The 117,418-nt window shown below is 33.5% G+C and overlaps 14 protein-coding genes across 30 annotated transcripts; 10 read left to right on the top strand and 4 right to left on the bottom strand.

Moving 5' to 3' along the window:
- Positions 1-1,871: 1,871 nt before the first annotated feature.
- Positions 1,872-27,046, top strand: LOC108204457 (phospholipase D zeta 1). Of its 2 annotated transcripts, XM_017373906.2 has the most exons (20): positions 1,872-2,313; positions 3,450-3,551; positions 3,962-4,077; positions 4,179-4,320; positions 5,963-6,133; positions 6,925-7,098; positions 7,885-8,127; positions 8,220-8,336; positions 8,699-8,838; positions 8,979-9,128; positions 10,051-10,207; positions 10,289-10,810; positions 11,580-11,690; positions 13,677-13,823; positions 13,898-14,095; positions 24,860-24,961; positions 25,865-25,996; positions 26,100-26,165; positions 26,341-26,402; positions 26,479-27,046. In XM_017373906.2, the coding sequence occupies exons 1-20, from the start codon at positions 2,080-2,082 to the stop codon at positions 26,726-26,728; spliced, it is 3,336 nt and encodes a 1,111-aa protein (XP_017229395.1). In that variant the 5' UTR covers positions 1,872-2,079; the 3' UTR covers positions 26,729-27,046. The 2 variants fall into 2 exon arrangements, with proteins under 2 accessions (XP_017229395.1, XP_017229396.1); XM_017373907.2 differs by lacking the exon at positions 1,872-2,313 and having other exon boundaries at positions 4,163-4,320; positions 26,479-26,974.
- A 5,232-nt stretch (positions 27,047-32,278) lies between these two features.
- Positions 32,279-32,881, bottom strand: LOC108221707 (glycine-rich cell wall structural protein). The gene has a single exon (XM_017395572.1). The coding sequence runs from the start codon at positions 32,879-32,881 to the stop codon at positions 32,279-32,281; it is 603 nt and encodes a 200-aa protein (XP_017251061.1).
- A 1,386-nt stretch (positions 32,882-34,267) lies between these two features.
- On the top strand, positions 34,268-42,560 carry LOC108204922 (uncharacterized). Its single transcript, XM_017374614.1, has 8 exons — positions 34,268-34,569; positions 34,692-34,822; positions 39,717-39,794; positions 39,895-39,939; positions 40,047-40,091; positions 40,190-40,241; positions 41,803-41,899; positions 42,192-42,560. The coding sequence occupies exons 1-8, from the start codon at positions 34,269-34,271 to the stop codon at positions 42,355-42,357; spliced, it is 915 nt and encodes a 304-aa protein (XP_017230103.1). The 5' UTR covers position 34,268; the 3' UTR covers positions 42,358-42,560.
- LOC108204923 (major allergen Pru ar 1-like) lies at positions 37,073-37,969 on the bottom strand. The gene is made up of 2 exons (XM_064081639.1): positions 37,535-37,969; positions 37,073-37,436 (listed from the first exon to the last, which is right to left on the bottom strand). Exons 1-2 carry the CDS (start codon positions 37,822-37,824, stop codon positions 37,148-37,150), a joined length of 579 nt encoding a protein of 192 aa, XP_063937709.1. The 5' UTR covers positions 37,825-37,969; the 3' UTR covers positions 37,073-37,147.
- A 3,140-nt stretch (positions 42,561-45,700) lies between the features above and the next one.
- On the top strand, positions 45,701-49,425 carry LOC108212729 (ribonuclease 1). The gene is made up of 2 exons (XM_017384448.2): positions 45,701-48,722; positions 49,033-49,425. Exons 1-2 carry the CDS (start codon positions 48,347-48,349, stop codon positions 49,314-49,316), a joined length of 660 nt encoding a protein of 219 aa, XP_017239937.1. The 5' UTR covers positions 45,701-48,346; the 3' UTR covers positions 49,317-49,425.
- Positions 49,426-57,715: 8,290 nt separating this feature from the next.
- LOC108194075 (pathogenesis-related protein 2) lies at positions 57,716-58,575 on the top strand. The gene is made up of 2 exons (XM_017360980.2): positions 57,716-57,998; positions 58,101-58,575. The coding sequence occupies exons 1-2, from the start codon at positions 57,812-57,814 to the stop codon at positions 58,385-58,387; spliced, it is 474 nt and encodes a 157-aa protein (XP_017216469.1). The 5' UTR covers positions 57,716-57,811; the 3' UTR covers positions 58,388-58,575.
- A 2,131-nt stretch (positions 58,576-60,706) lies between these two features.
- Positions 60,707-61,845, top strand: LOC108198435 (pathogenesis-related protein 2). The gene is made up of 2 exons (XM_017366192.2): positions 60,707-60,990; positions 61,100-61,845. Exons 1-2 carry the CDS (start codon positions 60,804-60,806, stop codon positions 61,384-61,386), a joined length of 474 nt encoding a protein of 157 aa, XP_017221681.1. The 5' UTR covers positions 60,707-60,803; the 3' UTR covers positions 61,387-61,845.
- A 5,726-nt stretch (positions 61,846-67,571) lies between these two features.
- LOC108208467 (major allergen Api g 1, isoallergen 2) lies at positions 67,572-68,984 on the top strand. The gene is made up of 2 exons (XM_017378999.2): positions 67,572-67,864; positions 68,513-68,984. Exons 1-2 carry the CDS (start codon positions 67,681-67,683, stop codon positions 68,791-68,793), a joined length of 465 nt encoding a protein of 154 aa, XP_017234488.1. The 5' UTR covers positions 67,572-67,680; the 3' UTR covers positions 68,794-68,984.
- Positions 68,985-72,873: 3,889 nt separating this feature from the next.
- LOC108221718 (uncharacterized) lies at positions 72,874-78,365 on the top strand. Of its 4 annotated transcripts, none has more exons than XM_064081669.1 (6): positions 72,874-73,249; positions 74,707-74,918; positions 76,787-77,069; positions 77,155-77,240; positions 77,320-77,411; positions 77,567-77,748. In XM_064081669.1, exons 1-6 carry the CDS (start codon positions 72,998-73,000, stop codon positions 77,605-77,607), a joined length of 966 nt encoding a protein of 321 aa, XP_063937739.1. In that variant the 5' UTR covers positions 72,874-72,997; the 3' UTR covers positions 77,608-77,748. The 4 variants fall into 4 exon arrangements, with proteins under 4 accessions (XP_063937739.1, XP_063937741.1, XP_063937735.1 ...); XM_064081665.1 differs by having other exon boundaries at positions 72,875-73,249; positions 77,493-78,365; XM_064081667.1 differs by having other exon boundaries at positions 73,113-73,249; positions 74,700-74,918; positions 77,493-78,365.
- Positions 78,366-79,136: 771 nt separating this feature from the next.
- On the top strand, positions 79,137-82,224 carry LOC108210856 (mediator of RNA polymerase II transcription subunit 4). 3 transcript variants are annotated; one of them, XM_017382314.2, is made up of 3 exons: positions 79,317-79,473; positions 79,755-81,019; positions 82,093-82,224. In XM_017382314.2, the coding sequence occupies exon 2, from the start codon at positions 79,770-79,772 to the stop codon at positions 80,970-80,972; it is 1,203 nt and encodes a 400-aa protein (XP_017237803.1). In that variant the 5' UTR covers positions 79,317-79,473; positions 79,755-79,769; the 3' UTR covers positions 80,973-81,019; positions 82,093-82,224. The 3 variants fall into 3 exon arrangements, with proteins under 3 accessions (XP_017237788.1, XP_017237803.1, XP_017237797.1); XM_017382308.2 differs by lacking the exon at positions 82,093-82,224 and adding an exon at positions 81,654-81,933; XM_017382299.2 differs by lacking the exon at positions 82,093-82,224 and having other exon boundaries at positions 79,137-79,473; positions 79,755-81,142.
- A 461-nt stretch (positions 82,225-82,685) lies between these two features.
- On the top strand, positions 82,686-86,521 carry LOC108198093 (APETALA2-like protein 2). Its single transcript, XM_017365871.2, has 10 exons — positions 82,686-84,540; positions 84,620-84,645; positions 84,769-84,799; positions 84,897-84,984; positions 85,065-85,210; positions 85,292-85,336; positions 85,453-85,586; positions 85,678-85,814; positions 85,890-86,024; positions 86,146-86,521. The coding sequence occupies exons 1-10, from the start codon at positions 84,095-84,097 to the stop codon at positions 86,383-86,385; spliced, it is 1,428 nt and encodes a 475-aa protein (XP_017221360.1). The 5' UTR covers positions 82,686-84,094; the 3' UTR covers positions 86,386-86,521.
- Positions 86,522-89,139: 2,618 nt separating this feature from the next.
- Positions 89,140-93,283, bottom strand: LOC108205505 (interactor of constitutive active ROPs 2, chloroplastic). Of its 8 annotated transcripts, none has more exons than XM_064081706.1 (5): positions 93,015-93,283; positions 92,008-92,084; positions 91,516-91,690; positions 89,586-91,282; positions 89,140-89,347 (listed from the first exon to the last, which is right to left on the bottom strand). In XM_064081706.1, the coding sequence occupies exons 2-4, from the start codon at positions 92,025-92,027 to the stop codon at positions 89,612-89,614; spliced, it is 1,866 nt and encodes a 621-aa protein (XP_063937776.1). In that variant the 5' UTR covers positions 92,028-92,084; positions 93,015-93,283; the 3' UTR covers positions 89,140-89,347; positions 89,586-89,611. The 8 variants fall into 8 exon arrangements, with proteins under 8 accessions (XP_063937776.1, XP_017230981.1, XP_017230980.1 ...); XM_017375492.2 differs by having other exon boundaries at positions 92,008-92,117; XM_017375491.2 differs by having other exon boundaries at positions 89,564-91,282; positions 93,015-93,282.
- Positions 93,284-97,376: 4,093 nt separating this feature from the next.
- On the bottom strand, positions 97,377-103,559 carry LOC108205348 (protein DEHYDRATION-INDUCED 19 homolog 4). Its single transcript, XM_017375272.2, has 5 exons — positions 103,296-103,559; positions 102,932-103,074; positions 101,420-101,497; positions 100,059-100,321; positions 97,377-97,703 (listed from the first exon to the last, which is right to left on the bottom strand). The coding sequence occupies exons 1-5, from the start codon at positions 103,354-103,356 to the stop codon at positions 97,595-97,597; spliced, it is 654 nt and encodes a 217-aa protein (XP_017230761.1). The 5' UTR covers positions 103,357-103,559; the 3' UTR covers positions 97,377-97,594.
- An 8,200-nt stretch (positions 103,560-111,759) lies between these two features.
- On the top strand, positions 111,760-116,776 carry LOC108194170 (two-component response regulator ARR2). Of its 4 annotated transcripts, none has more exons than XM_017362632.2 (7): positions 111,760-112,187; positions 113,179-113,331; positions 113,435-113,815; positions 114,709-114,785; positions 114,962-116,086; positions 116,192-116,305; positions 116,412-116,776. In XM_017362632.2, exons 1-6 carry the CDS (start codon positions 112,010-112,012, stop codon positions 116,249-116,251), a joined length of 1,974 nt encoding a protein of 657 aa, XP_017218121.1. In that variant the 5' UTR covers positions 111,760-112,009; the 3' UTR covers positions 116,252-116,305; positions 116,412-116,776. The 4 variants fall into 4 exon arrangements, with proteins under 4 accessions (XP_017218121.1, XP_017216895.1, XP_063937793.1 ...); XM_017361406.2 differs by having other exon boundaries at positions 111,776-112,187; positions 116,189-116,305; XM_064081723.1 differs by having other exon boundaries at positions 111,779-112,187; positions 116,415-116,776.
- Positions 116,777-117,418: the final 642 nt, after the last annotated feature.

Raw genomic sequence — 117,418 nt, forward strand, 5'->3', positions numbered from 1 at the left:
AAACAAATACTTCGCATAACATACGCTCTCACCATCGCCCTGTGTCTCTCTCTCCATCTCGGCGAGCTCCGTAACTTGACATTAAGGGTGAATATCTACTTCACCTCATGTTCTACTTTTTATTACTCATCTCCCCTGAAGGTATGTTCTGTATACATATTTATGAATACGAGTTCTCTATGTTCTGAATGACTATCTTTCTTTGTTATACATTGTTTTTTTATCTTAAATTTTCTAATTTAGTTGCTTATAGCTGTTGTGTAATTGTTATTAGTGCAGAGAATGATGTTAAGCTATCGGAGATGGTATAAGTTAGTTTGGTAATTTTTATACTGTGATTTGTTGGCCCGCCTCCAGTATGGTGTTAAGAGTGAGAGTATGGGGTTATTGGGATATATCGAAATGTGTTCGTGGTTTGTTGATTACGCTATTTGTATGTGAGTCGTAGTTGAATTTTGTGATTCTGTATATTGTACTGTGTTTTGTCTTTGGACGGGTTCAATTTGATGGTATGTGTGTTTGTGTGTGTTAGGATTTTAGATTTTAAGTATTTGCATGAAGAGGTGTAAGGATCTGAACCCATGGACTTGTCATTTTTTTATACCTATATAATTGCTTAATTTAACTGCACCTATGAGGTTTGGTGAGAAGTTTGTGGTGTTGATTAGTTCATTGTGTTGTACAATGTGTAAGTAGTTTTCAAACTCGAATGACTTATTATTTGTTCCTTCAGTTTTTGTATGTTTAGTGTTGTTTCTTATATATTCCATCACTGCCTCATTTCTTTTAATGTACTTGAAATATGTATTTCACCCTCTACAAGTCCAATGAAATGATGGATGTCTAATACCAACCATGTCGTGAAACAACTTGCTGTTGAAGCGGGTCAAGTATTCTCTATTGTTTAATTAGATTTCACATTTATATCCTTCCTTGTGTTATATGATTATTATCTTTGCGAACTAACTGCCACATCTATTATAAATCATATTTTAAGTCTAATGTTTGCAATCTCAACTGGACATTCTATGAACAGGTTTTTAGTACTTTACATGTGTGCAAGTTCTATTTTTCATTATAAATATTTATTTTTAGATAAATGTCAACTTCCTATCTTCAGTTTTGAACATACACTTTCGTCAATCAAATCTAAAACATAAACATTAAATAAATTAACTTATTTTATGTGACTAATTAATTTATAATTACTACAAATTTTATCTCAAATATCTAATGACATTAAAAAATTATGAAAAATAAAGACGCCCGTGCTTTGCACGGGTTTTAGGCTAATATATGTTGATTTTTCATAAGATTGGGTTTGCTTTTGGCGGCCATCTTTAGCCATCTTTACATAAACGATTAGGCCATACATGATTAAGCGAAGTTATATTATTTCATTCCTATCTTGAAAAAATTTAAGAAGATATCAATTATTTGTTCTTCAAAATTGTAGCATGTTTGATCATAAATATATAAATATAAACAATTGTATAACTAAAATGATCTAGTTTAAATGAAATAAAAAGTTACAAATAATATTTGTTGTGTTATGATTTGTGAAATCATAGCTAAGCAGCTAACTGTAGACACCAATTTATTATATATACTTTTTTTAAATTTATTTAAATTTGATCCAACTTAAATACTGGTCATTGACTCATTGATTACAAATGTATCCCTACAGAATTATCTTTATTTTTACATTCAAGTATAACAATCAAATTATTAGATTAACAATATTAAACAAATTTTTTTAAAAAAATTCCATTAAAGGGGTGTGTGGAGTTTGCAGCCACAATTATTTTATTTTATTTTATCGCAGGCAGCTAAAAAACTTTAAATACACGCACATACACGAAAGCTCGGTTAAATCGGAGTATCCAGAGTGAATTTAATTGACCGTAGTTCCATACAATACACACACATATAATCAAATTTGGATTCTCCTTCTTCGTTATGTACATACAAATCAAACAGCAAAAATCAAATATTTATTATTATCTCTCTCTCAATCTCTCTCCCTCTCCAGAGAGATCTAATTGTGTGTAAATAAGATTGTATTGTGATCGGAAATTGATGACGACGGAGCAATTAACTCCGGGCGGTGGAGGACCGCGGTACGTGCAAATGCAACCGGAGCCGGGGACGTCGATGATGTCGTCGTTCTTTTCGTTCCGGCAGAGTCAGCCTGAGTCAACTCGGATTTTTGACGAGTTACCTAAAGCTACGATCATACAAGTGTCTCGTCCTGATGCTAGCGATATTAGCCCTATGCTTTTGTCTTACACTATTGAATTTCGTTACAAACAGGTACTCATTGTATCTATATGTGTCCGATTCTATTGTTTTTTTGTGAATTGTTGAATTAGGTTATGCTTTTGGATTGTGTGGTTATGATATTGTGTTGAATTTTGATTAGTTAAGGATGAATTTCGATTATTTTGTTAATTTTACCGATTGATTGTATGGACGTTTATATTTTGTTTTGTGAATTTAGGTGTGTGTGATTAATTTCTATGTTTTTGTAATTAGTAGCTTGTAGCTGCACAAGCACCAGTATGGGATGCTTGTATTGTGTATGTGGGGTTTAGGGTTAAAGCACTAGTGGAGGCATTGTGAGGCTACTTAGAATTCTAAACATCTGCGGAAAAGAGTATAGTTCTTAATCCTTTCGTTTGAGTGCTTAGGGGTTGGTGTTGAAAGTACAAGTTTGATGTATCGGTAGCTCCTTTTTAGCTCCGGGTTGGTTGATGACCTCTATTGGATTGTTTTACCTGTGAAGGTGCATGGGTCTTTAATCATTTTGACGATGGGCAGGCTGGGAAACCTCCCATCAATGTAAGAGTAAGAGCTCTGATGAGAACTAAAGAGAAGAAAAAACTACCATGTGAGTGAGGGTTTTGTGTAGAATCGTGTTTCTTTTTTTGGTGCATGCCTAGTTTCTTATACTGATTGGTTACCACTTCTTTTACTCAAGTACCCATAATAGTTCCCCACGTGGAGGAGAGGGGTTTCGCCTTTTCTGCATAGTAGATGACGTGTTGCTGTTGTCAATCAATTTCATGTCAATCACGGCAACTTTTTGAGTTGTACTTATTTGGGCTCTGGATATTAATGTTATATTTTGTATTAATTACCCCACTCTTTTTGTAAGAGAGGGCTGTTTGATTTTTTTATTGTCTGTTAATTGCCTAATAATATATAGCAACAAACATTGATATTTGTTATACTAGACGTCTAGACCATTTCAAGTTAAATATTCATCCTCTGTATAGCTTATTATTATCTGATTATTTATATAGTGTTAAATCAGCAGTATTATTTGTTCAGTGGACATGGTTTGTCGTATAGAGCATATAATGTGCTATTATGATATTACATCACTTTGGGGATTTTCTGTCTGTTAAATTTTATTTAATAAATTAAATTTACATTTTGTTTTATAGTTCAAGTGGCAGTTACATAAGAAGGCTGCACAAGTTTTCTATTTACATTTCACATTGAAAAAGCGTGCATTTTTTGAGGAGATTCAGGAGAAGCAAGAGCAGGTACTCCCTCTGTCCCTCTCATTTCTTTTCGTTTTTTTTTTCAATTGCTTGACACGCATTTTAAGATGCTTATAAAATATAGGTTCACAACTTTTTTTTTAAAAATATTTTTTCTTCTGTATAAAAATTTAAACATTAAAATTCTATTGAGAAGAAAAAAAAGTTGAAAATAATTCGTCAAACTATATTTTACGAGAACCTTAAAATGCGTGCCGAGCCCCCGTCCCCCAATGTAAACAATTGAGGGGGACGGAGGGAGTATGTTACATTTCTTTATACATTAATTTGTTTTTTCATCCTGCGAAGGACAGTATTCCTTTTGCATAAAACATTATAACCTCTACACAATGTCCATCTTAAAATAATGGAGGCTTTTTGCTGCAAATGTAATTATATCACTCTGTTTTTAGGTTAAAGAATGGCTTCAAAACTTGGGAATTGGAGAAAACACGACAATGGTGCATGATGAAGATGAACACGATGATGAGACTGTTCCTTTAAATCACGATGGAAGTGTTCGAAACAGGTTAGTGCTGATTACATATCACTTGTCAAGACTAGTGAGAAATGTATTACATCTTCTCTCTCCAGCATTGATATAGTTCTTACAGGTGCTTTTTTCTTCAGAGATGTCCCTTCTAGCGCTGCTCTACCAATTATTCGGCCAGAACTTGGAAGGCAACACTCAATGTCAGACAGAGCAAGGGTAGCAATGAATGGATACTTGAATCATTTTCTTGGGAACTTGGATATCGTTAACTCTCGAGAGGTATACTGGGTTGTCCATTTTGAGACATTCTTTTGATACCTAAGATAATTTTGGGCGCTTCTCATGTCTTGCTGAAGTTAGTTCTCTGAGTGTTTTGCTTAATATTATGTTGGTGTGGTTGAGATAAGGGTGTCAGGAAGGGAAAGACTTGGTAAAACTATCAGTCATCCAAGTAGTTTAGTCCTATGTCAGTAAGGTTACTTTAATCTTTTTGGAGCTAGTTACATTTGCGGACCAGTATAAATTCGCGCGTATTGCGACATTTCAGTTAAGGATCTGAATACGAAGAAATTGGAATGACTTCCACCAAACTCTCTCCAGTGATTCTTTCTATAAAACTCTGTCTTCCTCTACAAGTTTCTAACTGATTTCTGTTATGTCTCTATATTTCTGTTCTATTGGTCTCTGTTCCTGCATCTTAGGCTCTTAGCACCTAAATCTATCTCTAAACTCACTGTTTCTGTCCTGCTCTTACTCAAAAACTATAGAAAAACACAAAAACACTTGAAAATTTATGTAGCAATCCGCTAATTCCTGAAAGAAGGCTTATTAATGAGGAAGTATGTGGTCTATATATATGCTCCTAGGCCGTAGCATCTTATAGTCTTATATTCCTACTTGGTGCATAAATTTTTTGTTGAAATTGAGATTTCTTGCATCTGTTGGGCAGCATTGCAAGTAGTTGCACACGATGATATATACTCTGAGATGTAGTTGACAGGTGTGTTCCAGAATAGCAAAGTGACTAGTGGCTGTGTTAATTTACCAAGGCAAACTCATACTAATTGTATGGCAATCATAATACCATTTTTAAATCGTCAGTAATAGTTAGAAGTAGTTTTATGATATGATGTATGGCAAATCTCATTAAGAACCCTCGCTACGCATCGGTAATTCAAACACTTCATACCAATCTTAACAATAGATAAGTAATTTATGAACATAACAGTAAGAGAAACAAGTCTAGAGGCAACACTTGAGGGGCAAATTGAAGCTCTTGTGGCGGTACGTAAAACTGCTATCCCAGAGCAATTATCCAGGAAAACATGGAAAGAAGAGTCACTGTTGTATTTGGATTGAACTGCTATATATTATGGCAAAAAAGTTGTCAAACCATGTGTCAAGATGTCTACATTCTGAAAACTCAAATAAAATAACATCCTACTATTGAAGCAATAAACATATACTCTAAAGCTGGTCGTTAAGTCAAATGAATCAAAATAATGTAAACTTGCTGATGGTCCTACAATAGCATCTTGCTCAGGATTTTAGACCAAGTCAAGAAGGCATTAAGATTAACACTAGTAAAAGTGAGCAACCTCACTCTATTCTTTTAGCACCGGGCACCTTATTCTAGCCTTCTCCAGTCTTTTCCTACTTCTCTCTGCCAACTCTTTATATATTAGGAACATTTAAGACTTTGAATTACTGAAGGGACTTCATAATTCATATTTTCTATTGAAGAGGCTAAATTTGAAAGGGCATTTTTGTGCATATGCTGTTCTCATATCTAATCTAATCCTACAATTTTAAATTTAGTAACTATTAATTATTTTAGTGGGTTCCACTTTCCAGGATATAGTCTTGACTTAACCTATTACATTCCAGTTTATCAACATTAAATATTAGTTTCATATTGCAGGTTTGTAAGTTTTTGGAGGTTTCCACATTATCATTTTCCCCAGAGTACGGTCCCAAGCAAAAAGAAGATTACGTGATGGTGAATCATTTGCCAACAATTCATAATGATGATGATCACAAGAAATGTTCCCCCTGCCAGTGGTTTAATTGCTGTAATGACAACTGGCAAAAGGTTTGAAAATCTATCTTTTGTTATTATTACGGGCTCTTGGTGTACAATGTATGTGTGTGTGATATCTTGCATTGAATTTTGTGTTTGTTGTAGAGACTGTTGTAATATGTGTGCTTGTTTATGGTGAGAAATATTTGGATAGATAGATCACTGCCAGCCTGGTCCTACTTATGCAGGGTGCTTGCAATATTTTTATCTTTATTTATAGAGCATATCCCACATTTAGTACATTTACACAAATCTTGGTGTATGCTAAGTATTCAGATACAATATCCTTCCTTTGTTTAAGGTCAGAATGAACATACTTACTTCCCAAATGCCTGCTTATAGGCCCAACAGCAGAAAAACGCTCTTATATTATGAATTGGAAGACTGCATACTTCTGGCCTTTACTAGACACTGCCTTATTATGAAAATTTTCCCTCTGTGACTAATGAAAGTCTTGCAGTTGGAAGTATGTTGATCCCTATTCATTTCTCCAAATCACTTAAATATTCATTGCTGAATATTTATACCTAGTTAAGTGTTTTTTAGCAAGTACTTCGATTAATGCAAAGTTTGTCGGTTAGTATATAAACATTTTTAGTATTTCTATAATTGACATATATTGCTGTGCTTGGGACAGCAGATTATGTTCCCATGCGTTAGTAGTAGTCTTCCTCCATATGTGTTCTTGATTTTTTTCTTATCTTAAATAAAAATTATTGTATGGTGGGGTATGTAAATAGTGTTATATGTAATTGCTTCATTGTATTAAATTGCAGTAATGCTCCTATAACTACTGTCTGCAGGTCTGGGCTGTTCTCAAACCTGGATTCCTGGCTCTGCTAAAAGATCCTTTTGACACTAAACCACTGGATATAATTGTTTTCGATGTTCTACCAGCTTCAGATGGGATTGAAGGAGCCAGAGCTACATTAGCTGTAGAAATGAAAGAGCGGAATCCTCTCCGTCATTCTTTCAAAGTAAATTTCATATGAATCTCATTTGCGTCATTATTTAAAAGCAAATGTTATATGAATCTCTTACTATAAAAAACCACAATAGTTGTCATCTCTGGCTTGTTCAAGGTCTGTTCTTACTTGAGGTTATAAGGTTTACTTTTTGATGGACAGAAAACCATGCCAAGGCAAAAATTTCTCAGATTTCCCCCCTTCAAAAATTATATATAATCGCACTTTTAAACGAAAATTCTAGCTTTGCTTATTATTTTGAAGTATTAGATGTCCTTATCGTCATAGATACAAGCACGCAATGGGAATTGTGTATGATCACTATTCTTATTATAAGTACCACTTTTACTTCAGGCTAGTGATCTGTGTTCTGAAGTTAGTTTACTTTTACTTCAGCATGAAATTAATGCTTGTTTTCATAATTGATCAAGTTTAAGGTATTCAATGTTGAACTTATCTTGATATACTCTGGATGGCTATATTGTAATTTCTTGGATTGGCCACAAATCATGCTAGCTTGAAACTCAGGGAGTTTAAAATTCAATTTTAAAGGAAAGTGATTAATTATACCATAAAAAATGTCTATTATCCTCCGTGGCCAAAAATGTTGTTTACCAGAGACGATATAAGATGGAGGTAGATAACATGTCTATTTATTCATTTATATCACTTCTAATGATAACTTGGGAAACATTCATGTAGTCCTTTAATATTCTTTTCATTCTACTTCTGTAAGTTCAGCAGTTCGTGCTGTACTTTCTTTACTATCTGAGTACAACAATGTTAAAATTACTACAGGTGTCTTGTGGAAACAGGAGCATAAGATTAAGATCTAAGAGTAGTGCTAAAGTTAAGGAGTGGGTTACTGCAATTAATGATGCTGCCCTTCGGCTACCGGAGGGGTGGTGTCATCCTCATCGTTTTGGCTCTTTTGCTCCTCCACGGGGGTTGGCTGAAGATGGCAGTGAGGTTCAGTGGTTTGTTGATGGTCGAGCAGCATTTGAATCCATTGCTTCAGCAATTGATGGAGCAAAATCAGAGGTGGAGCTTTAGCAATTATTGATATCAATCATACGTTGATCATTTACTATTTAGCATTGTGATCTATAATGATAATTGAGAGTGTCATGCAGATATTTATTTGTGGCTGGTGGGTTTGCCCTGAACTTTATTTGAGACGTCCGTTTCAGACTAATGCTTCCTCCCGGCTTGATGCTTTGCTGGAAGCAAAAGCCAAGCAAGGTGTCCAGGTACTCTGACTCTTATTATGTTAAATTTTTGTGGCAAACAATCAGGTAATGCGATTGTAGATAGCAAGATCCATTTTTATTAAGTGATTTTAGAATCTTTTATTTTTGTTAGTATTGCTACTTGGCAACTTTATGCTAAACAAGTTTCATGTAGGTGGGTTTCTTAATTCCTTTCTTAGTATGCTACTTGGGCAGTTCAATAGTTAAATGTTATTTTTTAATGGGATTTTGACATTCTTGTTGTAACTTCTGAACTTTGTAGTCAGTATCTTGTTGTATGCTTCTCCTATTTTCACAGATAATTTATAGTTTGAGAACTTAAATTATTGTTTTAATATAGAATTTATTCCTAATTATTGCAGATATACATTCTTTTGTATAAAGAGGTTGCTCTTGCCCTCAAAATTAACAGTGTGTACAGTAAGAGAAAGCTTCTTGAAATTCATGAAAATGTCAGAGTACTGCGTTATCCAGATCATTTCTCTAGTGGTGTCTATCTATGGTACGTGGTGGTTTACAACGGGAATTCATATACTGTTTGCCAGATACGTGGTTGAATCATATATGTATGTGTGTGTGTGTATGTATTAATTTGAATTGTTTTAATTCTATCAAATAAAACAGAATTCTGTTTACTTGTAGGTCTCATCATGAAAAACTTGTTATTATTGATAATCACATATGTTTTATTGGAGGACTGGATCTATGTTTTGGCCGTTATGATTCATCCGACCATAAAGTGGGTGATGTTCCACCCAACATCTGGCCAGGAAAAGATTATTATAATCCAAGGTACATGCCTTCTACTTCCAGTATAAGAAATTTGATTCAAGCAGCTGCAAATGCAACAAGTCTTGAGTACCGAATAGATATTTTATATATGGATATCTTGTCACTCCTCGAATTTGATCTATCTGTCAAGAATAAGCGTTTAAAATGGAGAAATTAAGGTATTTTTGTCGTTGTAGGGTTTACATGCCAGAGGTCTGATAGAATAGATGCAGAATTCATAGAGAAATAGTGCTTTAGATTTTAGAAAGAGATATAAGCTACAGAGATAGAGAATTCAGAGTGAAATGGACACACAAAGGCACAAAATCAGGTATAGAGAGAGAAATTAAGACAAAATCAGGTATAGAGAGAGAAATTTAGATTTTAGGAAATGAATTCCGTTTTCTCATAACTGTTCAACATAACAGAATTACAACCGTCTCCATCAATTTATAGTGCATCACTACTGATATAGAAAATGACTACTTTACCCTTACCATTACTAGTAGAGCTTATACTGTATAGCTCATACTACTAGTATTAGTACTGTAGCCAACATCCTAACAACATATCCCTTGCGGATGACCTCATTATTTCATTTCCTTCCAGAGTTCCAGTATATTATCTTTGAAATCTGGAAGTTATACTACAGTAATTAAGAATGCGTCCAAGTTGAAACTTTCAAAATTTGAGTTTGAGGATTAACGTATATGATTATGATCATGTACAGCATCTCTCTTCTTGTTTTTTTTGCTGGACTGGCTACCGACAGAGATGGTTGTTCATCTGTCTGCATTATCTTTCCGTAGACTACTTGGCTTTAAAACATATCAACAAATTAGTAGTACAAAAATAGGAAAGGGCAGTCTGATTTGTATTTCTTCTTTATTATTATCTGACCTTGTGTTTTTAGCTAAAATAAATTTTATTTTCTAAATTGTAGAGAATCAGAACCAAATACTTGGGAAGATACTATGAAAGATGAGATAAACCGTGAAAAGTATCCACGTATGCCATGGCATGATGTCCATTGTGCTCTATGGGGCCCACCTTGTCGTGATGTTGCCCGGCATTTCGTTCAGCGTTGGAATTATGCTAAGGTATTTTTTAATTAGAAATCTTCGTTTTCATACCAGTCTTCTGATACATATGGCCATCTTTAAAATTCACTTTTGTTTCAGAGAAATAAAGCTCCGAATGAGCAAACAATTCCTTTGCTTATGCCTCAGCATCATATGGTTATTCCCCATTATATGGGAAGTAGCAGCGAAATGGAAGTAGAAAAGAAGATTGTTGAAGACATCTATAGCGATATGAAAAGAAATGATTCTGTTGCCTCTCTATCATCCTTCCAAGATATTCCTTTGCTTATACCTCAAGAAGCTGATGAGTTGCGTCCTTCTGATGGAGATTTAAAATCAAATGGGTTGGAGATGAAACATGATTTTGATGATCAACCAAGTAGGGCCAGCAAGGGTCCTTTTTCTTTTAGGAAGTCAAAAAATGAAGCATTAGTTGAAGATACGCCAATGAAAGGATTCGTGGATGATTCTGATTCTTTAGTTCCTAATCAGGATTTATCTCCAGATATCGGGAAGAGAACATCAGAAAAAGAATGGTGGGAGACACAAGAGAGGGGTGATCAAGTTGTTTCGGCAGATGAAACCGGACAAGTTGGTCCTCGTGTTAAATGTCGTTGTCAAGTGAGTTCTAAATTATGAAGTTAGAATTATGAGTAAATCTTAGTGTACATCGTTAAACACTACCTCTAATTTAGGAGCAACTAATTGACCCACTCTAAACCATCTTCTTTTGTTTATTACTCTGTTTAGTTATTAAAACTTGGTCTCATAGTCTCATACTACTATAAATGAATTGAGTCACATTTTGTTGGGTTATATTGATAATAATTGAAATATTGAGTTTTGACTAAGGTAGAATATATTTATAAATAAATTTTCAAATTTAATATTAATTTTTAAAATTTTGGTGTGTGGTATTTAATATATACAATTTAATATAAAATGCATAGATCATTATTGCAATTATATAGATCATTATTGCTTGGCAATATGCCTCGCTAATAAGATAGTAAGGTATAGTATTATATAATTACAGAAACTGCAGAAAGCATTCTACTATAGGTTTAAAATTGCCTGGTCTGGTGAGAAGTGTTTATAGATATAAATCTTAAAAGATAATTTCTAGTTCGAGGTTGTCATGGACTTGCTGGATTTTGTGCTTGTCCAAAATGTTTTATAGTTAGCTAAAAAATGTTTTTCCTGCCCTCCAAAAATGTGCTATAGTTTCTTCTATTAATAATAAAAGGGCCTGAAATGATTCTTGAATATGATCTTTGAAGTTTGAAATTCTTTAAGCTGGGTCCCTGTGTTTTATAGCTTATTGCTCATTTGTGTTTGTATTGTTATATCTCTATTTCTATTCTAATATAACCATGAGCTCTCTCCTCAGGTTCTGAGGAGTGTCAGCCAGTGGTCTGCTGGGACAAGCCAAGTTGAAGAAAGCATCCATAAAGCTTATTGCTCTCTTATCGAAACGGCCGAACACTTTGTCTATATAGAGGTAAATGATTAAATATAGGTATTGGATAAAAATGTTCAGATTAGGATTAGAAGTCCAACAGTAGAGCTAAACTGGAAGTGCAAATAAAAATCATGATTATGGTTGTAAATACTCTTATCGAGCCCCCTGCCTATATGGCACTGTATTATGTGCAAACAATATTATAACTTATAAGCCTGTGTAGAAGGAATTTGTACACCGAAGTACTTCCTTCAGGTAGTGCCTGTAATCATTTTGAGATATCTTTTTCTCTAGAAATACACGGGCTTGTAATGTGCTCTAGATTTACGGTATTGATCAGTATGCAACAAATTCATTAGACTTGCAATACTCTGGTATGTGTTGTTTGATTAATGAGTATGTGGAGAAAAGGCCATATGTCATCTACTTCTCTCATCTTAATTAAAACCAAAGCCAAAGATAAAGTTCAACTCGAAACTGTAACAAGGTACTTTCTTATATGATGAACATAAGTGGAAGATTCAAAAGCTTTGAATTATAGAGAATATGTTTGTGTTTGGAATTAGCAAAAAAAACACAGTTCTGCTTGAACCTCACATTGAAAGATTAAAATGTATACTGTTCTATTTCTGTTATTATGTAAGAATAAAGTTTCTTGTATATATGGAAGATAAGTAGATTATTAGGAAAAACAAAAACCTAAAACAAGGACAATTGCGTTGGTTGTTGTTTTGCATAAGTAGGGATAATATCTAGAATATGGGTCTTGTTCTGATTATTGTAGGTGTATCATAAATATAGTTGATATATCCCATTTTAAATTTATCACAAAACATATTACATTGAATTAATTAGTAAATATAATTATCTTGTTTTTTTGGTTTCTATCCATCATATTTTCTGCCTTCCGCAGTTGGGAAAAATAGGGTAGTGGCTCTTAGGCAGTTGAATCATCCTAGTTCTTACCAAGCTTGGCATTCTATATTTCTCCTTTTTAGTTCTTGTCCTGCATTACCAAATAATTTGGGACGAGTATGTTAGAAAGATGATAATAGTGACTATTATGAAACCATGGCTGCATGTTTCACATCTATTTTCCATTGATTATATATATACATATATATATATATATAGATGTATATATATATACATATATATATATATATATAGGCTCATGATCAAATAGAAACCAATCTTAAAATAAAAACTAGAAACCAATACAAGTTAGTGATATTCTCAGTACAATTTAGTGATAGTCTTGTTAAAATTTAGTGATCTGTGTTGCAAGAATTAGTGAAAATTTGCAGAAATCGCCCAAAATCTTCATATATGTTCCAAAAACTGCTCAAAATCTCCAGATCTGTTCACGTTTTCGATTCAGAAGGTGGTGACGGTGGTGGCGATGGTGGAGGTGAAGGTGGAGATGGAGGAAGGATGATTGTAGCGAAGGTGTGGGCGGTTTGAGTAGTGGGTTGGAGCGTTGCCGGAATAGTGGCGGCTCCACCGCGTTTTGAAGTTGAGCCGAGGTGGAGAGAGAAGTATGAACGGGGCTGAAAGAGGTTGAAGCAGCGACCAAGATGGGGTTGGTGAAGATGGAGGTGGAGATTGTGTTGTTAGAGAAATAGTGGAGGTGGAGATGGGGGGGCGGGCGACATAGAGGTGGTGGTGGTTATGGAGAAGGTGACGACGGAGGTAGTGACAGTGGCGGATGTGGAGGTGGGGTTGGTGAAGATGGAGGTGGAGATGGGGTTGTTTAAGAATTTAGTGGTATTTGCTTTAGGATTTAGTGATATTTCAGCTTGGTTTTTAGTTTCTAGAATAAGGAGGTTTCTATTGGAGTAAGACTCTATACACACACACACACACACACACACACACACACACACACACACACGTTAATGTTTCATTGGTATGCCTATATTTTGCATGAGGTTTTGTCTCTGTTTGTGGACGATTTCAAAGTCTCATTAGTATTACTTAATTATTTCTGATGTGATCCTCTAAAGCATTGGTATCTTTTTGCAGAACCAGTTCTTCATCTCAGGTCTCAAAGGAGATGAAATTATCCGGAACCGTGTGCTAGAAGCCATGTATAGACGTATTATTAGGGCACACCATGAAAAGAAGTCCTTTAGAATCATAATTGTCATACCACTCCTCCCTGGCTTCCAGGTTAAAGCGATTATAACAATTATTAGTTCCTAAAATTTAGTTCATGGAAAATGTTAACAGTTGATGCTTGACAGGGGGGTATTGATGATGCTGGTGCGGCATCTGTTAGAGCAATAATGCACTGGCAGTATCGAACAATATGCAGAGGACCAAATTCTATACTGCAAAATCTCTATAATCTTCTTGGCGCTAGAATGCATGATTACATATCCTTTTACGGTCTAAGATCTTATGGTAAACTCTTTGAAGGTGGTCCAGTGGCTGCTAGCCAGGTAACATCTACTTTTCTCATCCTAAATGGTGTCCTCTCTTATAAGCATCTCACTTCTGCTGTCCAGGCCAATTGCTGATGCATAATTGTGAATTTTGATGTAAATATGTTAGCTCTTACCAAAAAGTTAAGATTCATTGAGTAGCTCATTACTTACTTGACACTAGTATCAGCAACTAGCTATCATTGTATCTTTGTCTGAATTTGTGTCTGTGATCATATGCAACATGACCATTGGCCATGAACCGACATATGCATACAAAATTAAAGTGTGAAATATGTAGCAAGTACTTATTGGTGTACTACTGGAATATACAATTGATGTATTACTGGAAGATGTCAAGTTATCCAAGACTCCAAGTCTATATGCTATATTAGCATCCTATGCGAATATTATGCATTTGGGGGCTTCTATCTCGGTAGTAAAACCAATATTTTTTTTGTTTTGTTTTTAACAAGCGGCTGGCTGTTCGAGTCTTTGAGGCATGTTTGTGTCAGAATTTTTAAATCTTGTAATCAACTCAGCAATATAAATATATATAGTTTAGCTTTTTACTCGAAAGAAAAATTTGTGCACTTACCATTGTAGTATATGAAATTACACACCTAGAGGGGGGGTGAATAGGTGTTATGGCTAATATACCCGATTTTTAAAAGTTACCGAATAATTAATCTGTCAATGACAGCCTGCTGTTAATTTTCAGAGTAAACTGTTAGCCTGCTAATAAGATAAACGCAATGCAGATAATGTAAAGCAGTATGCTAGCAACACCAAGAATTTTAGCCAGGTTCGACCCCTAACCCTAATGGTCTACGTCCTGGTCCCCTACCAACTGGTAAGAGATTATATTATTAATCAATAATGTCAACGATTACAATGATTCAATAATATAACTCCCTTTCTCCCTTGTTCCTGTTATCAGCCTGCTGAAACCCCTGAACCACGAACCAAAAGCCTACCAAGACCTATACTTCCCAAGTATACTCTTCTAGCTAACTAGTCCCCTTGTTCCCTTGTTTCACAAGCTGGATACACAGCAACAAAACATTACACCTTGAACAATACAATGAATAAGTGTAATACAACCGAAACTATGAACTCTCAATATAGATATATATGCAAATATAAGTACTAGAGCTCAACAAAAGATTTAGCAATGTAAAGAGTTGTATTTCAGAAAGCTTGGTGTGTTCTCCTTGTTTTCTCTCGAAAATGAAAGCACACACAAATTTATATACATCATACCAACGGTCATAATCCAACAAACTTCCCAACGATCTTGGTAACAACCTCACGTTTAAATTTGAATTGAATGATGAACGTTTGGATGACATAATACTGAGTAAAGATAAAATCCATTTGAAATCATCTCAGTAAAACATTTAAACTAAAACCCGTTTGAAACAAAGTAGGAGTTTGTTAAAGATAAAATCGATTTGAAAAACTCTCCTATTTGTTAGGAAAACGTTTTTGAATGAAACTCTTATAAAACTGAGCTCTAATATTTATATAAGATATATACAAATATTAGAATCCTTACAAAGTCGTTTCCTATTAAATCTCCATGAAAATAGACTTTGATCTTTATCCGATTGTTTCTCTGTTCACGCTGTAAGCCTGCTGATAGCTTGTAAATATCCCTGTAAGCTTGCTGACAGCTATAATCATGCTAACATCCTGAAATACTGTTAGTCCGCATAAACAACCTTTGATAGCATGCTAACACATATCAGTTTCATGTTATTAGCTTGCTGTTAGTGTCATCATCAAAACCTTGAGAGTATCAATCTCCCCCTTTTTGATGATTACACTATATTAGGAAAAGTAATAAACTCCCCCTAAATATAGCAATCTAATATCACTAAACTTCCACAATTATCATAGAGAATAAAATCTAGCAGATATATCAACTTCACAGATATGCAAAATTTAACACAGAAACAATTAATCAAAGCAAATTGCATAGATATTTCAAATAATCCTAACCAGGATAAACCACCTGGTATCCAAAATATTATCCAAACAACTTAAACAAATTAACTCAGGATAAACCACCTGAGATCACCAAATTCAAATCCAACCAGCACAAAACAACTTAGTCTTAAAACAAATAAAACTTAGGGCCAATAATGTACTTAAGCAGATAACACAAACTTAAGTAAAGTATTATTAATTTCCTAATTTCCTCCCCCTTAATCATTAAAAAGGTGAGAAAATCAAGTTCCAGCCTTGTCCTGTTCATCCTTCTCCTTGGCAAATTTCTTGGCAAGTTCAGCAGCAATCAGATTTTCAGCCATCAGTGCATTCCCAGCAGCAGCATACTTAGAATCAGTTCCAGCAGCTTCCTTCAGTGCATCCAAAGCTGTCCTAGGCCTTGGACTTTCTGTGGCATCATCTTCTGAAGTGAAAGTTGCCTTGACATCAGATGAACCACCAGACCCATACATCCTCTTGCAAAGTTCATAGGCAAAACTCCCAGAACTGCATTTCTCTGAGGCAGTTGAAGTCCTAGCACCAAACATCATGTCCTTCCAGAACCCAAACTGAGAATTCAATGCATCCATCTGCTCAGACAACTGCTTCTGGCCATCCATCACCTCCTTGTGATTTGCTCGAAGCTCATCCATATATTCCTGAATCTCTTGTGCAGAGATTCCCAGATCAACCACATTCACAGACTGTGTCGTGGATGGAGGAGGAGGAACTTCAACAGTAACCAAATGCCCATCCTTATCCAATTTTAAATTGGATTGAGCCAAAAACTTAGCATCCAAAAATTCCTTAGCAACAATGACTTCCTCATCAGCAAATGACACACCAAACCACTCGAATACTCGAGTCAACAACAAACCATAAGGTAAACCACCAGTTGATTTACCCTCAACAGATTCCAACATATTCTTTAAAATCAAATCACTTAAGTCAAATTTACGACCAGCCACCAACATAGCAACCACAACAATATCTTGAGAAGATAAATTAGAACGAGTCCCCAATCTTGGACTGACATTCTCTATAGACAACTTAAATATAGCTTGAGCCAGTGGGAGCAATTGTGTAGTTGACGGAAACGCATTTTCAGAAACAATTTCAGACCCAGTGATTAATTTTAATTGATCTTTGTGAGAAAAACCCTCAATATCCTTAGGTCCTCTTTTAGTGTGGATAGACATAGTAGATGGTGGAATCTTAAGTATAGCACCCAAAAACATAGAAGACAGACAGATCTTCACATCCGACACATACGATACATACTGATCAGACCCAACTAACTGCAAATTCGCATAAAACTCTCGAACTAGAGCAGGATAACAATTTTTAGGCATATCCACTAAAAATGACTGAAATCCTAAATCCTCAAAGAGCTTCACGATACCACAAGAATAAAAGGTTTTGCCAGAAAGAGGCTTACCCATGATGACTTTCCGACCCGCAAGACCACGAACTGCAAGAGCCTCTGACTTAACCTTCTTTTGCCCAGATTCAACACCTGCATCGCTTCGATTAACCCCGGATAACTCGTCGCCGCTTTCAATCGTAACCAACTCATCGTCTTCTTCGTCAATCAACTTGCGCTTTTGAGATGTCGGAGTAGGCTGCGGAGTGTGAGACTTGACATTTGCCCTAGTCTTCTTCCTCATCGCTAATCGCAACCCGATTGATGCTATTGTGAAAACGAAGGCTTTTCGGAGAAAGTGGGTGAAAACCCTAGCGTCTCGGGGTGGGTTGTATATGTAGTTGAAGAGGCGTGGAGTGAGTAGATATTTCAAAACTCTTTTAACAATTATCAGGGGAGTAGTTTTAGGAACAAAATTAAACGAAGTGATATTCCTAAAATAATTCATGTTAATCTATTATAAACCGAATGAGTTAAAAGATGTTAACACTACTTATCTCTTATCACATATATATACACATTGTAACTAATTTGAATTTTAAACTTATCATAAATTACACAGATAATCACATAATCACGTATCAAAATTCAACATAAAAATTTATCAGTCTAAGCACATAACGGTAATGTCATTTAAGTTCACATATTTCAAATAAACACTTAAACTGACCGGCATGCAAAAATAACAAAAATTATGTAAAATATTAGGAGTAAGCTGATAGTACCCGGACCATGCTTAAAAGCCTGCTGACTGCACATCACACATACCCAATTCCCTTCTCAGCACGACATAACGTTCTTCAGGAAGAGGTTTTGTGAAGATGTCAGCTAGCTGATCTGCTGTAGCCACAAAAATTAACTTGACAGCACCCTTTGCAACATTATCTCTCAGAAAATGATGTCGAACATCAATATGCTTTGTCCTTGAATGATTGACTGGATTTTCTGAAATATTGATTGTACTTGTGTTGTCACAAAAGATAGGAGTTTGCTTGCATTTGATTCCAAAGTCCTTCAATTGTTGTCTCATCCATAGCATTTGAGAGCAACAGCTACCAGCTGCTAAATACTCCCCCTCAGCCGTAGATAGAGCAACTGAAGTTTGCTTCTTGCTTAACCAAGAAACTAAGCTTTGACCCAAAAATGCACAAACACCACTTGTACTTTTTCTATCAGTTTGACTTCCTGCATAATCTGCATCACTATACCCAACAAGATCAAAAGCATTTGTGATAGGATAGAATAAGCCCAAAGTAATAGTTCCACTTAAATATTTAAATATTCTTTTAACAGCTTGTAAGTGAGAATCCTTTGGTTTTGCTTGAAATCTAGCACAAACACAAACACTATACATAATATCAGGTCTAGAGGCTGTAAGATAAAGTAAACTACCAATCATACCTCTATACATTCGAATATCAACATCTTTACCATTTTCATCTGCTGTCAGCTTGCTGACAACGCTCATTGGTGTTGATTTCGCCTTGATATTCTCATACCCAAATCTTTTGAGTAGATTCTTGATATACTTGGATTGATGCACATAAATTCCTTCTGGAGTTTGCTTAATTTGGAGCCCCAAGAAATAATTGAGCTCTCCCATCATGCTCATGTCAAACTCACTATGCATGCACTTTGAAAACCACTTACACAAAGAATCATTAGTAGATCCAAATATAATATCATCTACATATATTTGAACAACTAATATATCTTGACCTTTAAAGATAGTAAACAAAGTAGGATCAATTTTACCTCTAATGAAACCATTTTTGATCAAAAATTCACTTAACCTTTCATACCATGACCGAGGTGCTTGCCTTAATCCATAAAGTGCCTTCTTGAGCTTGTAGACACGGTTGGGATACTTTTCATCCTCGAATCCTGGTGGTTGCTTGACATAGACTTCTTCCTTGAGATATCCATTTAAGAATGCACTTTTGACGTCCATTTGATGTAGCTTGAACTTCTTGTAGCATGCAAATGATAACAGCATCCTAATAGATTCCAATCTTGCAACCGGAGCATACGTTTGATCAAAATCAATCCCTTCTTGCTGATTGTATCCTTGTGCAACAAGTCTAGCTTTGTTCCGAGTGATAGTACCAAATTCATCAACTTTATTCTTGAATACCCATTTGGTTCCAACAATTGAAGCATCCTCTGGTGGATCTACAAGTTCCCAAACATCACATCTTTCGAATTGATTGAGTTCTTCTTGCATTGCCATGATCCAATTTTCATCTTGTAAGGCTTCTTGAACATTCTTTGGTTCCTCTTGAGCTATGAAGGCAGCATAAGCACAAATGTTGGCTTGAGCTTTCCTTGTCTTGATTCCAGCTGATTTATCTCCAATGATCAACTGAGGAGGATGATTCTTCACTGTTCTAGTTGACTTTGGTAGATTATGTTGAGCTATGACCTCTTCATTCCTTGTAGTCTGCCTAGGAGGAGTCTGATCAACAACATTTTGGCTTGCTGATGAAGTTTGACCTCTGGATTCATCCAATGTGAGCTTAGACATCTTATCCAAAGTTTCTTCAAGAGATGGAGTGGATTCAGTAGCTTTATTGCCTTCTGAAGTTGTGGCAGTTGACTTGTCAGCTTGCTGATTTCCAGTTTCCTTCACTGTCAGCTTGCTGCTAGTTCCTGTACCTGCACATTCTTCCTCATCCCTTGCAAGATCATCAGTAGACTCTTGAAATGAAACATCAATAGACTCTTCAACAGTATGTTTAGCAAGATTATACACTCTATAAGCACGACTTGTTAAAGAATAACCCAAAAATATAGCTTCATAAGATTTAGAGTCGAATTTACCATCCCTATCAATGGTTTTGAGTACGAAGCACTTAGATCCAAAAACCTTGAAATAGCTGATATTAGGCTTCTTTTTCCTTAGCAATTCATAAGGAGTCTTGTTGAGAATTGGCCTGATAAGCACTCTGTTAAGAACATAGCATGCTGTGTTGACAGCTTCTGCCCAGAAACTTCTTGGCAGCTTGCTCTCCTGCAGCAATGTCCTAGCTGTTTCTTGTAAGGACCTGTTCTTACGCTCTACAACTCCATTTTGCTGAGGTGTACGAGGTGCTGAGAACTCATGTGAGATTCCTCTTTCTTCACAATAAGTTATGAAGTCTTTTTGGAATTCCCCACCATGATCACTTCGAATACCTACAAGTCTTGTATCTAGTTTGTTCTCAAGCAACTTGATTAGTTTCTCAAATTCACTAAAAGCACAATCTTTAGTACGCAAGAATAATACCCAAGTGAATCTAGAATAATCATCAACAATAACAAAGGCATATTGTTTACCTCCAATACTCTTATAAGCTTCGGGACCAAAGAGATCCAAGTGAAGAAGCTCTAAAGGTTTAGAAGTAGATACCATTTTCTTTGCCTTATGTGGAGTCCTTGTTTGCTTTCCTAATTGACAAGCAGAACACGTCTCCATCTTGACATACTTAAGCTTTGGTAGTCCTCGAACAAGCTTCTTTGCTGACAGCTTGCTGAGATGATCCATATGAGCATGTCCAAGCCTTCTATGCCAAATTTCTGGATTATTATCCACAGCTGCTAAACAAACACCTGCCTCCTGTTCTTCAAAGTTCAAAACATATATATTTCCTTCTCGTTTTGCAACTAGAGGAGTTTTGTTAGCACCAACAAGTATAGTACATTCATCCTTACCAAAGTTAACAATATGACCATCATCAAATAACTGACTTATACTAAGCAAGTTATAAGTAAGACCTTTAACATATTGTACCTTGTTAATAGAAATGATACTATTACCTATAGTTCCTTTGCCAAGAATAGGAAGAGTTTTGCTATCACCAATTGTGACACGACCACCCTTCTTCATCTTCAAGCTTAGAAACTGAGATTTGTCTCCACTCATGTGCCTAGTGCATCCACTATCCAATATCCATTGATTTGGCTTTACTTTAGACACGAGACAAACCTACAAAACAAACACAAACAACTCAACGTTTTGGTACCCAAATTTTGTTGGGTCCAGCAGTGTTAGTTGATAAAACATATAGAACATTAAGATCAGATTTCTTGATCCACATTTGGACCACTTTAGAACTCTTCTTCCATGTTCTGCTGGTCTTATCAGCATACTGTCCCGGAGCTGTCTTCTGTCTGTTTCTGTTGTCAGCATACTGCCAGTGAGCTGATTTCCTTCTCCAGCTTGCTGATTGAGTATTCTTCATTGGACAATTATTAGCAAGATGGCCCTTCTTTCCACACTTGTGACAAGTCACCCAAGGCATGGCATAATTGTATGGAATGCCATTTTTCCCTTCATATTTCATTGAAGAGGTGGATGTAGAAGCTGCACCAATGCCTCCTTTATCATGAGAACCTTTAGCTTGTTTCATCATAGATTTGAGACTTTCTTCTCCTTGAACAAACTTTCCCATGGCTTTCTGAAGGTTTTTAACTTCTTGCTCCAATGACTTGATCTTTTCAGCTTGAATAGAGATTTCGGCTAAGCTTTGGGATTTGCTTAACTCGAATGCCTCCAAGCTTGCATCCTTAGCTTTAAGATCTGCTCTTAGCGAGCTGAGTTCCTTCATGAGTGTATCATTCCTTCTTTGGATTTGCATGTTGTTCCCTTCAAGTTGTGAGATTTGTTCCTTGAGAGTAGCAATGATTCCACTGCTTGCCTTGGCACTCTTTTCATTCAAGAAATCACCTATGACTTTCTTCAAATGAACATTTTCTTTCTCGAGCTCGTAGTTCTCATTCTTTAGATCAATGAGTTCCATAATTGATAGACAACTCTTATCCTGCATGGTTAGTTCACAAGATGTTGTATCAATAGAATGTAATTCAGAATTAATAGAATGTACCTCACTATTAGTCTCTGAATCCGAATCGGTTGTCTCTATTGAGCCATCGAGACCAACAAGAGCCAAGTTAACCATCTCATCACTTGAAACATCAGAAGCTGATTCATCCTCATCATCACTCCATGTGAGAAGTGCCTTTGATTTCTTTTTGTTCTTGTAATCAGCTTGCTGTTTAGGCTGCTTAGACTTGTTTTTCAGCTTGTAGCAATCCCTTTTGAAATGTCCTTTCTTGCCACATTCGAAACATGCATCATCTTTTGGATCTTTCTTTGCACCAAAGGCTTTGCCCTTTTCTCTTTTCATCTTATTCTTCTTTTCGATCATTCTCTTGATTTTTCTGGACATAAGAGCTAGATCCTCATCTGATTCTGTTTCCTCATCTGATTCCAGCTTGCTGACAGAGGAGTGCAGTGCAAGATTCTTCATTTTCTCTGTTGGCAGCTTGCTGCTTTCTGAGCTGTTAGCTTCAATCTTAGCTTCAAATTGTTCCAACTCAGCAAATATAGCCAGGTGATCCATAGTATCAATGTTGAGAGCTGACTCCAATGCTGTGACCTTGGCACCATATTCGAACGGAACTGCATTTAGAATATTCATGTTGATTTCCGATTGAGGAATCTTTTTGCCAAGTCTTTCAAGGCTGTTAAGAGTGACTTGGAATCTAGCTTGGCTTTCACGAATGGATTCTCCCTTCTTGATAGCGAAGCTTCCAAATTCTTTCATAAGCTTTCCGAGCTTGACTTTCTTTAATGCCTTTGAGCCTTCGTGATATGTCTCCAATGCATCCCAAATTTCCTTTGCTGTTTTGAGAGGATGAGACCTTGTCATATTCAGCTTGATTCAACCCATTGATTAATGTACTCCTTGCTTTTCCATTGGCAGCAACCTTTGATAGCTCGTCCGCTGTGAGAACATCAACGTCCTTGACTTTGCCATCGCTATCACGATATTCATAAGGACCTCTTTGCACAACTCTTTGCATTAGGGGATCTCTGGATAGATGAGCCTCCATTTGGCCTTTCCACCAATTGTAGTTGTCAGAACCCGTGAGGAGAGGAGCTCTAAAATCGGACTTTCCCTGAAAGTTATCAGCCATATCGATCGATACTATTCCTGTTACAGAAGTATTAGTACAAACCTCGCTCTGATACCAATTGAAATTACACACCTAGAGGGGGGGTGAATAGGTGTTATGGCTAATATACCCGATTTTTAAAAGTTACCGAATAATTAATCTGTCAATGACAGCCTGCTGTTAATTTTCAGAGTAAACTGTTAGCCTGCTAATAAGATAAACGCAATGCAGATAATGTAAAGCAGTATGCTAGCAACACCAAGAATTTTAGCCAGGTTCGACCCCTAACCCTAATGGTCTACGTCCTGGTCCCCTACCAACTGGTAAGAGATTATATTATTAATCAATAATGTCAACGATTACAATGATTCAATAATATAACTCCCTTTCTCCCTTGTTCCTGTTATCAGCCTGCTGAAACCCCTGAACCACGAACCAAAAGCCTACCAAGACCTATACTTCCCAAGTATACTCTTCTAGCTAACTAGTCCCCTTGTTCCCTTGTTTCACAAGCTGGATACACAGCAACAAAACATTACACCTTGAACAATACAATGAATAAGTGTAATACAACCGAAACTATGAACTCTCAATATAGATATATATGCAAATATAAGTACTAGAGCTCAACAAAAGATTTAGCAATGTAAAGAGTTGTATTTCAGAAAGCTTGGTGTGTTCTCCTTGTTTTCTCTCGAAAATGAAAGCACACACAAATTTATATACATCATACCAACGGTCATAATCCAACAAACTTCCCAACGATCTTGGTAACAACCTCACGTTTAAATTTGAATTGAATGATGAACGTTTGGATGACATAATACTGAGTAAAGATAAAATCCATTTGAAATCATCTCAGTAAAACATTTAAACTAAAACCCGTTTGAAACAAAGTAGGAGTTTGTTAAAGATAAAATCGATTTGAAAAACTCTCCTATTTGTTAGGAAAACGTTTTTGAATGAAACTCTTATAAAACTGAGCTCTAATATTTATATAAGATATATACAAATATTAGAATCCTTACAAAGTCGTTTCCTATTAAATCTCCATGAAAATAGACTTTGATCTTTATCCGATTGTTTCTCTGTTCACGCTGTAAGCCTGCTGATAGCTTGTAAATATCCCTGTAAGCTTGCTGACAGCTATAATCATGCTAACATCCTGAAATACTGTTAGTCCGCATAAACAACCTTTGATAGCATGCTAACACATATCAGTTTCATGTTATTAGCTTGCTGTTAGTGTCATCATCAAAACCTTGAGAGTATCAGTATAGGGAAGTTGAAAGATCTCCTTTGACATTGATAAGTGCAGCTGCTGAATGCTGTAGAGCTTTTGAGTATTATTTTATACACTTAATTTGTACCTAAATTTTTGTTGTATATTTTATGAATGTTAAATCAGTGATAAAGCATTTGTCTTGCAGGTGTATGTTCATAGTAAGGTCATGATAGTTGATGACTGTATAGTCTTGATTGGATCAGCCAATATTAATGATAGGAGTTTGCTCGGATCAAGAGATTCTGAGGTGCACTTTTAATAATTTATACTCGCTTTTGCACTTAAATTCACTGTTATATAATGTCTGGAATAATTGACCATTGGGTTTAAGCATCAGAGGATTTGTCTCAAAAATAAATAAATAATGCATTGAATATTAAATGCTTAGGAAGTCAATGGAATATCTGTTTTCACTTATGTTAAATTGACTGGTTGGTACACTTTTGTAAGCAAAGGATTATCATTTAACACTGTCACGACCATTCAAGTCTCTTTTCCTTGAAGATTTTTTTTTTTGAGTTAACTTATGTTAAATTAACTTGTATTATCAATATTATCAGCTCAGATAGAGGTGGTAAAATTGCTTCTCTTGATTCTAAAAAAGACATACAGTTTTTCAAATTTTAAAGTTGGCATATAATAGATTATATTGTGGAAATTTGTCAAGTCTCTGACCTGTAGGTTGTTTAGAGAGTTTTTTAGGCATTGTATCTATCGAGGGCCGACCCTGAGATTCATGTGGCCCTAATTAAAATTTGATTTACATGTACTTATATATGAAACATTTTATTTTTACACATGTTTGTGCAACCTTAACCAACTGACAATGGAAGGCAAGTCCTTCGTGGCAGTTTATTGTTTCAATTATATCATTGATTACGATTTAGTTGATTTAAATAGTACACCTGACATTATTGCTGTCACTGCGGACTTATTGAATTATAAATATTGTGTTGATCGTGTCAGTGCGGCTTATATTTCTTTTTGATATATTTCTTAAATTTACCCCAAAAGTCCAAAATTGTGTGTTCGCTATATATTTCCACTGATTTCATCAAGGAAATGAATTCTTTACTCAAATTTCCATAACTAACATGACTTTTGCGCTTCTGTAAATGTGCATATGTTGCATCAAAAAATGTTTCGCTAGATCGGTGTGCTTATTGAAGATAAAGAATTAGTTGATTCGTTTATGGGCGGGAAGCCATGGAGGGCTGGAAAGTTTGCTTCTAGTCTTCGTCATTCACTTTGGTCTGAGCACCTGGGTCTTTCAGCAGTGGAGGTTAGCATTATCTGTTAAATATAGTTTATAAGCACCGAAGGACCATAATTTAACATGTAACTGACAATATATGTTGCATTTTGGATTGCTAATGTTCTTCTAGATCAACCAAATCATTGATCCGGTAATTGATTCAACGTACAAGGATATATGGATGGCAACTGCAAAGGTGAGTATTTGAGGATACCAATTTTGAATTTATGAGCTTTTGGTACTTGTGTCAAGATTGGTATATTGATCATGATATATTCTTTGCTAACTAAAGTATCTGGAATGGCTTTTGCTTTTGTGAGTTTGTATCTGTAAATTAACAATATTTTGTGTGTGTATTTCTGACTTGACAGACAAATACAATGATCTATCAAGATGTAATTTCATGCATTCCTAATGATCTCATACAATCCAGGTGCATTTTAAACTTAAATCTTTAGTAAGCCTCTTTTCTTTGCGTGGATTTCCTAAGCTGTAATAATTTTGAGCAGGTCTGCACTAAGACAATGCATGACCCACTGGAAAGAAAAACTCGGACACACAACAATTGATTTAGGAATTGCTCCCGTCAAGCTGGAATCGTATCAGGATGGAAATATAAGGGGAACTGATCCCATGGAAAGATTGAAGTCCGTGAAGGGGCATCTGGTTTCTTTTCCTTTAGATTTTATGTGCAAAGAAGATCTCAGACCTGGATACAAAGAGAGTGAATATTATGCATCACCTCAAGTTTTTCACTAAGTTCTTTTTGTAATGAACGACTACTAGTAAAAGAGGAGAGTTGTAAAGTCTGTACACTTACGTAAAGCACAAAAAATATTTACACATAAAGGGAGCAGTGTAGGTAGAAAATATTTATATGTATCTAGAACCACAGTTAGCTGTATATATAACTCATATACACCCTGTTTTAGATGTGGAGTTTTGTCCCCTACTCCATAAAGGGAATATTGGTGCTAAAGAAGCTACTTCGAGCTGTCTGATATACTGGAATTCTTAGATGCTCCTCTTTTATATTTTTGGGTATGATTGGGCTGTAATACATGAGTACTTGCAGGATTTTGACTTGTAATCTTTAAATTAAAATACACTGCGAGTGTTATTTATTAAAAATCTCCGATTAATATTAAAAAAAATATTTTATTGATTTATTAATTACACACTCAAAAAAAAAATTCTGATTTATTGGAAAGATCTCCAATAAAAGTGCATTGTGCATCCAGTAGAAATTGAATTTATGAAATTGTCAATTATGAGTTGGGCGTTTTAACTATTCTTAGCACGAAATCTTTAGTAATGCAATTTAGGAGGAATTAGATAAAAGGATATCAATTCAAATGTATTCAACCCATTAGTGATTTACTGATTTATTATTTCTTAGTGATTAATACAGCTTCCCAATTTCTATAACTATGATGAGCTATAGTTTATTATACGTGTACTTAAAAAAAAGGTTAATTGTGTTCTAATCAAAATACAATTTTTTTAATAAGGTCTATTATTTAACAAGCACTTTTTGAATATAGATAAGTTATTTAAAAATTATGGTATTTCAATTTTAATAATATAACAAACACTTCTGATTCAAAATTGTCTAGGAAAATGCCTTTTGTTTTCTAAAGCAAAAACAATAACATAAATCAGATAGAATCATCCTCCAAAACTGAAAAAGCTCGAGCGAAAACATCTAACCAATACACTTAGTCACTTACTCTTCTCCACTGACATTCAATATATCATATTACCTGCTTTAAATTAATGAACACAGCTAAACTGATTAAAGTTAACACTCATCCTAGTTATATCATCGTAGTAAAGCAGTGGTCCAACTCCAACAGCATCTTAGCACATTCCTCAGAATATTGGATACTAAGAGTATCTCCGATGGACTCCTCAAACATGCTCCTAACTTTAAATTTTAGGAGGATATGAAAAATTAGAGCTCCAATGGGCTCCTAGTAGCTCTTTAAAAATTTAAGAGCTTTCTCCTTTCTTTTAAAGAGCATCTAAGGTGGTGTTTGGCAAACACTTAAAAGCCCGGCTTCCGGGATTATAAGTTATGAGCACTTATTCGTACCGTTTGTGTAATAAGTCAAGAAGTACTTATAAAAAGCTAGGAATGCTAGCTTTTGTCTCAGAGCTTCTGCTTATTTCCCAAACACTTTAATCACTTATAAGTCTTATTTTGCTTCTAACTTCTACTCCACTTATTTATTTTAAGCAATAAGCACTTATTTTAAGCTCACCCAAACGACCCCTAAGTGCTCCTAACTTATTTTCATTGAATAAAATAATCACTTACTTTTATTTCTATCCACTTCTCTCTAATTCTCTCTCCAACTTTCTCTCAAATAATAATAAAATATGAGTTAAGAGCAAGTATAAAGAGCATGGTTGGAGTTGTCACGATATTCAATATATTAACTTAATAAGAGCCACATATTATATTATTTTTTTAGAGAAAGACTTAAGAGCACCATTGGAGATGCTCTAATGACTTAAGATAATAATAGCTATTCTCACCTCCAACAATATTCCTTATATTCATTCCTTATATACTATTTTATTATTAAAAGTTACCATTATTACAATAGGTGAAGAGAGATAACATGTTTGTTTTTAAAATTTATTGTAAAATAAGATTTAGGAGGGGAGAGAGGTTAGTTAAAGATAAGACATGGCTAATTGATCTTAGTGATTTAGGGAATCACTAGGATACGGTTGGAGTGGATTATTTTCCCATATTCCTCATTTTTTGGTTTAAGACTCCAAATAGCTAAGCTATTGGAGTTGCTCTTAGCCTCTCATCAGTGTTCTAAAAATCGTCGAGTCGACCGAATACTCATTCCGAGTACTATTTTTAACCCCTCGTCCGATCCGAGTTCCGAGTAATCGGGTTCAAAACCGATTTATTAAAAAATCGGTCAAAACTCGATTTGACTCCGAGCACTCGAAATCAAATCCGAGTTTGACTTACCAATTTTTTATTGTTTTATTTGAAAATTATTTCAAAAGAGACTAAACATAAATTTATATATGTTTTGGTCTTTTTTGCAAAGTATTGACATTAATCAGAATGTATATGTGTTTTATCATTGAAACTTGTGAATGATTATTATGTCAAAACCTATCAAACAAGCAACTTTTATTTGAACTTCATTATTTCAAATGTGTTATTAAAATATTAATCTTATTAGATAGTTTTATTATTAATCAGTATATAATTATATATGAGAGAAAAAATTAATGAAAAAATACCTGATTAGTTATCCGATAACTCATTCCGAGTACTCTCCAGAGTTCCGAGTACTCATTTTTCCGAAACCAAATCGAGTTGTACCGAGTTTCGATTTTTACAATCTTGCCTATCATACTTTAATTGATGTTCCGAACAACATTCAAAGCATCACATTTCAGTATTACCCTGTCAAATTTTAAATAGTCAGCCACCTGCATCAGTATTTAACTATTTATAACAATAACAGCAGCACCCATCAGCATCCCTAATAACAACACCTAACCCCAAACGAGCATCTGTTTCACTTTGACACACCATCTTGCACCCCTCGAGTTACTGTAGGTTCTCTTCTCTGGGTTCTCTTTTGTGAGTATCTTTTGTAACTGATATTAAAAATAAATTCTACATACCAACTATTTAAAGGAGCTGAAAAATTATCTACCACTTGAAAAGTAAAAGAGCCGGAAAATTTATCTGTGCACTATTAAAAACAGTCGGAACCTCCAAACTAATGAAAGATTGAAAGTAGGTGGAAGTGTTAATAACATGATCATAACATAGATCAAGCTAAATGTCCTTTAATTTTCAAAGAAACATGTTTAAAATATAAATATATTTAGTAGCATTTTCTACTGCTGAGTTGTAAGGTTAAGAACCTTAGACATGGTCTTTTCTCCTCTGCTGCAACAAATTTAGCTTCATTCACAATAAGAGCTTCACCATCTTATATCGTCTAATTAGCTGAGAAATGAGAACCGTGTCCGGAACTTATTTTTCAACATATGCCATGACTCAATGGACCGTGGAGGCAAATTGTTGAACCATTGGAGTGCAGTACCCTTCAAACATATACAAAAGAACCGACACTTGACCATATCCGAATGTCCAAAGAAACTCATCCTTCCATCAATCACATTAATGAAGTCTAACGGATTAGTCGTTCCATCAAACGGCTCAATCGAGGGTATTTTCAAACGCCTATCAATTTTAGCATTCTCGATATCCTCCGACAACGGACTCTCATTAGGCACCTCCAATCCGCAGTGTGTCCTCATCAAATCTTTGCACATAGCGAGATCTCTTCGCAACTTTACTAGATCAACCTCACGAATTTTGCTGTAGCCATCCTCTCTTAAACCCTCCTCATTCGAAACCCTCTTTTTGGATCTCTCCAGCTCGCCTTTCAGCTTGGCGATCTCTCGTTTGTGTTTCAGCTTCAATTCCAACAACATCCGCTCCTTCTCAAGAGCTTTCAGCTCGTCTCGAGGTTGTTGCGTCCCCTCGATTTTGCCGCCGACCTCTTTGCTTTAGGCTTTTCCAGATGTAACCTCGCATCACTAGAGAGCACCTTCTTGCCTTGGCGGTAATACTTCCGGCTTCGTCCTCCGACGGGATTCGAGTGCGCCGTGAGGGCTGCCCGGAGCATCATTTACAAACAAACGCCTAGAATCTAAAGCACGTATCTGAGCTGTTTCCTTCTCTCCGCTCGCCAGCTCTACCCCTCCTTCTGGCGCCAAATGTTGGCGCTAGAACATTCCCTTTTACATAGCTGCTCCTTCTCAGTATATAGTCCTTTCCTCTGGTGTATGTCACGTGCTTCCCTAATGGGCTTACACTGCCTTCTGGGCTATGGCCCAACAGGTGGAAGTGTTGATAACATGATTAGTATAACATAGATCAAGTTACATGTCCTTCGATTTTCAAAAAAACATGTTTAAAATATAAATATATATTAAGCTAGCAGTATTTTCTGATGTTGAGTAAGTGTTATTGAAATCGGAATTCATTATTATTATAAAGCTATTATTAACAAATATATATTTATTATATTACAAGTTCTTTAATTGTTCATAGTTAAAGTAATATAACATTTTAATTTTAATAAATTACTATATATATATTTCAGTTTAATTTTTTTTAAGGATTAATTGGACTTTAAAAATTGTCGCGATTGATTAATCCGTTAAATCAGGATTTTAGAACATTGTACAATTGATCAGTATTGAGGTGTAAGTAACGTTAAGAACTATAGACATGGTCTTTTCTCCTCTGCTAGTCTGCTGTAACACATTTACAGGGGTGTATTGGATTGAGATTTTAAAGCATTTTTTTGCATTCATGAAATCCGGAGGTATTCGATTGGGATTGTTTGAAATTCATTAAAATCTTGAGGTATTCAATTGGGATTTCAAATTATGCTACAAAATCTGGTGGTATTCAATTGAGATTTTAAATTATACTTTAAAATCCGATGGTATTCAATTGGGATTGTTTAAAATCCCTTAAAATCTGATGGTATTCAAATGCTTATGGATTTTTTTGCATTTCATAAAATGATGGATTTTGTGGCATTCTTCAGTGTATTTTAAGTTTTTTGAAATCCCATCAAAATCAATGGGATTTTGAAGCATTGTGCTTAAATCCTATCAACTCTGCGACATTTTATCAAGAATCCGCACAAAATCAAAATCCGACACAATCCATTAAAATCCATAGACTAAAAACAATCCATTAAAATCCTAATCGAATACACCCCTCTTAGCTTCATTCCCAATAAGAGCTTGCGGCTTGCCCATCTTATATCGTCTAATGAGTTGACGCTTGACCATAGAACTCCAGAGGTACTTGAGTTTTCGGCTAATTTTCCATCGATTGATATTGAATATTTGGATTCTACAATCTATCAGATGATCCCGGATGCTAGTCGGTCCGAGTGTGTGAATCTAAATCTATAGAGAACAATCGCTACTACTTTAGACTGAAAACAAGGTGAATCGAACTTTGTGAATTCCAGTAAACATGATGATTCATAGAGTATTGCTTGCAATATGAAGTTTTCGGAATCATCATGTGCATAAATTAAGGGATTTCGGAAAAACAGTGAGGACAACCAGCTTATAAATTGAAAGGAATGGAAAATGGCAAACACTGCATAACATTGAATCTCTGATACACAGAACTATCAACTACGTACTAAACCAAATTAAACTAGCACTATCTCTCAACTTAAAACCTACAGAAAATCAAATAACATAGTGTATCCTGATTATAGACTAAGAACAAGTAACGGTAGCATAACCGGTGGTCATGCCAGTGTAATCAATAGTGTACTGGTAATTGCAATTACCGCAATCATAACTAATCAAATATCCATAAGCAATCTCAGCCATTTGAATATTTCCGCACCTTGGACCATTAGGATTTGGCATTGAATACGAACCACCTCCACCTCGGCCACCACTTGCATTACCACCATGTCTAGAACCCCTTCCACCATGACCTTCTCGAGGCCTCTTTCCATGACTACCCGGTGTTCCTCCAGGATATCCACCTGCACCCCCAGCACCTCCTCCAATTCCCCCGCCATTGCCTCCACGGCCGCCCCAGCCAGGTTGTCCAGGTGTTCCTCCCGGATATCCACCACCACCTCCTCCAGCATAGCCAGCACACCCACCCGCACCACCACCAGGACCTCCCCCATTCCCACCACAACCTCCAAACCATCTCGGTTTCGAACTCTCAACTTCAGCAGCCGTGGCCTTACCATCTTTCTTAGACTCCAACACATCATCATTCACCACTGCATTCGCCAAAACTCCATTGACTAACAAGATTACAAAGATCACACAACAATGAACAACGCTAAGCCTCTTCATCTCTCTGCCTAAAAAACAATATCGCAAGAACAATTGTTTTGTGAGGTCTCTTGACCAGGGGTGTCTAAGTATATATACTGTCAGGTCACATGAATCTAGTTAATCCTACTTCTACTCATGTTCGTGTTCCTTAACTTTTTGTTTGTGTATTAATTAGCACTATCTTATTCCCAAGTCCTAGCCATTGTAGAAGACAGAAAGGCTAATTTCAAGAAATCCATTGCAAGAGCTCATTTTTAATTTTTTTTTCTTTAAACAAATTTCCAAGCAAAAGAATTAATAATACTTCAAAAAATATATATTTGTCTGAGTAAGAATCTCTTTTTTTTTGAATAAAAGGGAATCAATTCAATCGACATCTACAAATATAATCGAAATTAGACGGACGCTGAATTATATCACTGTTAAATCCTTTGTTATTGTTTATTTTAAATATGATGACTTAAATTATTTAGCAAAACGAATATGATTTAAATAATCTATACTTTCAGTAGTGATTGCGACTGACTGGTACAATATAATTTAATTAGAAGAAAACTTATGAGTGAAAATAATAAAATTCCACCGATTAAAAACGACTGTAAATAAATCCAACCAATATCGGTTGTTTTTAAGCCTTGGTCGACTAATACCCCAGAATTGACATGAAAAGCGCATGTCTTCCAAATAGGGGTGTCAAACGGATAAAACGGATACGGATTTGCCCATATCCGTATCCGTATCCGCCTACTCAAAATCGGATCCGGATCCGGATACGGATACGTAAATTTTAGAATAAAAAGATCCGTATCCGTATCCGGCCGGATATTATCCGGATACGGATAATATCCGTATCCGCTTTTTCAAACATCACCAAAAATCAAATATACATTCTGAGATTAATTAAAAAACATATTTTGAACCGTTCAACAGCAAATGTATACCCGGTCAGAAATTAATAACATACTTTAACAGAAGTTTGGGCATTCAGGCCAAATATTTCGAACAAAATATTAATTTTACCAACTTAAAATCACAAAACAACATTATCTGCAACAATTTTAAAAAGAAAAAGCTTAATGAAGATAGTTCCATTTTCTCCATTTGCAAGATACTTAATATTTCTATTATTTTAAATATTAATTCCTTATGATAAAATAAAAAATATAAGTAAATAATAAATTTATATAAGTATTATTATATACATATAATAATAATTTCGGATACGGATATTTTCGGATACGGATACGCCTATATCCATATCCGTATCCGCAAACTCCGGATTCGAATACGGATAATATCCGTTTTATTCCGGATACGGATTATATCCGCTTTTTCCCGGATACGGTAACGGATTTTTCGGACGAATATCGGATCTTTCGGATTTTTTTGACAGCCCTACTTCCAAATGACTGCAGTTCTGACCTTCGCTCCAACACACTATAAACAAATACAATACCACACGTGGCAACGTCCTATTCGCCATCTGCCTCCCCGGCTCACTTTCACAACCACTGATCATCGCTTCACCACTCGTTCACTACACATTACAAACAATCGCCGTGAACTCGCCGCCATGTCCTCTTCCGGCAACTCGCTCCCACTCGGTTCCACAACTCAGTTCGAACTCAGTACCGAAGCCGATTTCAACAAAATCGTTTCTCCCGATGGACTCATCTCCATCTGCGGCTTCGGCTCTCTCCTCTCCGGTAATACAATCTCGATAAATTAATATATATTTTCTCGATCCGGTGTATTTTTAATCTCGATATATGAATACAATTCTCAATGTTATTAATTCATTCATGTAATTTGCTTATGCGTGTTGCAGAGAATAGTGCCAGAAGTACATTTCCTCATCTGATCAACTTTCGAGTCGCGAGATTGCTAGGTTTTCGCCGTGTGTTTGCTCACGCGGCTCCGATTTTCTTCCAGCGCGGCATTGCCAATCCACAAACTAAGGTTAAGTGTGTGTGAATTGAGTATATATCATATATATATATATATATATTTGCTGATTGGGCATAATTCAATTGTTTTGAATGAAACTAATCTGAATTTAGTGACACAACTTTTCGAGAAAAATGTGTAATTACTCTTCATAATATGTGTTGTTAAAGTGATTTAGGATTTTTGGTGTGGTTGCATAGATATGTATATTGGAATTAAATTAGTTACGTACTCAACTAGAAAAGTTGATTTGGAGGATTCGTCTATAGCCTAGTGAGAATGTGTTAAGGCTTCTCTAACTACCCTTCCCAGTCCACTTATACTTAAAATAATTAATGTTTTAAAAGAAGAGGAGGAATAATGAATTATAAGAGTACACTGATATTTATATATCTTTTGTTAATTTTTTAAGTAAAGATATATGCCTATTATGAAGTTTGAATATATTGTAGAAGTAGAGTAGGAATTTTTTGGGTTGTGGTAGTAGAGTAAAAACAATATTTTTTTTCTATTATTTGATATTACAGTGCGGGATCGTTTTTAATTACTTGATATTACAGTGCAGGGTTGATATTTTAAGCTAATATTGTTTATGAGTTGATCTGTCATCATTAGATTCAGTTTGAGGGTTTTCTTCATTTATTCTTTTATTAATTTCAAGATGTATAGAATTGAAAATTTCTCACTTTTTTAGGGGTGTGAATCTACTCTACTCCACGGTTGGGAAACCCGATGGCACTTAAGTCACCCTAGTTCTTATCCTTCCTCTAGTCAATATTCTGCGGTCAATTTACCCATGTTTGTGTTTTTACTGTAATTTCCTACTTTTTTTGAAATATTGATTTTCTTTAATCCTCGTCTTGGGCCTTAGCAAATATGTGATGTACGTAGAAAACCAAAATATGTGACATAAATGAAAAACCAAAAGTGATCCCTTTTTAAAATTGATTCAATAGTAAATTAAGTGAATTTGAGTTTGAGGTTGCAAAGCAACAAGATATATGTCTTTGGTTCTCTGAAGAAAGCCCAAGTAGTAAGCTAATTAGGATTTATCAAATTAAAATTAATCCAAATGGAAGTCCAGGTGTGGGTTTCAGTCTTAATCATGTATGTGTTTGGTGCCGAGAAATTATAATTGTAGTCTTTCTTTTTTGAAGATTTGCACATACTTCATGATTATTAAGTTCAGGCTACACACGCACACACATATAACAAACTGTACTGGAGCTTCAAACACTGATAACAACCAGATATTTTTAATTATTCGAGGAACAAGAGATGAACAAAAAAGTAGGGAGAGAAGTGAAGTAAAGAAATGAGTGAAAGATCGTTTAAAATATGAATAGGGACGGGTGAGAAAATCCTTGGCAATGATGAAAAAAATGGAGGATCTTTAAGTTTTGAGACCACTAAGAGCATTCAAGGGAATCTTAGTCCCCTCTCAGTATATGATGAAAAAAGTTTGCTCTTTAGTAATTTAGTACATATATAAATGTTTCAATTCGAAAAAAACACTCCTAATACTTGCTCCTTATATATAATTTTTACTGATAAAACTACTACAATTCTATGAGATAATGGGAAGTAAAAGAGGAATGGATGTGAAATATATTATTATATAATGTCTTAGGAGTGGAGAGGTTGCCTACAATTAGGACTGAAAGAAGGCTCCTAAAATTTGAGGGAGTCACTATGAGTCTTTTGGAGCAATATTTTTAAACAAACCCTTAGTGTTTAACTTGAGAGGGTAAATAAAGTGGCTCATGAAGATGCTCTAACAGGCTCTCTGAGTTGGATCATCAAGTCATTAGAAATGGATACTTTCTAATTTCTATTTAAAAAGGTTTTGATGGTATATGATCTTTATATGTACAGTAACGATTGACTCAGTTAGAACCAGCTTAAGGGATGAGACGTGGTTAGCTGGTTGCAAAAAGGCCTAACTGCCTTCATAATCATAAGATTGTATTTGACATCCCTCTTATGGTCATAGTACTATTTGTTGTGACTACAACCATTATCTTTTGTTTAAATCATGAGCATGGAAGATTTTACATGATAATCGCTTGTATTTCCTCACAAGAAGCATGCAACGATATACCAGAGCAAAGACAAAGCCTTTCTCTTGTCTGCTGCAAGAAACTTGATCATGTTTATTAGTTATACAGATGGTTCATACACAGTAGAGATGCGTACATTTATTTATAATTTTGGTCACTACAAAGCATTTATCTATTGTCACGCCGTAGAGGCCATAGGAAAACATAAGATACACAGTAGTCAAAACACGATAATTTGACAAGTTTTATTGGATACATATATAGAGGAACATCTAACTCAAGCATCAGGGTGTGCAAGGAGATAGTCTTCAACAGCTTTGAAAACACAGCTATCCTTACTCTCTCCAGAGGTAATTTCCTCTTCCTTGTTCTCAGCACCTGGTTTAGTTCGGTAAGTGCTGACCTGTATCCCAGTACTCCCTCCATCAGGCCTGGAACTGATCTTGAATTCATGGGAAATCGATTCAATCCGGCCTATCAATGCATCACCTTCAAATACTGTATATGCATATGTCATCTTTTCTTTGTCTAATGCATCAACTCGATGCTTGACATACTTGAAAGGTCTAACTGTGGACAAAGTAACAATATGAGCAGATAAATATAAAAGTAACTGTACTTAATTATTTATATGTACATATGACAACTTATAGCAGAAACTGACTTGCCTTCTAGAAAATTGATTAGCTTGATGGTTCCAGGACCTCCATTCCCCTGAATCACGTCAATGTTTTTGATACCACTAGGCACAATCTTTTTCACTATGGTGTCAGGGTCTAGTGTAATGGCATTAAATATCCTGGAGGCTGAAACTGGGCTGTGAATTTCATTAGTGAAGGTGTAAACTCCCATGGTTGATCTCTGTCTCTCTGATTGTAAAACGACCCAAGATTGTGATGGGATCTGGTGACTGTCAGTTTTGGTATTTATAGCAACTACAAATGCTTTATGCATCTAAAGCTTATCCGTTATATTTTTTTGCCTTCATCAATATCACTTTGTTGAGGTGGATTTAGTCATGAATTTGTTCATTTATATAGTATTCGTTACTTCGAAAATCATATCGTTATCCTTACGTTAGAAGACTAAATCTACTAGAAAACCTCCGTCTAAATATGTCCTCTTTGATTATATATATAGTATGTAGACAAAATAGCTGGGGAAAAGCAACTAAAGAAGGGAAAACAAAGAACATAAAGTAGGTGCGTACTGCGTAGATGTTTTTACATGTAGAAAAAGCTAAGTAAAAAAGCGGCAGACAATCAAGTCCATATTGCCTTCTTCACAACCCATCACCGCCTTATTCTGAAATTTATGCATAACACTTGGTCACATAGTAGAAGCTGTGCGATATATTTAACTGCCTATTCAAAGATGCCCATTGATACAATTCGTATGTGTGTGATTTAGTGTATGTTGGTGCTGGTCGTGTTAACATCACTGGTCTTTTTATTGGTTATTAAAGCATATTACCATCTCGAACCTAACTCTATATATGTACTTTTACCTTATTTTGTTATAAAATTGACTCCAATCCAAAGTCGCTAACATTATCTTAATATTATCTTCCTTCTATAATAATTGTAAATATTTTTCACAGACAAACATATACATTGAAAACAAATTTTTCGACATTGTCTTATCAAAACTGATAGAGCATGCATATGCATAGACGATAAAAGAAAATTAAAATATATCCATAACAGCTCTTTATTGTATTTATGTATATTACAGTGTGAAAGAGAATTTGTAAGAGAAAAATTAATTGTACACTTCAGTCTGCACCGAGGTAATATTAATTAACTTCATTTCCATATTAGATAACTTAATTAGCCATCCATGTCTACCATATGATCAAAAAAATAAATAAATAATCATGTAATAGCATGAATTTATAGATAGCAAGTGAACTAAAAGAAATTAAAGTATGTTATTTTTTATAAATATATAACACTAATAAAAACATGCCAATGCGTAAACAAAACAAATTAAGTGGAAGGAAATAAAATTATACATGAACTAAATGTAACAAACTTTAGTTTACTTTCTGCCTGTTTGACGAGTAAAGCTGGCCGGATGAAAACTGCTGCTGCATCCAGTAAGTTATGAATTTATTGTTTTCTCTTTAAATATACTAACTAGTGAGTAGTAAGTATATACCTGCCTCTACATCTGCTCCTAACTAATGAATCAATTGAGCAAATAAAAGAGGAAAGATCTCTATCTATAAGAAAGATAACTAGTGCTTTGGGTTTGTCTTTTTAGCACTGTAATCAAATTCTTCTCCAACAAAAATAAATATAAATGCCTCCAGCAACGTTCTTTTCTTTTTCTATTTAAGCTCCTTTTTTTTATAATCAGTTCGTTTTACTAATACCTTTTTCACACAAAAACAAACAAAATAGGTAAAAGCTTCAGCATGTATGTGTTCAAGGAAACAAAGCTAGGAATTGAGTTAATTGTTTTCTGCTGTTTGGTTGTTTTTTGTTATATATTCCAATAAGTGAAATAGTATGCAAGTTTTTATGAGATTGCAGTTTCAATCATGTGTGTGTTTTGTGACAAGAATTCGGATTTGTAATTTTTCGTTCTCAAAGATTTACAGATACTTTAAAGATTATAAAGTTTAGGGCTTTAGGCACATATTTAGTTTTACTTGTTTTTTTCTAATCGAGTGCTACATGCAACTTTCACCTTTATTTTAGTGTCTTCATTTGTTGTTATTTGGGAAACATACTCGATAAATGTTGCTGTAGATAACTTACACACACACACACACACACATATCAAAAAACATCAGTGGAGCTCAAGTCTAGTATTATTGATGTAATAATTGTTTACTGTAGGAAATTTCAAGCTTAAGTGTTGAGCCTTGTGAAGGTAAAAGCCTTCTAGTAACTGTTTTTGAGATTCATAATTCAGAGGTATGTAAAGCATTCTGTGCTACATTGGTTAAATATATAAATGGGTGATCAGATTTTTAGCTTCAAAGTTGACCAGCTCATATGTACCTTGGAATTTCAGATTCCTTCATATATTGAGAGGGAGCACGAGTTTCGGTTTTTAGCTGTGAGTGATGTTGTAGTTATTTTATAAGATTCATACTTGATATTTTCTACTGATAATAGCTCATCACCTTTCTATGGGGAACAAATTAATATATTGTATTTTGATAGGTAATTCCTGAAGCATTTGACGGAAAGCCATATGCTTGTCCTGCGGTGAGTAATGGTTTTCAAATTTTTGGTCAAGTTGAACTTTATGTACTTATATTGCTTTTCAAACAACCGGATCCCATATATTTGTTTTAATGTTATAGGTACTTTGTGCGCGTTATAGTGATGAGGAGTATTTTCAAATCAGGTGTAAAGGTATCATCCTGATATTTATAAAAGTAGACTTCAGACATCAAATGACTGTCTTGTTTGTTGTCGTTTTGTATAGCCTTTTGTTAATACTTGATACACGTGACAATTTAAATGTTTCCATCTTGCTTTCGTGTATGAAGAACTTTATAATTTAATATGTTTAAAGAAGCCATGTTGGGGTAATATAGGTATTGAGTTTTCAGATTAACCTAATTAATTGCAGGTTCTGTGTGTTAATCATGTGCAAAAAATTAACCAAACCTCCCATTACCATGACATATGCTAAAAAGATGCCTCGACAGAAACACAACAGAAGAGAGTAAATAAGACAATTGGTTAAGAAGGGTGTATTGAAAAATAGTTCTATTCAGCAAATAGAGATTCATTTGCATTTTGGTGGCCGTATTTTGCACTGAGTTTTGAATTGGTGGCTGTAATTTAATATTTGCAATCGGTGGTCAAAGTTTCAAAAGAGTGGCTACATTTTAAGAATTACAAATCAGTGTCCATAGTTCATGCCGGCTTTCAAAAAGGTGGTTGTATATTACTACTATTTAACAAGTAAAAATCCAATAATACTGTGGAAAACAGTAATTTAATAATTTGAAAAATATTTGATGACACATAATTATTTTTCACAAGTAGAAAGGTTATCGAGTTTGAGTTCACCAATTTAGTTGTAAGGTTATAATTTGAATTGAGCATTTCAAAATCGATTTAATAAGCCGCGGCTTGAACAATCTTTCTAGGAAAATAATATTTAGATTTGATAACCTGTGTTTTACTTGTGGATGGATATTTATGTGTTTATGTGTCATCAAAATTATGTTTTAATTTATTAACCTACTATATATCCCTATAATATTTTATTTATTTATCTATTATATTTTTTATGTTATTATATCACAACCACTCTTTGAAATCAGATATGAATTGTGACTTATGACCAAAGATTTGTAAATCTTAAAGTGTAGCCACTCTTTTGAAACTCAGCAAAAATTTAAGTCACTGATTTACAAATTTCAAACTACAGCCACTATTTTGAAACTCGGTGCAAACTATTGCCACCAAAATGCAACCTACTTGCAAACAGAACATGTGCTGGTGAGGGGCCAGGGAGGGATAGAGATAGAATAGTGGGATATGGATTATTATTGTGTATTGTGGACTGAAATGTATTTTGGGAGCTTGCTTCTCCTAGAGTGAGGAACCTTTATCATTTAACCTAGTTTTCCATAGAAATCCGAGTCCTCTTTTTCTGAATTAGTGCTAATAACATTGAATACTTGGCATCAAGCCGGTTTCATGCTCTGTTTGCAATATTAGCAACAGATATGCACAAGCATATTGAAAGTTACGACATTAGTGGGTAGAATCTGGACTGAAAAGACGATTGCGACTGGACATGCAATATAATATATGAGCGACGTCAAAGCATTTTTGCCAATTAAACCATAACTCTATTGCATTAAGAAGTGACTATTTTATTTGCTAATAAACAAATTACTCCATACTTAAATCTAAGTGCTCCCGGCTAAATGTTGTCCCATAAGTTGTTTTGTAGGCAGCCAGGAGATATACTTCCAACGATATGGACAATATAATATCCACAAGATTTGGAGGGATGATATTCTACCTTGTCGGGTTTATCTTCGACACTGGTCAGTGCTCTATACCATGTGACTTTTTAGTTTGCAGTCTCCTAATCTCTTCAAACTGTGCTTTTAAATGAGTATATATGAGGATTTTCCGTGGTCCTCAAATCCATTATAACTAATCACTGAATCAGAGATATGCTTGAGGTCACGATATCCTTGCGTAATCATGAATTTGTTTTCCTTCTAGCCTTTTATCCTATCAAGTTTCTAGCTGTGTATATGTGAATAAGTAAATTAGGTTATCTACATTTTATTCGAGGTCCTTTCTAAGTGAATATTTGTAACTTCTCTGCAGTGTGCTGGCTGCAAAAAACCTTGGAGATGCAGTATATAATAACTTTATGGATTACACTTTTCTTGGAGACCGTAAAACTACAATTCGGGAGTATTTGAAAACTGCAGGATCAGGCATTATGGAAGAGGAGCCTCCAGAACTTCTGAAGAATCGGTATGGTGGCTGACAGAAGTAATATATCTTTTCCAAAGAAAATTGAGTTGAAAATGATAACTTGTACACCTATGATACATGTGCACTCAATATAATAAGTTCGGTATAACTTCATTTGTACATGATAATAAATACAGTAGAATAGTAGATAGTGAACAAATTTTTGTAGTTGGTTGGAAAGATTTTTTAATGAGGAAGTGACAGTTTTCACTTGAATTGTTTTTGACATCCGAAGGATGAAGGATGCATACTTCACTATTACCGTATTACGTCACTTCAGTAACAAATTACCCTAAATCTGATAAGTATCAGACTTCAGTCATTCACAATGTATGCTCTGTTCAGAAAAATTAGTAGTACATTATCTTAATTTTTCTGGTAACATGGACTCAGTCTGCCCCAGACAACGAAGGCCTCACCATTCACCAACTTAATATATTTGTATCTTTGCATTGTTTTTTGTTCGAGGTATTATATGTTATTAAATTGTTCAATAGTGTCTTTATTTCTGAGATTGGTAGTTAGGTCTGCATACATTTTACCTTAGAGCAGGCTGACGGATCTTTAAGTTTCCTTTAGTTTGGTTTACTATTAGTATTAGTTTAAACATCAGTCCTGGAAGAATTTTGTATACTGAACACGTAAGAAATTGACTCAGGCTTGCTTTTGCCCATCAGTGCATCACTTTCAACCACTGGGTATGCATATCATGTTTTCTTTGTCCGTCGACTCGATGCTTCACATACTTAAAAGGACTACCTGTGAACAGAGTGTTAGGGATAAAATACGAGATTTAACTTTTAATATAAGATACGCATACAAATATATGACGAAAATTTATGTCTCAACTTGTATTAGTAATCAAAATATTTATCAATAATACAATCAAACTTGAATATTCAAGTCTAATAATACTCAAATGTCCGCTCAATTAGGTGACTTTGTTATCCTTTTCTCTATATCTCTTTATCTCTTTTATCATCCCCAGTCAAAGTCATGTATACTGATCAAATAACAATCACAACTCATTCACAATGGAGCCATAAAATGGTAGAGGGCCGCTAGAGAATAAAGAGAGGTATCAAATTTTTATAAGCTCCCTAGCTTATGTACTCTAGTTTGGTTTTATCCCTCACCAGAAATGAACTCAGAATAGGATAAATTCACATTATGCTCAAATATTTGAGAAATATAAATTTTGGAAAATTAAAGAAATTAAGCCGAGAGTGAGCACGAGTTCTGAACCCAAGTCGGAATTCTAACAAATGTTATTTAAATATTCACCTTCAATCATATGAAAACTTATATTTATGAATATATATATATATATATATATATATATATATATATATATATTTGAAAATTTCAGTTAATTTGAACAGTATTAATATAAATGAATGTTCGTATTTTAACTTTAAATTAAGATAGACAGATTTCATAATTGAAAATGTGTTTATACACAAAAAGAAGTATTAAAACCTAAAAATATTTATAAAAAATACAAAAAAAATAAGATAAGATTTTAATCAAAATATAAATATTTATTAATTGAAACGGATACCGCTAATAACTACTAAATGAACCCTTTAACTAGATAAATACTGAATATTAAATCATTTAAGTATATACCTAGATATTGTTATTAAAAATCTTAATTTTTTTTGTTTAAAATTATAGTTAATTAAGAAAATTTGCCAAAAATACCATTTTTTCAAGCTCTTTTTTTGCGTCTTTTAAAAATATTTACAAAAATATTAACTTCTTAGAAATAAAAATAAAGTTTGCAACTAGATGCAAACGTATGCAATCCATTTAATTGGCCCGGAGTTGCAACTATGCTTACATTTGATTGCAAGTATGTTGCATGTGGTTACAACTCGTTGCATAAGTATTTTTGCAAATATTTTCAAAATGTTGATATTTTGTAAAATATTTGTAAAAGTTGTAATATTTTTATTTAAAAGAATTGGATTTGGATATTTATTGGAAAACCTTTTAATTAATTACTGTATTAACAAAACCAGTTAAATTATCTTATATTCATAATATAAAATAACCCAATTATGAGAATTTATAATATGCAACTAACATTAACATTTGAAGAGTTCTGTGTATTTATAATAAAAACAATTGTTAGGGTTGTTAAACATGATAACTACCTAAATTCATTTTAAATATAGAATTGTTAGCATAAATTTAAATCATAACTATTTAATTCCAATATGATATATCGAAAATCAATCTAATTTACTTATATTTTCAATAGATTAAATTCAATTGAGTTTGAATAAATCGATCTATGAGCACATTTACAAATAGGAATACAAGCTCCAAATACAAACTACAATCCTTAATAATTAGATGTTGAATATTAACTTTAAAAGTTGTTAATAGTCGCATTCATCCAGCTGCAAGGTCTTCTATTTTAGACTATAACATGAGCCACCGATAAATACGGGAAGAATTACAAGACCAAATAATTGATCTCATTGACTAATACTATGAAATATCTTGTCAAATAGTCAAAAATTTACCATCAAAATACATGTACAAAATTAAACCATGCATAAATATCCAGATATTATTAAATATCTTAGCAAATAGTCAAAAAAGATTATTACCAAAATAAGTAGAAAATAAAAACATGCACCAACCTCGGCATGTACGGGAATCCTAGATTTTACTTCACCTCCAACGGGGTTTTTGCGTGCATGGTTATAAATTTTTTAGCATATTCTCTGGGACATTTTACACTGCAATTATTGGTTGTTATAGTTTCAACTTTTGTTACAAACTTCCCGGTGGACCGGGCAATTTTTCATACGATACGAAAATACGACATGAAAATTTAATGTTTATATTTGTATTTTGAGTACACGATACGAAAAATACACGTACACGAATAAAGTGTCGTATCGGTTTTGTGTTTATCCTTTATGTACACGATACAAGATACACGAAATAAATATAATTTTATAATTAAATATTAATATTTAATTATAAATATTAATATTTAATTATAAATATGTGTATTTATAATAAATATATGTATAATTTTTTTAAATAATGCATAGTTTATAATATTGTAAGTATAAATGACTTAAATATATATATTTCATATAATTTTGTAAATTTTTTGCCTAAAAATCGAATACTTATTTTATAAAATAAAACATAGGAATGCGTGTGTATAATAATAATAATAATTATTATTATTATTATTATTATTATTATTATTATTATTATTATTATTGGGAAGTGGTCATGTATACTACTATTGGATCTTATTTATAAATATAATATCCTCTCTCAAATCTTTCGAATATACCATCTTTTGAATTTTATTTACAAAAATACTACATCCACTAATTCATCTTTTCATTTTTTTATTACTTATCTCTCCTCCTCTCTCTCACCTCACCCCTCTCTTTCTCGCGCACCACCATCGCCCTCCTTCCTTTCCGCCTGTTTTAAACCATAATTACAAACACCCCCCCCCCCCCCCCCCCCCGCGTTTTGTTTGCTTTTCTTTTTCGTTCAAAAACGGCAGAACCCTTTTCTTTTATCGTGGTTTTATTTTTCCCTTTATTCATTGATTACTGATTTGTTTTATGATGCTAGTTACGTAACTGATTTCTGAGTTGTTGGTTTGGCTGTATTTGTATTACTAAGTTACTGAGTTGTTACCACTGAGTAACAGTTCGAGTCAGTTTTGTATTTTGTTTGCTCCGATGTCTATCACCGAATAGAGTTTCTGTGAATTGTAGTTGTCAGCTGAGTTCTGTTGCGTCAAGATCTTGCTTCGCTGAGTTTTGTTTGGTCCGAGTCATCGAATTGCTGTGTATAGATGAAACCAAAATTTAATTATTTTTCATTATTTTTTCGCTAATTTAGTTTTATTTTCCCCTTTTTTAGTATTACTGATTTGCTTTTTGATGCTAGTTGCGTAACTGATTTTCGAGTTGTTGGTTTGGCGGTGTTTGTATTACTGAGTTACTGAGTCGTTACCACTGAGTAGCACTCTGAGTTAGTTTTGTGTTTTGTTTGCTCTGATGTCTGTCACTCAATCGAGTTTCAGTGAATTGTAGTTGTCGGCTGAGTTTTGTTAGAGTCAAGATTTTGCTTCGCTGAGTTTTGTTTAGTCCGAGTCATCACGATGCTGTGTATAGATGAAACCAAAGTTTAATTATTTTTCATTATTTTTTCGCTAATATAATTGATTTTGAATTTTGAGTTGCTTTTGAGTTAATTTCAAGTTGATTTCTAGATTGTTGTTTTAGTTGCTTTTTAGGTGGTAATATTTGGCCCCGCAGAGGTTATTTTTCTGTCTTGCAACCAGTTGCAACTTATTATGCAAGTAATTAATATAATTTTCAAAAAAAGAAAAAATTAAAAGTTGTATTTGTGGTTGCATGTGGTTGCTCGTAGTTACAGATGTGGTTGCATATGCAACCACCGTCTTTTTGGAAATATTTTCAGGAATATAATATTTTTGCAATTTTTTTTAAAAAGGGATAGTATTTTCGCAATTTTTTTTTTTCAAACTTGGTTATGTATAGAAAAAGGCCAAAATTATATTATTAATATTATTATAATGATATAAGATTTTTCGCAAGTCATTTTACGTTCGATGGGTTCTAAAATGAAATAACCGTAAAATTTGAATTATACAACTCAATTATATTTTCTATTTCTCTCAGGTATAAATGTTCAAAAAACTTAAATTTAATTACAAATATAGAAAAAGTATAATTTATGAAATACTTAAACAAAATATTAAAATTTTAATTTATGTTAATAGATATAAACCAAACATAGTCAGTATATCCCGTTTAGAATAGGGTCTGAGGAAGGTAAGATGTACGCAGACCATGCTCCTACCCTTAAAGTAGAGAGACTGTTTCCGTGAAGACTCCCGACTTAGTGCACAATAAATAAAATTGTGTGTGATATAATAATAATATAATAACTTAGCACATGCCTTGTTCACATGGTACTTACCTAAAATGTTTTGGTTGTCACGCGACGATCGACGATAGGTGATAATGATCTGAAATGAAGATATCAAACTGAATAAGAACCGCCATTGCACACTTTCTTGAATTAACCGATTCCTTATTGTGTAATTCTTCCGTGTCGATTCTCCTTTATCCATGCGCAGATGAAGATAAACGAAACCCTGACCTCCAGTATATCCATATCTAATTAAATGTTCCCGATAAATCCCGCTTAACATAGAGGAATAGGATGGACAAATATACACGGCCCTTCTGCGTTCTCTTCGACCCCGTAGTCACCGGCAACTCCATGATTATTATTACTCAATCCTCGTTGTCAGACTCAAATCAAAGTGAATAGAAATATGTGTACGTGTGTAGTTGGTATATAATGTATGCTGGCGATTTGAATTGTGGATTTTTGCAAAAATCCAAGAAAATTAAGGGAAAAGAGGAATTTGCAGAAGAAAAAAGTATGGCAGATTAAGAACAAAGTTATTGATACTTTAATTCATCTTGAAGATGGAGACGATGCATACCATTCAAACTCGAACAATCGCCAAAATTTCAAAAAGGAAACCGCCAAAGATTGAAGGAAATGCTAAAGCGTGGAGCCTATTGTTCCCTATTATAATTTATGTTAATAGATATATAAAGATAAAAATAGCAAAAATAATTAAACAGACAGATTAATTATATTAATTAATTAATATAGATACATTAATTGTGCTTAATTAAGTTTATTATTATGAATTAAGTATTTATATATAGAGTAATTTGTAAAAACAATCACTTTCTTAAACAAAAACCCAAAAACACGGCCAAAATTCTTCTTCTGCAACCCCAACCTTTCAGTATAAATAGATCCTCTCATACTCTCACGTTCAAACACGAAAAATATCTTCCAAATCTGTTGTGTGTTTTAGATTGAGTACCTGTGAAGTACTCCGTGAACAAATTCTTGTGTCGAATTTTCTTTAATTCAAAAAAAAAAATACTATAGTGATGTTTTCCTCTGCTAGTTCATTGAACCAAGTGGTCATGCATTCTTCTAAATCTCCTGCTCTTCAGGCTCCAAGTTTCCGAACATACACTACTCCTGCTTTCATCAAATTCCAGCACAAAAATCTCTTCAAGCCATCTCTTCCGAATCTTCACTTTTGCAAGGCTTCAAGTCCTGTCCAATCAGTAGAAATCAAGAATGAAATCACCAAAAATGTGGAGGGACATTCTACTGTCACAGCAGCTCAGATGTACAAGGCCATGTTTCTTGACATGGACGTAGTTATTCCTCGAATTTTACCCCAGCTCATCAAATCCATCCAAGTCCTTGAGGGTGATGGTGGTGTTGGTACCATCAAGTACCTTACTTACGGGGAAGGTAACAATTAACTAGATTTTATCAATTTCGGGAAAAATCCGTTAAGAAAAACATTTATTTGTGACTCGATCAGATCCTCGGTATCAAATGTCAAATTGTAACTTATAAGGGTGGGTGTTAGAACTTAGAATAATATATGATCCTGGTAAGCCCTCCTCTTAACACCACCTTTAGATTTTGGGAGAATTGATCACTTAACAAACAGTCAGTGGAGGTGCTAAAAAATTATGCCTGATAATATTGTAGTTTTTTTGGGACTTATGAGTAATGTGATATGGATTAATGTTTGGATAAATTTAATTACTTGCAGCGGTGAAGGCCACAAGCATGAAGCAGAAGATAATCATAATGGATGAGGAGGCAATGACATACAGTTACATTGTGATCGGAGGTGATATTTTGCCGGAAAAAGTCGAGTCGGTCACTAATCATTTCACAGTTGTGCCTACTGATGATGGAGGTTGCGTTGTGAAGTTGAGTGTAGTGTTTACACCAGTTGCTGGTGAGATGGTACCGGAAGAGTACATTAAGGAAAGCATTGCCCAGTCGTTTCAGGTATTCAAGGCTACTGAAGCTTACATCCAAGCTGATTAAGATGTGTAATAATGGCGTTTTATTGTATCTGTTCTATGCTGGTGGGAACTCTCACTCATTCAAGGTTTGAATGTCAATGATGAATGAATTATGTTCCTATTTATTGCAATGCAGTTTGCAAGCTGTAAAAGTTAAATGGGCTGTATTGTGCCCTGAGGGCACATATATCACTTGGTCTGGCGTCTGCCCATTATATATGTCCAATTTGAAAAAATATGCATATCAAAAAAAATTAAATTGATTAGATATAATTTTATCTCATAGATTCAGTGCAATGAGAAATGAGAATGAAATTAATAAAAAACTAATAAAAAAAGAAAGAGAGGAGGCTAGGGTTTTTTTGATAAAAATAAAAAATAAATTACTAGTATTTAATATCACTATAGTAAAAGTGATTGTTAATCAAAAACTAATAAAAGAATACTACTTGAATTATTATTTGCATATTAATTTATAATGAATAAGGTAACAATACTATCTTTCAAAAAAAAGAAAGCAATATGTATAAATAAATTATTACTATACACATTTAATTGATATCCACTCCAACTGAAGTTTGAGATGAAATTTTAGGTATAACTCAAATAACTTTAGGAATCAAAGAGAATTGATCAGAATACAAATATTAAGAAACCCCTTTTTATCATAGAAAATCAATATTATAGAATTGCAATATTAATCGCAGGGTATCCAAGTTCGACATGATCTCAGCGAAAATTTATGGATACTCCAAGAGTCCAAGTGCCGCAAATAGTCGTTTCTTTATTATTTTTGCACCAACAATACTCAAAGAAAAAAGTACATATCTCGATTTCGATTAAGAAAAAAAAAATCATGTACTGATTTTCTTATACTTTCGGAAGTTTAATACATGTCATGATATGTCAAAAAAGTTCATGTACTGATTTTTTATGCTTACAGATTTACTGTAGTTTAATTGACATGTTATGATAATGAGACCGTTTGGGCAAGTTTAAAAAAAATATTCATTGATTAAAGTAAAGAAGTGTGTTAGAAGTGAGAAATAAATAAGTTAATAAAATGTTTGGAAAAGAAGCACAAGTTCGGAGGGAAAAGCTAAATTTTTCAGCTTCTTAAAAATACTTCTACTTATTTACCCAAACGGTTAAAAAAAGTAGAAGCAGTTTGGCCTTCTTCAATACAAACAAGCCCAATGTACTACCCCTTTATATACAAGACGGTTAATATTGTGAAGATTTATGACCGATCTTGAAAAGGACGATTGACAAGTTGTACAATACTTAATCACGTACTCCTCCCGTCTTTCCCATTTCTTATTAAATGAATTGAGCACCATTTTTTATCAAATAGTTGGACACGGAGATTAGGAAATATATATAAATTAATGAAAACGAGAAAGAAAAGTGGGTGAAGTGGTGAGACCCACTGATTTTTAATGTATAAAAGGAATATAGCGGAGTAAAAGTAGTGTGAAAAGGAAAGAAAAATGGAAAAGTGGTGAGAATTATTGACTATTTTTGGTAATTTTTGAAATGTAAATAATTGGATAGGACACCCAAAAAAAAAAGTGTAAAAAAAATGGTTGGTACGGGAGTATATATCATTAACTTGGTCAGAATTATAGTTGATCCGGTAAGAGCAACCCCAATGGTGTTACTTATCTTCGACCCCTAAAATATAATAAAATAATGATTACCTAAAATATAAGTAAGCAAAAACTTGTTTTACTCCAATGGTATTCCCTATAATTATCCCTATATTTGGAAAAAAAAAATATTTTATTAAAACTTTTACTATGGTGGGGTAGATAAAAAAAGGAGGGAAAATAAAAAATGAAAGAAAATGAGAGAGAAAGAGATGAGTTGGAAGAAATATGGGCTCACTTTTCTATCCCTAAAAGAAGGGGTTTTGTTTTCTCTCACCTAAAAATTTTAGATAAGGAGAGGATGGTTGGAGTGAAGAATTTTTACTTCGACCCCTATTTTTGTCCACGTAGGCTCATTATAGGTAAGGGAGGTGTTCCCTTGGAGTTGCTCTAAGAGCATTCCCATTGGCATCCCCATATAGGGATTTCTTAACTTTTTACCAAAATTGAAGCTCCATCCGAAACCCTAAAATAGGGTTTAGTTTTAGGGACAAAAACTAAAACCCCATATTTGGGGACTCACTGTGCATTCCCCATTCCCTTTTCTTTCATTTTTTAGTTTTATTTTTGGGTGTAATTGATTAGATAGTAAATGAAAGTGAGAGAAAGAAATAATATAAAAAGGAATATAGGGATGGGGTAAGACAGGATGAGGAATGAGATGTAAAAGATTTTTAAATTAATGAAGATAATTTTGGGGAATTACTAAATTTAGTAAGAATATAGGGATAGGGATGAGGTACCCAATGTGAATGCTCTAAATGAGCATTTTTTTTGTCATAAGATACTTTCTCGTATAACGAGGAGTACAATAGCCGCAGTCAGGAGTTTTTTTCGTTCAGGAAAGTTTATTATCTAATCCTCGGACATGCAGAGATGACCGAGAACACTAGACAATAAAGCTTTAATGTTCGACAAGAAAACACTGTAAGAGGTCTCGCTGTCATTATTTCCTCCATTCTCTGAAAAATACAATACAAAAAACATTATAAGGTCATGCCGACAATAAAATTAGAAAATTAATTAAAATGACAGATGAAAAGGGTCAAAAACCATAATTAAATTAAAGAAATAAGATAAGAATATAATAGGGTTAATAAACAAAAAGATCACTCAACTCATGGCCAACTTGCAATTGGATCACTGAACTCAAAAAATTTGCAAACGGATCACAGAACTAGATTTAAATTGCAGTCAACTCACTGAACCAATAAAAGGCTGTATTTAGGTCACTATGCCGTTAAGTATGAGTTGACTTTAATGGAATTCGTTAGAAAAATTAAAAAACTTTGAAAAAAGTATAAAAATTTGAATTTTATAGAAAAAATTGAGAACTTAAAAAAAATCAGAAACTTTTGAAAAAACTTTCAAAAATATGTAATTTTTTGAAAAATATGAAAAAATGTAAAAACTTCAAAAAAAATTGAAAATTTGAAATTTTAAAACTTCGATAAAATTTGGAAATTTGGAAAAAATTCTGAATTTTTTTAATTTAAAAAATTTAGGTGTATTTTTGAATTTCCAGATTTTTTTTATTTTTTAAAAAAATTCAAAAAATATTTTTGGAAGATTTTACATTTTTTTCATATTTTTTTAAAATTCCATATTTCAAAGTTTTTTCAAAATTTTCAGATTTTTTTTAAGCTTTCAGAATTTTTAAGAAAATCAATTTTTTTTTAATATTTTTTCTAGAGTTTTTTTTATTATTTTTTAACGGATTCCGTTAAAGTCAACCGATACTTAACGACACACTGACCTAAATGCAAGTTTTTATTAGTTCAGTGAGTTGACTGCAAATTAAATTTAGTTATGTGACTCGTTTGCAAACTTTTTGAGTTTAACTTTTTGAGTTAAACAAATCATAAAAAATCTACACCAAAGAGATAAGAGATCTCTTTGGTTAGATACATAATAAAATAAATTTCATCTGAAAATAACTGACATATATAATAACAAATATTTAAAATAAGAAAATACAGTTTGGATATGGAAAACATAGTTAAAATATGGGTTTGTCTAGTGTGTGTCCATGGGCACATGCTAAGCACGGAAACTCATAAATTTGGTGTGTTTTTATTGGTGTGATTGATGTGAATGCAGGGGGCCATCATTATTAAAGGAGTGTAAGCCAATCAAAACATAGAAAAACTATCAAATTTTGTGCTTATTGTGTGCCCATTGGCACACACTAGAAAAACCGTTAAAATATATCTAGTCAAATATAAAACAAAATCTTGGCAAAACAAATGTATCAAGATTATAGCTAATTATCATTATCAACGCAATACAGGTTTGGTATACACCGATCAATCAACCAACCATTAATGACGCAATAATACCTCATTAAGGCACAATAAATTTGGTATACACCAATTAATCCATCAACCATTAATGGCGCAATAATACCTCATTAAGGCACAATAAATCCATATACCCCATGAATTATGAAATTCAGGTACAATAATCAGCAATAAAAATATTTAAATTAAGGCATGTAGTGAAAGTCAAATTCCAAATTTGAGCAAATTTAAAAAGAATCAACTTGTCATTCAAAAAATAAAATTAATATCTACAATTACTATTACTAAAATCAACCTATCCAAAATTTCAAAACTTAAAACTAAATCATGCAACAAAAATAGTCAATCAGAATAATCAATGGGCACTAATTTAGTCACCCCTACGCTACCTCCGTTATCACCGTCCATGAATCTCCATTACCACCGTCCAAGAAATTGCAAACATTCATCAAGAACACTAGCGAAAAACTAATACTCAAAAAGAGGATACTGAACAAAGTATAACTAATCGAATAAATGTAAGTAGATTACACAAATTCAATCTTCTCAAAATCGGACAAAAAAGATAGAAATGACAATATACCACCGAAAAAATCAAAACCTACATAATAACATTTAACAGACCACTTCAAAACGCCCAAGAAACATAACATATACTAAAATTATAACTATTTAAATCTTGACATACTGAAAGATTCTTATCCGACACGGGCTCATTAATGTTCCATCTTAGTTTTCCCTAAAATGAAGAATCTTTATTTTCATTTGTCGATGTCTTTTTGTGTAATAAAAAAGAAATTAATTTAAATTCAAAAAAATTCTGAATTATTTTTTCCGTTGACTTAATTTTATTTTAAAAACAATTTTGATAAAAGATATTCATAAGTCATAAATTACTCATAAATAATTTTTATTTTTATTAATATATTTTTAATAACTCATAAATTATTAATAAGTCAAAATTATGCAAAAAGACATTTTAACCACCCAGCTTATCATATTAAGATCGGCTTAATTTAAAATTGTGACTTGTGACCTAAAGTGAACTAAGGTGATATCTTTTGAGTTTATTGTTTGGCTAATTTTTATTTATTAATAACTTACATGTTACTAAATTGTAATAATAAAAATAAGAAAAATTTATGGTAAGTTACGATTTATAGCTAGGTGAACTTAATTTATCAAAAATAATTTATGTCATAAAAAAATATTTCAAATTAACTTCTGATTTTAAGTTGACTTAATTTTGATTTTAAATCAATTTTTAACTTATTACATAAATAGATATTTTTGAGTTTAAAGCCATAAAATTTTTAAGCACTTTGACATAAATTCCAGACAAACATACTGTAAGTGACATAAAATCTTTTTTTTTGTTTTTTTTTTGATAAAAGTGACATAAAATCTTGACATACTCTAATGCTCAGATGCCTTACAAATTAGGAATAGACGTGATACTCTTATCTTTATTAACAATACACATATTAAGATTAATATTTAATGTTGCAAACATACAAATGTTTTTTTCAATAATATGACCTCCCTTTGGATCAAAAAATATATTTTTTGCGTGTTTTATCTCTAATATTCTCACGGTGCGTCAATTATTTTCTGTTTATTTAATCGGTGAAATTAAACGATTTTCAGGTTCACGTGTGAATCCGTGTAAGGTGATTAGGAGAAAGTCTTTGTTCTTAGGAATATCGATCCTCCACCGGCTAAATTAGTCGGTGCATGCTTATTATCAGGTTTTTTTTATGACAGAAATAATTAAAAATTCTTAAGGACAAAATAATTCTTTTTAAATTATCACCGCGGCGCTAGGTCAATGCTTCTTGTCGTGTTTATAATCTCCCAAGTGGTGCAATAAGCAAGAGCATCTTCCACGCGCTGTTCAATCAAACAATCAGCAGGCAATTTCTATTATTAAAAAATAAGTCCTCGTTTTTTCTAAAATATTTTTCCTACATTTTTTTAATACAAAATTAAAAATGTGTTTTTACATTTATTATTTAACAAAAATATAAGAATTCTTTTCGGAAATAGAGATATTTTATATATATTTATTTTTATATTGAAATAAACTCTTATTTCAGAAAGAAAAAGATTAATTACCAAACAAGCTCATGATGTCTCTTAAAATATTCAAGAGTTTCTAAAAAAACATAAGGTTAAGCAAACACCCTCATGGTGTCTCTTAAAAAGTTTAAGAGTCCATCTAGATCTGTAATGTTAAATGTGAATTTCGCTATCAGCTACGAGCATATCCAGTGGTGCTCTTAAATCTAATTTTAAAAAATAATATAATATATGACTTCTAATAAGTTAATTTATTGAATATCGTGACAACTCCAACCATTCTCTTTATACTTGCTCTTAACTCATATTTTATTATTATTTGAGAGAAAAGTCAGAGAGAAAATAGATAAAAGGGAATAGAATTAGAAGGAAGTGATTATTTTATTCAATTACAATAAATTAGGAGCACCTAGATGCTCATTAAAAGAAAAGAGAGAAGAAGCTCTTAACTATTTAAAGAACTACTAAGAGTCCATTGGAGCTCTAATTTTTCATATCTTCTGAAAATTTAGATTTAAAAGCTTGTTTGAGGAGTACATTGGAATGCTCTAAGCTATATATTGTTATTTTGTTTTTTTTTTCTTTTTTGGATTCTACGAACTCAATTAACTTTTTGTTTTTGTAAGATAACATGTCGTGCTAGAGTCGATCCACAATTAATCTATTTTCTTGATCAAATCACAAATATTGTTTTGAAAACATATACAAAATATGTTTTACTTTGCTCTCTATTACCAGCAACGCTAGTAATTTTCCATAAAAAACTTATAATTTTAACTTGACATAATTGATAATAAAAAGATTTATTAGAATACGTTACATATTAAGAAGACTCGTAGATTAATATGCCGATAAAACTCAATTACTTACCAATAAAATTGTTAATATTTTAATTTTAATAGAATAATAATAATAATAATAATAATAATAATAATATGTAGTAGAGTACAATATAAATAGATAGTATAGATCTATAATATTATTTTTAACGTGATAACATGGTGCAATTGAAAATAATAATAATATATTTAGTTGAAATATATTATCGGTTATATATTAATAATTATATATAATAATATTATCTTTTTTTTATGTATGTTGCATGTGGTTTTTTTCGAAAATCGGGTTTTTAGTTAGAAAAATAAAAAAGATAATGTCTTTTAGTTAAAAAGATAGTTGTTATGTTGTTCAATGTTATATTTAGTAAATTGAGTTTATTTAGTTTAGAAAATATGAGAAAATTAACAATTTTAGTTAAAAAAGATAATTGATTATATAAGTAGGCTCATAATTCTGCACAATTCTGCACAAGTATTGACCGACCGACCAAATTTTTAATATTTCGATTTTAATCAGTGTTATTTTGACTTTCTAGCACATGTTAAATGCTTTGATATTATTAAAATATTATTTTTTAAAAAATTAAAAGTATTAAATCAATATTTTTATTTATAACATAAATATTTAAAAATAACGTTTCTAGCTATGTGATGAAACTATCCACAAATGTGTGTTAAAAGTTAAATATATATATATATATATTCGAAATGAAGAGAGTAATAAAATTCAATCAATTTTACCAAATTATGTGATTTTGGACCCGAGACGAGTAATGGAAGTGAATGCTCTTGTCCTGTATTATACGCAATTACGCAGCCAGCTGAGTCACTGCTTATCGGGTTATCATCGTCATCCGTGATGTCAGTGCTTTATTAGGACTGTTTGGTTATCTAAAAAATTTCCTTTTTTCTGCTAAGCATTGAATTTTAATATGTTGAATTTTTGTTTAACAAGTTATTATAATTCGAACTGATTTATAAATTATTTGTAAAAATCAAACAATTTATGAATGGACATGATACTCTGATCTTTATATATAAATAGATATATAAACATATTAAAACTAAACATTAACATTAATATTTGATGTTGCAAACAATCATATATTTTTGCCCAAAAAAATGACCTTCCTCCTAATCAAAATATATAGTTTTGTACTTTTTAATCTCTATTTTCAAAGTGAGTCAATTATATTTTATTGGTTTATCTCTGTTCGGTGAAACTAAACAATTTTAGGTTCACGTATGAATCCGTGTATGGTGATTAGCAGAAAGTCTTTTGTCTTTTGGGATTATCGATCCTTCGCCTGCAGCTTAGTCAGTGCATGCTTATAATTATCAAGTTTTTCTTTATTTCATAGAATTAATTAAAAAAATTTAAAGGACAAAAAATTCTTTTTTTAAATTATAATGGGGGCCGCTCAGTCAATGCTTCTTGTCGTGTTTATGATCTTCCAGGTCGCGCAATAAAATAACACGAGCGGGCGTCAACGCATGTGCGTGAAATTGGTGCTCTTGAGCCTCCACATCTTACTATAAATAGATGTCCCAAGTGCTCGTAATTTTACACACACAAATCTCTTCGACTCTCTTTAGTGTTTTACAGTATATAAATACTCTCGAGTAGTAGTATCAAGCTAAGAGTAAACCATGGGTGTAGTAACCAGAACTGCGGAGGCACGTTCGTCAAAAATGACAGCAGCTCAGCTGTACAAATCCATGTTCATTGACATGGATAAAGTCATGCCTAAAATTTTACCCCAGATCTTCAAGTCCGTTCGACTCGTTGAAGGTGACGGCGGTGTTGGAACAGTCAAGGAAATCACTTACGGTGAAGGTATATACTCTCTCTATTTTGAGATATAGATAATTTGATTTTTTGATACGTGTTTTCAAGTAAAATCATTCTTTTTACACCTATTATAATAATTATTTGCAGCTGTGAAGGCGACGACTATGATCCAGAAACTAGTTGAAATGGATCCCGAAGCAATGACATACACAAAAGTGATCATCGGAGGTGACGTGTTGATGGGCACACTGGAATCAGTCGCTTATCATTCGGTAGTTGAGTCGAGTGATTCGGGAGAGTGTGTTGTCAAGTTGACTGTTGTGTTTACACCGCTGGCTGGTCAAGAGGTATCGGAAGACTACATTAAGGATTCCATTGCTCAGTCGTATCAGACATTCTATGCTGTTGAAGCTCACGTTCAAGCCACTTATTAATCAACTAAATGATCATCTGTACTTTGCTTTAATAACCGGTTTCTAACTGGGAGTGTTTACTGCATGCAATGTATGAAGTTATATATGTACCCTGTAATGATTTTTCTTAAAGTACTGCTAGATCTGTAATGTGAATTTCGCATCAGCTGCGTGTTATGGCATGACAAGTTGGCAACTCATTATTCTAAGCTATATTGTCCTCTTATTATTTATTTGTACAATTAATTAATCCATACATATGCGAATGCGATCAACAAAACCTAAAACCGTGCATTTTGTCTGGTCTTTAACTATTTTTGACATATACTATAGATATCTCTTTGAAGGAGTTGGAAATGGATATAAAATTAAAAATAAACTATAAATCTATCCGTTCAAACTCTTATCATATTAAACATATTTATTCCTATATCAAAATTATAAACTCAAATGTTGACGTCTCCATCAGTGTAAACCAATAGAAGCTCCCGGAGCTATTTTAAGAAGTGAAAATATTGAGGTTGATTCGAGAATTTTTGAATTCAAATCTTAATCCTAATTGATTTTAAGTTGATCTTGCGGCGGCTGTGAGCAGTCAGCTGCCACAGAAATCTCTTTCTACGGTGGAGTCCGAGAATATCAATTTTGTTACTATATATGTGTGTGTTATATATAGATATGACACGAGATATGTTCTAACTATCTCTTTCTCACGTAGATTTCCAGATTCCCAATTTTGTTATTATATATCGATATGATAATATATCGAGATGACATATTTTAATTGATATTATTTAGATGAGAGAAATATTTTATGATGAAAACAAGAAAATTTTAATTTCTTTATTTATTCCTAGCTATAAGTTATAAAACATAAAAGAAATTGAACAAAATTTCTTACATACTTGTCCAAAAGTTTCTCTGCAATTTTATGTGCCGGTTTATTAACAAGAAGCCGGAGTTCTTCTAATTTCTGCTTTTCATGATTCATTTGTATAAAAAGGTAAGAGCACTAAAAATTGAGAATGCTAGTTCTTTTTAGCAATTCTCTCACAGCTTTTCTTTATTTTACAAACATTTTATTAACTTATTTACTTCTCACTTCTAATTCATTTTTTTAATTTTAAACAAAAAGTTATTTGTTTTAAATTTACCTAAACGCGCCTCTTTACTCTTTTTTTTTTCCTCACGTAAACACCTGAATGAAATAATTAATTATTAGACAACAACATATGTAAACGATGAGTAGGTAGTATGAATTGGCTTTATTTACTCATATCATTATATACTAACGAGTTAAAACATTATACGGTTGAATTTTATAACCATTAATAAATTTATACTCGTCCGCCGGCCAAGTCACTCTTATCGTCGTCATCTGTGATGTCAGTGCATTATTAGGTCTGTTTGATTATATTATAAATTACCTTTGCTAAGCATTAAAAATTACCTTTTTTTATTAGAAGTTATAACAATTTGAACTGATTTATAAATTATTTGTAAAAATCAACAATTTCTCAATAGACATTAGACATGATACTCTGATCTTTATTAATATTGGTACACATATTAAAATTAAATATTAAAATAAATATTAATATTTAATGTTGCAAACATTCGAATATATCCGATAATATGACCTTCCTCCTAATCAAAATATATAATTTTGTACTGTTTTATCTCTATTTTCACAGTGAGTTGTCTTTTCTTTATCTGTCCGGTGAAATTAAACAATTTTCAGGTTCAAGTATGAATCCGTATATGGTGATTAGCAGAAAGTCTTTGTCTTTTTGGATTATCGATCTTACGCCAAATAAATTGTCTGCATGCTTATTATCAAGTTTTTCTTTATTCCATATAATTAATTAAACAATCTAAACGACAGAAAAGTTTATATTTAAATTATCACCGCGGGGCTCAGTCAATGCATGTTGTCGTGTTTATAATCTCCCATGTGGTGCAGTAAGGTAAGGTAAGAGCATCTTTCATGCTTTACTCAACCAAACTCTCAATTTTAAATTTAATGAGCATAAATTGATAATATCTTTTAACTCTTCCTTTCAAAATGTATCCAGAAGCATTTGTAGTTTATTATTATTATTATTATAAATTCACTTTCCTATCATTTTATTCAATCTTATCTCTAATTATCATTTCAAATAATAACAAAATATAAATAGGGAGCAAGTATTAAAATAGAACGGAATTTATCACAAATTTAATGTATTACTTATTAGAACTCGTGTATTATAGTAATTGGTCGCTTATTATAAATTTTGCATGTGCATCAAATTGGTGCTCTTGGGCCTCCACATCTGAGTATAAATAGATGTTCTAGTGCTCGCATTTTTACGCACGCAAATCTCTTCCTAATTTCTTGTGTTTTACATATATAAATTCTCTCGAGTAGTATCTAGTCTCAAGTTCAGAGTAAATCATGGGAGTAGTAACCAGAACTGCGGAGGCACGTTCGTCAAAAATGACAGCAGCTCAGCTGTACAAAAACATGTTCATTGACATGGATAAAGTCATGCCCAAAATTTTACCCCAGATCTTCAAGTCCGTTCGACTCGTCGAAGGTGACGGCGGTGTTGGAACTGTCAAGGAAATCACTTACGGTGAAGGTATATACTCCCTCTATTTTGAAATATGGGTGATTCGACTTTTTGATACGTGTTTCTAAGTCGTTAGTAAAATCATAATTTTTACACCTATTATAATAATTACTTGCAGCTGTGAAGGCGACGACTATGATCCAGAAACTAGTTGAAATGGATCCAGAAGCAATGACATACACCAAAGTGATCATCGGAGGTGACGTGTTGATGGGGACACTCGAATCAGTCGCTTATCATTCGGTAGTTGAGTCGAGTGATTCGGGAGAGTGTGTTGTCAAGTTGACTGTTGTGTGTACACCGCTTCCTGGTCAAGAGGTATCGGAAGACTACATTAAGGATTCCATTGCTCAGTCGTATCAGACATTCTATGCTGTCGAAGAGCACGTTCAAGCCACTTGTTAATCAACTAAGGGGGTGTTTGGTTCATGGTTAACGAGGCCGGTTAACGGGAATTGGAACCTTATACCCATACATGATGTTTGGATTAGCAAAATTTTTGTGTGGAATGGGAACCTCATTCCTTCTTGGTGGGTAACCCACTCCTTCCTCACCCCTTGGGTTACCCATTCCCATACCCCCATTCCCATACCCCTCATTCCCATTCCGCATTCCCATTCCCACCAACCATCCAAACACCCCCCAAAATCATTGTCTGTACTTTGCTTTAATAACCAGTTTCTAACTGGGAGTGTTTGCTGCGTACTATTTATTTGTTTGAGTGTGTTTACTGCATGTAATATTGTAATGTATGAAGTTATGAACCCTGTAATGATTTTTCCTTCTCTCAGACTGTTAGATCTGTAATGTGTGAATTTTGCATGATGTGTAATGGTATGGCAAGTTGGCAACTCAATTATTGTCCTAATATTTGTACAATTAAATTAAGAGTGATTGACACTTTGCACCCCTTATATTTAGGCGCTTTTTCGATTTGGCCTCAAACAATTTTTTTTGGCAGTATGCACCCCAAAGTTTGAAAAGCGCTTCGCTTTGCACCCCTTTGATCAATCTCCGTTAATTGACCGTTAAAGTTAACAGATTTCAGGTTTTCACTTTGCACCCCACAATTTTAATTTTTTTTCATGAGTGTTTTAATTTATTTTTTTTTCAATAAAAAATATTTTCCTCAAGACTTGTGAATGACATATTTGAAAACGGAGCTAGTTTCAACCAGCAAAGACCTAACAATTATGTCGCAAAGCCAAATTACAACCAAGAACAACAATTTGAAGTGGCAGATGCAATTTCCGTGAGGCCATTAACAAAAACCTCAGGTGCATTAAGATGCTCCGAAAGATCTGCATGCTAAATAAATGTGAAAGTTCTTAACATGAAAAAACATCTCCTTGGTTATAATGTGTAATATATGCCTTGCGTTGTAAATTGTAATATATATTGATTCATTGAGCTCTGCAAAATATTCGTTCTAGATCAACAAAGCTCATTTCTACTAATTAACTTGAACAAAATTACAGTTGTCAAACATATAATTAGTTTTCATCCGTCAATCTTCTTCACTGTCGGAATTTACATATGCTACTAGCAAGCTTTTAACAGGGTTGTCCATGCTATTTTTGGTTTTATCGCCATCTATTGAAGGTGCCACTTTTCCCCCTGGTTTGCCTCGGGTTTACTGTTAGCTGAGTGTCCACACTGTCCAGTGATGGTAGATACAGTAACGTTCTTATTATCATGAGGGGTTGCAACTCTTGGTCGCTTTGGTTTGACTTCCACCACTTTCTTAAGAAAATCCTACTGTCTACAACACAACAAAAACTTAACTTAAAATTCTGAATATAGATTTCCATTTGAGTGTGTGTGTGTGAGAGAGAGAGAGAGAGGGAGGGAGGGAGGGAGGGAGGGAGACCTAATCCCACTCTTTGGTTTTGGCTCAACCCGAAGTGGCAGGGGAATTGTTGCTGGTGAAGAATCAGCTATGCTTGCAGCTTTGTTCAAAGCGGTTACAGAAATTCTAGCAACAATAAATTAAACTGATTTTCTGAGCCTAAAAACCAAACATAAACAGTAAGCATATATATCTTTTTAGTAAATCTTTTACAAATATATCTTTTTTTTAAAAATTGCTTTTCAAATCAAGGGATTTAAACAAAACAATGGTTTTGAGTGTCACCGGTTCCCTGCAAATATTTAGGCCCTTTGAAATATTTCAAGAAAACTCATGAAAAAAATTTAAAACTGTGGGGTGCAAAGTGAAAACCTGAAATCTGTTAACTTTAACGGTCAATTAACGGAGAGTGGTCAAAAGGGTGCAAATCGAAGCGCTTTTCAAACTTTAGGGTGCATACTGCCAAAAAAAATTGTTTGAGACCAAATCGAAAAAGCGCCTAAAAATAAGGGGTGCAAAGTGTCAATCACTCATTAATTAATTCCATATATAACGAATGCGATCGGCAACATCTATACTGGTCTATACTGGGCGTGCTCAACGCCTGGGGCTGTCTATTTGAATTGGGTTTTGGACACAAAAGTTGATCTTTATGTTGATCCTGAAATTAACAGACCAACCGGTGCAAGAGCATCTGCGTATATCAGTTATACTAGCTCGCCTTTTTAATTGTTTTATAAATTTTATTCTTAATATTTAAAGTGATGAAAAAATTATTTATTGATAAATCATAATTTTAAATTAAATAAAAATAAAATCTGAAATTATATTATTTTTTAACGTAGAACTATTTATGCAACACTACCCTATTATTTGGTCATTTTGGTCACTTCTTAATTTTGACCTTTGTCTACGGGTTTGTTTAGTAGCATTATTATATTGTTCGCAATATCATTTATTATGATCAAGCTCTTCGTTATTCTTTTATGTATCTTTTGAATCTTGAAATATTTTTTATGATATTAAAAAAAAATTACAAAATTGAGGGGAGAAATTAATGAGCCTATGTAGAGTGATTTATCTTCAAAATCTTAGAAAGTTTAATATTTGAAATATTGATGTTGTCTGGATGTTAAAAATTCTGCTATGTATAATATTTTAGGTTAATTTATATTTGGGAGAATTTTGTATGTAATATCAACTCTTATCATGATAATTTCACGTCTTTCTCTTAATTTTTTTTTGATATGTATTTGTATATCAGTGTTCAATATATGTGATGCCAACTTCTATTAGATTATATTATAAATGTATTTTATATTAGAATTATGATACTTAATGTGATATATATATATATATATATATATATATATATATATATAATTTATATGTATCTAGAGTTAAAAGTGGCAAACATAATTTGTTTTGAATTAAGAAAATGAATCATAAACATGCAAGCAAAAGGTAAAATTTGTTTTGGATTAAGAAAAGGTTTTTGGGTTCATTTTCCTCACATAAATTCGACTTATTAATTTTAATATTGTGTATAATATTATTTTTATTTAGTATGTTGTTTAAGAAAATATATTAGATAAAAAATTAATTTGTGACGGTGTGATTACATGCTTCCACAATTAAAATTAGTAGGAAATATATTTTTATTTTGGATTAAAATAATTACAAACATGTAGAAGGTAGAATTTATTTTGAACTAAGAAAAGGAATCATAAATATGCAAGTCGGTTGCCTTATAAAATAAAAAATAATTTTATTTTAATCTAACGTGGCTTATTTGTTCTGTATACGATCAAACAATGAAATTATGCTTATTATTTTCATCCGATCATTCCATTAATCCTGAATGAGCACATCTACCCATTAATCCCGATTCCCCTTTTTTATGCTCATGATTATTAATATTTATATATCATTAACAATAATCATCACGGTATATATCATATATATTGGTAATTTGGAGTTTTGATGCTCCAGTTCAGTTAGCCAGTGATCTGTGCAGATCCGTCTAATCTAATACTACATCCGTCCCTTTTTACTTGTCACTTTGACTTTTTGCACGTAATTTAAGGTGAGTAAAAAACATAATTCCGCTCATTATTTTTAAAATTTTCTCTTTATGAATAAAAATATAAACTATAAACTTTAATTCAGAAAAAGAAAATTTTAAAAATAATAAGTAGAAGTATATTTTTTAATAAAAAAAAATATTAATAATATTAATAATCTATTGATGGTCTTTAATCTCGATGATAATACATCAAAGAGTACTTTGGCGAAACTAAAATTTAACTTATCCATAAAATTGAGTTCTACCCAGTAGCATGTGAATCATGATTATAATGGCGAAAACATCTTAATCACCTGATTTATTATACACTCCCTCCGTCCCAATGAATAATATACATTGGGATTGGACACGGAGACCAAAAAAAAATGTAATAAATGAGTACATTGGGACTGGACACGGAGACTAAAAAGTAAAATTAGATGAAAAGTGGGTAAACTGATGGGACCCATTAATTTTTAATAATAGATTTGAGATAGTGGAAGAAAGTAGTGGGTGTAATAGTGTTTCTATAGAATGGAGATAGTGGGAGAAAGTAATTGGTTTAATAGTGTTTTATATTATTAAAAATTGCTATTTTGAGGATGTATAGAAATGATGGAACATCCCAAAAAGAAAATTGTATACTCCTATGATTGACAGGGACGGAAGGAGTATGCCAGATCTATGCGGATATGCTGCGGACCGATGTATATCCTATATTGACTCCAAAAGAAACCTGTCTAGAAGATGGGCCTACCATTCACAATTTCACATCTAGATTTTCTTATCTTCGCGTCAAAAACGACGGCTAGTTAAAAAAAATAAATATCAGTAGCTTGTACTCCCTCCGTCCCATCAGGTTCTTTACGTTACTTTTCGGCACGCATTTTGAGACTCCTATAAAATATAGTTCCATAATGTTTTTTATTTTAAAAAAAATCCTGAAAAAAAGTTAGACTTTTAAACTTTTATTCAGAAAAAAAATAAACTTAAAAAAGGTTATTGAACTATATTTTATAGGAGCCTCAAAATGCGTGCAAACAGTGAACGTAAACATCCTGGTAGGACGGAGGGAGTACTGTATAACAGGGTGTTTAGAGCATCTCCAAGAGATTCTTCATTTATACTCATAACTTGAGATTTGAGGAAGAAAAGGAAAAATGTTGTTCTAAAAGACTCTTAGTGGCTTTTTAAATCACTAAGAGTTTCTTGTTTCTCTCTCCTCTCTCCTCAAAGTCAAGAGCCACCACATTACTCTTAACTTATTTTTCACAATAAAAAATCCTTCCCTCCAATTCACTTCCATCTTTCCCTCTCTTTTGTTATAGTAGAGCCCAATATATGAATAAAATATGAAATAAAGAAGAGATGTAGAGAGTATTGTTGGAGTTTACACTCTTAACTTTATCCTAAATGGCTAAGAGTCACATTTTTTATATTATATTTAGGAGCCAACAAGAAGGCATTTGGAGATGCTCTTAGGTAAACATTTAACTGATTTTATAGTGAGTTTCCGTGAATACAAATTAACAACTACTTTTTAAATAGGTGAAGATTTTTTTTTGGCTAAATCAATAATAATTATGACCCCTGCATATGCACAAAAATCATGACCAGTAAAAACCCTCCACCTCAATAAAAAGTAGTTGGCACAAACTAGAAAGACCCAAAATTTAAATTTAATTTTGATTTATATACAATCCAAAACATAGTAGATTAAATACAATATTAAATTTAACAAATCCAATTACCTGGCACAAAATAATCATCTCAAAGGAATGTATAATAAAATATAATTATAGACAATGACTTCTATTATTATTCATAGAGAACAACGTATGAAAATGTTAGATAGGTTAAGTTGAGAGTTGTTAGGACCATAATTCAATGTCTTGTGATCGTTGGAACGGTTGATGATAATGATATTCATTTGCTTTTAGTTGTTAGAAAGAAATTTGATCTACTATATATTTTTCAGTACACTCTGGATGAGATTAAAAAAAATAACCTCTACCCCTTTTATCACACTTATTCTGAATTTTCATTATTCAACACATATTTCAATATTTTTATAAAATGTGATTTTATATTTTAAACAAAATTTTAAATTTTATTTTCAAAAAAATAAAATTTTAAATTAAATTATAAAATTATATTTTATATGAGTATTAAAATATATATCACATATATCATTGGGCAGAAGGGAGCATAGTTTTCTGCCGAAAGGTTTCCGCAGAAAATGTTAGAATAGCCAGCCATCAGCCCCTCCTGTCAAAAGAAAAAGAAAAAACCTGATGGCCCCACCATCCACTCATAATAATACTATGCCCTTTTGACGTGTATACATTTTCCCCACACAGAATGTGTAGTTGTTCAAGATTGATAGGCAACGCGGCAACAGGGGCAATTTAGTTAATTTTAATAAATTAATTTTATTTTAAATATATTTAAAAATATAAAAAAATTAAATTTTAATGTTTTATCGATAGAAATCAAATCTGAACATCTGCATGACATGAATTTTCTTAGTATTTCTATTAATGGTTCACAAACTAAGTTTAAAAGTTTAACGAATGAGTAATCAAAATTGAGACGAGAATTACAAAATACAAACTATAATTATGTTGGTTTATATTATTTAATGACTCACATGTAGTTCCAAAAAAGAGAGACTGAAATGTAGTATAAATAGCGGCATCACTTCTGCTATTTTTACACACTAAAACCTCACTACACTCTCTCATTGCCTCATCAAGTTTTGCAACTTGAATCCTTCTAAAACAACATGGGTGTCCAAAAGACTGAGGTTGAGGCTCCTTCCACCGTGTCAGCAGAGAAAATGTATCAGGGATTTCTCCTTGATATGGACACTGTTTTCCCCAAGGTTCTTCCTCAGCTTATCAAGAGTGTCGAGATTCTTGAGGGCGATGGTGGTGTTGGAACCGTCAGACTCGTCCATCTTGGCGAAGGTATATAACCATATATCCGCTCCTCATTTTAACAGTATTGTTTGTAAATTTCATATATATGAAAAAAGGATTTTCTATGGTGTGCCCAAGGGCACACAATAGTCCCTAATTTCAATAAAAATAGCTCTTTTTGATTGGTGGATGAATAATAGTTGAGAATGGCCCCCTGCATTCACATCAACTCCACCAATCAGAATAGACCATTTTTATAGGATTTAGTGATTATTGTGTGCCCTTGGGCACACATTAGAAACACCGTACTAAAAAATATTAAATGTGATGTATTATTATTATTATCATCATTAGAATTAATGATAGACAATGTTGGAAATAGTATAAAAGTTAGATTGAACTGATAAGAGAAGAGAGATATTATGAGACATTTTATTTGATAAACAAGACTGTTAAAATGGAAACGAGAGAGCAATTTCTTGTCACTTTTGCTACCTCTACAGAGTAACTGAATTTAATGTGATAGGACCAATAGTGCTCTTTTGTACGAATAGTTTGGCTCGTTTACACCCAAGATTACTCATGTCTTTTCGTAATCGTAAGAAGCCTATTTTATGAGATTGCCTGTGGCATTCAGATTGTCTAGTGTTGTTGTTTTGTATTTAAGCTAATTGACATACGATCGTGAACATGCAGCAACTGAATATACCACAATGAAGCAAAAGGTAGACGTAATCGACAAGGCCGGATTAGGCTACACCTACACCACCATCGGAGGTGACATCCTCGTGGAAGGACTCGAATCCGTGGTGAATCAATTCGTTGTTGTGCCAACAGATGGAGGCTGCATTGTGAAGAACACCACCATTTACAACACCAAAGGCGATGCTGTGCTCCCCGAAGACAAGGTGAAGGAAGCCACCGAAAAGTCTGCCCTGGCCTTCAAAGCTGTTGAGGCTTACCTCCTAGCAAACTAAACCGGCCAAGTTGTCTTGCACTTTCTGTTTCATAGTATCACCAGGGCGTACTGTGCTATTATGAATCGAGTTTGCTTGTTTGTTTACGAGTATGTATGAGTTGAACTGAGTGTAAACTGCTGGGATATGTTATATGTACACCTCGGGTATATATATCTGAATATCATCAATAAAACATCGATCGTGCTCTATGCCCTCTTTGCCCTTTCTGAGAAATTGAATTTCACGCTGATCATCATACTTTTGTCGGAGACTTACTGTTTCGAGCACATACAATCATACATCACAATTCACAACTCACGAGGAGCATGTAACACGTTTGCCTGGCCTCAAAGGTTGGGACCATTTCCAGAGTTTAAACTAAAATATATTTGTTTACCTAATAAATCAAATTAGTTTAAAATTAAAAATAAATCGAAAAATCGACTTAAAACGAGAAATTAGTTTGAGCTTTTTTTTCTAATAAAATTAATTTTTTAAAGAAATTTAAGCCATAAAACTTATCCATGAGACATATATAGTGGGTGTTTGGCCCCCCTTTTAAGCCGGGCTTCTTGACTTATAAGTTAGAAGCACTTATTTCGTACCGTTTGTGTAAGAAGTCAAGAAGCACTTAAAAAAAGTTAGGAATGCTAGCTTTTGTTTCAGGGTTTCTACTTATTTCCCAAACACTTTAATCACTTATAAGTCTTATTTTACTTCTAACTTCTACTCCACTTATTTATTTTAAGCAATAAGCATTTATTTTAAGCTCACCCAAACGGCCCCATAAGTTAACCGTAATACATAGGTTACCTATTAATCACTTTTACTTATACTAGCCTTTAACCCGTGCGAAGCACGGTCGAATATAGAATTCGTAATTTATTAATTATAATTTAAATTTTAACATCATCTTATTAGTATTTTAGTATTAATGAATTAGATTTTAACCAGATTATATTTACCAACTGATTACATTTTTTGGACGACTATGAATTATACCAATATCGGTTTATTATAATATAGTATATAAATAATATATACATTATATTTAAAAGAATAATTGTGGAGTTTTTTTTATCTTGTATTACATCACAAGTGTTTGTAATTTGAACGGTATAAAACTCTTTAATATTATAAGAGTAAGAGAAGTCTACATGTCACCCACTTGTAGTTATAAAAAAGAGGACCGAACCAAAATTTGTACGACTACAAATTAAACCTATGTTGCCTTATTATATTATAGTTCGCACGGTCGAATATAGAATTCGTAATTTATTAATTATAATTTAAATTTTAACATCATCTTATTAGTATTTTAGTATTAATGAATTAGATTTTAACCAGATTATATTTACCAACTGATTACATTTTTTGGACGACTATGAATTATACCAATATCGGTTTATTATAATATAGTATATAAATAATATATACATTATATTTAAAAGAATAATTGTGGAGTTTTTTTTATCTTGTATTACATCACAAGTGTTTGTAATTTGAACGGTATAAAACTCTTTAATATTATAAGAGTAAGAGAAGTCTACATGTCACCCACTTGTAGTTATAAAAAAGAGGACCGAAACCTATGTTGCCTTATTATATTATAGTATAGATTATTACTAATTTTTAACCCGTGGGAAGCATGGGCGGGTGTATAATTCGTAATTTATTATTTAAATTATAACATTATTTTATTAATAATTTAGTACTAATGACTTGAATTTTAATTAAATTAGAGTATTAACCAACAGATTAACTATTTTTATGTTATTAATATGTAATGATTATTATTCAATTAATTTTTTTAATATTTCGTATATGTTTATATGTATGAAAAAGAATATGTATCATGTAACGGATTAGAGTCAGAAAAGATTACGTAATAATTAGTGTTTGTATTGAAATAGAACACGTTACAGTTTAAAAAAATTATGAAGATTTTGTTAAAAGAAATATATTCAAAATTAGATATTTAATTTTATTTTTAAATCATTATAATTTTTTATAAGATATTATATGATAATGTATTGTTGAGTGTTTGTAATATTTAAAACTATTTAACAATGTAAGAGGGAGAGTACCAAAACAAAAAATATAACTAAAAGTTTGGACTACAAAATTTGTACCCATGTTGACTTATTATAATATAGTATAGATATTTAATATAACTCATAATTAAATCATTAATAAGTTGAAAATATCCAAACGGACATTTTAAACTCTAAGCATATCATATTAAGTCATAAGTCAAGTTAAATCATAAATCACCTTAAGTCATAAATCATCTGGATAAAAAAACATTTTTTGCTATCAAAATTAAAATCAGAAGTACCCAAGTACAAGGGCAAAACGTTAAATGTTGTTACACCAATTCTATCCCGTTGTTCATACTAGAGACCGTTTGGCTAAACTTATGACTTATAATTTAACGTGACTTATCTGATAAACTGGGAGTTCAAAATATTTGTTTGGGTAATTTTAATTTATTAATGACTTATGAGTTGTAATTTTTTTTAACGTAGGAACCCGCAGCCGCTATCCTTTGGGTGCGTCCTGGATAAACCCACGAGCTCACGTAATAGCTTGCAAACCACGTGAATCAAGGTAAACTGCACTTAATCGACAGGCTCTCTGGCCCATGAGGCATAATCACGAATTCTCCTCCCATCGGGAGTCGAACCTATGACTAAGAGGATACAAGTTCCATCTTTTAATCAGCTGAACCAACCTCTGCGGGCGACTTATGAATTATTAAAAATATAATAATAATAATAATAATAAAATTGTTTTATGAGTAACTTATGACCTATAGTAATTTTCATTAATAAAAAGTTCAAAAAAATTAAGTTACTGTGGAAAATACCTCAAACTAATTTCTGACTTTAAGTCAACTTCTCACTTAATTCTAACTGTAAGTCGACTTCTTACTCATTACACAAACATATACTCCCTCCGTCCCGAAAAGATTGAACTGCTTTGACTTTCACGGAGATTAAGAAAAAGGTAGTAAAAGAAATTATATTAGTTGAAAAGTTGGTAAAGTGGTGGGACCCATCAAAATTTTAATAATAGATTTGAGATAGTGGAGTAAAGTAGTGGGTGTAATAGTGTTTATATTATTATAGAATAGAGATAGTGGAAGAAAGTAGTGGGTGTAATAGTGAAAAGTAGTGTTCAAAAATAGTAAGTTTAATAGGTTCATTTTTTTGGGACGTCCCAAAAAGAAATAAGTGTCAATTAAAATGGGACGGAGGGAGTATTTTTCAAGCTTCAGTTTAAAGCTGCCACAAACAGGCTCCTAATATATGTTATACTAGTTGAGTTGACAGTAAATAGCACTCCATCCGTCCCAAGTATTCTTTACATCATAAAACTTAATCTCGACACGTATCTTAAGACTCTCGTTAAACATACTTACATAATTTATTGCTAAAATATTTTTTTCTAAATTAAAATTTAAATATTGAAATTTATTTTGAAAAAGAAAATTTTAAAAATAAATTATGCGAACTATATGCAACGGAAGTCTTAAAATGTGTGTCGAGCCCACCGTCCGCAGCTTAACGACCCCGGTGGGACGCAGGCAGGGAGTAATGTTTTTTTTTTTTGAGACGTTTCAAAAAAAATGAACCTATTATACTTACTATCTTTTAACACTATTTTTCGCGATTACACCAACTATTTCTCTAATTTATACCTTTTTATTAAACAAAGAGTAATTTATACTTGTGACAAAAAAAAAGAGTAATTTAAACTTTGTACCTATAAGTTTAAGCGCTTTTTCGATTTGGTCTCAAACAATTTTTTTTTGTCAATACGCACCCTAGTGTTTAAAAAGCTCTTCAAGATGCACCACTTTCAAGATGCACCACTTTGACCATATTCTTTCTGTTGTGCAAAACATTTTAAATGAAAATATATTTAAGAAAAATATTTTCCATAAAATTATTTTTGCAGAAATCAATTCTAATAAAAATAATTTCAAAAATATATTTCTCAAAATCATATTATTTTATGAAATACTTAATATTTTGAAATATAATAAAAGTATATTATTATGTAATAGAGGTGCACGCAGTAGTTTCGCCATCTTCCTGTTTTAACTAAAATTTTACCGTTCGTTTTAGTCTTTCGTAAACCCTAAAAGAACCCCTAATTCTCCATCAAACCTTCTGCACCTATACACACAAACTCAATCCCTGTACAATTCTCTCATATGTCTACTCCACTCGGCGGTAATCGCAGTCGTGGCGGCCAAGACCGCTTTTACCGGCCGCCGGCGATGCGAAGAAAACAATCGGAATCCGAAAAGTCGACGGAAAAAGTCGTTGCTACTTCCGACGAGTCAACGACAGCGACGGCGATGAGTACAAGTTTGTTACAGACAGAAAATGCGTGTAATTTAAGTAATTTGGATCAGTTTATAGAGAATACTACGCCAGTTGTTCAAGCTCAGCGCTTTTCTAAGGTATATATCTTGATTTTGTATGGATAGGTTTATAAAGTTGTGATCTTGATGTGTATTTGATTTTTCCAATGATTTGTTGAGGAAAGTTTTGTATATTATACGTTATTATGATAAAAAGTTGTTATTTATTATGTGTTTGGTTTTGTAGATTGTGTGTAATTAATAAATGAGTGAAAAGGTTTGAACTCGATTGTATTTGGTTCATATTGGTTAGCTTTTTGATATATTGTTAATATAAGTCATAAGATAATATATTTCTTAACAAATTTTGAGCAATGTCAACTAATAGTGTAATTGTAAAAAGAAAAAGGGAGGCTTTTCTTAGTAGATGTCATTTAGTTTACTGGTTGCTTCGAGCATAAGAGAAGTGCACGTTTAAGCTCCAGATAAGATCTGAATTTGAGATTTTCTTTGACAATGCACGACCATTGATGGTTGCCAATACTTGAGAAAAAGGGGATTGACCTTGACCTTGACTAGATATGGCTTTTTTTTAAGATTTGTGGCGCGAATTTGATTAACAAAAATCAGACACCAAGTAAGTTTTTCTAGAAAATGATGGTTGAAGACTGAACGCCACTTAGTTTCTGTTTCTTTTATTATATTGAAAACAAGTCATGTATTGTTGACTACACACTACAAGAACTTGGTTGTTTTGTACAATGTTAATTTTTTCTTGTCGTCCTTTATATTTGTAATTTTATCGATGCATATATATGTTGATTTTTTTTTTCTTGATGCATATATATGTTGGATTTTTTTATATAACATGCTTCCCTTTGAGCTCTGTGATTAAGCTTTGGAGGCCTCTCGCAGTTTGCACTTTTCACTTATTGATGAGGAATAGGAGAGTAATCCTAGAGGGTTTTCTGTTTTTGTAGTTGATTTAGATAGCTTTTTGAATTGACCAGACTATATCTGGTTTATGTTGTCTGACTATGTTACAACACTATATTCTGTAAGAAAAATCTCAAAATCTTGGAGACTGCTTGAGATTAAAAAATTCTTGGCGGTGTTCTTTTTTTCCTGATTACAGTGCCAGTGCAACAAGGATTATTGAGGCTTTTTTTAATGCTTATTATATTCTGATCTTGTTTATATTGCTTTCTTATGTCAATTTGGAAGGTAAGTTTCTTGTGTCACTTTATATGTCTCAATTTAGACGAATGAAAGAGAGAAAAAATAGTATACTCTAAATAATAATGCTTTTATTTTTTCAGGGACAGTATTCGAAAAAAAGTTTAGGAACAGTTATTGTGTTAGCATAGATTCTAGAGGGAATCAATTTTGAGCCTGTAAACTATAGGATTACGATACATCCCTATTTTATTTTGTTGTTTTCTGGTTCTCTATGATGCATTATTGCTTTAAAAACTGACAAGTATTGGACTTTCCTAAGGAGTTGTAATTGAGCTCTAGATGTATGTTTGTAATCTGCTTCTTTTTGGAGATTGTAGACAAACATGAAAGAATTGAGAACTCATGGTGATGATTTCCTTCCATACTTCGTCCTAGATGATCTGTGGGAATCTCTGAAGGAATGGAGTGCATATGGAGCAGGAGTTCCCCTTGTGTTGAGCGGTGGTGACTCTGTTGTCCAGTACTATGTACCATACTTGTCTGCGATTCAGCTGTATATAGACCCATCAATGCCCTCAATGAGACTGAGGTGAGACCTTAAGTGATTGAGGATTCTCTCTCTTCCCCTTCTACTTTCTTTTGATCCAGAAATGTTTCTTCTGGTAATTCCTGAACCAATATTTCATTTTAAGAAGGAAATTATGTTTCTAGTAAGAATTTTGAGGTCTGAATTTGATGGACTTAATACCCACATTCTGCTTGTTTGAGCACACCTTGAAGAACCTATCACAGTTCCATGCGGAAATACAACTTTCCTTCTAAATAGCTCAAGGGCTAATTGTTAAATTTGTGAAGGGTAAACTGTCAAAGTTAGCCTTTTGTTTTATGATTTGGTCTTGGAAGATTTTGAACTTGTAATTGACAACCAAATAATTACATTGATGTGCTGTTTTACACTGTGGTAATATGTATGTTGTTTTCCCCTTTCCTAAATTTAGGTTACTTGCATCTTAATTGAGCCAAAAGTTTCTGGTAAAAGTTGGGGTGCAATGTAGAATGAAAAAAAATCCCATGTCATTTTGCATAGGTCTTAGATAAGTTAACAAGAACTCAAGAAGTATTTCTGGATGGAGGTATGGAGTTGGATTGGATAACTTGGATCCTATACAATTTTGAGTAGTTGGTATTATTTATGTCATGAGAGGTGAAATGAGAGGCTATGGCATTTGCTTATGATCAGTAATTTATTCTACTTTTTTTGCTATATTGTGTTTGTTAGTGTCTGCTTTTATTTTTATTGAAACTTATGAATCTGAGGGTGAGTTCTGTACGGATGGACCATTATTAGCACCCCATAGTGACATAGTGTACACACACCCAGTAACTTATGATACGCGTGCTTTGCAAAGTGGTAACTCCGGCTTTAAAAAGTGAGTTGGCAAACTGGCTTGTTCTGAGTTCACACTTCCAGTCTCCTATCAAATTGCAGATATGCAGTCGTTATTGTTTTTTGAGGTTAATATAACAAGATTCCAAATATCTCCACCCCCCTCACCTGAGGAGGGGGGGGGGGGGGGGGGGGGGGGGGGGGGGGGGGGGCACCCCAAATTGGTTGCCAAATCTCGCCTTTTGGAAACGATAATGAAAAGAAAGCGGGGCGGGGGGGGGGGGGGGGGGGGGGGGGCACCCCAAATTGGTTGCCAAATCTCGCCTTTTGGAAACGATAATGAAAAGAAAGCGAGACATGGAGAGGGTCTCATTATCCCTTCTCTTTACATATCTATTTTACTTTTATATCTGTTTTCATGTTGGAAAGACCGGAAGTGTTTTTTTATTTGGCCTAGTCTCATTTGACCATATATTGGTGATTGTATTAAGAGGCACATGTATCTGTTCTACAGGAGAGTCGCTGAATTTGTATATGTTAGATTATATCTGTAATTACCTCTGTTTACTAGAAGTAGATAGATATTGGAATTTGGAAATATTAAACAAATTTGCTAATTAATTTACCTGATCAGCTTGTTTATGTATTGGAAGTAAGTTTAATTGTCTAATTTATATCAACGAATATTCTCAGAACTTTTAGACATAAATAAGGGACATTATATCAAATTTGGAGCAAGAATCTTAGAATTATTTTTATGTAAATTGTATTTTTGTTTATGAAGTACTCTTTAGTTTTAGAATACTCTGGGTTAAAATATAGATGTTTCTTTGAAAAAAGTGAAAATTTCATTGATTCTTCTTTGAGTATTTTTATATTGCTTGTATTATCTCTTCTCTTGTGATGAATTATGTTTGCATATCTTTCTTCACTTTTCCTACATCAATAAAGGCTGTCTATCCAGTTCGTGGCTTGCTTGTCAAGTTGTTATCTTCTAAAGTATAGCAATAGCTTTTTTTTTTTTTAATATTACAGTGAATACCTACCACTCATCAAATATAATCTGACAGAAAGCTTGGTGAAGAGAGGGATGGGGTGTCTTCATCTCATGGCAGTAGCGACCATTGTGGCAGATGTAGGTTAGAGAATGGTATCAACTATGTTCAGGTAGATAGGAACTTGCAGAATCAAGAGAATGCTGCCAAAGAATGCTCAAGTAGGTTATCGTTGAGAAACAATCTTGTAACAGGATCAGCAGTTAATGAAAGTGAGATTAGTAATCCTCCTGGTCTTCTTCTGTTTGAGTATTTCGCACATGATCTGCCATATGCTCGTGAACCTTTGGCTGACAAGGTACATTATGTACTTATATAGGATTAATGTTTGAAGCATCTATTAATTGGAAGTAAGATCCATCTTTTTCTCCACTTCTTCACAGATTTTAAAGCTTGCATCTCAATTTCCGGAACTGAGGACATGCAGGAGCTGTGATTTAACACCTTCAAGCTGGATTTCTGTTGCCTGGTATTCAATAATCTTAACTTTCTTTAATTTTGATGCATATTAATTTTGAAACTAAGGTCGTGTACATGCCCTTCTGAAGGTATCCAATATATAGGATACCTGTAGGTACAACTCTGAACAATATAGATGCCTGCTTTTTGACTTTTCATTCATTGTCAACGCTATATGGGAGTACGTATCTCTGTCTCAGCCTTACTTGGATATATTAATGCCTTCCTATATGACATATATAAAATGACTCCATGTTAACAGATACTGGTACTAATTTGCCGCAAAACCAAAGTTCAACAGCTAAGCAATTTGGTAATGGTGGCATGTCCTTGCAGTTGTCCCTACCAATATTTGGGCTTGCTCCATACAAGTTTAAAGTCTCTGATTGGAGTCCAGAAGGGGAATATGATTGCCATAAGATAAACTCTTTATTCCAAGCAGCTGATAATTGGCTGCGGCTTTTGCAAGTTGATCACCCAGATTATAGGTTCTTTAAGGAAAGGGGAAAAGGGACGTACTCCCTTGTGCCGATCGAAGAGGGTAAGATGGGCGCGGCCTTACATCTACCCAAGAGAGAGTAGAGAGTCCGTTTCCAGAAAAATGACCCCTCCGGCATGCTGGAGAAGAGAGTCTAACCCATGACCACAATTAGATTATAGGTTCTTTCTATCCACAATTCGTTATGGAGGTGATGAGAACGTGGATAAACGTGTAAAGTCTGAATTGGCAAAGAACATAACAACATGTTCCGGGTCCATCTGCAGTCTCTATCCTTGTGTATTTTTTAGGTCCCTGCAATACTAACATCTCCTCAATTGTCCTGGGAAGGAATCAGAATTCAACTGTCGTAAGAAAGAAAGTTTGAAGAGGACGAGGAACAACATGGCGACTAGCAAAGATTCTAGTACAGTAGTATGGTAATACAGAGTTCCATGTTTTCTTTACATGCTAAAATTTGGAACTCAGAAAGGAGTTTCTACTTTTGAAATCTAGGTGGGAATTGCTACTATGATGACGACGAAAATATTAGATCATATTTGTAAATCTGTTTTAGTTGCTAAAATGTATAAGCAATTGTTTTTAGTTTGTACAAGTACAAGGATTTTGTTTAACTGTGTATTAGTTATTTTATCAGGGTATAACTTGTTGATAAGTAGAGAGCACCTGTAACATTGACCTTTGTGAATTTCTCCACTAACCCCTTGCCATTTTTAGAATGAAAAAATTGTCTCTGGATTCTCTATTTTCAAGATAAACTATCAAAGAACTTCAACCACTGCCTTTTTACTAATATTAATATAAAAGATAAAATCTAAAATATAAATCAAGAGACAACAAAGTTTGTTGTTTTGAAAAGCGCATTAAGCGGCCGATTAAGCGGCCGCCTAAACGGAATCGGCCTTAAAACGCCTCGATTTTGTATTAAGCGGGTTCTTAAGCGTTTTTGAAAATTAAGCGGACTATTAAGCGGATTAAGCGGTCGTTAAGCGGATTAAGCGGTACTTAAGCGGTCAAAATGATTTTGACTTGCTAATTTTTCAGTTTTAAAATATTTTTTATATAATATAACTATAATTATATTAAAAAATTAAAAAATATATATTATTAAAATTTTAAATTCTTACCACAATATAACATTATTTTTGAATATATAAATATTAAAACTAAATATTTAATTATATTTTATTAATCTGCTTATTGCCCCGCTTAAGATTCCGCTTAAGCGTCCGCTTTACCGCTTAAGCGCTAGAAGGTGCTTTCACCGCCTAGAGCCGATTTGCGCTTTTCATAACACTGCAACAAACACAGTTAGAATATATGTTTTTATACATATATTCACATAAATTTTCATTATAATTTATATAACATAATTATACTAACGGTTTTTCTATGGTGTGCCCAAGGGCACACACTAAGCACTAAATTTTATGAGTTTGGTGCATTCTTATTGGTCATGTAATCATAAATATGGATGGCCCCCCTGCATTTACACCAAACTCCACCAATCAAAATCCACTAAACCCATCAAATTTAGTGCTTAATGTGTGCCCTTGGGCACACACTAGAAAGACCCTTATACTAATTCCATTCAAATATACTCATTCTAAAATAAGTAAATTTAGAAAGAGTTATCCCGCGGAAAATGAGGAACTCGAGGACAGTGGTTTTGACCTGAGGTCAATTGTTTTGACTCGTCGGAGCTTCTTCGCCGGCAACTCTAGGCACCGGAGACTAATCACTGGTAAGTGCTTTCTTTCCACGCGCCTCTACTTTTTATATCATATATGCTACTACTGATCTATAATCTATTAATTTGGGTTCTTTTTCTAATATATTGATATATACACCTGTTTGTAATCTAACTGTTATAATGGCTTTATATATCTATTCATATATGTTAAAAGTTTTCGAAACCTAGGGTTTCGGTTAGTTTAATTGTAAATAATGTTAGTAATTATTATGATAGATTGTGTTGATGTATTTGTATATCGAGATTTTGATTTGTGGAGTGTGATGTTTTAGGTCAGGAAATTGAAAATGCTTCAAAATGTACCTATTCAGTCGCCAGCTAGGCTTGGCTTGCCCAATCCGAATTCACCTGCTCCTCCCAAATTCTCGTCTTCGCAAATTGTCCAATCTCATCACTCTCATCAACAATCGAACACCGCGGGTGCGGTTGTTACAACTACCTCTCCGGCATTGCTCCCGCTCCTTCCCCCACTCCCTAGAGCTCAGTCTCTTCTTGTACAGATGGCATCCCTAGCTTCGAGACTCTTTGAAGTTTCGCCTAGTCGTGCGCATTGGTTGAGTGCCTTTCGGGGCTCACTGCCTTCTTTTCTCTCGTCGCAGACCCAGACCTTGGCGCCGGTTCCATTGGACGCGTCCCCTTCTTCGGCTAAAGAAATTATTGCCTTGTTTACTACCCTTCAGACCCAGCTCTTTGAAGCGGTTGCCGAACTTCAAGAAATCCTTGATCTCCAAGATGCTAAGCAAAAGATAATTCGTGAGATTCGGGTTAAAGATTCTGCAGTTCTTGGGTTTGCTAATAAACTTAGAGAAGCCGAGCAGGTTCTTGATGAACTTGTTGATGATTATTCTGATTATCGTCACCTCAAGCGTGCAAAGCTGGATGGTGGTGATGACGAAACTTATACCACATCTGTTGCAACTCGGATAAAGGTCAATGATATTTTATCATATGCACACAGAATAAGCTATACAACATTTGCGCCGCCAGAATTTGGAGCTGGGCAAGTTCCACTCCGTGGAGCACTCCCGCCTGCTCCACAGGAGGAGCAAATGCGTGCATCTCAATTGTATGCTTTTGCCGATCTGGATGTTGGTATATCCAAGACAGTAGAAGATAACGAGACAATGATTGAGCCATTAATTCAATCCCCTGCGACTCAGCCATCTGAATCTGCACTTGCTAATATGGCCACAATGCAGGGCATGATTCCTCCAAATTTTGTAATACCTTCAGGATGGAAGCCTGGAATGCCTGTGGAGCTGCCTATTATTCCTCCACCTGGATGGAAGCCTGGAGATCCAGTTGCACTCCCCCCATTCGATTCCATCTCTGGTCCTTCGCTGGTGGATGAGCAACCAGCACGGCCGATTATTGCTCCAGGTATATCTAAGGCACCCGAGCCAATACAAGTTCGGCACGTTCAGCTCGACATTGAAGATGATAGTGATTATACCAGTGACGAGGCAAGTTCTGATGATGATGAAGATTAATGAAGCCACAACGATGGTGGTGAAGTTGCTGGTAACTTTGAAAAAAGGTACTTGTGATATGAATGGTTTTTATGCTGAACTGTTTTAGTATTGGATGATTAGTTAAGAATATATGATTGTAGCTTGTAACCAAAGTTCAAAATTTCTTATAGAATTATCTTTTGTGGTCATAGATTACTCGATGGTTATCATCGATATCTTGGTATTGCTCTATTTACATTTATACTATATTGCTTGTGGGTGAAGTTCACTTTATAATTTACTGTTACAAGAATATTAGGTAAAAATGCTGATCATCTTCCATAATAATTTTTGATCAGCGATTTTCTTCGACATCTTCCATAATAAATAAAGGGTTTGTCTAGTGTGCGGCTGTGTGCCCATGGGCACATGCTACGCACTAATTCTATAAATTTGGATGGTTTTGATTGGTGTGGTTATTGTAAATGCAGGGGGAGTCCACCATTATTAGAGAGTGTAAGCCAATCAAAAGCTTCCAAATCCATAGATTTTAGCACTTAGTGTGTGCCCATGGGCACACCATAGGAAAACCGATAAATAAAACCTTACAACTTTTAAGAGATATTATTCCTAATTATATGATAACAAATAGTTGTTCTTATAATTGTGCTTCCAGACCCTTTCATGCTTTAACCCTGTTGTTTGTTTGGACCTTTTAAGCGGCTATACTTCGACGGGAAAGAAGCTTTATAAGAACAGGATGGCAGTGACAAGGGTAATATTGTATTGATCTATTCTGAAGCAACCATAATTTCTAGTTTATGTAAAGACATGTATTATCCTATGCTTTCCTGTAGACAAGGTTCTAAAATGTTAAAAAAATTTATGTTTTGCTTTATATTGGCTCATTGGAGTTTGATTGTTATTGGTCAAGAATCTTACAATCTGTAAACAATCCCCTTCAAAAAAGATATTACGAAGCACTAGCAATTTGAGCAAATACCTGGCTCTGATAGTCAAATGCCCTATTGGCTGGGTAAAAACAGTCATTCTGCTAGTGATTGGTAACAAATATTTTTTGTGTTTGTCTAATGTCACCAATGTTTTAGATCTTTGTTAGTATGTGAAGTATAGTACTTTTTTCTGCCCTCTCTTGCAGGAGGCAACCAATATCAAGGCAGCTAGAACCGGTTGGTACAAAATTATGATATCTGACAGACTATACAGAACTTAAGAATTAATGAATTTTCAAAATGCTGTTTAGATTTCAATTTTTTTTTTGCCTCTTGATACATGGGTTCTGTACCGATATGGCGATATCTGTTGTCTTTAACATGCATGAGATTGGATGGACTGAATTCTCTGATCTCACTATACATGATTTCCAGTTTTCCTTTTCGCCCCTTTAGTGCAAGAAATCCCGGAACTATCATTTTAAGCATTACCTGCATATATGATATATGTAGTTGGATGGATGGGTTTTTCTTGGAGTGGGTCATTATAGTTGAATTAATGTTCCTGAACATCCATATAGTGTTGAAACTTGTGGAACTAACTCTGAGCATTACCTTCTATATACATTCTGAGTAGCATATTTATCGAGTAGAGTGCATTATGTGTGCTTGTGCTTTCTTTAGAGTATTAATTTTGCAATACGACACTCCTGAAACAGAATTGTTGTTCACGCCAACTTAAGCTGATTATATGAAAGATTTTATCGTCTGATTCACATTTCGATGAATATGTTTGTGTTGATCCAATTGTCTTTGGCGTGTTTCTAAACAGGAAAACAATATATGCCTGGCCAAAAAAACCCACCAAATTGACAGAATGAGAACAACGTGAAAAACTGATACCAATTACATATAAAAGATGTGATGTCAACTTCATATTCAATGAAAACTGTCTCATCAAGCATGAATCTTGGCAATATATATGTGGTGGGTGTATCTTTATCACGTAATATATTTCACATTTCCTCATTGACCTGATGGATCCGGGTAATAGATTGAATGCCAAAATTTGTGTGGTGCGTTGAGTTTTCCATTAGTGTAAAGTGCGTGAAAGTAAGGAGTTTCTATAACTGGAATGGAGGAACGTGACAATTCCATTCCTATTGCCTGTGATGTTCGACAGGGGTGTACGGATGATCCGCTCAATCGCAATAATCGCGAAATGTGAGTTGGTTTTTGTAATTAGACGGAGGCTGGGGGGTTGGGAGATGGTAGTAAACGTTGGAACTTGGTGCCACATAGTAATCAGATCAGATAGTTGTCTGCCTACACTACACTATAGAATTCTGCCTCTACTGCTGTATTTTCACTTGTCAAATCTTTCAGCCTCTTCTGCTCTATTCTTCTTACTCTATTCGGGGCATGCCCCAGCTCATCGCATCTATCATTTCACTTGTTTCTAAATGAAAATAAGCAAAATCGACATTCAAGAGGGAATGAATGCACCTTTTTTACGTTAATAGTTGATATGTTATGGTTGGTAAAATGTAATATGAGATCTTTCAGTTTTCAAATTTATACATCTTTGTCGTTAATGGTTGCTCAGAGTCAGATTGGATTCGATGGTTGATGGATCCAAGTGATATTTCTCATTTCAATTAGTACATCTCTGCAATTAACATTTTGAAGAGTCAAATGCTGCCTGTGATGGTCTAAAATTAGAAATCTTTGTGTGAAACATATTTTACTTGCATATTCCGAAAGTTGAGGGTGGGTCGAGAGTCGAGACATATTCTCAACCTAGGGTAGAATGTAGATCCGCAAAAGTGAATTACTGGATTATACAAATTGTAAGTGTTGAGATAAATTTTCCGATTTTTTGTGTCAGATTAAAAAATTTTGTTTCGCAAAATCATGGAGTTCCAAAATTCCAATCTCGTTTATATTAGAATCTCAGACAAATCTCAGTACTATCTTGTTTGTCACTCTAAAATCTCAAGACTTGTTACTATACTAGACTACTGTTTGAACAATGGACACCAACAACCTTCCTTAACAGTAATATATCTACTCCCCTCTACTTCATATTCCATTTAACGGCTCCCTAAACACACACGTTCATTACACTATCATCCTGGTATCCTACTTACTCAAAGTCAAATCTTGCTTGTGTCTCTGTGATCACTTGTTTTTATTACAACTTCAACTATGTTGGACCTCAATCTCAACTATTTTCCGTCAAGTTCGTTCCATGATCCAGCAGAGTCGCAGCATCTCCATCTTTTTGGAATGCAAATGAACGAACATTCGGGTACCTCAAACTCCTCTGTTGTCAACGTGGAAACATCCAGCAATGCTGGCGACGAGGAGTACTCGAATCAGCCTTATCATGAGCATTGTTTCGACATTTTGAAGTCAGGTGATGACCAAGTTGATGAGCATGAAGAGAGTTACAATCAAGGCAGTGTTGTAAAGCCAAGATTTACGACGAAAGAGCTGTTCCCTGTTAGAGGATCACCGCGGCGGATGGACCCTTTGGTGCAGCAGCAGGTGCAGCAAGTAAAGAGAAGTAGAAGAGGACCGCGGTCTAAGAGTTCTCAGTACAGGGGAGTCACCTTTTATCGCAGAACTGGACGATGGGAATCACACATATGGTCAGCTTATTGTTGCTGCAATTTTTAATATTTATGAAAATTTTATGAACAACTGAATTTTTTTTTGCTGATTATGCAGGGACACTGGGAAGCAAGTTTACTTGGGTAGGCTTATATGAAACTATGATTCTGGTTCTTCTTGCTTTATTTTGTGATTGTTCATTTTCCTTTTTAGGCTTACAGATTTGAAGTGACTGACTTTCTTTCTTTATATATATGCAATTAAAGGGGGATTCGACACTGCTCATGCTGCAGCTAGGTAATGGTTAATGGTAGTTTCTTTGATTCGGGTAATTACAAGAAGCGCGAATCTGTTAGCAGATGTAGCTTATTATATTTTGATAACATGATATCAGGGCTTATGATAGAGCTGCAATTAAGTTCCGTGGAGCCAATGCTGATATCAACTTCAGCATTAGTGATTACGGTGAAGATCTTCAGAAAGTAGGTTTGATTTCCGCTTGCTAACTGTATCCAGTGCTTGCAATATGAATTGAGGTAGTGTTTGTCTTGATTTTATACAGATGAAGAATGTGACCAAGGAAGAGTTTGTACAGATACTTCGTCGACAGAGCACAGGATTTTCCAGAGGGAGTTCGAGATATCGAGGAGTTACTCTACACAAATGTGGGCGATGGGAAGCTCGAATGGGGCAGTTTCTTGGGAAAAAGTGAGATAGCTTATTACTTAGATTACTTACTTGATTATACTTCCAAGTTCCACCAGTGTAACAATGTTTTGTTTTCTTCAGGTACATCTATCTCGGGTTGTTTGACAGTGAGATAGAAGCTGCAAGGTTCGGATTTTTTTTTAACCTTGCTCTTACTAGCTTCCCTTTCGTATGACATGTATTTATCCATCGATATCCACATAGAGCTTCTGGCCTAACTCTGTTTTGGCCTTTTTAATCAGGGCTTATGACAAAGCAGCGATAAAATGTAATGGCAGGGATGCAGTAACCAATTTCGAGCCAAGTACTTATGACAACGATTTTTGTTCCGAAGCTGAAACTGGAGTTACTTGCTCAACTCTATGTTTTACTACTGGTAACATGTGTGTGTATGTGCTCCATATTCAACAGATTTAAGCATTTATATACTAATATCCTGATAAGTCTGTTAATAAATCCTTTTTCAGGCAGCGGTCAGTCTCTAGATCTGAACTTGGAAATGTCTCCAACTGATTTTGCTGATGGTGCTAAAGGGACGGATGATTTTGGGAGTTTAAGTTTCCAGAATCATTTGAAAGACATCCCTGATGTTAGAGAATCCAGAGTAAGCCAAATATTACTTCAGTACCTAATTAGATTTTTCGCAAAAGCTAGCTTATTAGATACTCGTTGTCATCAGCATAAGGTGATTCAGATAGAGGAGAGTTCTCCTTCTGCAATAATGGGAACTCCACTGCCTCTTGGCCAAGTTTATACGCCAGGGCTTCCCTCTTTCCGGAGTGGGGTGAATTCAAGTCTTCTTCCTGTCTACGAGGTATGCCAACGAACATTATGTTGCTGCAGATGCACGGCCTCATTAAATTGCTAACAATTCTTTTTTTTGTTCCTGATTGCTTATAGTTTCATTTGTCTTCTGCATGTAATTACGTGTACAGGGAAGAGCGATGGACAAGATTATAGAAGTTGATTTACAGCCACACTGGGCGTGGAGTAATCAGGGATCTTATGCTGAACCTACTTCAGTGCCACTCTTCTCTACTGCAGCATCATCAGGATTCGTTACTTCAAGGGCTACTGCTGCATCAGCTGGTTTTTATTTCATCAGTCCGCCCCATCGCCACACGTCTAAGCCATGTCAAATCGCGGCAAACACTAACAGTGTATTCTATTACTGAAACCACAGGATTCGAGTTCAGTCTCTTCTTCGTCAAATTAAATTGTTCGTTTATGCTTTCTGTTCGTCCAGAGCATTCTAATACATTTCAACTTGGTCTATTAGATGCTTTTGATCAAAATTAAAAATGTCCCTGACACCCTTAAAATCTCAATATGTTGTTACTTATACTCAACCTAATATTTTTAAACATTCTATGAAGTGAATAAGTTTGCAATAAAATATCAAATGTGAACTTGTAAATTGCACCCAAAGTATAGGCAGACTAGTTCTATATGCATGCACCAGATCAGATCAGATTAATAAACCAGCTAAAGAGAGTGTACAGTTGATACAACCTTTCAGTAAAATTGCAGCTGTCCATCTACTTGGTAAACAATTTCACAACTTTTGACCTATATGATTTAGAAGTAAGTTGAGATCTTCAATTTTCAAGGCCAATAAGTAAGCCTGCTACAGCAGTTGTGGTAGCAGTATAACAGTATCTAACCATGGGAAATTGTTGATTTCTGGCAACAAGCTTTCCACAACTTTTTTATAGCGAAAGATGGAAAACCTAGAATGTGTCTAAAACGCAGATAGGCGACATGGCCCTCTGCATTCACATAAAAAATAAAGTATATTATCTTTCAATGCGGATGAATGGATGTAAAAAGCGATTGTCACGAACCCGAATCCTTTAACTATATTAAAGTTACACTTGACACAATGTTTGGTCACACTTTTGTACAGTCTTATCCTGGTTATTTAATCCTGAGCTAGGCTTCATAAAGTAATTAGTCTAATGCTGCTTTTATATTTGCTTTTGCTACAGTTTTCAGGAGCTTTTCTGGAGTTCTGATGCATATATAGTATATTATATCTTCTGGAGCTGACTAATAAGCCTGTCTCTCTCCTCGTTTTGTCTGACTAATAAGCTAAAGTATAAATGTTATACTTTTATACATAAAAAGAAAATTTTAAAAATAATTTATAGAACTATATTATATTGAAGCATTAAAGTCCGTGCCGCGCCCCCGTCCCCCGATGTATACTATTGATTGGGACGGAGGGAGTATGTGTTGTTTGATTCATAGGTTAAAATGAGGTATTTGCTTTCGGCAGAGAGGAATTTATGTCTTCTGCATTTGCTGTAAACGTCGAAACTCTGATAAAAATAATATGCACGTGAAATACTCAAATTTGTTATAATTAAAATAATATATGAGCGTGTTTGCAATATTGTTGTGTAAGATAAAAATAAAAGTGTGTGTTGAAGTGTGTGGAAGTATGGAGTAAAATGGAAGTGATAATCGTAAGTGTGGAAGTATGTAGTACAATGGAAGTGATAATCGTAAATGGAGAATTTTATTTTTATGATAATATATCCATACACGCAGTGGCGGAACCAGGATTAATTTTGACACCGGGCTAATTTATTATTAAAATTTCAGAAAAATAAATATGCATACCTTAATTGGTTAAGTGGTGACATCTTTACCGCTTTTTTTTAGGAAGGAATGGATGACAACTGAATTCTACAAGTTTACATATTTTTATAGCGTTGTAAAATAACTTCATCATTTATGTCTCTAAATATGCCCTTCTCGATGTAAACCACCATGCTATCGTTCAACCACTCATCCCTAATCTTGTTACGCAAATAAGTCTTTAAGTGTTTTCATTACAGGAAACATTCTTTCAACAGTAGCTGTCGCGACTGGTAAAACCAAAGCTAGCTCCATGAGACGGTAAACCAAAGTATAAGCTGTATTTCTATGTGTTCCGACCATCTTAATAGCAAGCTTTGCAGTATTTTGAAGCTCAGAAAAACTATTATCATTTCTTACATCATTAATGAAATTATCCAGCTGATTTGTTAACAAAACCTGGTCCATTTCAAAGAAATCTTATGAATAAAATTCGTCCCGGGCTAAAAACCTTAGAAAAATAAAAATTTACTTATTATTTTTTTATCAACTGGGGCTGGCGCCGGGGCCAGCCCCCCTTGGTTCCGCCCCTGCATACACGTGTCATTATATTATTATTGTGTGCTAGATTGCTCCATGTCAAGGTGTCCCCTCTAGAATCATTATAAATAAGGATTCATCGTAAGTGTTCAAAACCTTTAGTCTTACATATTTTCTAAATATTAAACTTGTGTGCATTTGAAGCAGGCTTCTGTACGAATATGTTCAATTCGAGCATATTGTGATTTGGGTTACTAGCATAGTAGCATCATGTAATTGCTGACCATATGTGCACAAACAAAGGCCATCATTTTTCTACAATCTTTTTTTATAATCGCAAAAAATAATTTGTATAATAGATGTTCAAATAGCGGATATAGGTGATAGGTTAGGATATTTCAATTTTTAATTCATCATAATTGATCTAATAATGTTTATTTATTTATTTTTAAATTTGTATTATGACGGCTTTTTCTAGTATTCTTCACTGAACTAGATAGATTCCCGCTGTTTGATTTTTTAGTAATCCTACAAAGTGTCAAGGTACACCCCAAGAGTACATAAGTTGAAGAACGCCAAAAAATCTGCATTCAGAAATTTTTTAGTACAGCAATTTTATGTAGCATCACCTTAAGGCTTAATCAAGAAACATAGTTTTTCTTTACAGGGTACAATTTGCTTCAATGTAAAGATGCATAAAGTCTGAAACCCATCTGAGAAGCAAATGGAGCTTGTGACGTTAACGACTCACTAATGCAGTTTCAGACCCAAGAGTAATATCCAGCGAAATGAGAAGAGGAACCAACTAAACAGCAAAAGATAAAGAGGACATATGAGAAAGAGAGAAATAGCGATTACATAGTTGTGGTTAATGTAAGATCCCCCACGACATATGGAAGGTGAAATAGATTAACAAGGTTCGTCTACTTCCGCATAACTATACAAAAACTTCTGCCAAATAGTTATCCTGCTTAATATTTTTTGAAGCCCAACAGCTACCACCTAGAAATCTTCCTGTGTAAACAGAAACTAGAAGTTAGTATATAAGCCGAAATATCTATCATGTTGATGTTGAAGAGTAGTTGGGGACTTTCACCAACACATTAAGGTTTTAGATGGACTAGTTACTTAACATGGTATAAGAAGCAGGTTTAGGAGGGGACTCGAAAGACTTGAGATTTTCTTGAGGTATCCGTGTACAATATACAGGGGACAAAAATAAGTAATTACCTGAAATAACAATGGAACTCACATGTAACTGCAATCTGCCATATGGTTTTATTTCTGGCTCTTCTTTAGCAGAATTCCGATTTTCTTCAGCATGTTTCCATTCTTCTTCTTTGGAGACTCGTCGTCCATGTCCTCTGAAAAGGGTGAACTCAACTTTCCTCCAATGGTATGATAGTTGTTGTCAAGAGAACCACTCCTCTCAATCTTGCCATTATTACCAGTCGTAAGCATAGCAGCAGCTGCCTCAGCCGCTTTCCTCCACTGATCAGATTGCACCTTCAATCTCCTCAGTTCAGCTTCCATCTCCGCATTTGCCGCCTGAGCTGCATCCAGCTGTTCAGTAACTCGAGCTGTCTTCCTACTACTTTTATCAGCTTCCTCTGTCAAATAACTGAGCTTCATTAGTGCTTCCCGCTCTGCATCCCTTGCTGCTTCAGCTAGTTCCAGGGTCTCGTCATTCACCTTGTCTTTCTCTAGCTCTCTCTTCTCTATTTCCATCTTCAGTGTCTCATTTTCCTCTGTGATGCCCTGCAATTTAATCTCTTTGTCCAGCAAACTCGCTTTCAATTCCACTAAATCCTGCTCAAACTTTTTCACCTCTAATTCAAGTTCAGACTCTCTTCCAGACAACTGATTCTCCATAACCTTTAAATGTAAGCCTTGATTCTCCTCCGATATGGTGTGGAAATTTGTTTCCTTGTCCATCAGCTTTGACTTTAATTCTTCAACATCAGATTTTGCCGAGTTCAAAATTGCCTCTAATTCAGCTTCACGCTTGCGAGATTCTAACTTGGTGTGCTCCACTACTTCATATGCACTTCTGATCTGCAGTGTGCTTTGGATATATTCTTCCTGATATCTTCTTTCAGCTGCCTCTAATTCAGACCTTAACTGAACTACCTCAGATTTAACATTGTTAAGCTCCTTTTCGACCTCACCTGATTTCTCATATTCATCACTTTCCTGAGCAACTGTGATACTCCCTGAAGGATCTGCTGTACTTTTGCTGCTTTCACTGGCAAATTCCTTCTGAAGTTTGCTTACAAGTCCCTCCAGATGAAGAACTTGATTTTTGGATTGCTCCAATTCCACAGCAACAGAATTGTAAGCTTCCTTAGCTTTCAGGCCTTCAGACCTTAATGTTTCCTCAGTTGATCTTGCCATCACTAACTGCGATTCAGTTTCTTTGACAGCTTCCAATGCCTGAGCTTTAGATTCTTCACAATCACTTAGCTCATGTTTCAGACTCTCAACCAGATTTAGTGTTTCACTTAGTTCCTGCCTTAAGCTCTGTACCTCAGCATGAGCTGATTCTGCACGCCTAGCATAAGTAGCTTCAGATTCAGCTACTCGCTCAAGTTGCATCTTTAACTTCTGTATATCATTCATGGCAGAAGACAAGGCAGCAGAGTCTATTGAGTGATGTTTCTGGACAGCTTCAAGTTCAGACTGCCATGCTCTATCTCGATCCTGAGAGATTTTACGCAGTTCTTGAACTCGAGAATCCTCAGAAGCAGAAAGTTCATGTATCTGCTGTTCAGACTCCTCAAGCTTTGCTGACATAGCATCCAGCTGTTTCTTTGCTTCTTCATTGTCTAGCTGAGCCTGCTTCTTCAATGACTCAGATGACTTCAGCTGGTCATTTGCCTTTTTCAGTTCCTCTTGCAGCTGACTAAGCTGATTTTCCAGATCAGATATTCTTCCAGGTCGTTTCTTCGCCTGTTTAAGGTTCATAAATTTGTCAATTCCTAAATATTACAATGAAAGACAAATTCCATTCACTAGCCAAAACAATAAGTTACACCAAGGTGGTTACCCATATTTATTTAATCTTTCTATTAAAAAAACCGTGAAGAGCTTAGTTTTGAAAAAAAAGGGAAAATTGCGATCCTGACTGGCATTTTACTGTAAATATTAACAAGAACCTCAAATGATGAGTTATAACATGATACCTCAGATGCTGGACTACGAGGAGATCGGCGATCAGCGATTTTGGGACTTCTTGCTACAGGTGTCCTTGTTGCTGGAGAGGGAACTGAATCGGAGTCTGCCCCTGTCGTCTTCTGCTGCTTATTACTTCGGGGTGTAGCTGGCGATGACCTTTGAGGCACTTCCAAGGATCCAGTTCTGATCTCGAAGTGGAAAATTATTAAGTTTAGATACCAAACAGAAGAATACAAAACCATGACTAACATGAAATACTGTACTCAAACATATTCATCACATTATATCTGAATCATATAAAGATTATACAGACATTGCATGACAGATTTACTGAATCAATAACTACTTTACTAGTATAACATACTACTTGCTTTATGATTCAATTCAAACCGAGCTTATATAAGAAAATGTGTGCTGCAGAATGCCAGCACAGAAAAACTTGTTAGCAACCAGAAGTTTTTTACAAACAGGACATGCTCAGATTAAGTACAAAGGTTTACCTTGTCTTTGGTGTCTGCATATTAGAATTCCTCAGAAAGAAGATATATCACTCTACGCTGAAGGCCCACCTACTCAACTGCACAAAGACCTGCGGCAGCTTAGAGGAATCCTTGTGGGAGAAAGAACAAAACAAAATTTATATTTATACAAATTGTAGAAAGCAAAATACTGAATTATATGATACTACATTGAATCCCAACAACTAATCCATAAATATTACCTAAAACCAAAACAAACAAACTGCACCAATCCCTTCAAAGAAACTCCACATAAACAAACTCCACTCCCAACAACCAAAACCGAAACAGAAGGAAACAACTTTAAAAGAAAATAAAAAAGCAAAAAAGTAAGCATCCGAGGACAGACAAATATGACTTACAAGCCATCTCTACACCTTTTTAATTATACTTGTTTTTTACTCATGCGCTTAAGTAATTATCTAACAACATTATTAATCCAACAGCATTAGGATAAGTAGTCATCATTATCCACAAAGCATACCTTAAAAGACTTTGATTAGTTTAGCAATACAATAATGGCATAAAAGAAAGATATGGCCATAGCATAATAATATATAGTTACATTTTCTGCAAATACAAAACACACATTAAACTTCCTTATTTTACTGACATGGGCCTGGCCTTCTGTAAGACAAATCTTATTATTGTGTAATAATGCCAATTAACAGACCCGGTTATATTATGAGTTTAAGATGAAATTGAACAAGATTTAAAACTATAAGCTTTGACTTGTGCCGGACAATAGGTTGAGGAAAATAGAGTAAAACAAACACTAAAGTTGAATAGCAATGCAGATCTACACAAGTTGAGAACAAGAAATGCATTATACAGGCACAAAGAAGCACACATACTGAGGGCGAGAATGAGAGAGGGAGGGGGAGAGAGAGAGAGAGAGAGAGGGAGGGAGGGAGAGGGAGAGAGAGAGAGAGAGAGCAATGGTGAAGTAAAAACAAAGAGAGAAATGAAGAATGTGGTGGGAGAGATACCTGAAAAGATGAAGCTGCGGCTGCGAAACGAACAGAGAGAGAGACACTGTGTGTGTGTGTGTTTGAAATTGAGAAATAAAATGGGGGGAGCAGATGAATAAAGAAACCCTAAACAAGCTTGGTCTGCTCCACTCGCGTTGTTGTTTCCCAGTATTAGTATGTACACAAATTTCAAGAACACATTATATTGCATTACATTACTATTATCTTTGGTTCTCTCTCTTTGGCTTCGCGTCTCAGTCTTCTTGTCAGTGGGGAGAGTGTGTAAGAAAAAGACACTGTAGTTGTATAGTACTTGTACGTTTTTCAAACTGACCGCTTTTACGTTACTCGCACTAACGCTCTTCTCCTTTGTCGCATAACTACGCGCACAATTTTGTCCAACTTCATTTAAAAATGAAGAGGGCCGCATGTACCATTTGGAAACTAAAATCATACCCCTCCGTCCCCTGAGTTTATAAATCGAGGACCGGAACGACACGGATTTTAATGTTTTTTTAAAATAAAACTTTAAATGTTATATTTTAATTTTGAAAAAATAATTTAAAAATAAGTTATAAAATTATATTTTATAAAAATATTATAGTGCGTGTCGAGTAGTGAAAGAGTAAAAAAAACGTATATAATAAAATGGAACAGAGAAAGTATATTGTAGAATATTCGCTTAAAGTTATTTTGATTTAAGTTCAAATTAGTTATCATTTTTTGTAATTATTTTTACAAGAGGAAGGTGAATAATTAAAAAATATTTAACACACATTCTTGGAATGAATATCATATATATTATATCTTTATATTTCTAAAGTAATTATACACATAATCAAAAGAATATACCGATTCACAATTTTTTAAACAAAATGTCTGATAAGCTATAATTACTGTCATTAAATATACTTCAATATGTATGAGTATTAGTGTATCTTTACAACTTTTTTTGAAAGAAAAAAAAAAAAGTTGTAAAGATACACTAATACTCATACATATTGAAGTGTATCTTTACAACTAGTTAAATCTTTAATGAATATTAACTGTATATTCATTTTTGTTTTATCTTTCAAAATTTTATATTTATACAAAACTTTTATTTTATTTCTAAAAAGTGTCATAAAACATAGAATAAATTTTTTATCGAATTTTATATGACAACTTTTAAATGATTTCGTCCTACAAATAATAATGAGGCCCTCTGCATGCACACTAATTTTCAAATTAAAATCAGTCATATAACTTAAATCAACCAAATTAATATTTAATAATAAATTTAATATTATTAAAAAATATACTCCCTCTGTCCCATTTAATTGTATACGTTTCTTTTCAACTGCTCGACACGCATTTCAATACTCTTATAAAATATAGTTCCGTAACTTATTTTTGAGATTTTTTTTTTCTGAATAAAAATATAACATCCAAACTTTAATTCAGAAAAAGAAAATTTTAAAAATAAATTACACAACTACACTTTACAGGAGCATTAAAGTCCGTGCCGCGTCCCCGTCCCCCAATGTATACTACTCAGGGGGACGGAGGGAGTAGTAATTAAAAATAAAAATAAATGCTACAATACTTTGATAAATCATAAATGTGAATATTTTAATTTCCTGGTTAGTGATTAATGTATTGTTATAATAACTGTGTATTATATACAAATTACTAGATGTAATAAATGCTTAAAACTCATTCACATCAGCTGTCCTGTCAACTACTCCCTCTGTTTTGAAATATAAGTCATTTGACTTTTTTGCACACGTTTCTAAGTCCTTTAACCGCATGCTAAAAATTATTATTTTTGAAATTTTTTTTTTTTGAATAAAAATATATTATTGATATTATTATCCAAAAAAAGAAAATTTCAAAAACAATAATTTTAAGCATGCGGTCAAAAAACTTAAAAATACATACAAAAAAGTCAAACGATCTATATTTCAAAACGGAGGGAGTATTAGCCAGATGTATTAAATACATATTAAATTGTGCCTGAGGGTAAAGGTTAGCCAGCCCCTTTTTAAAATATATATTTCATGATTCGCATTCTGGTACTTATAAAAAACATTTTCTTACTCTCTTAACATAAAAAATTATAAATACCTAATATAAATGGGCTAAATTATCCATTTTCAAAAGATGTTAGAGCATCTCCAACGGCGTTGGCTATAATCGTTGGTTAAATTGGATCTGTAAGATATTATGTAAAATTTGCTGAACCTGTAAGAGCATCTCCAACGACGTTGGCTATAATCGTTGGCTAAATTGGACATGTAAGACATTATGTGAAATTTGCTGAACCTGTAAGACATTTTGCTTCAATGATACCGGCTATATTGGTTGACTATAATTTAAAAATAGTATGTTATTAGTATTTTAAATTGTTAAAATAGAATATATCATTTCAATATGGTAATAAATGATGTACAATCTTCCTACAGATTTTCTTACAGACCTGTAGAGGTTCGACAAATTTAGCCATAGGAGGTTGGCTAAATTTATAGACAACAGCTGAGCATGGTTGGAGTTGTGTTTTTGGAGCTGTTGGCTAAATTTTTTTATTTTAAGTATGCCAACTCACTTTTTAGCTAAGGGTTTTAGATGGTTGGAGTCTTGGAGATGCTCTAAGACATTTTGCTACAATGGTACTGGCTATATTGGTTGGCTATAATTTAAAAATAATATGTTATTAATATTTTAAATTGTTAAAATAGAATATATCAGTTCAATATGTAATAAATGATGTACAATCTTTCTACAGATTTTCTTACAGACCTGTAGAGGTTCGACAAATATAGCCATCCATAGGAGGTTGGCTAAATTTATAGACAACAGGTGAGCATGGTTGGAGTTGAGTTTTTGAAGCTGTTGGCTAAATTTTTTTATTTTAGGTATGCCAACTCATTTTTTAGCCAAGGGTTTTAGACGGTATTTTTGACATTCAATATTCAAACCATTATTTTTGTAAACGTATATAAAAGAAATACAATAATCATGTCATCTTGTCCATATCTATTTGGCAAGATAAAACCGCAGGCGGGAACCTGAAAATTCAAAAGGGTCGAGTATATATTCTTTGTGCGCCAAGTTCATTTAGCGGACAGCTAGACTTGTGTCGCGGGATGAGAATGTGCCATATCGCAGTACTGATTAATAACTGGTAAGTGGTAAGTAATAATTGATGAGGCAGAGACAAATAATTTAAACTTCCTTGTTGAGTCGGCTATTTCAAAAATCAAAATTAGATGGGTCGCAGCAAAGCAGTGGCAGACCCACCCGGGTGAGCAGGTAATATGAGTAGGATCACCAACTAAAAAACTCGAACAATCAAAATTGCATCGTCAATCTCGCTTTTCTTGTAGCCCTACCAGCAGCAACAATTGCTAAATGCTACCTAAAGATCAACATTTTTACATACAAAGTATACTCCATACCAAGTTATGAGATTCCGCCTCAGTTTGTTTAGAGCATCTCCAATAGTCTCTTAAGTCATTCCTCAAATATAATATAAAATATTCACTCTTAACAATTTAATGTATATTCATCTCCAACAACACTCTTTACATCCACTCTTAAACAATATTTTATTATTAAATGAATAGGACTACAATACTAGAGTGGAAAGAGAAAGTGGATGCTTGTATTACTTTATAATAAAATATAACTTAAGAGTGAGTGAGAGACTCTTAAAAGAGAGGAGAGAGAATAGATTCTTAAGGTTTTGAAGAGCCTTTAAGAGTCTATTGGAGCTTCTATTTTGTTAATGCTCTCTATTTTTTTATTTAAGAGCTTGTTTAAAGAGCTTATTGGAGATGCTCTTAGTAGAAGGCTAGAAGCAACTGGATTCTATTTTTCCTAACCTATTTATGTAAACAAATAGAATTATTTTTAAGAAGATGAGGATGCTAATTTTTCTTTCTACTTCTTTTCCAAACACTTTATTATTATTTATTTCTCACTTCTGATCCACTTCTTTACTTAAAAAAAAACCATTTTTTTAAATTCATCCAAACAATAATTAATCAATTTTTAAAACGCTGATATTTTTACGTGGATAACGAGAAGGATTCCTTTGATTGGGTTTTTACTCAATACATTAATTTTATTAGTTACTACTTGCTACTCATCTAGATTTTATTGTAGGACTTTTTAATCTTATTGACAAAATTTTAAAATTGTTTTCTGTTGTGACTCGGACTGTCGGACATGCTCCCCCGTTCATACTTCACAGAGACCTGGCCAACCTCCCCCCTTCATAGTGATACCTATAGTAGGCTATAATAGTAGGATGCATTTCACTGATAACGATATATAAATAATAAAAATTGTTTAATTTTTACTGAAAGCGAAAATAAAACGCAGCAGAAAACAGAAAAGTACAAAATTAAGGAAGTTCATACTTCATACTACTTCATTATGCACATACAACTCTGAACACACAGTATACTGAATCCATGGTTCCTCTCCGGCTCTCCCTCAGAGTCTTAAAGACACTCGCTAATGTCCCTCCCCTTTCTTTATACTATAATATGACTATATCATCCAAATTTGTTGCTGCTACATTTTATCCTTCGAATATAAGCGTTATCCTTTAATTATAAGCCATCATCGAGAAAAGTTGACAACAGCAGCCCTTGAACAAACTCACATTTCCTAGCTCTCTCTTCATGGTCCTTGTCCGAAAGCACAGGCTGCGGAGCTTTTCTGTTATCAAGCCACATGCATTATATTAGAGATATCTTGTAAGAGTGTTCCGATGATGATATTATCTTTACATAATAAAGATGATGATATTATCTTTACAGAATAAAGATGGTGTGCCCATACCAGTGACCAGAACACTTGTCTACTAAGTACTAAAAGGGTTTCTGCTGATTTAAGATCAGTAAGATAGTTCAGAACTGTTAGGATCTTTTTCAACTAGCAACTAAAACATCTCACTTCTCAAAATTTAGAAGAAAAAAAAAACAACAAAAAACTGTATGCATGACTTGTCAGTTTTACTCTGCGAAGACAACTAAGAAACTTGAACTCTTGAACTTGGACGTGAGTGTGTATTCCTCAAAGCTACCTTTTAAAAAGAAAATGTCCAGCAGACACAACCCAGTTCCTGGCAATTTTATCATGTCGTGTACTAAATGCTAAATACAAACCCTTGTACTTTGATGTGTATGTAACTTTTTCGTGCGACACCAAATTAAGTAGATACATTTTTATTATTGTTTATCACATATATTAGCACAAATATATATAATCACATCATATATTATGTATATATGTGTATATATATATATATATATATATATATATATATACAGTTATACACACACACACAGTATCTACAATAAATATTAAATATAAATGTACTTGTTTTATGAACTTCCGTGCCGTGTTGTGTACCCAGACACGACACTAAATCTCATTGTGTATTCCCTGTTCGTGTACCTAAAAGGTAATAATAAGCACTAGATTTTGGTGTCGTTTGTATCATGATGCAGGGTCTAGTTCCAACCATCCTGCCACACATTTCTTACATATTAAACCAATGTTATTACTCTTAAAAATATATATAAGAACATCTACTTCAACTTCAAATGGCATCTAAGCAATCACCTTAGTTGCAAAGTTTAGCGGCTTAATTTATCACATACAAAAAATTAATAAAAAGATGCAATTTCTTCTTTGCAACAAATATTTGTCCATAAAAATACTACTCCCTCTGTCCCTCTCATTTCTTTACACTTTTTTTGCATTGCTCGACACGCATTTTAAGGCGCATATAAAATATAGTTTCATAATTTTTTTAAAAAATTTTTCTTTTTTGTATAAAAAATTTAGATAATAAATACTTATTCAAAAGAAAAAAAAGTTCGAGATAATTTATCACACTATATTTACGAGAGCATTAGAATGCGTGTCGAGCCCCTGTCCCCCAATGTAAACAATTGAGGGGGACGGAGGGAGTATTGAATATATCTACAAGAGTCCTGGTCCCCGGCATGTGTATGTTGCGGACCTCTTATATAACATATCATTTTCCGACCGTTGGATGAATATTCAAGGGCCAGGATTATAACATTTTTTGTAACACATTCAATGTTTTTTTCCCGCTGGACAAGTAAAATGCTCATTTTGATCGTCTAGCTGTAGAAAACCAGTTAACGGACAAATAATCATTTTCCTCGTCCAGCGGGAAAAAAACGCTGAACGTATTAAAAAATGTTACTCCCTCCGTCCCCCTCAATTCTTAACATCGGGGGACGGGGGCGTGGCACGCACTTTAATACTCCTATAAAGTAGTTTTATAACTTTTTTCTAAATTTTTTTCTTTTCCGAATAAAAATTTGATGTTTAAATTTTTATTCAGAAAAAGAAAATTTTAGAAAAAAGTTATAGAACTATGTTTTATAGGTGCATTAAAGTGCGTGTCGAGCAGTGAAATGTTAAGAAATGAAAGGGACGGAGGGAGTATAATTTTGGGCTGGATATTCATTCAACGACCATAAATTGATACGTTATATAAGAGGTCCCCAGCCTACACATGCTGTAGACCAGGACCCTATCTACAAATCATTTGAACAAAATGTGTTTTAAATAGTTATAGTTGAGTAAGACAAGGAGGTAACGCCGTAATGGTGACAAATATGCAATGTTTTAATTCCATTTATGTCAAGATTACTTCCCCAAACGATTACATCCTGTCGATGATTATTCCACGGATAATTAAGGTGCTGACATATTTTATCTTATACCGCTAAGTTACTAACAAACTTGGATAGGTAAAAAATTCCTTTTACTTGAAGAAAAGAAGAAAAGGGAATCTATCAAGAATGATACTAGGCAGCAACCTAGACCTAGTCACCTGCCTAGAGAAATTTAAACAACTACGTATTAGCAGATACGTACAAACAATTACATATAATTGCTTCCAACCTATTGCATGTTCAAGAGATAATTTCGTCCAGTTTCATTTTCTAAATATGATTTCAAATGTCAACTAAAATACCTTCACAAATGATTAAAAAACTATAAGTTAGACACTTCGACCACAACTCATACCTTTTTGAGGAGCTCTCGACAAAGTTATCTTCTACAGAAAATGCTTTATCTGAAGAATGAGGTTGAATGTTTACTGGATCATCATTTGCAGGTGGATTGTACATAAAAGAAGATAACAATGGATCAGCTTCTGTATTAGCAGAAGAAACCAAGCCGGATGATCCCTGAAGAAGAGAATGCAAATTCCCTTCCCGCAACTCTTTCCTGAAGAAAGACAGTGTTGAATTGGATCCACCCTTACGGTAACGCCTCTTTCGCTGCACGTAGATATTAGTCAAGGAAAAGCAAAAGCGCAATGAAGTTGTTGGCTAAAATTCAAAAAGCTGTTACTGGCATTAAGTTACCATTAAAACAGTGGAAATAACATTCTCCAGGCATATTACAACTTAATTTATCTAGTGGAGAGAATATATTAGAATATGTGTATAATATACACTAATATACGATGTACGAGAGCAAGCAGGTAGACATAGTGAAAAAATAATTTCATATATACATATTCCGCATCAAGCACCAAGAAGATTTGTGGTTTCTCTAATGCCTGACATTAGATGAACATTTTTTCTAATAATAAGCTATACCACCAACAAAAACTGGACTAGTATCTAGAGAGTTACATGACCACAAAAGCTAAGGAAAATTTGTCACCTGTGATAGGGAGACGTAATTATTATCGTTATTATCTTTTCTGTGCACAGGCAGAACTAAGTTCGTTATGTGATGTGATGCCCATTTATACATGAACCTAGCATTTTCTCGTTATGTACTTATGACACTGTTTTACACAATACCATGCAATACACGGGATGCTGCACACCAAGGAAAAAGAAGTGTACTTACTAAAACATTATTGCAAATTATCCATCTATTGGCAAGGACTATCATTCAAACTCTTCCTCGTTAGACAAAAGTTGAACATTTCTCAAGGGAAAAAAACTGCTTACAAAAGTCACGTCTTTTTATTCAGTTTTTTCTTTTGACCTGCGAGCATATCTTAGACACTGAAACCATTAATAAAATGTGAACTTACTGGCTAGAGTACTCCCTATCTTTAGTACCAATAATAATTCAACAAGACAATAGTGAACTATGTTACCCGGACTCGGCTAAAAGTGTCCAACATGGATACGTGTCCGATTGTCGGACTCGGCAATAATTTGAAAATTTTACATGTTTTTAGCCTAAAGTGTCGGAGTGTCCATACCCATGTCCGAGTGTCAAGTGTCCGACACGGGTACTCGAGACAAAATGAAGAGTCCGGGTAACATAGATAGTGAACATACACAGATATATTACATAATGCAACAACATATATCTCAAGGCCTACATTAAAAGTTAAAACCAATATATGTAAAGGATATCTTTAAAAGACTTCCATGTTGCATTGTGATGTGGCTAACAAGATCCATCCCAACCTTCATTGCACATATTGGACATGCCTGCATCACAATAGAAATTATATATATAACTAACACTAGTATTAAAAAGAAATCGGAAAAATATCTTAGTAGCATAAAACAAAAGAACCCTGAAAATTTTTTGACGTGCATATAACGTGGCCACTAAAGGACGAATAGATCTTGAGTGGCAACTAATATTTACACTGCTATTGACATGCCAAACATAGAAGCAAATATTTGTTTCAAAATAGACACACCCAAAAAGATCTCTGCAGCAAGTATTCAGGACAGTAATGCAACATTGATACCTAGACGATAGTATCAACAAATTTATATAGTGCCCCCCCCCCCCCCCCCCCCCCCACACACACACACACAAAAAAAAAAAAAAAAAAAAAATCTCCACCCTGTCTCTCCTCTGTAGCTCAAAAATGTATCATTTTAAGAAAGAGAACTCATATATAAGACCAGATCTCCCTGTTGAAGATATAATGAGTGTCTAGATCGTATTCAGACTGCTAAAAAGATTGATCAGGCTATGAAACTTGAGCAATTCTACATTAAGGAGTCAGAAAATATTTCACAACAATGGAACTACACAATTTAATAAGAAAAGATGTAGTGGATTTTTCAATGATTTAAAAGGTCTACTGAATAGCAACTTTGATATTTTTGTCTTAATAAACACCTTACCTTTTAAGGTATTTCCTATAGCAGGGAAATTCCTCTAGCCCAGTGTATGTACCCAACACCAAAATAAGGGCAAAACTGAACCCAAAATGTTAACACCGATACACATTAATGTAGCTTTGAACTTTATTACGTATAAATAAAACTGGACAGTAAATATTTTATAAAATAAAAATGGGTTTAATCACCTTCAGATCCCCCACAATATCAATCCAGTCTATTTAAGCTATCTCATATCTTAAGCTAGGTTACCCAGTATCTTTATTTCACCTCGAGTGCGGGAATCCTACAAATTCAGACATGGTTATGGATGCTCAATTTGGGCATAATACATTCCAAAAATTGAGAATACTGCTGAGAGCAGTACCTGGACAGGCTTTCATATATGACACTATCAGCTCAATCAGGGGCACATGAATTTTACATGTTAATAGGGAAATCTACAACCGACTACCAGCAATGGAATCCCGACATAATATCAAAAAAAACACTCTAATTGCACCTCCACTCTCATTCTCACTAGTACTACCAAAAGTAAAGCAACAACCACAAAATTTCAACCAAACAGTAACTCAAAAGTCAAAATAGCAAAACCCTATAGTATCCAGAACCTTAAGAAACTCATACGCTGCAAGCAAGAACTAAGCTCGCATAACTACTCTCTCTCTCTCTCTCTCTCTCTCTCACACACACACACACACGAAGCAGATAACTTTAGGCCACATACATGAACACAGACACACAAAGCAACAGAATATGAAGTATTAATAAAATAAAAGATACCCCATTCTTGGCTTCCACCATATGCTCCTCATCAATATGACAACACAATCCCACCATATCGAAATCCTCAGCACAAAAAGGGCACATATACTCAGGCCTCGTCTCTTCATCCCCTTCCATCTCCTCTTCTTCACTAAAAGGATCTGCACACACACAATCAACACACACCCTTCAATTTCAATTTCCTCCAAAAACATAAAAAAAATTCACCACAATTCACAAATTAAAAAAAAAAAAAATCAAAAAATCAAAACTTTGTACTCAAAACCCAAATATTAAAGAAAACCCAGATCAAGAACCATCAAATCAAGAATGTCTACACAAAATTTATGCTACAATTCAATTTCACAAAATTAAAAATGACCTGATAGAAACTGATAACGCTTGGAAGAAGTAGAGATACGAGCCCCAAAATCAGAGTCCATTATCTAACACTGAATTATATATAAAATTAAAATTCAACTAGGTTTCTTTAGATGATGTAAAGGTCCCTCCTTTATAAATTGTTGTGTGTATATATAATGATGTGTATGTATAAATATAAAATTGGAAGTCTTGAAGAAAAGAAGACAGAGAGCAAGCGGAGAAACTCTCTTCCCAGTCTCTACCAAGCTTTCGTCGTCCAACACTGTGATATTAATTTTATAAGTAATATTATTCTATCAAAAGTATTTATTTATTTTGAAGAAATAGCTCTACTATCGAAGTCTTTATTTATTTTTCTTTTAGCTTTTAATATTAAATAAATAAATGTCAGCCTGCATTAGTATTTAACCGATTTTTTCAATATACAATTAAGATTTTTAACTTATTTGCTCAAAAAGAAAAGAAAAAAAAGAATTTTAACTTATCTTTCATATTATTGTAAAACTGCTCTAATTTAATTTAGTTAGTACTCCCTCCGTCCCACAGGGTTGTTAACGTTCACTGTTTGCACGCATTTTGAGGCTCTTATAAAGTATAGTTCTATAATGTTTTTTTAATTTATTTTTTTTCTGAATAAAAGTTTAAACATCAAACTTTTATTCAGAATTTTTTTTATAAAAAAAAAACTCATGCAACTATATTTTATAGAGTTCTTAAAAAGCGTGCCAAAAAGTGATGTTAACAATCCAACGGGACGGAGGGAGTAATATGTATGGGAATTAGACGGAATAAAAATTAATTGAAAATAATTAGATTGATTGGTAATTAATAAGATAAATTAATTAAATAATTGAAGATTTAATTAATTTGGGAGCTACCTTATAGGTAATACCTAATTTATTTTGGTTCACCATTCATATTGCTGATAAATTTAAAAATAAATAATATGAATTGGAAAATAATATATGAAATAATAATGTTCGTTTCTATAAAACAAACCACTTAAGTGATGACCTGCTAGTGTGTGAGAAGCCACCAGCTGGGTGATTGGTTTGTCAGCTTTTGCAATTGTGAGGAGTCGAGTTTATGGGTACGTGTCAGATTGTGATTGATTGGTCACAAGAGTTCTGTACATCTCTTGGTCATAATTCACCTTCATGAGCTGTAAAAAAAGACCTTTGATTTTGACATGTGACTTTTACTGTTTATGTTTTTCACATAATCTATGGTGTATTGCAAAATATTTTTAATTGTTTTTTTTGATTTTTTTCTAAATAAAAGTATGAAGTATAAACATTTATTCACTAGAGTTAGGTTCAATGGAGAACCCTTTTTTTGGAGACCGTGGAGACCATTTATGTTCTGCAAGTAAAAAATTGCATAAAATTATTACAGAACTCATAATTTTGCGAATCATGTTGTACAAAGATAATTATATCATTTAAAATGTTGAATATCATGTATGTTTTGCATGTAGAATATTACAAAATGTTTTATCCTGCAAAATATGTTTAGTTTGCAGAACATTTGTTTAATTTGCAGAACATACACATTCTACTTCATGTTCTTTAATAATTTTAATGAATTAGTGATATTTGTAGAACATATTTCATAAAGTAATGTATCCTACAGTATTTTAATTTGCAAAATCATGAGTTTTGCAATGTTTTTATGAATATTTTACTTGTGGTCTCCATAGAACTTTACTCTTATTCACTATATAAAACGATGATATTTTCTTATTGTTGGACCTAAATTCGTGGGCTATATTGAGCACGGATGTGGTGGAAAGTAATTAAAATATTTGGGCTTTCCAGTTCATATGCAGGGTCTCTGGCCCATCTTGAGATATGCTGCATCTTTTCCAATCTGGGCTGTAGTAAGGTCATACTCTAATAAAAAACCAATAATACTGGGCCTGGTATTAACTCGTCACTCTCACAGACGTTTATCAGAAAGTAAAAACAAGGCGACCTTTACCGTGTTTTTTTTCTAAAAAAAAAAAGGCCGACCTTTATCGAAATATAAACGTATTGCTACTGGATTTTTATACATCTGTGCCATCTAATTAAATATAATTAAATTTGTTAAAGAATTAGAGTTTGATAAGATAAGGTATGCCGTTTGAGAGTCGACCTCCGAAACTAGGATTCTGACTATCACTTCTCCACTCTTCAAGTTTCATCCTTTATTTATCTTCCTTCTTAGAAAGATGTTCATGTTTTGGGATCAATTGTTGATCCAATTTCACGAGATAAAATTGTTTATATTTTGGGTCATTTATTGATCTAATATCAATTGATGTAATTAATAATTCTGAACATTGGGTTACAGATGCTACTATGATCAGTGATGTAGGCTAAATTGCTCGAAATTTGATTGTAATATTTTTTCGATTTGAGAATTTAAATATTTCATGTGTTAAACAATCTGAAAACAAGGCGACTATATATTTAGCTCGTTTTTTTCTTAATCATATTGTAATTGACAATTCGAGTGTTTGTCTCGGCTCGATTTTAGTTATTTATTAAATTTTTTGCTTTTTCGTTAAAAAAATTGAAATATAAGAAAATGAATAATTATTTGCTGTTTGAATCAATTTATATTATTTAAAAAAGTAATTTTTAAATTTGTTGCGGAAAATTCTCCAAAAATCTCAGAAAATTTGTGAAAAGTTCTCGAGAAAAGGTTTTGGAGAATTTTTGTATAAATTTTTCCCCTATAATTTTTAAGGAAATTTTTATTAAAAACATTCTGCGTAAATTAAAAAGAAATCCTAAGAAAATTTTCATTAGAATTATCAAGAGATTTTTATCCTAAAAATGCCTTAAAATTTCCCAAAAAGAATACCCAAAAAAAATCTCGAGAAATAATTTTAAGACCTTCTTTTTTTTAATAGTTTCTCAAATATAAGTTTCTTGACAAATTTTCATCATAAAAGAAATTATAATGCAAAAGAATTCTTTAAAAAAATCTCCCAAAAAGTTTTTAAAATAAATTTATCGATTTTTTTGTGAAAATATATCTCAAACAAATTCGTAAATTTGATATCAAGAAAAAAACAATGAAAAAATTTATAAATAGTTCATTTTGAAAAATATTGTTATCAAACGAGAAAGAAATTCATCACTTTCTCTCTCAAAAAATTTTATTTTCCCAAAAATTAACAAGCATAAGAAAAAAATAGAAAATATCTACAGAGTCTAACAAAGACATGAACATAGTTTCACAAGTTCAAACCAACTGGCTTATAACCGTGCAATGCGCGGTGGTTAATATATTTGTTATTTTATTATATATATTATAAATTTAGTTAATTTTATAATATGTTTTAGTTAAAAAAACTAATTACTATATTGCTCGATGTTATTTTCGAATATTGAGTTTTTTTAGTTAGAAAATATAAAAAGATAATATATTTCAATTAAAAAGAATACCAATCGAATGACCAAATTTTTAATATTTCGGTATTATTGTGAGGTCATTAGAGTATTTAAAAATAATTTTAATTTTAGTTAGAAAAATATCATCGATTATTTATTTGTAATTATATATAATAATATTTTTTTTCTTATATGATGTTGCCAATATTATTTTAGAAAATCAGCATTTTAGCAAAAAATCAAAAAAGATGATGTGTTTTAGTTAGAAAAAGAATTGATATGTTGGTCAATGTTAATTTAGAAGATCGAGTTGTTTTAGTTAGAAAATATAAAAGATATAATATGTTTGAGTTAAAAAGGATAATTGATTGTATAGATAGACTCATAATTCGGTTCAAATAGACCGACCAAATTTTTAATGTTTCAGTTTTAATAATATAATATACATACGGGAAAGGTTGAAAAAATGTTTTCTTGAAACGGTTTTTTAGAAGAAAAGAAAACGGAGCTTAAGCTGGCTTCTATTGCAACATCCTAAAAGTTGTTTCACCAAGTTGAAAAGAAAGATCCAAGTTGTTTGAACATTTTCAACATTAAAGAAAATATGAAAAGGAACCACCATCCCGATGGTGCCATTGTGGAGTGCACAACTATGACGGTGACACTGAAATGCCAATTTTCATTCTCATGTCAAACTTGAACTCTCTGGTCTATACCAGCTCCCCCGTGTAACTTTTCTCAGGGGACTATGCATTATTGGTTCTAGTTTACTAGTATTATTCACAAATATAATCACAATAATTACTCAAATGTAGATAGTGGTGTAAATGAGGTGAGCCGAACATTAAAGTGCTCGTGCATCGTTTGTCAAAAATAACTGACTGGTCGTAGGTTCGAACTCGAGCTTGGATCGTGATAAAAATATTGTTTGAGGATCGACTTATTAAAGGATAACTCTGTTCACGAATTTCTCGCGAACCACTCACGAACACGTCTCACGAGTTTTTGCTCACGAACCACTCATACACTTACGCTCACGAACATGTCTCGCGATTTTTTCTCACCAAGCGCTTATTAATTTTGTTCACGAGCTTGTTTAATAAACTTTGTTAACGAGCTAGTTTATGCTCATAAATTTATTTACGAGCTTGTTTGTTATTTAATTTAATTAAAAAAATAAATTAAAATTCTAACAAGTTTTTAATTTATTCTCTAAGGAATCATAAATTCATAATAAATCATCCATTAATAAAATTCCCACATCCAGGTTCACGAGCCATAGCCATGTTCACGGGTCGAGTTCACGAACCATGTTTACGAGCTGGTTCATGAACTACGCTCACAAGCTAAGTTCACGAACTCATAATTCAAACTTGTTCGCGAACTATTGAGTCGAACTCTATTGTGCTCAAGTTCGGTTCGTTCATCCTTAAAATAGTGCTCAAGATCGACTCATTTATGAATCGAACCGAACTCGAATCAAACTCGAACCGAACACCAACAAATACTTCCTAAATATAGTTTTATAACACATTTTAAATTTTATTTTTGTTGAGTAAGAATTTAAATATTAAATTTTTATTTATGAAAATAATCTTAAAAATAAATTATAAAAATATATTTTATAATGCACACTCGAGGGTGGACGGAATAATAATATATATCTTAAAAAATGTATTTTAATGAACGAAATTAGGTGACATACCTGCGTTTGGGAGAACTGTTAAAAAAAATGTCCGTAAAAAATGATGTAAAAAAAAGACAATATTAATATTTATATATGGTTCAATTTACAATATAAAAATATATTTTTGATATCTTTGTGATATTCAAAAATAATTTAATCTTCTTAATTGTCACTGTTGGCAAGAGCAATAAGCATTATACCAACTTATTACTCCCTCCGTCCCACCCATTTCTTTACACTTTTCTTTTTGGGGTGTCCCACCCAATTCTTTACATTTCAAAACTTACCAAAAATAGTCAATGGGTCCCACCACTTCTCCACTTTTCTTTCTTTTTCACACTACTTTTACTATACTATCTTCTTTTTATACATTAAAAATCAATAGGTCCCACCACTTTACCCACTTTTCTTCCTCTTTTTCATTACTTTATAGATATTTCTTAACCTCCGTGCCCAACCCATTCGATAAGAAATGGGTGGGACGGAGGGAGTATATGATAATGAATTATATGGACGTACATGTCATCAACTTTTGAGTCAACAAATATCCTCTTTTGTTAGTAACACTAACTGAGAGTAAGTGATACAGTGAAAACAACCTCCACAAATTTGAAGTTGAAACCCACAAATCCAAAGCAAAGCATTAAAATACATATTCTAGCTGTTACCTTAACAGCTCACAATGACATCTGATGCAGATACACATGTGTCATAATAAAGAATTTACTCATAATCAAAATATTAATCGTATTCGAAGTAATAAAGTGTGAAGAATATGAATACTTTTTTCTTTTCTTTTTTGAAGGTAAGAATTTGATACATAATATTTATAGAAATATTTAAACACAAATAATCTACAAATTTTGTTAGTATTTTCTTACATCCAAAACTATTTGCTTTATTTTTAAAAAAAATATATACATATTTCATTTTAATTCATAATTAAAGAGTTAATGGTACATGTATAAAAACAAAAGTTGGTATGGACAAATGAGATATTATTTAAAAAAATGAGTAATATATTATTTGGAAAAATTATTATTAATTTGAGAAGTAAAGAGTATTGATTGCTCAATAATTTTAGCCGGCCGTATGATTCACAAATTATTTATAATATTTAAATTTTATGGCAAAAAAATAATATTTAAATTTTATTATATATATATATTAATATCTAATTTTATTTACAAATATACCACTTGGCAATGTTTTATTGTTTGTTCATCGTAGTTCGTCCAAGGCTAGGGACCAATTTCCAGTATATATCGTGCTTAATCAATCTCATGTACAATATATACTGTTAATTTTTAAAAATTGTTTCACTTATAACAAGCTAATAAATATTATAATTATAACATGTATAATCATCACACAATTTGATAAAGTGTTTTTTTTAGTTTCATGAATAAAATCTGAATAACAAACTTTTGCTTTCCAAAAAAGATAATGTATAAAATTATTTGATGAAATGGATATATATAATTTTGCAGCATAGAGAACTGTATTGCATATCTGACCTGTTCGCAACTATGCACACCAAGTAAAGGAAACTGAGGTGTGAACTATACAAACAAATTAATTATGTAAAAATCATATTAATCATCATATTCCCAATCATTGCAAGTTTTGCTAGTAGAGGGGTTTTTTGGTCCTTTTCTTTTCATTTCTCTCCCGACTGATGTTTGCTTTTGCAACATGTAACCGGAATTTAGTATCCAAACAGAAGGTTGAAGTGGAGTTTCTCTTTTGTAGTAATTTGTATAAACCTTCTTCTAGGTTCTAACATATTCTTAATCTCTTTGAAAATGCGAATTAGAGGACACTATGACCTTCCTGGGATTTTTTTCTACGAACTTATTGACTAGTTTCAAGTAGGTATAAGTCAGACTAACTGAGCCAGCCATAAGACCTAGTGATGGGAACTTCCTTGTGATACGCATGAATTGGAATCTGATCCCCTTTCTTCAAATCATCTCACTGGCTCTTCAACTCGGGTGAACGCTCGGGAGCTGGTGAGGTTTCGGACCTAATGGATAGGAACTTCCCTGCAATACGCACGGATCGGTGATGCACGTTAATAACTTCTTTCCAAAAAAATTAAATAAAAAAATAGCTTTTAAATGTGATTTATAAAATTCAAATATTAAAGACAAATTAGAAAATTAAAAAAATAGTGAGAGCCATTTAATAACATATCGAATATTATTTTAAACTTAACTTAAGTTTTCCCATCATAAAATATGTTCGATAGATCTCTCCTATCATTTAGAAACTTTCTACCATAAAATATTGTTTTAATATTTATTTGAAATTTCCTTCCAATAATTTCGAAATCGAAAATGTAGGTTTGAAATTTTATTCCAATATATTCGAAACTAATCGAAAATTCTTTCCAAATTTCGAAATTAGAAAAGATAATTTTGAAATTTTCTTCCAATATATCGAATTAAAAAATAATTTTTATTTTTAACATTTATAATTCAAAAATTTCAGATAATTAGAAAAATATAACGAAACTCTGCGAGATGCGTCACCACAACAACCTCGCTTCTCCTTTAGTATATTGATATTGATGATTGATATTGATTTATACGTATATTGGTTGATTGATGATTTGTGTAAGTATATAAATAACTCATAACGAGCTTATAATTTATTAATATGTTTGAATAAATTTTGTTAGAATGCATGGTAATTTAAATAAGCAGAGGATAGAAAGAAAGTACAAGTTAAAAATTAAACTAGAATTTTAGATTATCAACTTTTTTATTCAATATTATTCTTTACACAAATTTACTGGGATCAAGAGAAATAGAAGACGATTTTCATAAGAATAAACTCAATAAGAAAGAAAAAAACTCGCCAAGCCAAATAAGCATATATAATGATGATCATGTGTTTCGAAACGATAGATGTGAGTTGAACCCGTTTAACAATTACCATCTTGAGGTTTTCAAGGATATTTTAATTAAAGATAAAACTGGATAAAGGTTAATAAATTGAAAATTTTAGGCAATTAAAATAATCTAGGAAAGTAAATATATGGTTTAAATATCACAGTATCACACAACTAATACAAAATCTAATCATTATTACTTTCCTTCATCACCTAAAATGTATTTCAAAATCATTCCCACATCACAGTAGTACATAAATTCATACAGTATTTCGTCAAGCTTGATACCTTAATTATTGTAATATTTAAAATTTAAAACATTGTGAAAAGAACCTAGACAAATTTTACATACATCCATATATTTAATCTTTAACTATCGTATAAAAATAATAATTTAAAAATAAAGTTTAAAACCATGTCAGAATCTTACACAACAGACATAAACCACACAGTCATAGGATAGTTAATATTGTCCATGTAAGTATATATATTTTGTGTGCAAGTATATATACATTGAAGTGTGTGTTTATTTGCTTGTCCAAAAACAAACTTAGAATCAAGACAGCTTCATAACACAACTCTCCTCTGGGCATTTCTTGAATTGGGTTTCAGTTTAAATTCTTACAAGTCTAAAATCTTGGCCCAAATAATGTAATTGAGGACTTTCCTTTTGTAGCTGTGTATATATCTATATATACATACACATGTTTGATTGTGTGATAGCAGCCGCATAGGGGTTTATAGAAATGCATCTAGGTACTTGTCAACTCACTAAATCTGGCTCCGCCATGCCCACTTCAAGTGGCTCCGCCGGAGATGCAGTTTCCGACCAGTTTCCGGTGGGTCTCCGGGTGCTTGTTGTTGATGATGACCCAACTTGTCTGATGATCTTGTATAAGATGCTTCTGTCTTGTCGCTATAATGGTATGGATTTTGTATCTTTTTTATTGTTTTATGTTTAGTGAAGTTTTTATGTTGTTTCAAGTGCTTATATGCTGTTGATGAATTCTTGTTTTTTTTTTTGTGAATTATTTTGTTTGCAGTTTCTGATTCAGGGTTTTGTTTGAACTGTATATTGAAATTGATTTTATGCTGATTTTATTGGGTATTAAATTTTGTATCATGTTGATTTTGGTTTTTGCACATATTAGAATAGAATAGCTAGTTTTTACAGATTGTAAATGAATTTTGATATATACAGATTAGAATTGAATATCTATTGTTCACAGATGCAATTGAATTTCGATTTTTCACAAATCAGAACTGCATATCTAATTTTCACAGATTCTAATTGAGTTTTCAGTTTTTAGTGATATTGGGTGAAGACTCTCTCTACTGCAGAATCTTGAATCTGTGCTAACAGGTTATTGCATTAGATACACATTAGATATGCATTCTAGGATTTGTGTATCACGATAAGGAGGTGAAAAACATGTCTGCAAGATACGCAACATGAGTATCTTTTAATTATTTTTTTTGCAAGATTTGCATTTTGGAAGATGCGGATCTCTCAAAAATGGGCGTGAAACTATCTAGGGTATTATGTGATGGTTCTTTCATTACCTTAATTCTTTTGATACGTATATTTGCCCCTGCTTGTGGAATTTGGAATTTTGGTTCATCCATGTTGTGGTTTTTTGAGCATTTTTTAAAATTATTTAGAATTCAGATGTATTTGACGAATCAAATACCATGGTCTAATAATAAAGCATTTTGATTAGTTAATAATATTAGTGTGATTTTATAAGAAAGCTCAAAAGTAGCTTTTCATTTCGTTTGGAGTTAAAGCTAGTTCTCTCTCCATTCAATTCTTGTTATCTGTTCATATGCATTAAATCTAGATACACAATCAGTATAGGAAGTAGTTATACAATTGCTTCCAAGGTTACTTAGAGAGCTAATTCTATGTTTTCAGCTACCAAATGCAATCGTGCGGACATTGCTTTATCCCTACTAAGGGAGAAAAAAGGTGGATTTGATATTGTAATAAGTGATGTTCACATGCCTGATATGGATGGTTTCAAACTGCTTGAGCACATTGGGCTGGAGATGGACCTGCCTGTTATCAGTTAATACCCTCCATCCCTTGCTTTATGCAGTACTGAATCTATTAAATTTCTATTAATTTTGATTTCCAGAACTGACAAGTTTGTTCTATTTTGACCCAACAGTGATGTCTGCTGATGACAGTAAAAATGTTGTGATGAAGGGGGTGACTCATGGTGCATGTGATTATCTGATAAAACCGGTTCGTATTGAAGCCCTGAAGAACATATGGCAGCATGTAGTACGCAAAAAGAAACATGAGTACAAGGACTTTGAGCAGTCAGGAAGTGTAGAAGATGGAGATCGGCAGCAAAAGACCCCTGACGATGTGGATTACTCGTCTTCTGCAAATGAGGGGAGTTGGAGAAGTTCAAAGAGAAGAAAGGATGAGGAAGATGACACAGAGGATAGGGATGATACATCTTCACAAAAGAAACCACGGGTTGTATGGTCAGTCGATCTTCATAAGCAATTTGTGGCAGCTGTTAATCAACTTGGAATTGACAGTAAGTACCTTGCAGCTAGTTCTCTCAATATGTCTCTTCCTCATATATTGCTTATTTTATACTTGGATTTAGATTTTGCTCCCTTAAATTAGTGATTATAAAGAAATTTTTAGTTGTGATGTGGGGTATGCTGTATAAGTGGATATGTTATCATAGTTGCGATTCGTTTTCAAAATCTTATATTATCCAAATTAGTGTTTCCATATTTGTTATCTACAGCTCCAGATATGATATATGTAAGTCTGAAGTATCAGAAGATTCAGTTTTCCCTGTTGTAAAATTGTAAGTGGATATCTTACAGTAGATGGAGAATATTTTACTTATTTATTTTGGAATATACAGTTCACTCTGAAGGTAATACTTTAAACTTTTAAAGGGGTTGTATGATCCTAGAGGAGCAAGGTGCCTGGATATGGAGATCTAGATGATTCAAATTATCTCTTTTAAAGATGGAACCTGCATTAGAAAAGATATAGCTTGATGCACTCTGATTTGACGATTTAATACTCGTAAATGAATATTCTTCTTTATACTATGTGGAAGGGTAGATATATAATTAGTCTTCTACTGTCGTGTATTATGGCATTTGTTTGTTGACAACTAAAGAGTGTTTGGCCTTAAAGATTATTTACCTTTAAGTCTTTCACAGTGCCTGCACACATATCATTCTATTGAGCAGCATCGTATATTTTGTTGGCAACTTTGCCCTTAAAAAACATTGATATTCTGATGCAATATGGATTACTGCTTTCATCTACTTTTAAGGGCCTTAAGATATTGTCGATTTATTTCAATATTGTAACCATGCTACTTTGTCTTGTTAAGTTTCTTTACTAAAAGATATTTATAAATTTAAATTTCGATTTGTTTAATTTGTTTTCTTATGAATGCAGAGGCTTTTCCAAAGAAAATTCTTGAGTTGATGAATGTGCCCGGAATCACAAGGGAGAATGTAGCTAGCCACCTTCAGGTAAATCTATTATTTCCCAACTTCTTCCATGTGTTGACTCATTAGAGCAATAAAGGGTTCGACCACTTGCTAACATGATATTTAATTGGACATTGTCCTGTCAATGTATTACTAGCAATAGGGATTTTGCAACAAATGATTGAGGGATATGTATCTCTGCTGTTGATTTGGTGCAGAAATATCGTATATATCTTAGAAGGCTAAGTGGACAGCACCAGAGTGGACTTAGTAACTCCTTCATGGGGTCCCAGGAAGCACCATTTGGGTCCATGCCTTCATTTAGTAGCCTTGAGTTGCAAGCTCTTGCTGCTAGTGGTCAAATCCCTGCACAAAGTCTTGCTACAATCCAAGCTGCCTCACATGGTAGGTCTGCCACAAAATCTGCCATTTCTCCCCTAGTTGATCAAAGAAATTTGTTTAGCTTTGAGTCCCCAAAGCTACATTTTGGAGAGGGCCAGCGCAATAACAGTACGCAAATGAACTTCCTCCATGGTATCCCTACAAATATGGAACCAAAGCAGCTTGTCAGTTTGCATCAAACTGCAAATTCACTCGGAGGCATGATGCAAGGCACCCAGAGCAACCCGTTAATGGTGCAGATGGCTCAACCATACTCAAGAGCACAGAATGAAAGTATTAGTAATTATGCATCTAGGTTTCCATCATCCATAGGGTTGTCAAATGGGATTGCAAGTGGTGTTATTGGACGAAGTGCTTTAGTTGACAACGTTAAGGGACCAGTTTACAATCAAGTCTCTCAGCCTTCCTCAATAGCAGATTTCTCTGTGAGCCGCAGTGAAGATTTGTCGGGGACTGGTTTTTCTATTGGGGGAAGTTTAGGGAGTTCACTTATTTCATCCAAAGGGGTGCTCCAAGGAGAGCCAAGCATGGAAGTGAAAGAATCAAGGGGAGAGGGTGCAAGTTATGATATCTTTAATGATCTGCATCAGCAGAAATCTCAAGATTGGAGTTTACGTAATGTGGGATTGACTTATGACACGTCCCAACATATGAACATGCAAGAAAACACTGATGCTTCCTCGTATTTAGTTCAACAAAGTTTTATGGCTAACCAAGATACTGCACACAGTAGAAACTCATCAACTGGTAAGGAAGTGTTTCCTGGTGGGGACGAAAGAGCACAAAGGAATGAACCAATCATAGGTCAGCAGCCTAATGCACATCACACTGACAACTCGTTCCGAGTCAAGGCTGAAAGTTTTCCCGAAACTAGCAATCAGAATACCTTATTACCTGGACATTATGATCAAGATGATCTCATGAGTGCCCTATTCAAACAGGTCAGTTACTTTCTAGCTATATTTGTTATCTAAAACTTGTTGCATTTTGATCAAATAAATAGCTTCCCTGCATGTACTATCTTATATATGTCATTTTGATAGCAGCAAGGAGTCGAAAGTGAGTTTGGTTTTGATGGCTATTCCATGGACAATCTTTCAGCATAGCATATCTTCGGTTATCCTAGCTTGTGACATGTACATAATATTTGTGCCGTGAAGGTGAGTTGAACATCCGCTGAAATCAAACAATCAATTTGTGACCTTGTTTTTTAAAAGACCAACTGCCAAAAATAATAAGCTTACTTCTTTCTGCTTGTTTGTTTAGAAGTTTGAAGATTGCTTAATCCAAATGGTCTTCCAGCAATTTGAAGATGGTGAGAACTATTATGCTTGAAGTTTATAATTGCACCATATGCGAAGCATATGTTGGCCGAAATTTTGACTGTTTTTAGGTAGGAACAAGCATATAACATGGAAAGTCCGTAAAAGTATGTTGGTTAATGGATATGCATATCCTGGAAGACTCTAGATAAACTTGTTGGGTGTCTGCAGACTACTGGAAATTCAGTAGTTGATTTTCTTTCATTGTTAGCGAAAATGGGAAATCTTGGGTACAGATATTTTAGACTTATTATCATTTGGATAGACAAGGTTGCAAATATTTTGCTGGTGTGATTTTTATCTTTCTGATATCTTTCTATGCAAGTCTAATCAGATGATAAGATTTAAATTCAGAGTTTTGCTTTTAGTTGCCATGTCATAAGCATACAGTGTCTGATTAATTACGATTACAAGTATACTGATTCTTACTGCAAGCGAATATTATGCAAGCATCGGGTTTCTTGCAGAAGCTTACAACTAGCACAAGTGTGATTGTAATAATATATCAAAATTTAACCGTGTACAAGCGAGTTCCTGAAGAATGAAGTCTCGTGAGCAACAAAAACAAGCTGCAATAGTGGCACCACATTGCTATTCAGAATCATGATCGCAATTTTAATACTCATTTTATTGTGCCCCAGAGGGCTATTCTGAGCTATGATATTTGGGGCATTTTAGTGTCTATGTGATTGTGCTTAAAAAGGCCTTTTCTTGGTAAACTAGAAATACTGTTGTTTGGGTGCATCCGTTTCTTTCACTGGATAGTTTCAGCCCCGCGGAACGCTTCAATAATTGCTGAAACGATTATACTGATACAACCAAGTGCTGCTTTATCCAGTTCTGCAGCAAACCAGTCAACAAATGCCTCATCATCCCAGTTACATAATAGACTCTTCATTAGCAGAAAATGATACACGGAGTCCGGGATTCGCTCCCAAAGCTTGCGCGATG

This window comes from Daucus carota, chromosome 1 (genome assembly GCF_001625215.2).
Source record: "Daucus carota subsp. sativus chromosome 1, DH1 v3.0, whole genome shotgun sequence".
Taxonomy (NCBI): domain Eukaryota; kingdom Viridiplantae; phylum Streptophyta; class Magnoliopsida; order Apiales; family Apiaceae; genus Daucus; species Daucus carota.

Coding starts and splice junctions, on each gene's coding strand:
- LOC108204922 (XM_017374614.1), top strand. CDS start 34,269: ATGACTGCAGTTCTGACCTTCGCTCCAACACACTATAAACAAATACAA. Junction 34,823..39,716: donor TTGCCAATCCACAAACTAAG/GTTAAGTGTGTG, acceptor TGTTTACTGTAG/GAAATTTCAAGCTTAAGTGT. Junction 41,900..42,191: donor CGGGTTTATCTTCGACACTG/GTCAGTGCTCTA, acceptor ACTTCTCTGCAG/TGTGCTGGCTGCAAAAAACC.
- LOC108212729 (XM_017384448.2), top strand. CDS start 48,347: ATGTTTTCCTCTGCTAGTTCATTGAACCAAGTGGTCATGCATTCTTCT. Junction 48,723..49,032: donor GTACCTTACTTACGGGGAAG/GTAACAATTAAC, acceptor AATTACTTGCAG/CGGTGAAGGCCACAAGCATG.
- LOC108204457 (XM_017373906.2), top strand. CDS start 2,080: ATGACGACGGAGCAATTAACTCCGGGCGGTGGAGGACCGCGGTACGTG. Junction 3,552..3,961: donor TTCAGGAGAAGCAAGAGCAG/GTACTCCCTCTG, acceptor CTCTGTTTTTAG/GTTAAAGAATGGCTTCAAAA. Junction 10,208..10,288: donor AGCGTTGGAATTATGCTAAG/GTATTTTTTAAT, acceptor CTTTTGTTTCAG/AGAAATAAAGCTCCGAATGA.
- LOC108205348 (XM_017375272.2), bottom strand. CDS start 103,356: ATGGACTCTGATTTTGGGGCTCGTATCTCTACTTCTTCCAAGCGTTAT. Junction 100,322..101,419: donor AACATGGAAGTCTTTTAAAG/ATATCCTTTACA, acceptor ACTAATATCTAC/GTGCAGCGAAAGAGGCGTTA. Junction 97,704..100,058: donor GTCGAGAGCTCCTCAAAAAG/GTATGAGTTGTG, acceptor GCTTGATAACAG/AAAAGCTCCGCAGCCTGTGC.
- LOC108198435 (XM_017366192.2), top strand. CDS start 60,804: ATGGGAGTAGTAACCAGAACTGCGGAGGCACGTTCGTCAAAAATGACA. Junction 60,991..61,099: donor GGAAATCACTTACGGTGAAG/GTATATACTCCC, acceptor AATTACTTGCAG/CTGTGAAGGCGACGACTATG.
- LOC108204923 (XM_064081639.1), bottom strand. CDS start 37,824: ATGCATAAAGCATTTGTAGTTGCTATAAATACCAAAACTGACAGTCAC. Junction 37,437..37,534: donor ATCAATTTTCTAGAAGGCAA/GTCAGTTTCTGC, acceptor GTCCACAGTTAG/ACCTTTCAAGTATGTCAAGC.
- LOC108210856 (XM_017382299.2), top strand. CDS start 79,770: ATGCTTCAAAATGTACCTATTCAGTCGCCAGCTAGGCTTGGCTTGCCC.
- LOC108221707 (XM_017395572.1), bottom strand. CDS start 32,881: ATGAAGAGGCTTAGCGTTGTTCATTGTTGTGTGATCTTTGTAATCTTG.
- LOC108208467 (XM_017378999.2), top strand. CDS start 67,681: ATGGGTGTCCAAAAGACTGAGGTTGAGGCTCCTTCCACCGTGTCAGCA. Junction 67,865..68,512: donor ACTCGTCCATCTTGGCGAAG/GTATATAACCAT, acceptor GTGAACATGCAG/CAACTGAATATACCACAATG.
- LOC108198093 (XM_017365871.2), top strand. CDS start 84,095: ATGTTGGACCTCAATCTCAACTATTTTCCGTCAAGTTCGTTCCATGAT. Junction 84,646..84,768: donor TGGGAAGCAAGTTTACTTGG/GTAGGCTTATAT, acceptor ATGCAATTAAAG/GGGGATTCGACACTGCTCAT. Junction 85,815..85,889: donor CTGATGTTAGAGAATCCAGA/GTAAGCCAAATA, acceptor CGTTGTCATCAG/CATAAGGTGATTCAGATAGA.
- LOC108221718 (XM_064081665.1), top strand. CDS start 72,998: ATGTCTACTCCACTCGGCGGTAATCGCAGTCGTGGCGGCCAAGACCGC. Junction 77,070..77,154: donor GTGAACCTTTGGCTGACAAG/GTACATTATGTA, acceptor ACTTCTTCACAG/ATTTTAAAGCTTGCATCTCA. Junction 77,241..77,319: donor AGCTGGATTTCTGTTGCCTG/GTATTCAATAAT, acceptor GCCCTTCTGAAG/GTATCCAATATATAGGATAC.
- LOC108205505 (XM_064081706.1), bottom strand. CDS start 92,027: ATGCAGACACCAAAGACAAG. Junction 91,691..92,007: donor ATGCAGACACCAAAGACAAG/GTAAACCTTTGT, acceptor CTTCGAGATCAG/AACTGGATCCTTGGAAGTGC. Junction 91,283..91,515: donor CTCGTAGTCCAGCATCTGAG/GTATCATGTTAT, acceptor AACCTTAAACAG/GCGAAGAAACGACCTGGAAG.
- LOC108194075 (XM_017360980.2), top strand. CDS start 57,812: ATGGGTGTAGTAACCAGAACTGCGGAGGCACGTTCGTCAAAAATGACA. Junction 57,999..58,100: donor GGAAATCACTTACGGTGAAG/GTATATACTCTC, acceptor AATTATTTGCAG/CTGTGAAGGCGACGACTATG.
- LOC108194170 (XM_017361406.2), top strand. CDS start 112,010: ATGCATCTAGGTACTTGTCAACTCACTAAATCTGGCTCCGCCATGCCC. Junction 113,816..114,708: donor TAATCAACTTGGAATTGACA/GTAAGTACCTTG, acceptor TTATGAATGCAG/AGGCTTTTCCAAAGAAAATT. Junction 116,087..116,188: donor TGAGTGCCCTATTCAAACAG/GTCAGTTACTTT, acceptor TCATTTTGATAG/CAGCAAGGAGTCGAAAGTGA.